Raw genomic sequence first — 144,179 nt, forward strand, 5'->3', positions numbered from 1 at the left:
AGCTTTTGAATTGACTCTTTTGGGAGAATAAAATGAAATGCTACTTCCGTAAAAAAGGATCTATTCTTTTTAAAAAATATTTTTTAGATGTTGATGGACTTTTATTTTATTCATTTATTTATATGCAATCCCAAGCCCCAGCATCTAGTCTTTTAAATATTACAAAGGAATTAACATTCTGATTATTGAAGCATCACTTTCTACTGGCTTTAAAAAAATAAGCCTGTAGCCAATACTACACACATACTATCTCAATGTCCAAAAATGATAATTGAATTAAGAAGGTTTTGGGGCTGGGATTGTAGCTCAGTGGTAGAGTGCTTGCCTAGCATGTGTGAGGCACTGGGTTTGACCTTAGCACCACATAAAACAAATAAATACATAAATAAAATAAAGGTATTGAGTCCATCTACAACTAAAAAAATATTTTAAAAAAGAGAGGGGCTGGGGTTGTGGCTCAGCAACAGAGTGCTTGTCTAGCATGTGCAAGGCCTTGGGTTCGATCCTCAGCACCGAATAAAAATAAATAAATAAAGATATTGTGTCCAACTAAAAAATAAATATAAAATAAAGGTATTGTGTCAACCACAGCTAAAAAATAAATATTAAAAAAAAATAGATCATGGGGCTGGGGTTGTGGCTCAGTGGTAGACCTATCGTCTAGCATGTGTGAGGCCCTGGGATAGATCCTCAGTACCGAATAAAGATAAATAAATAAATAAAGATATTGTATCCAACCATAATAATAAAAAAAAAAAAAGTACGGCTGGGTTTGTGACTCAGTGGTAGAGCACCTGCCCTGTGTGAGGCACTGGGTTCAATCCTTAGCACCATATAAAAATAAATAAGTAGAGATATTGTATCCATCTATAACTAAAAAAGCAGAGCACACTTGGAGCAAAGAGATCAAAGCTTATGTACTTTACTTAGGGTAGAAACAAAACACACACACATATACAAATGTATATATTTATTTTATTTATTTATTTTTAGGGTAGTTAAAAAGAACTGGCCTAAGATGGACATACTAACAATATGAAATCTAAGTTTTCAAATCTAAAGGCAAGATATTTTGAAAAAATATACTGAAATCAAAATGAAGTCAAGCAAAGCATTTGAATTTATTATCTTTCTTTAAGGAAAACCAAAGAAATCTTCAAGTACCTTATCCAAATGAAACAGAGGCTGGAAGCATTTTGAATTCTTGAATTTCACCAGGAATCTTATGCTAATTTTTTTAGCACATGATAACAACCACATTTTATGACAATTTTTATTCGTAAAATAACCATCCCAGACTATCAGATTATATTAAATCCATAAATAGATTTTTGTGGAAATAATAATCCTTTAGTATTAGAATGTGAGTACCTAATTAAAAAGAATAAATTTTGACACAAGACAACTATACAGTTTTAAAATAAATAACCATGATATATGCACCAAGTTTTATTTGCTTTCAAATTACATGAATAGAACAAATACGTTAGTCAAAATATTAAATTTTCTTGCATTTTACAGAAGAAAAAGAAAGTGAAGTGAAACTGTAGGAATTGCTGAACTTCAGATAAATGTTTCTTCAAAACAAGAGATATTAGTTCCTAAAAGATTCCTCTAAAGTTAAAAAAAGATTAAGAAAAACATTAAGCCATTGGGGTTATTACGGTTTTAAAAAACTACATGTTTCTTAATGGATATATGTTTACATTTACAGATAGTTAACTTAGTCTCCTGTCTCATAAAACTCAGAAGACACCATTGACGTCTAAACTAAGCAAAACTATAAGTCTTTTTTTATATTAAAAAAACTTTGAAACCTAAATATACCCTAATTTTATTTCCCAAGAAAACTTAATAATGAATGGCTAATCAGAAAGCAAAATGTTGTACAAATCACTTTCAAGAAAAGAAATACATTATGAGATTATACTTATTTCTGGTAACTTCAACTAAAAACCCAAAAGATGACATACATATTTAGAGGATCAGTCGATCCTCTCCTCCCTCCTGAATTACCTGACCAATGGAGGTTTGGCTTTGTTGTTTCAGAAAGCACTGTTTTTTACATTCCATCAATTGTTCAAAATCACGCCACATTTTTGCTTGCTTCATGTTTGGACCATGACTTTCTCGTACAGCTTTTTGTTTTTCCCGGAGTTTCTATCATTTAAAAAAAATAAAATATAATTAAATCTCAGTTATAGGAATTTATTTCTAATGTTGTAGGTCAGAGGAATATGGAATGCTTTGTACATTTGATGAGTAATAGTTAAAGAACAAGGTTCTCCTACAACATGTCAAAACTGAGATTATTAAAGCTAATTAAGTTTAAGGTAGATGTAGAATAACCTTAAATTAAACAGAACAATATAAAAAAAAGAGAGGGGAAAATAAAGGGAATTAGGAAAATAGAATAGTGTCATGGTATAGAATACAGATTTTGGAAGTCAAAAGATGAGTCTTTAGCTTTGTCACTAGAGGAAGCAAGTTCTTTGAACCTGTTTTCTCAGTTGTCAATTATGGCTAATATTAGTGGACAATAAAATTATCTGGCCCTTATAATATTTTTCACATGTCAATATATATGAAAATACTTGCTAAGCTATCATGTATTATGTATGTTGCTGTTATTACTAGATGTTATATTCTATCCTGAAACAGTATATGCTCTCTGTATGTTCAAATTAATCAATTATATACATATTCCTAAGGGGAAGACATAAGGATTATTTAAAAAAAAAACAAAACACAAAAAACATAGCATTTAGTAGGCCAGAATCCTTCTCAGAATTTATTTTGTTATTAACAGACTAGAAAATTCCAGTTGCCAAAACTGTTTTACTTGTTGATTCTAAAACTATAAACATAAGTAAAAAAATTTTTTCAATTAATTACAAAATAATTTAGATTCTATATTATGGGAGATTGAGGAAGGCCGACTGAAAGGAAGGTCAACACAAACTCAAAAGACAATGAAAGATGTGGTAGAGAGGAGGTGAGGGGAGAGGGAGGAAGGAGAGGAGGGATGGGGGAAGGAAGAAGGAGGCGAACAGAGAGAAGACAACAACAGTGTACATATAAGGAAACAGTGTGACAGAAATATCTACACTGACATGGAGTACGAGGAAAATCACCAAGAGGGAGAGAAAAACACGCAAAGACATGGAAGCAGGTTACACAGGAACATCTTCATCTTTTCCTCTTTTAGCACAGGGTAGATCTACTAGCTAATCTAAGGACAAATGAGAATGGTGGTAGGTACTCGCCCAAATAAGAGGAAAAACTAAGCTGAAGATTCAAGTCACTTATTAAATACTACCCACCCCAGCTATGGATAATGAAAGCAAAGTTAACAGTAAATAGCAAGAGAAAACAAAGTAGAATTTAAAATGTGTAAATTTAAAATTAACCAGCATAATTTTTATGCCATACCTAGCATATGAATACATCTATTTAAGTTTATATGTTATACATAATGTACCTTACAACAAACATTTTTATCCTCTTAAAAGTATTTGGAAAGGACATTAAAGCAAACCAAGAATTTTAGGAGTTCTGAGCATGATTTTAAATTAAGATACAACTTAAACTGTAACTTTTTTGTATTATTGGAATAATTCCCTTGTCAAAAATCCTAATAACCTGTAAAAGTTATTTAAAGAACCAAAGACAGAATGTGGATACTATTTTGTGTAAGAAATATTAAATTTAACTTGCTATACAACTATATGTATGTTTGAAACCTGTAACTTTCCTGAGTACAACTGACTTTAGTATGTAATATATTTGAAAGCTTATTGTCATTTAATACAGATTTATTTTGTTTTTAATTATGAAGTACAAGAAATTGTTTTGTTTTGTACCAGGGATTGACCTAAGGGGGCTCAAACACTGAGCCACATCCCTAGCCCTTTTTGAATTTTTATTTGGAGACAGGGTCTCACTGAGTTGCTTAGGGCCTTGCTAAATTGGGTTTCATTGTTCTTTAAAGGAAAAGGGGAGACTCAATTAGCCTGAGGATGTCTATGAATGTCCTGTCTACTAGTTAATCTGTGTTTGCCTTGAAAACTTAGATCTATTCTAGTACCTTTGTTTAAGATTAAGGAGCTTTGTTTTTTAAATGCCACTGTATGGAAATTGTGGAAAACCTAGTCATTGGCTTATTTTGCTTAAATGACAAATTGTTACTACCACTTTTTATTTGGAGACAGGGTCTCACTATCCTCCAAGATTTGCAGCAGAACACTACATTGGAAGGGTAAAATAATTTTTTTTATTTCTTGGTGCTGGGGATTAAACTCAGGACCTTGCACATGCTAAGCACGTGCTCTACCACTGAGGCACACCTCTCCAATCGAAGAATAATCTTTAATTAGATTTGTTAATTTAGTTTGGGTCTTTAATAGGATTCAAGGCTTGACAAACATTTCTGTGCACATCGGCATCCATTCAGATATTTTTCAAAATAAGAGAATTAAAAGAATATTTTCATATTATTTAAAATGAACTCTTTGGATGGAAGTCAATTATTCACAATCATACTGAATCCCCAAAACAAATTATTGTTTATAACTTTATTCAAAAACATGCCTTTAAACATGAACATTATTCCTTTTTTTCCTTAAGGAATTCTATAAAGGAATTGCACACATAGAATTCATAAGTTGTCTTGTAAATGAGGAATCAGCTTTAGAAAGTTTCCTTTAATTTCTTTACTCTCATTAATGTAATAATTAATAATGGCTATTAGCAACTTATTTACAAATCACAAACCAGAACAAATAAGTGCTTCTTAGAGAAATGGCTGAGTCTAGGTTTGGAACAGGATATGTATAAGAAGAACTCTAGGGTCACCTTTGTCACACCAGAAAATAAAGAAGCCATCAAAGTCTACTGTTATTTCAAAAGGATTCAGAAACTGAATTCTAGGAACTCCCACTGCCCAAATAGGTGATAATTTGAGCACTTATAATAATAATAATTACAACAGAAATATACCAAAGATAGTCAATGTGGAAGTCATAGATACTTTTGAAGGATGATAAACCAAATCAACTCATCATTTTGAAAACCAGAAAAATGACAGCTAGTCAGTATAAATGCATTAAGACTGAAACAAAGCTTTTCTCATTTGTACTTTAAGAATGGACAAGCTTCAAGAAAAAAAGTGAGTCAAGTGGTTATTCTGCCTTTCTTATATGATCTGTACCTCAAATTAACTTAATGGTTGATAAAGATTATTTGCACTTTATATAATTAAATGGAGAGGGAACAACTTAATTAGAATGCCACCATTTTGCCCATCATGAATTATGTATCTAGGAATTGATTATGAATGTCTGCCTATATCACAAGAAGAAAGCCTTCTGATAGAAGAACCACAACCTATGAAGTATTCTTGTCAAATATCAAAAAACATTTAAAAATTCACAGGATATACTGGGGACAGAAAAACATTCTGATTGATATCACAGCAAAATTCAAAGTGTTGGAAACTCATCAGGACCAATGACTAGACGTTTTTTTTCTTCCAACAAACTCCAAGGAAAAAAGATGGATGAATAAATTGGTGAAGAAGAGATTACATAGCAATGCAAGGAGTTTTATTAGATCTTTATTCAAACAAATAAGCCACTAAAAAAACAAAGAAACAGGGGCTGAGGTTGCAGCTCAGTGGTAGTATGCTTGCCTGGCATGTGTGAGGCACAGGGTTCAAACCTCAGCACCACATACAAAAATAAATAAATAAATAAATAAATTAAAGATATTAAAAAAAACTGGTGAAGTCTGAAATCGATTACTGGATATTATGAAATTATTGTTAAATTATTTTTGGTATGAGAATGTTTTATAGTTATCTTCAAAAGGAGTCTTTATGACACATACTAAAATATGATCAGATAAAAAAAATTGGGGGCAATGGGTAAGACTATATATAAAGCAAGACTGGCCAGAAGTTTAATTATTGAAGATAAGTAATGGGTATACATGGATATTTTCTCCACTTTTTATATAGTTTTGAAATTTTCCATAATAAGACTTTTTTAAACAATGAAGACAACATCTACCTATTTAGCAACTACTCTACTGTTTTCTATAACATTTGTTTTTCTGAAGATCACCTTTAGAATATTACTTATCAGTTTCTAGGAGCTAATTTAGCTTTTATGTAAAATCATAGACACATGTATGTTTTATAATAATTCAGACCAGAAAATGAAAATAAGGACAAATAATTTTTCCATGAGCAATTTACTGAGTCAGATCAACAGCTAGTCAGTATAAATGCATTAAGACTGAAACAAAGCCATACTTTTCTCATTTGTACTTTAAGAATGGACAAGCTTCAATTTTATATATGTATATAGTGTATAAATGAAATTATTTCCATGTTGTACACTCAAGAATTTTTATAGCGAGATTAGATACCCATACATGGTCAGCATTGTAAAAGAAAAATTGCAGCTGAACAATGATGATGCTACAAACTTGATAATTAGAAAATCTAAGAAAACTTGGTTTTCAATAGTGAAACTAAAATAACCCTAGAGAAGAAGAAACTCAAGAAATTAATCAACTAATAAAAATATATGAACTCTTATTAGGATGCTGACTCATATAAGAGACAAGCGGTGAAATTTGAACATTGATTGGATATTTAAAGAAAGAGAAGATATGGGGATTATGAAACATGGTTAGCCTTCATCGTACAACAGGCTTAAAATCATTGATGATGACCTCAGAACACATCTTGGTCATTTAATTTTTAAGTTTCTCATCTACCTATTTCAGTTTAAACATGAAGAAATAAAGTTGTTAGGGGGCTTATCCAGGACCCCAGTCAATAATCAGTCATCTTTCTTCTGACAGAGGACTTTTTTTCCTCCAAGAATGACATGGCTAGTGTTGTTAAAGCATGTTGCTTTATGAAGTTAATTCCAATAATTATTGGTTAGTTATTTAATCCTGATGGTCAAGGCCTTTAGTACCTACCACCTCTTTTAGTAGGAATGGCTCAGAGAACTGAGAAAACAAGACTCAGTCATAAACTCCTATTTTAGTAGTCCTCAGATAATTTTGGGAGCTGAATATTTTAAGTAAGGTGCTGTAGTTTAGATCTTGAATATTCCCCCAACGGTCCATGTGTTAAAGCCTTGGTTCCCTAGGGCAGTGTTATTGGGAGGTGGTAAAACCTTTAGGAAGTAAGACACCAGAGGCATGCTCTTAAAGGAGACTGTGGGACCTAGTTCTAGTTTTTCTCTATTGCTTCCTCATGAGGTTAGCAGTTTGCTCTGCTATAGACTCCCTGCCATTGTCATGTAGTACACTCTTCACAGGCCTGAAACCAATAGGTTTTTTTCAGGTATTTTGTTTTGTCAATAGCTAATCCATAAGGTTTTTCAGTTGTCCATGTTAAATGAATCAATGTTTGTAAAGGGCTTAAACCAGTACATAGAAGGCTTTGTCTTTATTAAATAAAATAAATGAACAACTATATGTATATTTCATAAACAGAAAAATGTGAGAATAATCTGAAAACTATAATAAGAACCTTATTATGAACTGTTATTTTAAAGCTAGGTGATTTTTTTTTCCCCAAAATTCTGCTGTAGAGTTAGGACTGTAGCTCAGTGGTAGAGTGCTTGACTAGCGTGCACAAGGCCCTGAATTTGATTCCCAGCACCAAAAAATAAATAAATAAACAAACAAATAAATAAACAAATAAAAAATAAAAGAAGGCACAATGGATTTTCTTTCTTTCTTTCTTTCTTTTTTTTTTTTGGTGTTTTTTTTTTTTTTTGTGCTGGGAATTGAACTCAGGGCCTCATGCATGCTAGGCAAGTGCTCTAGCACTGAACTACACCTCCAGCCCCTGACTTCCTAAGGAATGGTCTTCATCTATAAAAAAATTAACAATTTCCCTTCAAAAAAATTAAACTATAACCTTTTAAAAAGAACAACATCATAACCATGAACTAAAAAGCCTGAATTAGTTAGATATATTAAAAAGAAAAGAATAATTCTCACCTTTCCAAGGTTTTCTTGTTCAGCAATATTTTTGGTATACTGTTCCCTAGGGAGTCGACATAATGATTTAGTTTCAATTTACTTCAATTGATTTAATCATACAACTAAATTATAAATCAACAGACCTATCTAAATATATTAGTCAAAATAGTTTAAAATGGGTACTAGAGTCACAATAAAATCCATTTTCAAACACTTTTTGTTTCCCTGTCTTCAGTCAGTTCTAGCAAACAGTAATTTAAGGAAAAAAAATAAAAAAGAAGACGACAAAACATTGCTTAGGTAATTAAGAGAATTAAGATGTTAAGTGCTTTTCTGGTTATTATACCCTTAAAACAATGGCAAACTATTTTAAATTATACTTTAACAAGGCTTGCAGGAAGGAGAAAGAATACCCATTTTAAACATTAAATAGTATATAATTCTGCAATTCTATTTCTAGGAAATCACATTACAAAAAAACTCCCTCCAGTGCTTAGAATAGAAATAAATCAGCAAACAAACAAACTAAATGCCTATAGAGGGGAAAATGTTTATACGGATGTATTAGTAAATGTCTGTGAAAAAAATATGGCATAACATACACCAAAAAGGCTCGGCCATGTGGACAGCATAAATTTCTGTGCACATTGCTTCATAATGATTACTTTTTGTTTTTATAAGTTTTTCTTTTGTAAGCTAAATAAAAATAAGTTTTTAAAACCTATTTACAAAAAGTTTTATTCTGTTACTTTTAAATATATCAAATACTTCTAAATATTTTATATATATATATATATATATATATATATATATATATATATACACACACACACACACACACACACACACACACACATACATAAGAACCCTAAACATTGATTCATTTAACATAGACACTATTATTCACAGCACTGGTAAATAAAATTGCACAGCTAGCAATGGTTATAATCTGATGTATCTTCTAATAATGACCATTTTGTCCTTGAAGCTTTTCCTTCTCACTTCCTTCCTCTCTACTTTCAGTTCAGTGGACAAGTACAAGCATATGTCATGCTTAGAGATGGTTGAACAAAATCATATCCAGAAGTCATTTACAAAGGACAAGGTTTCCTATAAATTCAACACAAATGTATAAAATGTGCTAATTTTACTAACTACTTGGTCATACACTGGCAACCTCTTTAACATCTACAGACTAGGTGTTGCAATATTTGGACTCATTTATTCATTATATGCACTGTTTACCCAGCAAAACAAAATGCAAAAAACATACAGGAAAATGATGCCTTAAAATGCCTAAGTATGAATACACTAACACATTTCCTTTTTTTTCCCCCTGGGGAGGGGGTAGTAGGGATTGAACTTAGGGGCACTCAACCACTGAACCACACCCCCATATCTTTTTTGTATTTTATTTAGAGCCAGGGTCTCACTGAATTGCTTAGGGCCTCACTAAGTTGCTGAAGCTAGCTTTGAACTTGCAATCCGCCTGTCTTAGCCTCCTGAGCCACTGGAATTACAGGTGTGTGCCATTGTACCCCACACACATTACCTTTTGTAATTGCTTCCCTCCCACCTCTTCCACATCACTGAAAAAGTATAGATAGTACTATACTGCTCACAGAGGTGGTTTAACAGTTCCATTTCCAAAAGACAGCATTTCATATGAATTTTAGCAAAAAGAAATTCACAAATTCACATATTTTACTATCTATATTTAACATGCATGGGCATTTTAATCATCTAGACAGATTGGATGTTTCAAGTAAGTTCTCATAGAAAAATAAGTTTTAATGTAAACATTTTTTAAAATGTCAAAAATTTTTTAAAAATTGTCTTGACCATACAAGACAGAAATAAGATATAAAGTTGGTGACATGTCAAGGACAAAAATTGAAGAATAGAGGACAAAGAAACAAATGACAAAGAGTTTAAGAGAGACTGTAGACCTTATATTTGAATGTAAATAGATTGTATTTAATAAAAGTAAACAATACAAAATTAAGACTCTAAGAAATAATAAACCAGAAGAGAAAATATAGCAGCCTAAATGAAGAGAAAGATTATTATGCATTTGTGCAAAAAAGGGATACAAAAGTGAGTAGAATAGAGAGAATGGCAATCAAAAGTACCCAAGATCCTTACAGAGCTTAAGTCAAGGTAGAATTTATGCACAGGAATGAGGGTGGAAGAGAATAAATATATTCCTGATGAACTTAATTTTACTCTTAAAATTTATGAGACACTAAGTCAAACTGTTTGGTTTTCCAGTTTGCCAAAGAAAAAAAGCTAGAAGGATATAAATGACCTATTACTCAACAAGAATGTATAGCTCAGATTACTTTAGATAATTCATTTATTCTTCTAGGCCTCAGAATTGTTCAAATTATTCCTGCATTTCCAATTATGTAAAAAATTTTCAATATATTAACAGGCTTATTAATATGATATACATACTAAAATCTAAATTAATCCAATAGTTGCTTAAGAAATAATTATGGGGGTCTGGGGTTGTGGCTCAGTGGTAGAGCGCTTGCCTAGCTTGTGTGAGGCACTGGGTTTGATCCTCAGCACCACATAAAAATAAAATAAAGGTACTGTGTCCATCTACAACTTAAAAAAAAAAAAAGGACCTGGATTAAATAAAAAAGAGGGAGGGAGGGAGGGAGAGAGAGAGAGAGAGAGAATATTATAGAATATTAGGTGTTAGGTGTGCTCTGGGTTTCAAGTACAAAACAGGACAGACAGGGCCTTTGCTCTCTAGGTATCATGCTATACAGTTGCCAAAGCACTGCTGTGTATACTCTATTACTTGATTCTATAAATGATGCTCTCATTTTACAGACAATAGAGTGATCTGTCCAAGGTCACACAACTAGAAAGTGAAAAACCAGATTAGAAGAAAGTTTTATGATTCCTTCTCCAGTATCCTGAGCTAAGATATGTTGCCTTCTTAAGTAGCATTAAGAGCAAACAATTTTTCAAAGCCAAGCTAATTTCTTATACTTTGGGGCTCACCGAAAGAACTGTAAAATTTGAAAATGGAATAACAATGTGGCTTAGTGGTAGATCGTTTGCCTAGCATGTGTGAGGCACTGGGTTCAATTCTCAGCACCACAAATAAATAAATAAAATAACAGTCCATTGACAACTAAAAAATATTTTTAAAAAATGCTGTGTCCATGCTGATATTTTAGGTACGTATTAATAGGGTTAGAATATCATAATATTCTGGGCTGGGGATGTGGCTCAAGCGGTAGTGCGCTCGCTTGGCATGCATGCGGCCCAGGTTCGATCCTCAGCACCACATACAAACAAAGATGTTGTGTTCGTCGAAAACTAAAAAATAAATATTAAAAAATTAAAATCTCTCTCTTTCTCTCTCTCTCTTTAAAAAAAAAGAGAATATCATAATATTCTTATGTATTGCTATAATCATGGCACAATATTTTTCCACACCAAAAGTAGGGAACACTGAAGGTTTATAATGATTTTTTTTAATGATGAAAAAGAACATCTTGCTAGAAAAATGATTAGAAAATCAATAGTTGAGAGTGGGATGGGGGTATAGCTCAGTTGGTAGAGTGCCTGCCTTGCATGTACAAGGCCCTGGGTTCAATCCCCAGCACAACCAAAAAATAAAAATAAAAATAAAAATCGATAGTTCAGGAGCAATTATTTCTTTCTTTACTATTTATATTGATAATTCTGAAAGAAATGGAACTTAATTTCTGTAACCTTTTTATTTTTTAAGAACTATTCTCATATCTTAGCATTGACCATATAGATTCATAAAGCAAAATTTGCATTTAGCAAAAGAATCTGAATGAGGACATTTTTAGTTTAATGTGTGAGAGTATATATTAGAAAAAAACATTGCTCTGTTTATAGGACATTTTCAGTCTGGCTTGCATTCCAGTGTACTATATACATATAAACATTCAGCCTCTGCAAAGACACTATTTCTTAGATATCTTTTTGTAATATTAATGTTTATGGCACTCAAAAAAAATTTTTTTTAAATCTTATTATTTTTTTTGGTGGGTTTTTTTTTTCTTTTTTCTTTTTTGGAACTGGGGGTCGAACCCAGTGCTTTGCAAATGCAAGGCAACACTTTGCCACTGAGCTACATCCCAACCCCCATCAAAATCTTATATAATCTCAAATAAATGTGAATCCTAAACATCAAGATCTTATTGGATTGTGAGAGCAAAACATTTGAATTGTGATGAGGGGCAAATAAAGCTTATGTTGTTCAATTACTGAATTTTATTATAGCTGGCAATTCAACTATAAATGAATTTTTTAAAGATATGATTTGATTAATAAAGTATGCCACAAGCTAGGATTACAAAAAGAATCACCATATAAGGACTAAGTAGTATTTATACACTCTTCTCACTTTAAATGCTGGCACACTGCAATCACATCGTTTCTAGCTAAAATGCAGTCATCACACTGCACAATTAACAGGCAGATGATAAGAGTCCCAGCCACGTGGGGCTTTAAAAAGAAACAAATGTTAATGCTTATAAAAAAGCAACTATAGGATTGGGATGTAGCTCAGTGGCAGAGAGCTTGCTCATTGTACGTGAGGCCCTGGGTTCCATCACCAGCACCAACACACACACACACACACACACACACACACACACACACACAAAAGCAACTATAAAATTATATATATTTGGGGCTGGGCTATAGCTCAGCAGTAGAGTGCCTGCCTCACATGTGTGAGGCACTGGATTTGATCTTCAGCACCATATAAAAATACATAAAGCTATTGTGTCCATCTTCAACTAAAAAAAATATTTTAAAAAATATACGTATTTCTGGAATGAGGAGTTTTGCTTAATGGTTATAAAAGTTTGTGTTTGCAATGAGGAATCAGTTTTGAAAACATATAGTAGTGATGGTTGCACAGCATTTTCAATATAATAAGTGCTAATGGGATTGTATGCTTACAAAATGGTTAAAATAGTAAATTTTATTATACATATTTTACCATATTAAAAAAAGCAAACAAGCAAGAAATAAAATACAAGTATTTCTATTTAGTAGCAGGGCTGGAATATCCAGAAGATGTTTAATAAAATTTAGTCCTAAACAATAACTTACCATCTGCTTATTTAAATATTCTAAATATGTATAATTCTATTTTATTTATTAAACTTCTAAAGTAAGAAATTAAAAACTCAATATAAAAAAATATCACTTGCCTAAATGCCTTCCTTTTTTCTTGTTGATCAGAAGAGACATATGCCTTCATCTCATCAGTAGCACGACGAAGCTGAACTTCTAGGTTCTAAATAGAAAGACAAGTTTCAGGGAAATCTTTGATTAAAAAAAAAAAAAAAAACTCAGAAAAAGTTTCTGATCCAACTTTCTTTGTCTTACCTTAATCATACAATTTGTATAATGGTATTTACTCTCTTCTTGAAGACATTCTTCACGGAGTCCTCTAACTTCCTACAATTAGTTTAAATCGGCAACATTATTGAAAGAATAAGACAGATGAAAAAAGGATAACTTTAAATGTACAATAAAAGAAACACCAGAGAGCCATTTCTTCTTCTGCAATTATAAATCTTTTTTACTGACAGAATAGGTTTTTATTTTTATTTTTTTTAGAGATGATGCATATTACTCCAAAACTTGAGGATTCAGTTGTTGATTTATTAAGTTTTACTGTGTCCAGCACTGTCCTCAGTGCTGGGGACACAGCAGGGAATAAGCCAGACAGGTCCTTGCTTTTATTTAAGTAAAGGAGATAGGCTGATATAAACAACAACAACAACAAAAAAAAAAAACATGAAGTGAAAGTGATTGTAGAAGGGAATTAGTGCTACAAAGAAAACTCAACAGTAGAATGTGATATGGAGACAGGGTGGGCCAGGTTGGGAAGAAGTATAGGGTGCTAAGAGATATTTAAGAGGAAGTGATTTGTAGGCTAAAACCTGCTTGATGAAAGAAGAGAGTAAAACAAAGAGTGAGGGCAGAGTGCCCCAGGCAGAGGGAAGAGCACATGCAAAAGCCAGGAGGTGAAAATTAGCTGGACCTGTTTGGAGTTCAGGAAGAAAGCCCTTGTGGGTAGAGCTCCATGGATGAGAATCACAGCACATGGATATGAAGTTAATGAGGCAGGTGGGGCCTTGTATACCGGTTTGGAAGTCAGCTCTTATTTTATTTTTTTTTGGTACCAAGGACACTCAACCACTGTGCCACATCATCAGCCCTTTTTTAATTTGAAAATTTTTTTTAGAGACAGGGTCTCACTAAGTTGCTTAGGCCCTCATTAAAACTAGCAAAGGCTAGTTTTGAACTTGCAATCCTTCTGCCTCAGCTTCCTGAGCCTGTAATTACAATGCGTGTGCCACTGCACCCAGCTGGAAGTCAGATTTTAAGTGCTACGGGAAGCCAATGTGGGATGGTTTAAATTTTAGACAGGTTTCTTTGACTACTCTATGGAGAATGAAACTTAGGAAAACAAGAGTGGAAGCAGGAGGGCAGGCAGAAGATTACTGTGGGAAACTTTGCAAGTGACAGTAGACTCTGGACTTTGGCAGTAGTGGTATAGATGAAAAAATTCAGTGTGTACATATAAAGTTTAAAGAAACACTTCTATAGGAAAGGCAGCAGAATACAACAGACACTAGTATGGCAATATATAAATCAATGGAAGTGTAACTGATGTGATTCTGCAATCTGTATACAGGGTAAAAATGGGAGTTCATAACCCACTTGAATCAAAGTGTGAAATATGATATATCAAGAACTATGTAATGTTTTGAACAACCAACAATTTAAAAAAAAAATAAATAAATAATAAGATTCTCTCTCTCTTTCTCTTTAAAAAAAAAACTGTACTTTGTTTAAAAAAATAATAAAATCAATAAAAAATTTAAAAAAATAAAAAATAATAAAAAAAAAGAAACACTTCTGAAGCTTGAAAGACAGGTCAGAAGATGATGATAAAGATTTGAGAATCTTCTGACACTGATATAATGAAAATGTGCATACATAGCAGTTTTTGCTAAATTGTTATAATAAAAATTCTCTTCTTACCTGTTCTAATTTGGACCGATTGCTTTCCAGGCCTGCTGCACAGCTATCATACTGGGATTTCTTTTCATCACACTCCTGGGTTAGTTCCTAATATGAAAAGGGCAAATGACTGAGTAAGTGAAAAACAAAGGCCTAAAATGTGGCTCTGAAACAATGCGTGCCCTTGTCAGTCTTGTAACTTAATTCTAAGCTTCTTGGCATACTTAAGAGTTATTTATACAACAATCAGACATTTGAGAATTATGACAGATGGAAATGCTGATAAGAATAATAGCTACCATGTAGTGAGTTGTGTGCCAGGCTCTTTATTAGGAGCTTGGGATACAAACAGTGAACAAAATAGCCCCAAATTCTTCCCCTCAAGTAACATTCAAACAAGTACACAGGCTGCTGGGTGCTCTGATGGGCAAATGCAAGGTGCATAGGAGCACAGAGGACTCTCACACACCCCAGCCCAGGCTTAGGGATCAGTGAATGTGACAACTTCCTGGAGAAACTGAGCATAAGAATTAGTAAGATTAGTCAGGGGAAAGGTGAACAAGGGGAAGAGGATATTTTTTAAAAAGGAACACTATGTATGAAGGATTGGAAGAAAGAACAAGAACAATTAAGGAACTTACAAACTGTTTATTAGGCTGGATTAGGTCTGGGAAGTAGTGAGAAGGGAGGATGAAGGCTTAGATAAGGGCCTGATCAGAAGAATTTTCTAGGGTGTTTGAACTGGACCCTTAACAATAAGTGAATCTCATAAAAGTTCCTTGAAGGGCTATTACTATCCCACACAATGCTTGGAGAACATTGGAGGGGGGGCATATACCTTGCCAAAGATATACTGCTGGAAAGGGGTGGTGTCAGAATTTGAGTTCAGGCCATTTTCAGTAGTTTCAATGTTTATTCTAATGTAATATTTTGAAGGAGATTATCTGAAAATCTGCTGCAAAACCTAGAAATGATTAAAGTATTGAAAAAATACTTGATTAGGTACATATTCTTTTAAATACAGAGCTGAACTGAATTCTTTTTTTTTTTTTTTTAAAGAGAGAGTGAGAGAGGGAGGGAGGGAGGGAGAGAGAGAGAGAGAGAGAGAGAGAGAGAGAGAGAGAGAAGTTTTTAATATTTATTTTTTAGTTATTGGCGGACACAACATCTTTGTTTGTATGTGGTGCTGAGGATCGAACCCAGGCCGCATGCATGCCAGGCGAGCACGCTACCACTTGAGCCACATCCCCAACCCCTGAACTGAATTCTTAAGGAAGTAAGAGGAATCACCAGGGTCGTAAACAACAAATGACACAGTGGCTACTCTTGGTGAAAGGGTGGAAGGCAGTCAATCCTGGTAATAGAGTGATTTTTGATGTCCAGTCAGGGCAGAAGAATACCTTGGGCCTATGCAGGAAGTTAGAACTGAGGGTCCTATAATAAATCCAAAATGCCTTCAACTTAGGACCCTGTAAGTAAAGGGTTAATACCAGTCCCTGAGAATGACTCTGGTTTCACATAATACAGTTTCCTTGGAAATGGAAGACTTACCATAGATTAGTAATGTTGTGTGTGCTGCCTTTGTTGTCCATACAACAAAGAATTGTATCTGACTTGGGGTGACTAGTATAAAAGATAGCGTGGGAAAAGGGGCTGTGGCTTTCATTTATCAAAGTGACCTACAGCTATAGCTATGACTCTCAAGGGTAACAGTCATATACACCCTAAGTGGGAGAAGGGGCAGCAGATATTCTTTACTTAGGTAGCTGCTGGGCCTCTTGAAGAGATGAAGATGCTATAGTTAATGAAAGCCTTTTTGGTTGGTCAGTCTTATAGTCAAGTTGGTCATTATGCAACTCTAGTGCTGCAGAGACAGCAGACAAGGAAAGGAGGCCTGAAATCAGGTAGGCCTGAGGTTAGTATTTACCCCACCGCATGGTCTAGGAACTCCCAAGATAAGCTCAAAATTAGCGCCAAGCTTGTGTTATTTCTAAAAACCTTGGCAGAATAACTGCAAATCCATTCTGGAGGGACACATATTCCACCTTAGCTGCCAAGATTCAAGAGACAAAATCATGTTAATGGCAGGCTGACAGTCTCAAAGCAGAAAACATGTAAGCAAACAATTAATACATTAAGGAGTAAGAATCAGAAGATATAAATTACAGCAGGATCACACCTCAGGAACTTTGGATCCTAGAAATAAGCTCATTAAATAAATATGCTTAAAATTTAAAAAACAAATAGAAAGGATTAGAAAAATCACACTGAAAAAAATCAAAATAAAAAACATAGTCACAGAAATTAAAGTGGATAGAATAGACACCAGTGACAATAAAAATATTGAATTAGAAAAGAGAACTGAAGAAATTACTCAATATTCAACATAAACAAAAAGATGAAAATCATGAAACTGAGGTTAAGCAATAAGGAACAGAATAGACATGTATAGCACATGTCTAAATGGAAAACAGACTAGAAAAAAAATGGAGGAGAGAATATTTGAATGTATTATATACAATTTTAACAGAAATAAAGACACAAAATAAATTCTAGATATACACTTAGATTATGGTAGCAAAACTAGACACCACTGAAGAAAAAGATAAAGACATTAAAACCAATTATATGAGCAAAATGGCCCAAAAAGAAAAGATAAACTGATAGCAGACCCTTCAATGCATTAAGAGAAAGCAGTGAAAAGATATTTTTTTCTGACCAAGCCATTATTCACACAAACATCCTCCAAAAAGGTTACATTATTTGTTGTAGTGATTCTTTACTGAGAGAACTACTAAGGAATACAAAACAAGGAAAGCTGAAATTCAGGAAGAAGGAAACAGGATCCAGAAGGAAGGAGTAGAATATAAGCAGCAATGGTGAGAACTGCTAACTATCTAGATAAATCTAAACAGGAAATGATTGTATAAAATAGCAATTATAATAACAATGACAAGTACTTTTAGAGATAGAAATAAGAAGGAAATAAAATGCCAGAGACTAACAACATCCATTCAAGATAGGAGAGGGTGTTAAGTTACTCTGCTGTCCTATATTGCTAGGAGATGCTGACTAACTCTTGACTTTGTTAGATCTGGACTAGATGTTAAAAACTTAAGAGTAAATCATCAGAATCAAAGTAGAAGAAAAAAAAAGATGTAAAAGGGAAACAAAATAGGATTGGTACAATGGGGGATTGAAAAAAAGAAATTAAGCTGAAACAGTAAATAGAATGAACAGAATTTTTAAGAATCCAAATGTATCAATAACCAGTAAGTGCAAATGGGACTAAGTTGCCTACCATGCATAGGGCACTGGGTTCGATTCCTAGCACCACATAAACAAACAAACAAATAAATAAATAAAGGTATAAAAAATTTAGCTATATGCTATTTATGAGGCACATATAGGACAAAACTAAGGACACATAAAACTCAAAGGGAACATATAAAAAGATGTACTAAATAATGCTAATGATAAGAAAGTTGGCATACCTGCTTTAATAGTAGGCAAAATAAGCCTCTGAGGCAAAAAGCATTACCCAAGAGCCAAGAGGGTTAACAAATACAAATAAAATATATAATTTACAGGAAACTTTTTTTAAAAAATAAGGTGTTTTTTCTTTTAGGTATAGTAAAATACACATAAGATTTACCATCTTCACTATGTTTAAGTACAGAGTTCAGTGGCATTAAGTTCATTTACAATGTTGGGCAACCATCACCACCATCAATCTCTAGAACCCTTTTCAACTGAAAAACTTTCACTGAGACTTTTTGTCCATTAAACAACAACTCGGGGCTGGGGATGTGGCTCAAGTGGTAGCGCGCTCGCCTGGCATGCGTGCGGCCGGGGTTCGATCCTCAGCACCACATATAAACAAAAAAAGATGTTGTATCCGCCGATAACTAAAAAAAAATAAAATAAAATATTAAAAGTTCTCTCTCTCTCTCTCTCCCTCCCTCCCTCTCTCTCCCTCTCTCTAAAAACAAAACAAAACAAAAACAAAAACAAAAAACAACAACAACAACAACAACTCTTCATTCACCAGGAAGTTTTGAATAACATAGTTAAAAAGCCTGATCCGTTGAACACATGGAATACAAATGGAAAATAGATACTCTTGATAAGATCAAGTCACAAAAAAAATTTAGGCTGGCCTCAGACCTCTTGATAGCCACTTTTAACTCTAGAAGACTATATAGCTATGCTTTAAAACTCTTCAAGGAAAGAAAGCATGATCTAGTAAGCTGCCGTTGAAATATGTAAGTTGCACCTAGGTGTCCATCAAGGGATAAATAGATAAAGACAATGTAGTGTATATATACAATGGAGTTTAATTCAGCCATAAAGAAAAATAAAATTTTGTCATTTGCAGGAAAATGAATGGAACCAGAGACCATCATGTTAAGTGAAATAAGTCAAACTCAAAAGGTTAAGGGTTGTATGTTTTCTTTCCATATGCAGAAGCTAGAGAAGAAAGAAGAAAACAAAGGTGGGGATGGATCTCCAAAAAATCAAAGGGAGATCAGTAGAGAAAAGGAGTAAAGGGTGGGTAGGGAAGGGGGAAGTGCTGGAGAATGATATTGGCCAAATTATAATGTTATATTATATACATGTATGAATATGCAACAATAAATCCCATCACTAAATACAACTATAATGCCCCAATGAAAATGTGGAGGGTGGGGAAGAAATATGTAGACTGCAAACTCATGCAAAAACTAATCAGGGAGCATTTTCTTCTGAGGCTTTTTTGAGGACCTCTGGAAGACAAGTCCAGACAATCAAAGAGAAGTGGGATAAAGAATAATGTAAGGACTGGTAAGAACTACTGGATCTAATAATTAAGGCTTAAAGCCAAAAACAGAGGGGAAACTGGGGTAACAAAACAGAAAGTAACTGTTATTTCCCTGACAAGATAGAAATGATCGAACAAAAACTGCAGGGAGGAAAAAGGGAAAAGAAGGTGGAAGACATAATTAAGTAAGCTGGTTTTCTAATTTTTTTTTTTATACTTATTTATTTTTTTAGTTGTAGTTGGACACAGCACCTTTATTTCACTTGTTTACTTTTGTATGTGGTGCTGAGGATGGAACCCAGGGTATCGCATGTGCGAGGCGAGTACTCTACCGCTGAGCCACAACCCCAGCTCTCTCATTTTTTTAATTGCTGGAAGTAGGTGAGGGACTGTCAAATGACATCATTTACAGCTAACAAATCAAGTAATAGTATAAGTATATCCAAGGCACAAAAGCAAATACTAAGAAAGGTAATATAATCAACTAAAATTAGGTACTAGAGGAGCATGGGGAGGGAAAAGTAAGAAAAAAAATATTAACTTTATCATTTTACAATAAAGATTAATAGATACCATTATCGATTAATGATAGTGTTGGAAATGTAATTGTTAGAATAAAACCACAAATCAGAAAACACACACAGAGGAAGTGGGAGGATTTTTTAAGGCTTTAAAATCAAAAGCCAAACATAAAATGACAACATTAAGATCAAATATATCCACATTATCAATAAATATAAATGGGCTAAATTTATTTTAAAAATCTTTCAGATTATACCATGGAGCAAAACCTTGACTAGAAACATACCTAAAACAAAGTCATTTCTAAAAAATGTTAACTAAAAGCTTCCTATCATGGTGCATATCTGTAATTCCAGCTACTTGGAAGGCTGAAGTGGAAGAATCACAAGTTAGAGGCCAGCCAGGGCAATTTAGCAAGACTCCATCTCAAAAAAAAAAAAAAAAAAAAGTAGAAACTATAAATGGACAAAAATGTATAATAGGTAAATGCAAACAAAATAATATTAGTCAGGGTTGACTTCAGTTCCCTTTCCAAAAAAAAAATCATTATTGGTATACTGTTAGTACAAAGAACTTGCCTGAGCAATCTGCCAGCTATGTGACCTAGGGCACATCCCTAATCTGTCTGTGCCTTCATTTGTTCATCTGCATAAAGGGGAGTCCCTACTTTATTGGACTGTTAAATGAGTAATGTCACAGTGTATGGCACATAGCTTGTACTTAATAATTATGATTATTATCGAATTCATCGTTATCCCCAAGTTACCACTGCTGAGTGAGGTTGCTGAAACTTTCCTGAACCGAAATGTTCTCTGATTGTAGTGCCTCTCTACTTGTTTCAGATATACTATGGTTCTGATTCTTGGATTTCCCTGAAAGTCCACTTCCTTCATTGTCCTAAGTAACCTTTCAATAAACTCTTTATTTAAAATGTAAATGGATTTAATAAAAAACTATTTACAAATAGATTTATTGGCTTACTAGCAGGAAGACATCTTATCATAACTGGAAATACATATAACCAGTCCTTTTGTCTTTAAGTTGCTTACTTAGGGAAACCATTAAGAAAATGAATGAATTGGAATGCATCCATGAAAACAACTACTGATGTTCTCAATATGAAAAGATTGTTCAAAATTTTCTTTCTGGCCAGGCATGGTGGCACATGCTTGTAATCCCAGGAGCTCAGAAGACTGAGGCAGAAAGATTACAAGCCATAATCAGCCTCAGCAACTCAGCAAGGCCCTAAGCAACTTAGCAAGACCCTGTCTCTAGATAAAAAATATAAAATGGGCCAGGGACGTGGCTCAGTGATTAAGTGTACCTGGGTTCAATCCCCTGTACAAAAAAATTTTTAAAAAATCATCTCTCTGAAACTTCTTCCTGACATCACTTCATCTCTGCTTCTTTTCTCACCAGTTAGGTATATAATTCTGATTATATATTTTTCTTAAGATGGATTGTCTGTTATTTTCCTTGAATTTCTTTATATCTCATCCATTAGTGCATGAACTCCAGGGAGCAGGAGCTTGTTGTCTCTTCCATTGTGATAGCAATGGTATGTAATGGTATAAGCAGATTTGAAATAAAATTATACACATGCTAGAATCAAGCCCCAAGTCTCTAACTTACTACTAATCTACTTGGATAAGCTACTAAACCTATCTCAGACTCTGGCATTTTCTATTAAAAGGAAATTATGTCTAAGTGATTTCAAGTTGATATGATTTTTCATTTTGCTTCTCCAACTCTGATGGAGAGTTTTTTAGTTCCACATCAGGCATCTGCAGCACAGCTCACCTTCAAACTTAACAATACTACAGGAAGAGTGATGAAATAATTGCAACTGTAAAATGGTGGAGGCCACCTGACCTAGATTTGTGGAAGGTATTAACTTCTTTTCTTTTTATGGTTCTGGGGAATGGGCCCAGAGCCCTCTATCACTGAGCTATTATGGCCAGCCCTTTGTATTTTGAGACAGGGTCTTGCTAAACTGTCAGGCTGGCCAGGCTGAACTTGTGATCTTCTTGATTCAGCCTCCTAAGTAGCTGGGATTATAGGTATGCTCCACTGCACCTGGCTAAGACTAACCCTCCTGTTTATCTTTAAAGCAGTGGTTAGAATTCGCTTGCAAGTAATGGTGTTTCGTCACTTTTCATGCCTCCCAGAAAAGTGAGTTCCAAAGTTAATTTGTCACTACTTGTTGGCAGACTCTTGAGTTTTACTTGGCTATAGAAGGATGTGGCTTAATATTTACAGATATGACATGCATATGATTTAAAGGAAAAAGTCTCATCTGGTTGCATCTGTGGATTTCAGTTTAAATTCCTGCTTCTCTTCCTTTCCTAGCTTTATGACAAACTTAGTACCATAAATTAATCCAAAAACTTCAAAGATAACATTATTATTATTATTATTATTATTTATTTTCTATAATTACACAAATAAAATATTCAGTAGTCTACCTAGTACATCTGAACAAGACAGAACATTAAAAATGTCACAAAATCATATTCCCTTACTTGACATTTTTGACGCAATTGTCGAAGTTCTTTTATGACTGGGGCTAAAGCTGACTTCTTTTCAGATACCAGGGAATTCAATTTTTTTACCTGTCATTTAAACAAAAAACACAACATTTTAAAAAATTTCAAAAGAAAATATTGCTTGCATAAAAATATGTTGCAGTGTTAAAGAGTATAAAAACTATAAATTACTTCAGGGCCAAACAATGGGAAAGGGACTTAGTAAATTTTGATTCCTCAACAAGATGGAATACTATTTAATCATTCAAAGTGTAAATTATCAAGACTGTAAATCATTATGGGAAAATATTAAATGAATAAAATACATTCCAAAGTTGCCTATACAAACTATAATCGTGTTGTACTATTTAAATATATGGTTATGTAAGTTATATAAGATATACATAAATATGAACAGCATGATATTAAAAATACTTAATAAATGAATGGCACAACTAATGACCAATCAGAATAGACACCAGTCATAGGGACAGAGCCCTGGAGGCTGCCTCTGTACTAAATGCTAGTTTTTTAACAAGTTAGATTTTGGTAAAATTCAGAAGATTCTAGGGGAATATCCAATGTAGACAAGGGTACTCGAAGAGTTTGGCGCACAGCAGCTATTTATCAACAAGGAAAAATTTCAATATTATAATGCCTGATGAAAATATGCCAGTTCATTTTGGCTGAACAAGAGCCCTGAATAAGAAAAGACACTAAGGACATACATTAAAAGGAAATAATTTTATTAGGCAGGGTAGTATAATTTGGGAAAACTTATTTTTTTAAAAAAATTTATTCTTTTGCTATATATATGTATCTAAAAATCATACATAAACTATTACAAGATGAACATCCTTATTAAAATGGAAAAATTCAAAAGAGATTGACAAAAATAGAGCTAGGCACAGTGGCATATCCCTGTGATCCCAGAGGCAGGAGGCCAGCAAGTTCAAGGCCAGTCTCAGAACTTAGTGAGACCTGAAAATTTAAATAAATAAATAAATAAATAAATAAATAAATAAAGGTCTGGGTATGTGACTCAGTAGTAAAACACCCTGGGTTCAACCCCCAGTACCACCCACCCTCAACAAAAAAAGAGAGAGAGACTGATAAGAACAGACCAAAGAATTATAAAACACACTGTACAGAAAAGAAAATCTGAATGTTTCACTGAAAATAAAACAAACACAAAAACATCTGTTTTCTAGTAATAGAAGAAAATAAAAGAACTAAAAAGAAAGTGTAATCACCATTTCGGACATGTCATCTAAGGTTCGTCCTTTCATTTCATCAACTTCACTCTTCAGTGCTGATACCCTTTCTAGCTCTTCTTGGGTATAACTATATCCAGATATACCTTTTTTCTCCTCAATAGTTTGCTGTAAGAAAGACATAAAAAGGTCACAAAATGGGTATCAAAATTTTGTTGGTTTCCATATGAAGTAAAGCAGACTTCATACTTTACAAAAAAGTTATAAATACTAAATTTGTTTAGAATTCTAAAGGACAATCTCAAATGACTTTGAATATTACTTCATCCAATTACATGCCTTTCCATGTTACCAACCTATACTAGACTTCACTATGGTATCCTCAGGTGCATAGGAATAATGCTATGCATTTAGTACAGAACCTGAAACACAGGTTATACTCAATAAATATTTAATAAATGAATGAATTCTCAGGTGGTAAATGGTTCTTGCATTTGGTCACTTATCCAATATTTATTATATGTCCAGGCACCAGAATACAGCAGTGCACAAAAAGGGGGGATTCCTTCCCTCACAGAGCCTACTTGTGGAAAAAATAAGCAGTGTAAATAAATAAAATACATATGGTGTGAGATAAGAATGGGGTTGGAATCTTAAATCATAAAGCGATTAGAGAAGTTTTCCCAAAGTGACATCTGAGCAATGTCCTGAAGGAAACAAGGAAGTGAGACTCCGGCAAAGGAATAGAAACAGGAGTGTTAACTTTAGGAGAAAACTTGGAGAATGTAGCACCCTAGAGACAAGAGAAGAAAAATTTTATAGGAAGAAGTAGCGATTGACTGTGTCAAATATTGCTAAAAGGTCAAGTAAGAAAAAGACTAAGAATTGATCATTGGAATTAGCAATGAAAAAGTACTGGTGATCTCACAAGAAAAATTGCAATGGAATGACTGCTTTGGAAACCTTTCTGGCAAGGGTTCCAAGAAAATGGAAGAACCAGAATAGAAAGACAAGGAGAAAGATAAAGAAGAAAGACAAAGATAAAGAAGATAAATGCAGGACAGAACCCTTGTCCAGTTGGAATTTTAGGCTGCCAACAGAACTGGGATTTAGAGGAATAAAAGGAATTACAAAGAATTAGACCAAAATTCTGGTACAATTTAGGCATTGCCAAAATCCTAAGCTGTGCACAGCAGAGTAAGACCCTCAGCAGATGATTGCTGAAGATCTGAGTAAGGATTTCAACAATTTTACATTGTTAGGGAAATGGAGGTAGGAATTCAAGACTTGTCAAGGTAAAGTCTCAGAAGGGCTACTTCCTTAGAAGTATGGGTATAACCTAGGAGTAAGAGCTAAGCTCTGCAAGTAAAAACCACTTTCTTGGAGTAAAACTTCTGCTATAGGTTTGGGGACTCTATCTTGGGAGTAAGCAAAAACCAGAAAAATGTCAGCTCTAGTAAAACCACCCCTAAAGGGATAAAGATGATCTACCAGGAAAAAAAATGAATTCTCTTCAAAGAAGACAAAAGGCTGGGATGTAGCTCAAGTGGTAGAGCACTTGCTTAGCATTTGCAAGGCCCTTCACTCAGTCACCAGCAGAAAAAGAAAAAAAAAAAAAAAAAGACAAATACAGTCAGGGCCCTGAAATTTTAATCACATTTAATGCTTGGAATTCAATAAAAATTAGTAGGTAAGCAAAGTAACAGGGTCAAATGAAAATCAAGAGAAAAGTATAAACAATAGAAATAGATGCTCAAGTAAATTAATTAGGTACTTTAAAATAGCTGTGATTAATATATTCAAGAAAATAAAAGCTGGAGATTACAAACAACTGAAATCTATAAAATAGAACCAAATGGAAATTCTAGAACTGAGAAACATAACTGATGTTAAGAATTCAACAAATGGACCAAATAACAGACTAGGCTCTTCCTACCCAATTCTCTTTCCTCCCCACTCTCCCTGCACAGATACTGTACCTGTATCACAATCTGAAGGCTCTCCTGCTCTCTTTCTGTTCCTTTCTCTTTATCCTTCACAAGTGTTTCCTTCCATAAACATCTAATCCTATTTTGGTGTCTGCTTCTTAGAGGACTTGAACTGACATGAAGATGCGTGAACTGGCCTTTGAGGGGAAAGAGTAACACTAAGGACAATAGAATTTGTTGCTAAGGTCCACTGACAGTGAAGAAATAAGATGACAGGCTCAGATCCACTAATCAGTAATTTAAAGCAAAGTAATAAAGTCAGATAGCTTCCTTAGAAGGTTTAAATAAGCCCTCATTTCCCACTGTTGAAGGGCAAAGAGAACTGAAAACCAGGCACAGAACTTATAAGATAGGTAAAATTTCAAAGAAGGTCAAATTATGTAAGTCTAAGAAAACATTCCATGCCCAAATCAGAGCCTTGATGGAGAAGACGACAGGTTCTGAGTCTGGAAGGAGGATATCTGGATAGATACTTGAAATGCTTCAACTCCCAATGTAACCTGTATCCTCTGGGCCATGATAGATTGTTGGTTTAGAAGAAGCAAGACAGCAATGTTGAAAGTCTGAGGACAAGAAGATCTAGGGAATGGGCATGTGAATGGACTTATGGGAGCAGAGACTAAGTGTGATCACCTTTTCATCACATGTCCATCAGAGAATGTTTTCAGTGTCAGAAAAGACACTGAACAACAAAAAGGAAAGGATGATTTGGCCAGTGATAGCAACCAATTTCTGTCTTTGACCACTCAAAGCTTAAAAAATGGGCTCATGAACAGAATAGCTATGTTGGGCTCTCTTTTCTCACCAATGCTCATCTAGCTACTGTTCGAGCAGTAGAAAATGGATTAAGGCACTTGTTCTAGACTTCCCTCACCTTCAGCTAGAACTTCATCTGATCTAGATGACTTACTGGTAGGATGACCCACAGTTCCTAGAGAACTGTGCCTTTATCAGGCTATGGCTGGTATATGTGCCCACTGACAGCTATCACTATGTATGGCAGTAACAAGATGGGTCTTAATAAATTACATAAGTGCCAAATGATTTATTTCTGTCCCCATTATTTAGCAGTGTCTGTATCACCTTATAATGTCCGGCCAATATAACTCTTTCCTTTGCTGGCTGGTTTGCTGGTATGAAGAGCCCAAGTAATCAGATGGTAGTCAGAGCATTAAGTTTTGAAAGCCTTCTAATGGAAGCATACCTACCCTGGGAACAAGAACATCTATACCCACAGAGCTTCAAGTTGTCTGGAAGGGAAGCATAATTCCCTAAGTAAACCAGTAATAATAACATTAATCCAGTCATGAAAGCAAAGTCCTCATAAACGACCTAATCACCTTGCAAAGGTATGTTTCTCAACACTGTTACAACAATGAAAGTTTCAATCTGTCCACTAATCTTCCTACTAGAAATTTTCACCAATAAGAATCTGGTAGAAGGTATACTTGTGTGGAATGAATTTAAAGTGAGAAATAAGCAGATTGCAAAAGTGGAAGGGGTGGACTATAGTGGATATTGTTTTCCACTCATATCTCATCTGCAAATTGTTGTGTTGGCTGCTAATGGTTCACAGCTGCTCCTTCTCCAGAGTATACACTCAGTCAACTGGGAATCTCCTCACTTAAGAGTGCCCTACCAAAACCAACGACTGACTGACATGGGGCTATGAAAGGCCAGCCTCCTTGCCTCAAGGTATAATCAACTCCATGGTGCAATTTGCTTGATTTCCTCTTGGGATCAGAATGAATCTGACGCCAACTGAGACTGGTCCTTGCTTGGCATTTGTGTGTGTGTGTGTGTGTGTGTGTGTGTGTGTGTGTGGTGTGTGGGTGTAGATAAACAGCATGCCTTTATTTTATTTATTTATTTTTATGTGGTGCTGAAAACTGAACCCAGTGCCTCATGCATGCTAGGCCAGCGCTCTTCCTCTGAGCTACAGCCCCATCCCTGTTAGCCGTTTTGTGCTGATCCATTCCCTTACTTCAGGAGGCACTCCCTGAAGAATCACTTGAGAAATTCCCTTCTCAGGCTCTACTTCAAGGAAACCCAATGTAAGAAAAAAATATAAAACAAAGACTGATAGAACTTAAAGTAGAAATAGATAAGCAATAATTATAGCTAAAGATCTTAACAAATTTCTCTCAATACTGATGGAAGAAGCTGACAAAAATATTAAAAGGAGTACAGAAGATTTGAATATCATGGTTAACACACTTGTTGGAATTTACATATACAGAATATGATTCCCAACAACTGTAAAACATACATTCTTTTCAACTGCACATAAAAGTAGTTACCAGTGCAGACCATATGCTGGGCTATAATGCAAGACTAAACAAATTTCCAAGGACTGAAATCATAAAGTCTGTCCTCTGGTTACAGTAGAAATGAGCTAGACATCCATAACAGAAAGGTAACTTGAAAATCTCCAAATGTTTGCCTTTAAAAAATAATTACTAGGTAAAACAACAAAGCAAACAAGCAAAGCATAATGGAAATAAGAAAATAATTTGAAGTGATAACAATGCAGTTGCTACTACCAATTTTAGTGCTGTTAGAATCCATGTTTGATTAACAGTAATTTTCACTTTTTAAGTTTTCTAGAAGGAAACAGTTATTAAACAGCATGAAACAGAAAAGTTCAGATTGTCAGCTAACTTTCAACTGGTTGAAAGTTCATTTATCTCTACCAGCTATTGTTAGTTGGTAAGTAGAATCCTGATGAAACTAATTTCCTGTGGTGGGAAAAAAAAAAAAAAAAAAGTCAAACCAAGAAAACTTAGAGGCACTCGCATCCACAATGACAAAAGCTTTGCCGATTACTACTCCAGGTTCAATTTTTTTTTCTGATAACTACATCACAAACACATAAGGAATAAGCCTGCAGGCAAAATTCCGTAGAGCACCCTTTCTGAATATTTCTTTCCAAAGCTCCTTGGAAGCGCATACTTAGAAATTTCTACCTAAGAAGCCATGATAAATAAATATCTTACAGCCATTCTCTTGGTATGATAATTTTACTCATATTAACTAGCTAACCAAAAGAAAAACCTATTTGGACTTCAACTCCTATTAATAACTCTAAGGTGAGTACACATATTTTAATGTAGCAGTGTTGTGCTTACTGCTACATTAAATGAATCAGCTTATATGACACCTCTGTAGTTAATCAGAGAAATCTAATAATTTTATGTTTTCTTCCCAGTAAAAACAATGACCTTAATACAAAGCTGTAAACCATAAACCAGATGACATTTTTATTTACAGCAGCCCAAGATAATACCATATTACCAGTTGATGTTGAATATTTTCATGACGTTGCTTAAGAAGTTCTTCTGTCCTCTGCAAGAGGCCAAATTCAGCTTTAAATTCGGCAATTATTTGATGTTTCTTTTTGAAAACTGTACTCTTGCTTCGAAGTTTACTGACATATCGTTTGAACTATAAAAAAACATAATATGTAATTCAATGAGTAGACCAGTAGCTAAGTATTATACATAATCTTTTTTTTTTAATTACATTTATAATTTTTTTTTTTTGAGAGAGAGAGAGAGAGAGAGAGAGAGAGAATTTTTTTTATTATTTATTTCTTAGTTCTCAGCGGACACAACATCTTTGTTTATATGTGGTGCTGAGGATCGAACCCAGGCCGCACGCATGCCAGGCAAGTGCGCTACTGCTTGAGCCACATCCCCAGCCCCTATACATAATCTTAATGTATTATAAATCTGTTGTTCTTTATTCACCAATACATGGGTCACAAACATATAATAATAACTTAGTTTTATTAGGAAACTTGGAATGATTAACTGCTCAATTAAAACACTATAGGGGGTTGGGGTTGTGGCTCAGTGGTAGAGTGCTTGCCTCTCACGTTTGAGGTGCTGGGTTCAATTCTCAGCACCACATATAAATAATTTTTTTTAAAAAAAGGTCCATAGACAACTAAAAAATATGTATATATGTTAAAAAAAAACACTATAGGAAGAACCTGGCCTACCATATTTAAATCACTTCAAAACCAAAGCAATCGACTATAATACTGTAAATGAGATAATTCTTTGGGAATTTTCTTATTCTTTCTTTTTTTGAAAGACAGCACTTTTCCTCTTTTATTTATTTGGTTGTTTTGTAGTGCTGGGGATTAAACCCAGGGCCTTATGTGTGCAAGGCAAGCACTCTACCAACTGAGCTATATCCCCCCTCTTCTTATCCTTTTTAATGCCCAATGCTTTTTAAAGCTACTTGGTTGGGGGGGGGTTAATAAATAATATTATAAATAATAAAGTGATGAACATATTATTGAAATTTTGGGGAAAAAAGGAAAAAAACATCACTCAAAGTTGAATACAAGCTCTGTTACCATGTTGACATTTTTCCTTTTAAGGAAAATTATTAGATGAGTAATTTTTTTTTTTAAAATAAACTCAATGAGTTTTTCCCTTCTTTTTTTTTTTTTTAAGAGAGAGAGAATTTTTTTTTTTTTGAAAGGGTCTTTTTTTTTATTTTAATATTTATTTTTTAGTTTTTCGGCGGACACAACATCTTTGTTTGTATGTGGTGCTGAGGATCGAAACCTATATATATATATATATATATTTTTTTTTTTTTTTTTTTTTTAAGTTTTCGGCGAACACAACATCTTTGTATGTGGTGCGAGGATCAAACCTGAGCCGCACACGTGCCAGGCGAGTGCACTACCGCTTGAGCCACATCCCCAGCCCCTAGATGAGTAATTCTAAGTTACAAGGTAGTAAAATAGATTAGAGCATTTCTAAAATTTTTTTTAACATTTTCTTTTCTTTTCTTCTTCTTATTATATTTTTGTAGTTGTAGATGAACAGTATGTCTTTATTTTATGTGGTGCTAAGGATGGAACCCAGTGCCTCACATGTGCCAGGAAAGCACTCTGCCACTCAGCTACAGCCCCAGCCCTAAAATTTATTTTTCTTAAAAGACTAGAATGTTTCCTGAGTATTCAAAGAAATGCCTTAAAAATAGTAAGATTATGGATGGGGTTGTAGTTCAGTGGTAGAGCACTTGCCTCACACATGTGAGGCCTTGGGTTTAATCCTTAGCACCACATAAAAATAAATAAATAAAAAAATAAATAAAGATATTGTGTCCATAAAAAAATGTTAAGATTAAAAATTCTTCACATAAAAATAATCCCCCAGTATCTAGTTCAGATAATTTTTTTTTTATACTTGACTTTAACTTTGAAAGAATTGTGTTTTAGAGGAAGTTAAAACACTGAGTAAGTCAGTTTTAATACTAAGGAAACCAGCCCACACACAGTAAATCTTCAATGGCTGAATTACAGAAACTGCTCTAAAATTTTAAGTATACCCGTGTACTAAGAGTCTAATAACTTGCAAATTTTCCTTTTAAAGAATGTGTAATCCCAATATAACCACAGCCTCAGAATCCCTAGAGTAACTATATGTTCTATTAAAAGTGTTCTGGGCAAAGTGCCCAAAATGAAATCAACCCTGTGCATCTGCTAGTCTCTGGAACATCTAGGCCAATCTCCCCTTCTCTGTCTTGCTGTGGTCCAAAACTATTTTTAAAAGCTAAAAGCTAGAAATGTTTTTGGTGAAAGAACAAACCCACAAATTACTCAATGTGTTGTATCTGACTGGTTATTATTTGACATTCATTATATATACTCTCTAAGGAAAGGGTAGTCAGGTTCAGATTAATCATAGTTCCACACAATTAAGCAATAGGTGGCCATCAAAACAGCTAAGGGCTCTACTGTCCCAGAACTAATTAGAAGAAAGGAAACACATTGGCAGTGCTTTTCTTTCACAGGAAGTTTCTCCTAAATATCATTTGAATTTTAGGATACTTCTTAATTTTTAATAGTATTCAAAAGAAACAAACCATGATAAGTACATTCACTCTTCAGACATATTCAATAATTTCTATAGAACATATTTCCAAAAATGGTCAAAAGAAACATAAGCTTCTGATATATTCTGCCAAAATGCCCTTCAACCAGCTATTTATAATACTTTTATAATCAATCAAGCAAAATAGTATCTTGCTTTTTATTTGCATTTTTCTTTTTAGGAAACTTCACTTTTTAGTTATGTTTATGTGTATCTGTGGGAATTTTGAAAAAATGATTTGCTTGTCTTTGGCCCACATTTTTATTGGGGTTTTTGTCTTTTTCTTACCCATCTGAAAGAGTGATTCTCAAACTTTCTAATCTCATGAACCTTTTATATATTCTTAAAATTATTTAGGATCTCAAAGAAATTTTGTTTACGTAAATTTTTATCACTATCACATTAACAATGAAAATTGAGAAAAATTTAAAATATAAGAAAACACAGGTACACATTCCATTGGCTGCCAGAGTGATAGCATAATCACACTTGAGCCTCTGGTAATGTCTACTATACACTACTGCACACTCATACAAGAATAGAATAAAAACTGCCTCTCCTTCCCCTACTGGTTCACAGGAGTAACAGTAGTGGGTTGGAAAGGTGGCAATGAGGAGGACCAGGAGCTATACACAGGCATGGGCCAGCAGGCCCAGAGATCAAGAATGTATGGACATGAGAGGCTTTGGGAATTATGGAGGGAATGGACCACTGAGTGGTAACCAAGGGTACAGTAGAGCAAGGGGTGGGTTATGGAAGTACAAATCAGTATGCTGAACAGATAACAATGTGGAATGATGGGGCTGGGGGCCGAGAAACATGGAGACACAGGCTAGCAGACACGATAGCTGAGGACAGAGGGTAGTGGGGAGCCACAGGAAACATTGGTACTGAGGAAGATGAGGGTTAGTGGGATGGGGATAGAAACATGGTGTGAGGCCAGAATAATTGGTAGGTTGGCTAAACTGAGCAAAAAAGTTAACCAACGGTGCAAATAAGTAAATACAGTGGGGACAAAGGAAGCCACATTTATCAATGATAGAAATGATATTTTAAAACTAGCAAAGGGAGAAGCTAGAAAGAATGCTGAGGTATAGGGTTACTGGTTAGAATCCACAGTTGTTTGTATATATATATATATATATATATATATATATATACACACACACACACACACAGAGTTATAGAAATATCCATATGTGAATATAAATATATATAATATATACATATATCCATTTGTCTTTGTACTGAAAGAACTAGCCAAAGTAGCGAGAGAAGAAAAATAAATAAAAAGCATAAGGTGTGGACAGAAATAAATAAATTCTCATTAACACATATGCTATTGTTCTCTTAGGGGAGAAATTTAAAATGATTTAAATGACTATAGTTAATAAGACAATTTAGTAAGTTTGCTGGATATGAAGTCAATGGCAAAAGTTCACTTCATTTCTATATGTAAACCAATAGTTTGTGATTGCTGAAAATAATTCTAGTTTACTTCAAAATCAAAGTTGCTAGGCAAGGTAGCCAAACCTGTAACCCCAGCAATTGGAAAGGCTGAGCAGGAAGACTGCAAGTTTGAGACCAGCCTCAGTAATTTAGCAAGACCCCATCTCAAAAGGGCTGAGGACATAGCTCAGTGGGAGAGCATCCCTGGGTTCAATCTCTATTACCAAGAGATTGTTGGTAAAAATAAAACAAAACAGGTTAAGTGCCTGGTCAGCTATCATAAATTACGTATTCCTTTATGTCTCTTTGATTTGTTTTTCAAAAGTTGAACATTTGAGAGTGTGAAAATAAGATGTTCTGCCTACACATTTCTATGCCTAATCTGTAGGTTGGTTGGTTGCTTGCTTTTTTGAGTACCAGAGCTTGAAACCAGGGGTGCTTTACCACTGAACTATATTCCTAGTCCCAGCCCACCACCCACACCCCCACTCATCTTTTTTGGAGTCCTACTAACGTGCCAAGGCTGGCCTCAAACTTGTGATCCTTCTGTGACAGCCTCTCAAGTCGCTGGGATTATAGGCATGTACCACTGCATCCAGTCCAAACCTGAAAATTAATTTATCAAATGTTGTATTTGTCCCAGCAGCTTACTATAGAATGTTATTTGGTAATTCGGTATCATACTTATTACAATTTTTACTTTAGGAGTATAATAGGTAAAATTCATCTAAATTTTATTTGAGTAGGCCCCATGTTTAATCTTCACCATTTTTTAAACTGCTGTGAATATTTTGTCATGATTTGAAAGCAGTAAGACAAAACCTTTAAAGAGCATAGGATTTTGCTTTATTTTTATAATCATGAACTCTTAAGCTGTCAGCTACAACCAAGAACCAATGAATTGTGCATTCTACTTCTTCTAATTTATCTCTTCTCATAAATTACGAGAAGAAAAAATAATTAATTAGGGAAAATATTGTATTTGGATGATTTCTATAAACAAATGATTATAATTCTTATACATTATTTTTTACCTTTTCTGTTTCTTTAAGCAGTCTAATATGCCACAAAATCATTGTATAGTATTTGTTCTTTAGAAGAAATATTTTAAAAGTGTTATTATTAGCTGGACATGGTGCACACACTAGCAATTCCAGTAAGTGGGGAGGCTGAGGCTGGAGGATCGTGAGTTCAAAACAAGCCTCAGCAACTTAGCAAGGCCCTAAGCAACTTAGTGAGACCCTGTCTCTAAATTTAAAACAACGTAGGGGGGAGCTGGGGATGTGGCTCAGTGGTCAATTCCCTGGGTTCATTCCCCCTACTAAAAAAAAAAAAAAAGTGTTCTCTTCAGAGTGGTTGTAAATGTATTTCAAAATATAATTGATTTTTAAAATCCAGAATACTGACCTAAGAAGTAAGTCTATGAACTCGACTATCAAGGGAAAGGGAGATATTAGTGGAAGCTATTTGACTTTTATATTTTTGTGCTGTCAAATATAAGTAAAAACATCAATTATGTAATTCTGCTGTTTAAACAGAAACAAATATATTTATCTCCATGGCCCTAAATGAAAAGTCTGAATTTTTTTTTCTTTTTTGTGTTTTGATGCTGGGGATGAAACCCAGGGCTTGTGCATGCAAGGCAAGTACTCTACCACCTGAGCTATATCCCCAGCTGAAAAGTCTGAAATTTTAAGGTGATTATTTTATTGCAAATTAATCCATCTTAATTTTTAAAAAGTTGGTTGACTATTCTTGTTGTTAAATAATGTCTGAAAAATAAATACTAAGGGACTGGGGACATAGTTCAGTGATAAAGAACTTGCCCAGCATCCATGAAATCCTGGATCAATTCCCAGTACTAAATAAATAAAAATTTAAAACATTTGGAAAAGAAAAATAAAAACTAGGGCTGGGAATGTAGCTCAGTGGTAGAACACTTGTCTAGTACATCTCTGGGTTGGATTCCTTGGTTGGATCCCTAGCACCAGGTGGGTAGTGGGGAAACAAATAGAAGTTCTTTACTTAGTCGTAAAAAAAATTTAAAATATTTTAAAAAAACATTTAAAAATAATTTAAAAGAAATATTTAAAAATAATTTTTAAGGGAATTTAAAAATAATTTTTAAAAGAATTTAAAAATTTTTAAAGAACTTTTAAAAGAAAAGAATTTTTAAATAAATATTTACAGGAATACTTTTTAAATAACTTAAAAGGAATTATTTAAAAGAAAATATTTTTTTTTCAGAATAAAAACACCATCTTCATTTATTCACCAAATATTCAAAATTAAATATAGTTAGCTGATTTCAACAATTTGCAATAATAATCATAATAGTGACAATAATAGCTAATATATTTGAGCATTGACTCTGTCATACACTGTATTAATTCAGTAACTGCATAAAAACATTACCACAGAAAGCAACTTATAAGAGCAAACTAAAAGAAAATAATTTTTAAAGGCACAGGAAATAAGCAATGAATCCTTGGAGGGGCTGAGGTTGTAGCTCAGTGGTACACTTATCTAGCATGTGTGAGGCACTGGGTTTGATCCTCAGTACCACATAAAAATAAATAAAATAAAGGTATAAAAAATAAATCCTTGGAACACTAAGATAAAAGCTTCCTATTGTTAATCAAACAAATTTGTCATTAAAATGAACTACAAAGTTTGCCACTAGGCAGAAAAGCCTATTACAATGGCTATTACTAATTATTTGTACCAATATAAATATATAATCTAAATTTGTCATTTATGAAAGAACAGCCATCCTTCTAGATGCTTAGATCAATAAGATTAGTGTTTTCTGGTTTATGCCAGTAGGTGCTGAGAGAGTACTCAACTGTGAAGCTCTTTTATCTCTCTCTGCGTTTGGTTTTGGAAATGAATTAATTAATGTGTTACAGCATTAGTTTCTGGTTTCAGGACCAATTTCACAGAATCAGCTCCTTTGTGATCAAAATGGAATATGACAGATGTTCTTTCTCCTTTTATCCACTTAAATGTGTTTCAGAACTTTCAATGGTAATGATTAAAATCTGGGTTATCTTTTTAAATAGATGGGGCAGCTTACTTCCCTAATGCTTTTCAAGCTTATTGAGAACTCAAAGAAATTACTGACTTCATTACGGATATTTATGTGAAAACCAAGAATCTCTGTTCTTGCTGCAAAATTTCCACTTTAATATCTCCCTAAAGATTATATTCAAAGTAATTAGCTGGGAAGATTTTACAAGACAACCACATAGGCAATTCATATTGTTCAAGAACAAGTAAATACATATAAAATAGATATATGCATATAAATATATGTATGTATATTTATGTATGTAAATGTAAATAAATGTATATATGTATACATATATTTGGTTCTGGGGATTGAACCCCAGGAAATATCACTGAGGTAGATCCTCAAACCTTTTTTAAATTTTATTTATTTTTTAAAATACTTTTTTAGTTGTTGATGGACCTTTTTTTTTTTAAGATTTATTTCATGCAATGCTGAGAATCGAACCCAGTGCCTTGTACATGCTACGCAAGCGCTCTACCACTAGGCCACAATCCCAGCCCCCACCAAAGCTTTTTTTAAAAATTTAGTTCTAATCAGTTATACATGACAATAGAAAGCTATTCGATTCATTATACACAAATTGAGCAGAAGTTTTCACTTCTCTCGTTGTATATGAAGTAGAGTCACACCATTCGTGCAATCATAAATGTACCTAGGGTAATGATGTCCATCTTATTCCCCACCAAAGTTTTTTTGAGACAGGTTCTCATTAAATTGCTTAGGGCCTTGCTAAATTGCTGAGACTGGCCTTGAACTTGTGATCCTTCTGCCTCAGACTCCAAAGCTGCTGAGATCACAGACATGTACCACTACACCTGGCACTCTCTTTCTCTCTATATATATATTTTTAATATTTTTTTAAGGCTATGTGAAACTAGAGAGAAATCATTAATTTTATCAATGTTTCTGACTTTCTAGTTAGAACACCTGGACTAGAATGAGTACTTTTGACCTCAACTCCTATTAGTCTAACATCCATGCTATTTTCTTTCTTTAATTAAGTCACATCTCTTTCAGTTATTTTATCAAATTATTATAAGTATAGAAAACTACGGAATAGGCTTGAGGGAAATAAGAGAGTTACAGATATCACCAACTATCTAGGAGTAGCATGAATATGCCCAAAGGCCATACTTTTTATCCATCTGTCATGTTTCTCTTATATTCCGAATTAGTACTTTGCAGAAACTGAAAAGGCTAACTTTTCATGTCATGCTCAAAAAAAAAAAAAAAAATCATTTGGATAAGGCAAGAGAAAAATGTTTCAAAGCAACTCTGCTTTTTGTTAAAATGAATCTTTTCAAACACCCATCATAACTAATGCTATATAAACACATACAAATACTATTCTACCCTTTCCCAACCTGTTAGTATTATGTTTTTAACTTTAAAATTAGAAAATCTCAGCAAGCCAAGCATGAACAATGCAATTACATACATATGGAAGCAGCTAGTTAATTGCTCCTTCTTTTGAGAGACTCTATAATAAGCAATATGATATATGCTGGTAGAAATCTGTCTTAGATGAAACTGGTAGCCCAGGAATATCCATCTGTGAAACACAATCACACATTCAAGATTTCTATACTTCTATTATAAATCAAATCACCACCACACAGCTGTTACTATCTCTAATGGGTATCTCAACTACTGCTCCAAACAGTTAACACTCCAGAAGACCAAACAAACAAACAAAAAAAACTATGAAGAGTTTTAAAATATTGGGTTTAAATCATGGCATTACTTAAACTGCACGCATAGTATACTTCTCTTATTATAGCAAATTGAGTCAAATTTATTTGATTCTGTTTTGTTCCACCTCTTGGGAAATGTTAGGGGCTTCAGGTCCTGCTATGAACTCTAAAAGAGTACAATGTGATTTGAAAGGTTCTAAAAATATCACAGGTTTTCCTGGGCTCACTTCGAAGGGTGGATGATTCAATTACAAGTGTCAAAATTTGATTCCTTATTTTTTGAGACCTGACAGCTGCAGCAAATCTTGCCAGGATTCCCTTATCTTCATTGTGTTTCTCTTTGAAGTATTTAAAGAAGATTTCATAATCTTTCCAATTTAGCTCTAGGATTTCTGTTGGTATCTATAGAATGAATTGGTTGGTCCTTTCTGAAACTGCTTATAAATATTATTTGACCAAGCACATTTTTCAAGTAGCTATAACTGCACAACAGCTGAGCTTCTTGTAAAGGTTAGGGGAAAAAATACAAGGAGTCTATTAGACCCATATACCATAAACCAGGAGTGACCTCTCAATGTATGAAGTGCCAATGGAACCTTAACAGGAGGTTCATTTGTTGCTTTAAAAAAGTGTACCCAAAAGGCTTACATTCATTTGAATGAAAGCTCTGGGAAGGGTATTAATATTGCATCATTGGGGCTGATTTTATATTTTCAAATTATTAAATCAGAGAGACAGAGATATCTCAGGCTAGGACATTATCCGTTGCCATATGGCACTGACAAACAGGCACAGATTGTCTTTCACAAGAAAGTCTTTAAGCTTTGATTGTTGCCTATGAAATGGCAAAAATTATAGCAAAAAAAAAAAAAAAAAAAAAAAAACAACTGGCTGAAGCTAGGCATGGTAGTACATGCCTGTAATCCCCGCTGCTCGGGAGGCTGAGGCAGGAGGATCTCAAGTTCAAAGCCAGCCTAGCAAAGGCAAGGCACTAAGCAACTCTGTGAGACCCTGTCTCTAAATAAAATACAAATTAGGGTAGGGATGTGACTCAGTGGTTGAGTGTCCCTGAGTTTAATCCCCAGTACAATCAATCAATCAATAAATTAATTAATTAAAATCCTGGCTGAAGGGTACCAGATTAAATGGCAAATTTAAATTTGTGGTCAAGAGTTTAAAAATAACTATCTATACAATGAAATAAACATTATGGGTAGAAATAAACATTGTGAGTAGAATGAAGAGTTACCTTAAATTAATTTTTCTTATCAACTGAAGCCTATAGGAACAGCCAAGAGATTAGTAATATTATCACTTTTCTAAAGAAAAACTATACCTCTAGGTTAGTTTACACAAGTGCCCAGTTTCTAAGTAAACACCAGTAAACAAAATATATGCCTGTCATCGTGGAAATGAACTAGTTTCTTAGGGGCAGCTGAAACTGAACAAGCAATCTTTAGAGTGCTATGCATTATTGGCATGCAAGAGAACATGCTATAAGAACACATTCGAGGAGGAGGATCAGGGTGGCAGGGTGTGGGATGGGAAAACTTTCAGGATGTGCTTCCTGGAAGAGATGTTACTTAAGGTACAATCTTTCTGCTATCTTTTTGTTTTTAAATATATTTATTTTATTTATTTATTTTTATGTGGTGCTGAGGATCAAACCCAGGGCCTCACACATGCTTTGGCGAGCACTCTACTGCTGAGCCACAACCCCAGCCCCTCTTTTGCTATCATTAAAAAGCACACTGATGGGGCTGGGGTTGTGGCTCAGTGGTAGAGCACTGACCTAGCACATGCAAGGCCCTGGTTCGATCCTCAGCACCACATAAATAAAGGTATTGTGTCCAACAACAATTAAAAAATAATTATTAAAAAAAAGCATACTGATGGCAGTAAATCTTTTACTTATGACCCAAGCCATAATCATGACTATTAACTATATAGTATTCTAAAACACTGTTTCTCTATCTCCTCTCACACTGAAGATATTCCTATGTAAAATATTTTCAAAACACTTCAACTATGGAAAACTAAGATTATTTAATATTAAAACCCTGTTCTAATAACTTGAAATTATTTTAAGTGGATTAATAATAATTTGCATTTATAAACTCCTAAGAGACAATCACATGTCTAAAATAACTACACATGAGTAGACTAGATTTTAATTAGAATCTAATATCAAATTCACTTACAAACTTAAGTTTGGTGTCTCTTACAAGTGATTAAAAAAACACACATAGAGATTGATATTCATCCTCATCATTATACAAAATTACATATAAGAGGAAGTGAGGGGAAAGGGGAAAAAAAAAACAAGGGAGAGAAATGAATTACAGTAGATGGGTAGAGAGAGAAGATGGGAGGGGAGAGGAGGGGAGAGGGGATAGTAGAGGATAGGAAAGGCAGAAGAATACAACAGACACTAGTATGGCAGTATGTAAAAATGTGGATGTGTAACCGATGTGATTCTGCAACCTGTATATGGGGAAAAAAATGGGAGTTCATAACCCACTTGAATCAAATGTATGAAATATGATATGTCAAGAGCTATGTAATGTTTTGAACAACTAATAATAATAATAAAAAAAGAGATTCACACATTCTTCGGCCATGATTCACAATAAATATCCAGAAATGATGGCTTCTTAGTACTAGAAGGGACTCTAGATTGATCATTTAGATCAAATTTTTTTTAACAGTGGAATTTTGTTTTCAAGCAAATTCTTACCTGAAACTCTAATATATTATTCAGATAAAAGCAGAACTGATATGGGTGAAGTCAGAAAAGGGGTATAGAACACTTCCCAATTGCCATTGAGGCACTTCTTCAGATCCCAGGTACCTCTCTGTCCAATGTAAAAACCTCTAGTAAAAATTTTGAGCTATGGGACTGGGGTTGTGGCTCAGCGGTAGAGCACTCGCCTGGCATGCACGAGGCCCTGGGTTCGATCCTCAACACCACATAAAAATAAATAAACAAAATAAAGGTATTATGTACAACTAAAAAATAAATATTAAAAAAAAAAGAATTTTGAGCCAGATGGAAGACTGTTCAAGAAACACCCAAGAAATCTCTGGCCACTCAAAATTAAAATAATAGGAAAGGGCTGGGGTTGTGGCTCAGAAGTAGAGTACCTGCCTATCATGTATGAAGCACTGGATTTGATTCTCAGCATCACATATAAATAAATAAATAAATATAGATCCACAACAACTAAAAAATGTTTTGTTTTTTTTTTTTAAAAGTAATAAGGGGCTGGGGCTCTAGCTCAGCAGCAGAGTGTTTGCCTAACATGCGTGAGGCCCTGGGTTCAATCCTCAGCATACATAAAAATAAAAAATAAAAAAAAAACAAATATGGCATTCTGTCCATCTACAACTACAAAATTTAAAAAAAAAAATTTAAAAGTAATAGAAAAAAATGCACACACTCCCAAATTACCAAATATTTGTAGAAAACAAAACACCCAACACCATGAAGGAATTTTAAATTCTAAGAGAAGTTATAACTATTTATGTTATTAGAACAAAGATAATTACTTTAGAATACATCAGAATACATTTTATTGTTATTTTAGAAAGAAGTAGTAGTGGGCTGGGGATGGTAGAGCACTTGACTTGCATGCTCAAAGCCCTTGGTTTAATATCTCCAGCACTTAAAGAAGGAATGAAGGGGAGGAAAGGGGAGGGGCAGGGATCTTTACATAGGTGTTCTGGGCCCAGAGCTGATACTACATCGACAGAACAGCTTCTTCATGTACTACTGACACAGAAGTCTCTTAAGACATGTTATTAAAAGCAAGTTGTATAATACACACAGAATAGTGCTATTTGTATTTTTAAAATCTACAAAACACTACTATCTACATATCTGTATCTATCTCCAGAGAAAAGAGGGAAAGGATATACAGAACTGGTGTATATCAGTGGTTTCTGTCCAGAAAGAATATTAAAGGACTGGTGTTGTTTGTTTTTCATATCATGATAATCTATTTAGGTACTGCTTGTGTAATCAGATTTTTTTTTTTAAGATTAAAAAGGCCAAAACATTGACCCACTGTTCTTCTTCTCAATGCACACATTACTTCTAATGTATCCCTTGCTGAGCTTGTTAGAACATTTTAAACAGTGGAACGATCTGTTTCCCCAAAGCAGCCCGATCCATTACTGAAGAAAGCTTAAGTGGCAGAAAATTATCCTTACAGTCAATCAACTATTTCTTCTAATACCTATCTACTAATCCTAATTCTGCCTTCTCACAAACAAGAATATCCACTAATCTGTCTGTATTGGGGGTCCCAAGACCACTCCCGGGTTCAATGATTTGCTAGGAAAATTCACAGGACTCAAAATATAGTCACCCTCTTTGCTATAATTTATTACACTGAAAGGTACAATGCAAAATCAGCAAAGGAAAAAGGCCTAGGGGGTGAAGCTCAGAGGATACCAGCTACAAGCTTCCAGAGTCCTCTCCCAGCAAAATTTCATTGGAATGCTTAATTCCTCCAGCAATGAGTTATAGTAGCATGTGTGAGATGATGCCAACCAGAGAAGATCATTAGAGACTTAGGGTCCAGGATTTTTACCTTCAGGGCTGATCCTGCAGGTTACCCTCTGCCTAGCCTGTACCAAAATTCCAGACTCCTCAAAGAAAAACAGGTATTCAACATAAACCACATTCTTCATTCACATTAGGCACAGAGAGCCATTCTTATCAGGGAAAGGTGGGAATTATTCCAAAGTCCAAGTTTCCAGATATCTGCCAAGGGTCCACCTTGCAAGCAGGATTTTCTAGGGATAGCATCCCAGGCCTGCTATATTAACTCTTTTCTGCCCACCATCTTTTCCTTCTTTCCATGAAAGTTTTCAGACTTTTATCCATTTTAGTCACCCTCATCTGGTACTCTGGCATGACTATGTATCTCTTAAGACATGAAGCCAAAGATGTAAAATATTATTCCAGGCATAATTTGACCACAAATAGGATTCAACATTTTCTAAATGTAGTGTATATATATATATATATATATATATATATATATATATATCGTTATTGCTTTTGGTACTGAGGATTAAACCCAGAGGGACTTTACCACTTAGCCACATCCCTAGCCCTCCTCCCACTTTTATTTTGATACAGGATCCCACTAAGTTTCTGGGGCTGGCCTTGAACTTGTGATTCCCCCTGCCTCAATCTCCCAAGTCCCTGGGATTATAGGCATGCACCGCTGCACCTGGCTATTTTATTTATTTTTATAAAGCTGCATTCCTAATGGGTTTTGTGTTGACCCAAGAAGACAAACTTTCAATTCTATCACATTATATTTATAATCCCATTAATGGTCTTTTGTTTGCTTAAGTATAACGGCATTCCTACCTACCAAGATGATTTTAAATTGTAATTTCATCTGGCTCAGGTTGACTATTCTTTCCAGATTTCTATCATGTGAAAATTAGTAAAGGCTCCAGAGCCAGATTGCCTCAATTCAAATTCTGGTACTATGTAATAGCAATAACATCTTGATCAAATTAGCTTAAACTCTGTGTGCCTCAATTCCCTTATTTGTAAAAAATTGGAATAATAATTGTAACTTTCAGCATTATACAATGAAACAAATGAGACAGTACATGCCAGAACTCTTCTTTGGTGTCTAGCACATTGTAATTATATAATAAACTTTATTATTATTAATTATATAAACTATTGACAGTGGGCTGGCGTTGTGGCTCAGCAGTAGAGTGCTCGCCTAGTACATGCGAGGCTCTGGGTTTGAAAGTCCATTATAAAAACTTTCAAGAAGCTGGGCGTGATGGCACATGTCTGTAAACCCAGGGGCTTAAGAGACTAAGACAGGAGGATCAGGAGTTCAAAGTCAGCCTTAGCAGAAAGCGAGGCACTAAGCAACTCAGTGAGACCCTCTCGCTAAATAAAACACAAAATAGGGCTGGGGATGTGGCTCGGTGGTCAAATACCTCAAATTCAAACCCAGGTACAAAAAAAAAAAACACAAAAAACTTCAAGATAATAAAAGTTAAATATTCATAATTATCAATTTTTAGTTATGTTAAGAAAGCATAATCTCTAAACTTTTTATCATTTCTCAAACACTAGTGTGAAGAAAAATCAAGATAGACTAGACTGGTTAAAAAAAAAGTATCTCTACCACTAAGAATTTAATTTCAACTGTTCAAGAAATTCCTTTATCAGAATATTAGCAGAATAGGAGAAAAATACATTTCTGGGCATATTCTTGAGTACTGCCTCAAGCATATCAATACAATGAAAATAAAATGTTCGAATGATCACCAAAGTACAATGAGAAAAAACAAGCATTTTTAGACACTTCTTTTATCAATAAGGAAAATCAAAGAGCTACTAATTCAAAAGTTTAGTGAAGAACAAATATGTATAGCACTTGTCACCTGCAATCAGAACTAAAATTTGGAGGTAAAATGTCACATCAAGAATATTAGCTTTAGGGCTGGGGATGTGGCTCAAGCGGTAATACACTTGCCTGGCATGCGCAGGGCACTGGGTTCGATCCTCAGCACCACATAAAAATAAAATAAAGATGTTGTGTCCACTGAAAAAATAAATATTAAAAAATTCTCTCTCTCTCTCTCTTTTTTAAAAAAAATAATATTAGCTTTAGTGACAGTAGGAAGTATCAAAATGTATATACTGGGGCTGGGGTTGTGGCTCAGTGATAGAGCATTTGCCTAGCATGTGTGAGGCACTTGGTTCGATTCTCAGCACCACATAAAATAAATAAAGGTCCATTGACAACTAAAAATATTTTTTAAAAATGTATAAACTTCATTACCAAACTTCAAAAACTCCTCACTGACCTCTGGAAAAAAAATGACAAAGGAATATAAATCACTGTAATATGTCTAGGGCTTGTGAAATTTATACTTATTAACAAGTCATATTCCTAATGGCTATTACACAGTTTCTAACAAGCCAACATTTTCAATTGATTGCAACTACAACATAGTTTTGTGAACCTTACACACCTTATCCATTCTAACTGTGCCTTAGAGGAGTCAGGGTACCACAGTGTACAGTAGCACAGCTGCAAAAGCGTTCAGGTCTACTTCAGATCTCTACAGCATACTAACTTTGGGACTTTGCACAAGTTATTAAATTCCTCTGTTTCTTCACTTAGAAAATAGAAATAATACTTTCACAGGCATTCTGGGAGGATGAATTAGAACAGATTGTATAATATATAAAATAAATTTACTGCTTAAATCATTTTAGAATTACAGTTCTGTAGCATTAGGTACAGTCATATTATTGTGCATCCATTAACGAGGATGTTTTGGACATACTCGAGACTGAGTGCATAGGAACTGCTCAGTGAATGGCTGCTAAAATAATGCGAATTAGTGCTATCATATTCCATCTTGGATCTGTGTAAATTATTTAGTCCTAAACAGAAACCACATCATAGTTATTTCTGCTGAACTGCTCCTAGTTATAGCTTAAAAACTGAAACTCTGGTTTCAATTGTTTAGCCATAAACTATATTTCTAACTTTCAAATTCTTCATTCAAGTGAGTAACATAAACATAAAAACATTAGAAGTCAACACATTGAGGGCTGGGGCTGTGGCTCAGTGGTAGAGTGCTCGCCTAGCACATGTGAGATGCTGGGTTTGATCCTCAGCACCATATAAAAATAAATAAATAAAATAAAGGTATTTTGTCCAACTACAACTTAAAAAAAAAAAAAAAAGAAGTCAACACATTGAGCTTACAAATGCCTATCACTGTTCTAAGAGTGTTACAGGTGTAGTCCTTCTAGGAGGTGTATATACAGCAACATTCACATTTTACAGCTGAGTACAAAGAGATTAAGAAATTTAAAACAGTTACCCAGTTGATAAATGACAAAGCCAGGAACTGCATTCAAACAATTGAGTTCTAGAACCTGTGCTCTTAAACCATTCTGCCACACTGCCTCTAGGCATATAATACCACCCACAGGAGTGATTTTGAAAGGATGTCAGATGTTCGGGTTGATGGAACCTTTGAGTTTTTCAGAAGCTTTAATATCCATTATTTCATTGTCCTAGAGACAATGAAGAGCAATTTTTCCTACTTTACATATGAAAAACAAAAAAATTAAATAATTTGTTCAAGGTCAACAGAAAGATGGAAGAGATCTGGATCTTAGCTTGGCCACTTACTAGCTATGTAATTTTCTAATTTCCTTCACTCAACTGTGAAACAGAAATACTAAAAACACCTCTTACAAGAAGCAAAGAAGTATATGTAAAGCACCTAGTATAGAGTTTTATGTAAAAAGTCAAAATAAATATTAATCCTCCTTTTTCTTATTCTGCATGTGATTCCTGGCAGAGTATTCTTTCCAAACATCATTGATGATTTCTGGTGATTGCCATGTAATATCAAATCAGAAACCTCAGTAAAGTCCAGCTATCTTATATAGTTTTAGTATAATAAACTTCCTCCCTTTTTTCCATATGGCCTACCATTCTATCAAAGTTGAAAATAAAACTGGCCTACCAAGATTTGTTCTTTATAAAATTATGCATAATGTTCCCCAATACCTTCTGTTCTTCTAGGTAACTGCCAAATAATTTACTTTTCTAGTTTTCCATCAGACATTACTCAAAACATTAAGTTGACCTTACCATTTCCAAAGTTGTAATTTTTCCCCTTAAAAAAAGTAGTCTTTTATCTCTCATCAAATACTTCTATTCAGATGATTTCTCAAAAGTAAAGGTTAACAACTGGACACTGGTTTCTTTTCCTTCATATTTACACGCAAGAACATCTAAGACTGTACTAGATGTCAAATGTGAAACGTGGCCACAATTAGTATTTCTTGTCAACTGGGCAGGATTTTCTTAAGATAAAACTGCTAGGAAGCAGCATGGTCTCTTGTAAAGCAAAACTGCGGTTAATTAATTTTTCTCTCCCCACAGAAAGCAAAGATACCATGAAGCACATGCTGCTATCCTCCAAGTATCATTTGAAACACTCTCATGTCGTAAAGCAATCTGGAAGTGGATGTTAAAACCCAAAGGAATTTTTCAATCGAGTGTTGCTTTCCTAGATCTAGGACTTCCCCTACAAGCCAAAAGGCATTTTAGGAGGTTACAATCAGAAACACCACAGAGAAAAATGGTACCATGGAAACAATTCATTTATGTTTGGCACAGTGAAGGTTCACTGCCAATTTTTAACAGTATGAATTCATTAACTTTCCAAAGCTAAAAATGAGCTTTGGACATGAGCAGCTTTTCAAAGTAGCTTTTGCTGAGGGTTAGTAGTTAATATAAAATTTAAAAAACCTTTAAGAGTTGGTTGAGTACAGGTAATGTTTAGGAATTCAAATGTGACCCATCATATGATTTTCTAAAAAAGCACCAAGCTAAGACAAGCTATTTGGCTTTATTCACTCAGTTTTTCTTGAGCTAATTTTATGAAAAGAGGATGAGGAATTATATTTTTGTTGCTTGAGTTTAGCTAACAATAAACAATATTATTTTTCCTTCTAATCTTATGAGTCTGACAGTGGATAAATGCTACAGCAGCTATTAAAGCACTGTTTAAAATTTAAAGTACACAGCAATGTAAGATATAACTGCATTGTTTTTTAACTTGTAAGCATCTGTTATGAGGTAATTTTATTGTGCCAGCCTCACTGGCCAAATACACATATTATTTTATTTGGTACTAGGGATTGAGCCCAAATCAATATCAAATACCAATCACTGAGACACATCCCCAGCCATTTTTTACATTTTATTTAAAAAATAAATAGATCTCACTGACTTGATTAGTGCCTTGCTTTTTGCTGAGGCTGGCTTTGAACCTGCGATTCTCCTACCTCACCCTCCAGAGCTGCTAGGATTACAGGTGTGTGCCACAGCAATCAACTCCAAATATACATTATTGACCATATTAACTCAGTGATATTTTCTTAACTCTTTATGGAAATACATTTATAAGCAAAAATGAACTTTTATATTGCCTGCTAGTTTCTAGTACTCTTGTTTGTCTTTTATAATTTAATGCTTATAATAAATAATTCCAATATAAAAAAGTGAAAACTTGGAATATTTTCTCATAAAATCACTAAGATTTCTCCTATTTTATATAAAGAAATCTCTTAATATTACTGCAAATTATTTTTTCAGTTTTAAATAAGTTTTATAAAATAAGATTAACTACTATCAACATTTGAACTAAGAAAGTCAAAGACATTAATGGTTTAAAGAAAATCCAATATTCATACCCTTGTTCCATGAGAACCTCAACTTACCTCATCTCCTTTCAAAACTTCGGTGCCATCAAATTCTCGGGTCTGATTTGTCTTTAATGATACTTCTCTTTCTAGGTTGGCTAACTTCTCCTTGGCTTCCTGCAGTTCCTCAGCTTTGGCTTCTTTTTTACGAGAAATGATGGATGCCTAATTGGGCATTTAATATGAACAAAAGACATATAATAAATTTTCCATTATCTTGTGAAATTACCTATCTTTTACATCTTATCAAGCTAAATTTTTAGTTTGGCTTCTCCAGACTAGTACACTTTTCCTACTCCCCATCATCATAAAATATGTATTTAGCATGAGCATATAATATATATCAAATACCAACCAAAAAACATTTCAGAAGACAAAAGGCCTGACAGACGTCATCAACAAAGAAACAAAAATGTACTAATAAAAACATTAAAGTCTTCTCAAGTGCAAATGAAAATATATTCTAGGTAAGTAAACAGAACCTAACACTGTCAATTGTTTTTCCTTTCACTGGAAGAAAACAAGAATGCTTTATTTTCAGAATTATTACACAGGTCATCTTACCAAATTCAATATCCACACCTTCTTTTTAAAATGAGTTGTACTCCACGTATGTATACCCGAGGATCGAACCCAGTGCCTCACATGTGCTAGGCAAGCGCTCTACCACTGAGCCACAACCTCAGCCCCTCAATATCCAGACTTTTTAAAAGAAAGGTTAAAGCCATTCATTATATTTGGAGTATTCTAATAAATAAAATGCAGATTCAAAATCAAACATCTGACTCTTCAGAATTATGTTTTATTAACCTAATCCAAATGGCTGCTCTTAGCCATGAATGCAGCATTTTATATTAGCTAGCAACTCCTGGGGGATTTTCCTTAATGAATCATGACCATACTAGTTTAAGAAAAACATCAGTCTCCCCCCTCTAAAAAAAAAGAAAGAAAAAAAGAAATATTCTTTTATCACCTGATGTCATTTTTCAAACAGGAAATACAGCAGAATTTTTTTAAAGGATTTGCACTAGAGATTCTCCCTCTCCTGTCATATAGTTATATATATAAAAATAAATAAATAAAATAAAGGTATTGTGTCCATCTACAACTAAAAATATATGTAAAAAAATCAAAGGGAAAACTATAGTGAACAAGCAGTAACTTTTATAGAAAAACAAAATTAGTCAGAAGACAATAAAAGGAGAGTCCTTGCAAACTAACTTTAAATCTGAAAAGTATATTGTTTTTGACTCATTAAAGATTATAAATATTTCATTTAAACCACCTAATATAAGCTTTAATTTAAAAATGGAATTCCACATTTACAGATTAAACAAAAAAGACAAAAAGTGCTCTATCAGGGTTACAGTTGTAGCTCAGTGATACAGTGATTGCCTCGCATGTATGAGGCACTAGGTTCAATTCTCAGCACCCCATATTAATTAATTAATTAATTAATTAAAGGTCCATCAACAACTAAAAATATATACATATTTATATATCAAATGTGGTGACAGAGCTTTTTCATTTTTAAAAGGCACTAAGGAAACAGCTTCATCAGGTATACTGCATTTCAAACTTGAACTGGTATCATTGTGGCTTCCCCACTAATTCTTACTTATAATCTGGAGATCAACAATGACCAAAGAACATTTATTCTTCTTTCTGACTTTAAGACTATAGATAACACATCCAGGGGATTTGATGAAGATGTTCACCAATAAGATTACAGATTTCAGTGAGTGGGTCCAAGTGTGGTCTTACCTGTTGCCTATATAGTGAGAGTTTGCCTTCAATTGGCTCATTTCTCATCATCTTCTTTTCAATCAGCTGATTAATTTGTGTGTTTATTTCATTTATCTAAAACAGTATGAAAGTGAAAAATGTTAAAACTCTCCCTACAAAGAAAAAAACTCTCCCTGTTACTACACAAAGTGAAATCTGGCCAAAAGCTTTGAATTTTTAGCTCTTACCATCAGTGATTTGATGGGAGAAACAGTTTCATTAATGTTATGAGTGGATTTTTAGGATTACTTTTAGAAACATTTATATTTCATGATATATATTTGTACAATTTGATTACTTTTCATATCTAAACTATCATGAAGTATTTTACATGAAATATTTATTCATTATTATTAAAAAGATGCTTTCTAAAAATCTGAAGTTATCCCCTCACCTGGGTCATGACTTTCAAGTCGTTATTAAATGATAAAGCTAATAGGAATTCATGAACTCAGCTGAGAGCTGACATGTATGACATTTAAAACCCTTTATGCACTTAGATCTGTCATTCTTTGATAGCTATCTTCTATCCTAGCCATTAAATCTTTTCAAAATGTAATAAAACTGAATAAATCCCATAGAAGCATATAATTCTTCACAAATAAAATCAAGACATGGAGCTGGGGTTGTGGCTCAGTGGTAGAGCACTTGCTTAGCATGCATGAGGCACTGGGTTTGATCCCCAAAACCACATTAAAAAACAAAAACAAAAACATGGCTTTCAGTATATCTATCCTTTGAAGGGTTGGAATTCTGTTAATTGTATGACTTTAAATTTGATCCAAATCTTACCTGGACATCTAATTTCTCTAAGTGAATTAAAAGAGTAAAATGATCAGAATCACATATTTAATTGTAGTGGTTATTAAGCACATTCAAAGATTAGCAAGTCAAAACCTTTTCATGTTAATTAATTTTTAAAAATATACATTTGATTAATGTTTTATTTCTAGGAAATAAAAATATAAAATGATAACAGTTTTCAAGAAAGTTTGGTAATTTCAAGACTGGCAAAAAAGGCTAATAAAAAATATCAGCTTTAGAGAGCTGAGACTGCAGCTCTGTGATAGAGCATTTGCCTGATATGTACTAGACCTTGAGTTCAATTCTCAGCACTGAAAAGTAAAAGAAAGAAAGAAAGAAAGAAATCAGCCAGGAAGTGCACACCTGTAATCCCAGGGGCTCGGGAGGCTGAGGCAGGAGGATTGCAAGTTCAAAGCCAGCCTAGCAAAAGCAAGGCACTAAGCAACTCAGTGAGACCCTATCGCTAAATAAAATACAAAATTAGGGCATGTCTAGGGAATGTGGCTCAGTGGTTGAGTGCCCCTGAGTTCAATCCCCAGAACCAAAAAAAAAAAAAAAAAAAGAAAGAAAATCAGCTTTAAGTATAGAATTACCATAATATTAAGCTTAGAAATAAAAATTAATGATATTCGGGCTGGGGGATGTGGCTCAAGCGGTAGCGCACTCGCCTGGCAAAGATGTTGTGTCCGCCAAAAACTAAAAAATAAATATTAAAGAAAAAAAAATTAATGATATTCAAAGTACTCTAAAATTTGTCATGTAAATGATATATTATGAAGACATAAGCCCATAAGTCAATTCATATGTATTAATTTACATATTGAAGTTATTTAGCTTCCTTATCAGTTGACTGGGTTTTTATAACATCATGGAGATTAAGGAACATAACATTCTATAATTCCTCATAAAGGACAACTTCTCAAAAGAGCTGTCAACTCTTAGCATGGTTGACTTTAGTCCTAACTGCGACACTAAAGAAAGCAGTTCATTTAATTTTCACAGACCTGGGGATGAGATAAAATTGGAGCTATAAAAAGATGATTGTCACTTACTTTAGATTCAAGTTCAAGAAGATCAGAATGGTCCATAGCTGGCTCTGAAACCACTTTTTGTAAAAAATGCAATTCCTTTTTCTTGCTCTCTATTTCTTTAGGAAATTTTTCAGTTACCATATATGAGTTAAATTTTATCTCCTCCTCTAGTCTCTTCATTAAACCTTTCAAAAACAAAATAAGTGAATAATCAGCCTGAAAGAGTAGTATAGTGATAGTCTGTACACTTTTAAATGTAAGACCTGGACAGTATGGCATATCTATTGAAAGCATTCTGTATATCTAGTATGGTGCATTAAAAGATTGGTCACCGGGCTGCAATTGGAGCTCAGGGGTAGAGCACTTGCCTGGCACATGTGAGGCACTGGGTCTGATCTTCAGTACCACATAAAAACAAATAAATAAAAAATAAAGTGGGACTGGGTTTGTGGCTAAGTGGTAGAGCACTTGCCTGGGTTCGACTCTCAGCACCACATATAAATAAATGAATAAAATAAAGGTCCATCAACACCTAAAAAATACATGTTTAAAAAAATAAAGGTATAAAAAATTATTTTAAAAAAAGATGGGTCACTGAAATATTTTGATGCTAATTAAAATGATTATGAAAGCAACAATCTGAATGGAAGAACAAATAATTATAATTATAAAAGTGTGATATTAGGATCTTTCAAACTTTATAAACTAATTTTTTAATATCCCTCAATATGCAAAAATGACATTTGCAGAACTAGACATATTGTTGGATCACATTTTGCCTTCTAAGTTTTTAAGAAATCCATGAACCAGGGCTGGAAATGTAGCTCAGTGGTAAAGGACTTGCATACCATATAGGAAGCCCAGGGTTCAATTCCCAACACTACAAAACAGAAAAAGAAATCCACGAATTAACATGTAAATGAAATCTAACCGGCTGCTCTTTTATACAAGCAGTTATAAATGCTTTTTTTTCTTTTGTAATACTTCTGACGCAGTTTATATTTCTATTCTAATTCATCACAAGCAGTAATTAATATATTATAATTTATCAGTTTCAAACCAATGAAGACATTGCTATAGGTATAAAATCTAGAAAAGAAAAATAAATTATTTACATTCATTAATATTTTAGGGTTTGGTAGCTTTTATATTTTAATGTATTAGTTTACAGTTAAGTGTTAAATTGTATTTTTAAGAGTTAATACTTTTCTTACTTTGGTCAGATGTATGACTATATTTATTTTCAGTGAATAATGAATTTGTTATATAAATTCCCAGCCTAGAAAGCTTTATAAAGTTTATTTCATATCTTTATTATACATTTACAAAATCTGGCTTTACTTTTTTTTTTAATATTTTGCTTTTTAGTTGTAGTTGGACAAATATCTTTATTTTATTTATTTATTTATTTTTTATATGATGCTGAGAATCAAACCCAGGGCCTTGCACATGCTAGGCAAGAATCACTCTACCACTGAGTCACAACCCCAACCCCCGGCTTGACTTTTTAAAATGCTGGGTTTCCTGTTTAAGTAATCTATGTATGTAAATTGCATAATAAATATGGCCCAAAACCTTCAAATATTTTAAGTTCTGTTGTACCAATAAAACATATAAAAATGCACTAATGGCATATTTACAAGTTTTCTATTCATGCCTTCAACCTTCCCCCTTTTTCAAGATTGAAGAAAGGGAGAGAAAGAAAAGTATTTAATGAATCACACTATAATAAAAATCAGGTAATCATTCCTAGGTGGTTTCCAATTAAATCTACATTCCAGTTCCTCTGGCTGCCTGGGTGTTAGATGACTAGCTCCTCCATCTTCAGGATCTTAAATATACCTCATGTAACTAGAGATGCATAAATCAAAGCCTAAAATGTTTTTTTTAATATTTATTTTTTAGTTATAGGTGGACACAATATCTTTATTTTATTTTTATGTGGTGCTGAGGATAGAATCCAGTGCCTCATGCATGGTAGGCAAGCGCTCTACCTCTGAGCCACAACCCCAGCCTGCTAAAATATTTTTAAAACATAAAATTCTTCAATTATATTTTTTTCTAAAAATGGTTGCCTGGTGATGGAGAGGACAGAAGACATTACAAAGAGGCAAAAGGGGGTAATAGATAATTATTTTCATTAAGAGTTGATATCTTCATCAATGTATACCTATATCAAAAATTACCAAGTATACACTGTATGTGCAGTTTGTTATATTAATTTTACCTCAATAAAGCTGTTAAAATACTAACGCAGAGTTGACATCAAACTTTAAGTTTTTGAGCTGAGGCTGTAGCTCAGTGGCAGAGTGCTTGCCTAGCATGTGTGAGACACTGGGTTTGATCCTCAGCAAAACACAAAAATAAATAAATAAAATAAAGGTAAAAAAACAATAAACAATTTTTAAAAATTTAAATTCTTTTATAGAGCTGAAACTAGTCAAATGCTTCTATGCAAAATTTTTAAATCATTATCTTTAAATATCCTGGAGAAAAGAAATATAAAGTCACCAAGATCACAGCAAACTTTTAGATTAAAAACGCTCTGAAAGCTTCTCACTGATCCTGTGTAATTTACTGAATGGTTTCTCTTATGTAATAAATCTCACGAGTGTATAGTATGTACAGTTATATTAACTTCAGTGAATGCTTTATAATATGGCTTTTATACTACAAAATCACAAATTACATTGTCATACTAAAACTATTTTTTATGTTAATTAAGTAAATAGAAATAAACTCTGCAAACCATTTTTTTGTTGTTGTTATTACAAAAATTAGATACTAAATACCAAAATTAGACAAACATCTGGTTAATTTATTCTTTCCCTAGGCTACTGAACAAAACTCTTACCCATTTTCCAGAAAGATGTAAACAAAGCAGGAACTCCTTAACCTCCTATCCCCATTCCCTATCCACCCACAAAATACATATATCACATACATAATGCATTTCTATCTATATTTTCAGCCATTTTTTTCTCACTTGGCCTCCTAACAATGGGAAAGATGATTTTTCTTTGTATCCACAGATTTAATAAATATTCTATTAAGTATTAGGGAGTTGAGAGTCGAGACTTAATTTTGAATGGAAAGAAAAATTATCAATAGGTATTATCAATAATAGGTACTAGGGCTGGGGATGTGGCTCAAGCAGTAGCGCGCTCGCCTGGCATGTGTGCGGCCTGGGTTCGATTCTCAGCACCACATACAAATAGAGATATGTCCGCCGAAAACTGAAAAATAAATATTGAAATTCTCTCTCTTTCTCTCTCTTTTAAAAAAATATTAAAAAAAAACAGGTACTATTTGTAAAATTTATTGGTATTAATTTTAAAACAGCTGTACTTTAATGGATTTCTTTTGAAGATTCATCTTAATTTTTTACAATAAAGATGTAAAGTAACCTTACATCAAAATCAAAGAACATATACTAAACAGATGTAAGTTGTCCTATAGAAAAAAATTTTACTTTTGTTTTGAAAATTAACGTTCTCCTAAAAGCAGAAGAAACTTAGGGGCTGGGGTTATAGCTCAGTGGTAACCAAAAGGCTTGCCTTGCATGTGTGAAGCAATGGGTTCGAGAACCACATAAAAGAATAAATAAATAAAATAAAGTTATAAAAAAAATAGAAACTTAGTAAATAAAAAAATCAAGTGATACCAACAATTAACTGCATGCTTACTTTCAGTTATTGCTTGAATTAGAATTTATGACTGCACTTAGTGAGATTATGTGGAAAGTCAAAAGTTGATATATATCAACTATTCATCATATAAGAAATATTGTCCTACTTTCTTAAATATCAATTACGCATGTCTTTTTTCCTTGATTTTTAGGTGTCTCAACTGTAAGATACCATGAAGTAGATTACAAATACCATGTTAAAAGTAAGATATACGGGCTGGGGATACAGTTCAGTTGATAGAGTGCTTGCCTCACATGCATTAGGCCTTGGGTTCAATCCCAACACCATAAAAAAAAAAAGAAAAAGTTAAAATATACACCAACCACAAAAACAACTAAAATAAGAAAAAACTGGTGTCTAGAATTAGGGAAACACCATATTATTGAAATATAATTTACATGCCATAAAATTCACCCATTTAGTGTATGATTTAATGGCTTTCAGTATAGCACAATCGTGCAACTATAAGCACCATCAATTTTAGAACATTATTATCAATTCCAGGAGAAGTCTCCAAATGCTACAGCAGTTATTTCCTCTCTCTCCAGTTCCCCCCAATCACGCAGTTGTGCTCCAAGCTCTAGACAGCCACTAATTTGATTTCTGTCTTTATGAATTTGTTTATTTTGGACACTTCATATAAATGGGTTCACCCAATATGTATGTGACTGATATCTTTTACTTAGCCATGTTTTTGAGGTTCATACATGCCATAAGCTTCATGGATATATCAACGTTTCATTCTTTTTTTGTGGAAGAATAATACTCCATTGTGTAGATATGCCACATTTTGTTAATTCATTCATTATCTTAGGGACATAAGGGTTGTTTCTTTCTCTCTTTTTTTTTTTTTTGGCTATTATGAATAATGTTGCTATGAACATTTGTGTTGAAGTTTTTGTGTGGACATGTGTTTTCAATTCTCTTGGGTATATACCTAAGAATGGAAATGCTGGTTCATATGGTAACTTTATGTTTAACATTTTGAGGAACTGCTAAGCTGTTTCCCAAAGCAGCTGCCTCATTTTGCACTCCCACAAAGCAATACATAAGGGTCCCAATTTTTCCACATTCTTGTCAACACTTGTAATTGTATATGCCTTTTTATTACAGACACTTTACGTATTGCATCTGTAATATTTTATAGATTACTATAGAAAGATGAATTAACCCTCTATCAGCTAGATATTTATGTTGTAATATTGCTCAAATACAAGTGATAGCTTTGTACTGCTCTTCCAATGTGTGCGGCCTCCCTCCTAATGAGCTAAAAACTTTCACTATAACTAGGATGGGTTTGGTGGTATGATCTGGGGTATCAGAACAATGTATTATTTGTGTAGACCTATGTAACAGAGCCAGGAATGCCCACATCATTAGTACTGTTATTCTACAAACCAAAACATGAAAAACACTCAGTTTTAAGGGCCTAGTATCTTTTTTTTCTTTATAGCCCTGGTTCTAAAGCAACCATTCCCATTTTTCCATTCATCTTTTTCATAACATCCATTCCAAGTACTTATATAAGTGCACACTGGAGGGCTTTCCTTGCCAGTCATTATCATTTTCTTTGCCCTAACTGAAAAACTGATCAATTTTTATTTATTTATTTTTTTTGAGGGGTGGGTATGAATTTTTTTTTTTTTACAAAGATGAAACCTTATAGCTGGAAAATGATGCTCCAAAATACTGAGCTATCACTTGATAATAATTAATTCCCATTAATCTACTACTTTCAGAAATATTTTTAAAATATTTTATAATGACAGATATTATATAATATTCCACTTACTTTCAGGCTTTGCATCTGCTGCAGCATGGCGCATACTTTTCAGCTGGTTTTGTACTCTTTGCAATCTCTGCACCGCATGAAATAGCTTTAAAATACAATTAGATTTATGACTTGCTTAATGTATTAAAAACTTATCACTCACATAGGCAAACAATAGGAAATACACATAATTCTTTCTTTTTTAAATGGATTTTAGTTGTAGATGGACACAACATCTTTATTTTATTTATTTATTCATTCTTATGTGGTAATGAGGATTGAACTCAGTGCCTCGTGCATGCTAATCGAGTACTCCACCACTGAGCCCCAGCCTCAGCCTCTACATATACTTCTTATAATATAAAAGGAACAAATATTAAGAGATAAGAAAATTACTGTTAAATAAAAAATGTAATTGGTTCTCTCAATCCCTTTTCATGTAATTTTTTTTTTTTTTTTTTTTTTTTAATCTTTCAGGGTTGGGGTTGTGGCTCAGTGGTAGAGCACACACCTTGCACATGTGAGGCACTGGGTTAGATCCTCAGCACACATAAAAATAAATAAAGGTATTATGTCCATCTACAACCAAAATATATGTAAAAAAAAAATCTTTCAGAAAAATTTTCTGTAGGGCTGGAATTGTGGCTCAGAGGTAGAGCACTTGCTTAGCATGAGGCACTGGGTTCAATCCTCAGCACCACATAAAATAAAAAATAAAGATATTGTACCCACCTGTAACTAAAAAATAAATATTAAAATTTTTTTCTTTAGTTATTTGTTGAATTTGGGGATTAAGGAAAAATATTTGTTAAGAAATAAATGCATCAGGCTTTTCTCATTATAGCAGGTTTTCTTAATCCTAAGAAATGCTAACAATTGCTATCTCAGAATCAAAAACGAATGCTAAATAACCATTCAAGGCTTAGAAAATGCAGATTACTGATGCAGAGAAAGTACTATGCTGCCAAATCAAGCTCCAATACAGCTAAATATCTAAACTTCCAATGTAGTCAAAAATAAAATTGATTTGAATATATATTTTTTAAATGTATATTTATTTTAGATTTAAATGTACCTTTATTTTATTTATTTATATGTGGTGCTGAGACTCGAACCCAAGCAAGCACTCTACCACTGAGCCACAACCCTAGCTCCTGTAATATATATATATTATTTTTTTTTTAATCTTTGTTCTATTTATTTATTTTTATGTGGTGCTGAGGATTGAACCCAGTGTCTCATACTTGCTAGGCAAGTGCTGTACCACTATAATATATTTTTATATTAGCCCCTATAATATATTTTTAATGTATAAGTCTACTCAGATTTCAAGATAGATTTTTAATAAATAAAAGTAATACTTTCTGGCCAGATTATTTTTTTCTTGTGATTTTGAGCCTGTTCATGATTCACTTATTTGCCACTAGAGTAAAATGTAGATCAGTGGAACAAAAAGGATGTTCCTATAGTCCCAGAATCTAAAGACATCCTTTAGAAATTCTATAAATTTCATGAGCAGTTAATCTTACTGCTTAACATTATAATATATCTTCTGTAATACTGGAACATGAGCTAAGCATCAACCAAAAAAATATAGATACAAAGTATAGCACCCAAAAGGAGGTATTGTTGTTTCTGTTGGTGCCACAAAATACAATTCTAAAATTCTTTGCTCTTTACATTTGAATTACCAGAAGGAGCAATTTCTTTCATCCTGAGAATACAAACTTTTTGTGGATACCTGATTCTTTTGTTCCTGTTTCTGTTGTGCAAGAAATTCTTCTCTCTCTTTTTCAACTCGAAGTTGCCTTGCTATTTTAAGCATCCGTTGATGATTCTGAACTGTCTCCACCTACAGTAAGGGAATAAGTAGTACATGTTACTGTCAGGTTTGAGAAATAAATTAGCATGTCACGTGACACAGACATCCACTTATCATTTCCTTTTGGTAAACAGTACTCCCTAGAGATGACAGCAAAGCTCTAGACTCCAGGTCCTTAAAAGTTTTGGGCTACTGCCTACGGAGATTCCCTTTCCCTCAATGTCATTTGAGTTCATCCTCAGATGTACAACCATGCCTGGCTTAATCTTTATTTGCATTCCTAAATCTTTGCCAGTCCTTGGGACTTCGGGCCAAATTCTACAGTGCTAATTCTTTCCTTACCCTTTTCTTCAAACGTTCAACTCTCTTAATGAGCTGATCCTTTTCTTCTTCCATTGCACTAATATCCTAAAAAGTAGTAAAGAGGACGTTAAAAACTTAGAAATGAGATAAGATTTTTATATGATTATGCATCTACCATTTTCATCATTTAGAACCAGAGCAGTAAGGAACAAAAATTCTCTTTTGGACAAAGGGCATTTCTATTTTTCCCTCGGGTTCTTTATGAAGGGTAATTTTTTTGGCAACTTGGTTTTTATCTAGAAAAGCAACTAAAGCAGGTTAAAACGAAACAAGGTGAAGCTGCCAACTGACACATCTGTGTTCTGATTCCAAATATGGGCACATGATTTTTTAAAGATCCTCTATAATGGAAAGTGTGCAGGTCTAAATACATGAACAACAGCTGCTGACATCCCATCTGCTCTGTTAAATGCCAAACCATGTATTCTGCCAATTTTCCATCAAAATTATTTTTAAGGCTATGGTGATTTTAAGACATAAATTATATCTGTTTTTGCCAACTAACCAATTCTCTCCCTAAAAATAAATCACCTCTCTCTGATTATTAAACTTTTTAAAATATTACATTAAAAATCCAAAATTAAAGAGAAAGAAATGTGGGAATGGACAATACATTCCAAGTAAGAATAAAATCAAGATAATTAAAAACAAGTAAGTAATAAACAAATTACCTTCCTTTTAACCAGTTCCATAATATTTTGCAGTGAAAACAAAAATCCTTCCTAAACCTGGAAAAACTAATACAATAATACCAAAGGTAAAATATACATATTAGTCAGTACTGGCAAAATTTGAGAAAATGGGCACTCTCACTCACTTCTGGTGGCAGTGTACTAAAAAATAATATAAGATAAAATAAATGTGCATCCCTTCTAGCTCAATAATGCTACATTTGGGGAATCTATCCTAATAAAATATTCATGAGGGGCTGGGGATGTGGCTCAAGCGGTGGCGCGCCCGCCTGGCATCCTCAGCACCACATACAAACAAAGATGTTGTGTCCGCCAAAAACTAAAAAAAATAAATATAAAAAAAAAATTCTCGATCTGGAATAATCTACGTGCTGGAGAGAAGACGGGTCGCCACCATTTTCTCCAGCTAGAAGTGTCCACTCGCCTTCCACCAGCATGGCAGCATCCTCCCAGTACCGCCAGCTGCTGAGTGACTATGGGCCACCATCGCTGGGCTACACCCAGGGAACTGGGAATAGCCAGGTGCCCCAGAGCAAGTATGCGGAACTGCTGGCCATCATCGAAGAGCTGGGGAAGGAGATAAGACCCACCTATGCAGGGAGCAAGAGCGCCATGGAGAGACTAAAACGAGGCATCATTCACGCACGAGGACTGGTTCGGGAGTGCTTGGCTGAAACCGAACGGAATGCCAGGTCCTAGCCTCCCCGCTAGCTTGGGGGTTCCTGGCTCTCTACAGCTCATCTCCCCTGTTCAGATGAAATACTCATTTTCAAAATGGTAACAGTTTAGTTTTTTCTCCCAAGGTTCACAGTCTCAAAATATTGGGAAAAGATTTCGAAGTTAATTAGGATTTACATTTTAAGTAGTTAGGAATGACCCAGGTTTTTTTGTTTTTGTTTTTTTAAGATGCATGTGAAGTTATTTTACAGCAAACTGTTGTTTGGCTCCAAGATACCAGTGTCTCCCTTTAATCTTTTGAATATTTTATGTCACCCAAATTGTTATTTGTACCTTTTCATAAGCTCATTTGATCCCAAGGACTTTGTTTTAATGCATCCTGACCACCTGCTTCACTTAGCTGGTCCCATGTGCCATACAGTGTAGATTCTGCTTACTGGCACTTCTTTTTTGCTTAAGCATTTGCATGACTCTTAGTGCTTTGAAGTCAATTTTAAGAGTGCACAAGTTATAAATACAGAAGAAAGAGCAACCTACCAAATCTAATAAGGACCCCGAAAATTTTCATACTAAGACTGTATGTAGATTTTAGTTTGTGTTTACCGTAAGTTGATCAAAACATCTGGAAGAAAATGACTAAAACTGTTTGCATCTTTGTATGTATTTATTACTTGATGTAATAAAGCTTATTTTCATTAAAAAAAAAATTCTCTCTGTCTCTCTCTCTCTCTCTAAAAAAAAAAAAATTAAAAATAAATAAATAAATAAAAAATAAAATATTCATGAAAAGCCACAGAGTTTTTTTTCACAGACTTTTTAAAAAGGATTCTTACTAACTATATTTAAAATTTGAAAAAAATCTAAATGTCTGAGAATTATTAAATAAACTACATTATATAATGAAAATTATTAAATATTATGTAGAAGAATGTATAATGGCATGAGAAAAAGTCATGATATGACATTACTTGAAAGAAGTAAATTATAAATTGCATGTATGTACAGTATAATATCAAGGAAAAGATTTAAATATATTTATCAAAATGTCAACAGTGGTTATCTCTAGAACATGGGATTATGAGTGAATTTTTTTCTATTTCTATTTCTTATTTAATCACATTTTCTAAACTTACTACAAAGAATATATTCAAGAATACTTTGGTAATAATGAGTGAAATTAAAATATAAACTCCAGGTTCTTTTAACATTTTGATTTATTCATAGGACATAATGAAGAACAGGAGAGGAATATCAATCACTCTTCCATGCTATTTTAAGTATGTACTTATTGGTCTTTTCTCCCTTACTACATCTGAGTTCATCTTCATTCCTAATATTCAATAAACTCCTATTGAGAACCTACCCTGTGCCAAGCACTGTGATAGAGACTAGGAATATAGGGGCAAATAAGATATACAGTACTTACTGTCATAGCCCTTAAAGGTAATTGGAAGACAGACATTAAAGTAATTAATAAGTGTAATAAGTGCTATAAAAAAATAATAGAGGTAACTAATCTATTTAATGAATTAGAGAAGGCTTCCCTGAGGAAGCAACTTCTAATGTGTCTGAATGAGAATATAAAAATGGCATTGATAACTCAGGAATTCTAAAAGCACAAAATCCATACAAGTCAGTATGGGAAAGAACTTAAAATGCTTGGTGAAAATATAAAAATATTTTCTAGGGAACATTAATAACATGCATCAAAAGTTGTCAAATTTTTCATGTGATTTAATAAACAATTCCATTTCTAGAATTTATTCTAAGGAAATAATCATAGACATGCCAAAAACATTATGTGGAAGATAATCATAGCATTATCTATAAGAGCAAAAATTGAAAACAAAAAACTAAAAATAGTTAAGTTACCCACATTTGGGAATATAGGTTGATCATGAAAAATCATGTTTTTTTGAAAAACAACAAAGGGACTATATCCACAATGAATAATTAAAAGGCAAGATATAAATAAGTATGTATCCTGTGATCCCCAATACATACAAGATGATTTTTTTTCCTTTTTTTGTTTCTCTGTATATTTTCTACCACATAAAGACGCAACAATCTTTTAAAACCCCTTCTAGTGATTTACCCAGTACATAGAACTTGCTGTAAATTTACCCTGGCCATTTGCTGTCATTAGTCTCCATAAAATCTTAAAACTCATACTAAATTAACCACAAATGAAAATGCAAAATCCAATATTATCCAAATCCAAAAAATTATGTTTTTTTCCTTTACCTTTCTGATTTCTGCTGTAGAAAATCCAGATGTTTTCAGCTGCTCACATTCTTTATGCAAAGTTTTAAAGGCTTCCATCAACTCTTCATACTAAAAGAAGAATGTCATTAAATCATAAATTCTATAATAGGATTACTTTTTTACTTTTTTTTTTATGGCGCCAGAGACTGAACTTAGGGGCACTCAGCCACTGAGCAACATCCCTTTTCTTTCTTTCTTTTTAAATTTAGAAACGGTATATAAGTTGCTTATGGCCTCATTTAGTTGCTGAGGCTGGCTTTGAACTCAAACCTCCTGCCTCAGCCTTCCAAACTACTGGGATTATAGGAATTACACCAAGCCAGTGGGGATTTCTATATTTTTTTTTTTTTATTATTGGTTGTTCAAAACATTACAGAGCTCTTGACATATCATATTTCATACATTAGATTCAAGTGGGTTATGAACTCCCATTTTTACCCCAAATACAGATTGCAGAATCACATCGGTTACACATCCACATTTTTACATTATGCCATATTAGTGACTGTTGTATTCTGCTACCTTTCCTGTCCTCAACTATCCCCCCTCCCCTCCCCTCCCATCTTCTCTCTCTACCCCATCTACTGTAATTCATTTCTCTCCTTGTTTATTTTCCAATTCCCCTCACAACCTCTTATATGTAATTTTGTATAACAATGAGGGTCTCCTTCCATTTCCATGCAATTTCCCTTTTCTCTCTCTTTCCCTCCCACCTCATGTCTCTGTTTAATGTTAATCTTATCCTCCTGCTCTTCCTCCCTGCTCTGTTCTTAGTTGCTCTCATTATATCAAAGAAGACATTTGGCATTTGTTTTTTAGGGATTGGCTAGCTTCACTTAGCATAATCTGCTCTAGTACCATACATTTCCCTGCAAATTCCATGATTTTGCCATTTTTTAGTGCTGCTCCATGGTGTATAAATGCCACATTTTTTTTATCCTTTCATCTATTGAAGGGCATCTGGGTTGGTTCCACAGTCTAGCAATCGTGAATTGTGCTGCTATGAACACGGATGTGGCAGTATCTCTGTAGTATACTCTTTTAAGGTCAGTGGGGATTTCTTAATCAAGCATTTAAACTTGTAGTGATTATTAAACCATTGTAACAACAACATTAAAAACACATTCTCAAACATTTATATAGGACACAGAAAAGTACATCTGTACAATGTGGCCAATAAATACTTCTCTAGCTTCATCTCTGGTTACTTTCCCACCTCACACTTTATACTCTATCTACGATAATCTTTTTTCAGCCCCTGGAACATTACATGATCTTATCTCCAGCTTACACACCCTCTCGCTCTGAGAAACTCTATGTCCTCATCCCTACGTTGAATAACTCTGATTCATCCTGCAGGTCTCAGCATAAATATCGTAATTCTCAGAACAGCCTTCTTTAGCCCTGTACCTATCCTATCAGAGTAGATAGCATATAAAGTTATGACAGACAAGTTACTTGTTTGTCTTCTTCCATTAGACAGTGAGAATCAGGAAGACAAGAATCCATTGTGTACACCTTTGTACTCCTGGGACTTACCACAGGGCATAATTCATACAGGTGTTTAATAAAATAGTCAAATGAAAAAAATCACAACTTTATCCAATTTTTTTGAACAATAATAATTTGGGGTCAGGTGTGGTAGCACATGCCTATAATTCCAGCTATTCAAGAGGCTGAGGTAGGAGGACGGCAAGTTCAAGCCAGGATTGGCAACTTAGCAAGACAGTCTCAAAAATAAAAAGGGTTGGGAATATAGCTCAGTGATAGACCACCTGTGGGGTCAATCCCCAGTAGCACAAAGAAAGAAAGAAAGAAAAAAAAAGAATAGGACTTTGGAGGGTCCAGGTGTACAATCAGTGATAGAGCACTTTGCCTAGAATGTACAAGACCCTGGGTTGAAGTCCCCAAAACCAAAATAAATAAATAATAGCGAATAGTAGTTTTTAAATGATAATTTCCTGGACAATGTCAGAAAATTAATAATATTTTTCTTGACTGTTCATATCCTATATATCTACAAATTATTTGTTCTAAAACTCTTCATTCAGAAAGAAAATATGCATTTTTTAGTCTTTGCTAGATGACCAGTTAAATGTATAAGTTATTTTATATATAAACAAACATGTCCTCATTGCCATTCTTTCATTAATTAGCTGAGCAAATTTAGTAAAAACTATGAATAAAATTCCTCTAAGGAAATTGGTTCTTATCAAATTTATTAATGGGGGAATGGAAGGGAGAAGAAAATATTTCATATTTATACTTCTCTTTTTCCTCTATATTACATGGAATCTTCAAAAAGTAGAGGAAGGGATGGTGTCTCATCCTGCTGAGCATCTACTATGACATCTAACATTATCTGCATAACTATTGTCTTAAGAGATCAATACTGACTCGATTTTGAGTGACTACCATGTCTATCCAAAAAAATGAAACATGGATGAAAAAGAAAAACACTAAGTTGATTGTTTTGATTAAATCCAAATGTTGAGCAACATATACAAGCCACTACACAGAATCCTGGGGGAAAACAAAGATGGATAATCCTGGGGGAAAACAAAGATGGATAATACATGATAATACGGACCTCACAATCTACTGGGACAGACAGGCTGCCGAACTACTCATAACAAACTGGCACAAGTCAGTCTAAATGAGTGCTTTGCTATAAAAGTTCAAAATACTAAATGGAGATCTTTTTTTTTTTTTTTTTTAATCAAACTCCTTTTGATTAAAAGACTGGTGTTTTTCTGCAGTCTTTGACCAGCAATGTGCTCTGGGTTCTCAGGACCAGGAACCAGACAGCCAGAATCCTCAGTAATCAAGAGCTTTAAGAGCATAGGCCAGAACCCAGTGTTACTACAAAACTCTGTGAGAAAAATGCACTGAAACTTCAAACTCCCAGCCTATCTTTACACCTTTTGAGGCTGCAGTGTGGCTTCTTTACCTACTTCCTTGCAGGGGCTCAGCAGTTCCAAATAGCCTAGGATAAGGTCGATTTATACCATTTATCCTGATGCAATTATTATGATAGCCTGTTTCTATCAAATTTGGATGACAAAATGTATAGTTACCTTACTGATGAACAAAGCTCTCTGCAATTTCAAGCCCAGGATCCTGTCTACTTACAACTACTAAGTAATATTGTGTAGACATGGCAGATTCTGAAATCTTAATTTCAGGGTTTTTACTTCCTATCCATATACTCCTTTTATTACTAAAAAGGTATTTGTGTACAAAAGTCATTATTTTAAGATGTGACTGCAGCTGACTTCAGCTGATATTGTTCTACCTTTGTGCCACCTGGAAATACAGAGACAACAATTAAAGAGAAATTAACATGTATTTGAATATGCACATCTTGAAATCCATTACAGATAGTTTCAAAATACCATTCATGTAATACATACCTGTTTATTGGTGTCAGCCACAGTTTCATCCTGAAGAAACTCATTTGGTACCTCCAGTTTTATTAAAAAACGAGCTAAATATGCTCTTTTCTTCAGTTCACTAGTTCTCTGGAGAAGCCAGTGGAGCACTGGGTAAATTACAGGTTTACTTCCAATCACTAAACCCTGACGGAAGGTACTCCTAAGAAAGATGCACACACAAATGCTTTTCGGTGAAACTGGAAGAGTCAGTTTTTGCTCAAAATCTGATTTACAACATCCTAGTTGTTTCCTACAACTACTTTAAAAAGATAAACCCAAGGCTATTCTAAAGTTAATCTTATATTCAGAAATTTGAGCCCCCAATATATCACCAAAGTATCCAAGGAAGTTGTGTTGATTCATAGGCATAGTCAGACTTCATTGACCGGGCAGTGTTTGTTTTTTATCTAGGATGACAGATAATGATAAAATGGTATAATGGATTTACCTGACTTTTTTTTTTTTTTTTAGAATCTTTTTTTTTTTGGTAGATGGACACAACACAATGCCTTTATCTTTATGTGGTGCTGAGAATCGAACGGGTCTGCCCGTGCTAGGGGAGTGCTCTACTGCTGAGCCACAATCCCAGCCTCTACCTGACTTTTTTTGGTTAGAGCAAAGAACTGACCCACTTAAGACTTTTGCATGACAAAGTGGTATTAGAAGGTTTAAGACTATTTTAAAATTCAGTGATATCCTCAGGCCATTGAATCAGGGAGATCAAGTATTAGTCTAAAATGACTGATTGTGACACCTGAAAGTCAGATGTTAAAGCATGATTTTAAGAAAGCAATATATAATTGGGTGCAGTGGTGCCCACCTATAATCCCAATGACTCTGAAAGCTGAAGCAGGAGAATCACAAGTTCAAGACCAGTCCTGGCAACTTAGTGATAGCCTGTCTCAAAATTTAAAAAGTAAATGAATAAAAAGGGCTGGGAGCAATGAAAGAAGTAATATGTGAGGCTGGACACAGTGGCACATGCCAGTAATCCCAGCTGTAAGTTCAGGGTCAGCCTGGTCAATGGAGCAAGACCCTGTCTCAAGATAAAATAAAAAGGGATGAGGGTCTGGGGTTGTTGTAGCTCAGTGGTAGAACACTTGCCTAGCAAATGTGAAGCACTAGGTTCAATTTTCAGTACCACATAAAAATAAATAATAAAGGTATTGTGTCCATCTACAACTAAAAATATTAAAAAAAAAAAAAGGATAGGATGTAGCTCAGTGGCAGAGAGTTTGCCTGGCATGTGTGAGGCCCTTGATTCAACACCTAGCACCACTAAAAAAGAAAAGAAAAGCAATACTTGAGCAGATTCTTACATGTCTGTGGCATTTCCCGGAGGTTTGTATTTAAGGATACCAAGAAGGCTCAACATCCGTTTGGCTGTCTGCTCTGGCATCTCCTCTCTGATATCAACAACTTGCTAACAAATAAAGAAATTAAAAAATATATCATTGTTACACATTTAACAAAGAACAATATTTAAACTTGCTGACAAAATTGTTTTGCTAGAGTATAACAGGCACACTGGTCTCTTCACAAAACAGTATGGGAGCCCCAAGATTCAAATGAAAGCACACACAGTCAGATCAGGATCCATATTAGGAACATTAAGCTTAAAAAAAAAAAAGTCTCCAGTGGAAAAGACCAGTGTATGAGAGACATGAGCTAACTTGCAATACAATAAAACCTTTTGTAAAAGTGTTTTCATTCCAGGGCCAAATCTATTTATATCTAGAACAGAGAAACAATTTCTAAATAAGGTACAAGTAAATCATTTAAAATTTGAGTTGGTAGAGAAACCTTAAAGATCATTTATTATTACTTTATAGGCATGGAAAATAAGACCCAGAGAGGTTAAGTAATTTGTCCAACACTCACAGCTATTTAGTGGCAGAAATTGACTGTCTTGCCAACCTTTCCATTATAGAGAAAGAGAAAACTCTTACCTTTGGGTCAATCTCAGCCAGAACATCATTGAGAACTTGTAAAAGTTGCATAGGTTCCAGGGAATCAAATGTGATTAAATTATAGTTCTTCTTAAAAGGCTCCTTATTGAGATTGTCCACAATGAATTTGATTTGATCACTCATAATTGAGTCTTATAACATTAAACTAAAGAGTAAAAAATAGAGGAAACAATGTCTCAATATTGTTAGCAAAAGTTCTGGGGGAAAATCAGAATTAAGTTCATACAAAGTAGGCATAAAAGGTATAATTCTGCAGGGCATGTAAAACACTAAATTCAGGGCTATTTTGTTGAAAGAAATTGGAGTATGAAGGCTTTATTAAAAAAGCTGCAGTATATACTATTTTTAACATCAAATGTTTTGGCATATGCCTCAGATATGATAATAATCACCAGAATTAACATGGACAAATGACTAATAAATCCTACCTACATTCATCTCCTACACAGCTGTACAACTTCCACTGAGGGGTTAGCATTTGGTTACAGACATTCTTCTAATTATTATTCTTTTTATTATTAGCAGTTCACATTTTTAAAATAGGGAGATTTTTACACTGAAGTCTAGATGTCCAATTTCTCTTGAAAATCAGATCTGACTTGCTTAGCTCTGACCAACTGAAGCTGAGTGAGGGCTACATGCTGTAGCCTCAGCATGCACTCTTTAGTGTCAGTATCCACCAAGCACTCTTCACCAGTTTCTGTTATCAGTTTAGCCTGGTAAAGTAATTCAAGCCTTCATTTTCTTTTGCTTTCAATAAGGAAAGTCACTAGTCTCCCCTTCTTTCCATTACAAATCATTTGTAGGCTTCTCACATACAAAATAAAAGTCCAACTTCTTGGTCTTCAAGACTTGTAAAACCAAGCTCTACTTAACTTTTCCAACTTCATTTCCAAATTGATAACTTTCACCCTTTCAAACTTCAGCCCCTTGAAATAGTCATTGCTCCTTATATAGTTTTTCTACTTCTCTATCTTCAGTTAATGTATTCTTTATCTAGAATGCTCCCCCCTTTTCCCCACATCCTGGGGTGCAAATCTCAACCATCCTTCAAGCACTGCCCATGAAATTCAAGTTCAACTTTCTCAAGTTATCTTAGATTCTGCAGCAGAACAAACAGTGCCTCTTGCCAAGCAGACCACACTTCCCTGGCACTTCACTCTCTGGGTAACCTTTTATCTTGTACTAGTTTCTATGTATACATTTTTCCTTTCTGCAAAACTGTAAATTCCATGAGGGTGGTGTTTCTGTTCAATTCCTCTTGTGAACACTCCCTGTATCTAAAACTGACTTCCTTCCACTAGACTGAATGAACTTGTTCACAGGCCTAAGGTCAGGAAAAAAATGGAAGACTAAGTCTAAAATAAATCAGGCTAGTGGTAAAAATGATCACAACTTTGCAAAAAACTGTATTTGATTTCTTAATTGCTGAAACAACTTTACCAAGGTAAGTTGTTTTAACTTAGCAATTACAAAATGAACTGCTAAAAAGAACAAGTTACTTCAGTGCTCCTTATTTGTAAAAACCATGAAATGGAAAGATGCCATTTTACTCAAGACATAAGCACGTTGTTCTGAAATGGATTTAATTGGGGGTGTGGAGCTGGATATTCAAAATACATCAAAAGGTAAAGATATTACCAACTATAGTTAAAACTAAAAATTAGAGTAATAACAATAAGCCAAAAGAGGACAGATAGGACCTACGTGTGGCTTATAAATTTGAGATTTCCTTTAAGCTATAAAAGGGAAAAAAAGGGTATATATATATATATATATATATATATATATATATATATATACACACACACACACACACTCCCTTTTATATATATTATATACTCCAAATAATATATATATATATATATATATATATATATATATATATATATATATATATATATATTAATATCTACATTGGAGGCTCACTTTTTCCACGGTTCAAAGTACATTAAGTAAAATTCCACGTCGAAATCTTCACGCGGGCATAATTTTTAATGACTTGAAAATTATCGACATGGCTAGTCTTTGTTTCCTCTTTCAACAACCAAATAAATACTCTGGGTAAACGAGCCAGACGTTCCCGGGTTTCCCCCACCCTCGTCGCCCACCCGCTCGCTCGCTGGGGGCAAAGGCGCAGCAACCAGGCAGGCAGCCTGCGCCGGCGGGCTCTGCGCTCCAAAATGAGCAAACTCAATTACTGCGGCTCCTCCAAGCCTAGTGGCCGCGCGGTTCACGAGCGTCACCCACGCGGGCACCGAGGGCTCTGCGGAGAATGAAAACCAGGGCGTGCGTCTCATCGGGCGCAGCGCCCGCCCGGACCGACCCGGCTGACCCGCCGCCTGGTGGAGCCCCAGAAACAGCATCCCCGGCGCCGCGGGCAGCGGAGAGGGGACCGAGAACCCGCGCCCGGCCAGGCCCTGCGCGGGGCTGCCGAGGGCGCCCCTGAGATCCGCCTGCGGGGCAGCGGCCTGCATCCCCGCGAGGCCCAGCAGGGCCCGACCCGCGACGGCGGCCTGAACCGCTGCGACCCCGGCGGGCGAGGGGCGGCGCCGGGCCCGGAAGGGAGCGGGAGTTCTCTCCTGTTTCAGGGTTCGGGGGAGCTTCAGACCGCGAGTTGGCGAGTTTACCTCAAATTCTCCTCACGAAACCACTTCCCCACCCCCCTAAGAGGCACCCGGGCTCCAGCGAGTTCCTAGAGACAAGCTCCTTGGCAACGGTTGCTAGGCCGTGATGGACGTCACTTCCGGCGGCTGGGGCGGGGGAGGCGCGCGCTGGGGGCGGGGTTCGGGCGGGAAAGGATGTACAAGTGTCCGGCCCACGTGCAAAGTGGGTTCGCCGCATTTGAGCTTCTGCAGGGAAGAGAGGGCGTTTGGGGCGCTTAGCCCAGTTAGAAATCCTGCAGTAACCTTCCCGAACGTCCTGCAGTGCGCAGTTTATAAAGTACTCTGAAAAGATTAACTCAAGCTGAATGCCTGTGTTATTTCATTCATTCATTCATTCATTCATTCATTCATCAAACCTGGGTGATGCCTTCTTTGAAGCAGGGCTGGTGGGGTGACGATTTGGATTTGAAGCATTTGGTCCCAGCTTCAAATTTAGGTTTTTGACATAAGCGTTTCCAAAGTAGGTTATACATAGGAACAACCATAGAGAGTCTGACAGGATTAAAACAAAACACATTCATCATGGAGATTTCAGCCTGTGTCACATTATTGGGCCACATTGCCTATACTGGGAATTTGATTTTTTTTTTTTTTAATCCAGTAACTTCTTTAATGAGAGCCTGAAAAGAAAAGGCAAGAATAAATGGCTTACAGTTTCCTTTGACCTCTGAGAGGCTTCCTTTGGGCACATGCAGAAACAGAGTAGTTCTTGCAGTCTTGTTTGTTCACATCCTGTGCCATGTACAGGTAGATCTTTATACTAAGATCATTGATGAGGTTTGTAAGTCTAATGAAAGTCTTCTATAGGGTCTACAAGATATACTAAAATAACCCCAAAACTACATTGGCTGTTTCAGGGGAGATTTAGTTAGTGAATCGTATTTTGAACTTGTCCCTGTTTGACTGGAGACCTCTGTGCTTTGTGATGCCCATTGGCAATTAAAGAGAAGGGGAAAAAATGAAATTCCTCCTACCCTGAAAACTGTATTTCCTGCTCAAATATCTTAAGAGAAACCAATTGTAGATTTAGCATCAGACTTACAATAACCAAAACTAAAAAAATATATATGCATTGGGCATCTTCTTAACATGTCCTGCTCTGTGCTGGTTGCTGGGATTGCAAGGGAGTTTAGGATTCCCTGGCTCCTGCCTTCATGAAGTCGACGGGCTGGTGCAGGAAAAGAAATGATTAGATGGGCTACAACTTAGAAAATGCTGTAACAAAAGGAGCCAGTGATGACAAAGCCCCCACTGAAGGACCCCATATTTATTTGGGGAGGTAAGTTCAAAGGGACAGTACCATTGGGAAAGCTTCCGTCAGACACAGCTGTTTAAGTTCATTAAAAAATGTCCAGACAGAATAAGGGAGAGTTTTTCAGGTAGAGGGAACAGAACATTCCAGGACTCGTCCCATTGCTGGCTGCTTTCTGAGTATTGAGGATTTATCAAAGGAAGATATCCGGCAGGGTGCTTAGAGAAAAACTGAAACTGTTCCCAGCTCACAGATGCTCATGACCAATTAGGGGAGGCAGCAATGAAATCCTTGAAAATTGAATCGAAATAATCCTGGGGGAAAGAATACCAAATTTGTACAAGGGATTACTAATTAACTGATGATGTTGAGTATGTTAGGAGACACTCCTGGCTTCCTGGGTCTGCCATTGTGTTGGCCTTGGGAAATTTCCTAACCACTCTTGAGTTTTCCCATCTGTAAAATGTGACTAAAATAATGCTTTCCTCAATAGGGGCGATGTCAAGACTGAGTTGATACAGATAAACACTGAAGCCATTTTTGAATTTTTTGCTTTTCTTTTTTAAAAAATGAGATGGTTAGATTCGCTCCTTCTATAAGGTCTACAAGATATAGGCTATAGAAAAAATGGCTTATCCAGCAGTTTTTAGTCATCCTCCACTTGTCTACAATCCTATGTAAATTTTTAGTAAGCAATGGAATCCACTCTTTGCACTCAAACTTGAATGGATTATATGCTCAATACGGTTTCTCTGGGACACAGGGAAGAATGTGAGGGTGTTCAGCATGCTTCCTGGGATCCTATGTTGAAAATTTTTTATTCCAATTTGAAGCAAAAAAGAGAAAGAGACCTGCACACACTGGGGTCCCTGCCTATCTATAGGGACCAGATATAAGTCAAAGAAAGATTTACTACCACCTGTGATTCATTTAAGATGAAACCTCGAGTGAATTCAGTGGATAGGGGGAGTCTACTCAGCTACAATTCCATGAAAAGGGGACATTGCTGACTGCATCTCAAGTTCAGCCACCCAAGTGAAGATTCTTCCTTTAAGTGCTACATTGTCATCTGTGTAAGCCCCCAGTGATGCCTTTTGGCTGAACTGTATCTGACATTTTTAAATAGATGCAGGGAAATTCTAGACAAGTGACAGCTGTTCTGAAAGCTTTCCTTTCCACTCCACTCGCTCTCTTCTTTTAACCAGTTTTATTGAGATACACAATTTGCCCAGAATATAAATTAAGTGGTTTCTTGAAGCGTGTGCACAAAGGTGTGCAAATGTTGCCCCTGTCCAATCCCAGAAGATGTTTATTACTCTAGACAGAAACTCTGTACCCTCCCACAATCACCCTGCAGTGTGCAATGGAAAAACTCCCCCTCTCCACCCACCAGCAACTACTAATTTATTTTCTGCCTCTACAGATTTGCCTCTTCTGGACATTTCATATAAATGCAATCATAAAACATGTGGCCTTTTGTGTCTGGCTTCTTTCACTAAGTATAATGTTTTTAAGGCCCCTCCATAGTGTAGGATGCATAGCACTTCATTACTTTTTATGACAAAATAATGTTCCACTGTATGGATAAACTACATTTGTTTATCCACATATCTGTTGATGAATACCCGTATATACCTTCACCTTCTTATGGATAAGGATTCTATTGGCTAAGTCAGACGGACTTCCTTTTTCAACCTCCTTAACTATGTAAATACTGAAAGAACTAGAAATAGGAAACGTTGTGAGAAACGCCCAAGACATGGATTTTTTTCCTTTTTTTGGTGGTGGTGCTGGGGATTGAACACCCTTGTGCATGCAAGGTTAGCACTCTATCAACTGAACTATAGCCCCAGACCAAGCAGTTTTTGGTTGTAATAACAGACCTGCTTGAAACCTGCTCATCCCTTGCTATTGAAACACTATAATTCTAATTCCATTTATCAACAGAAGCTCTCGGATAAGACGATGCTGCTTGTGCGGAATGGACTTAAAACATTGACCATCTTTTTAGTAGCAGAAAGGGTGAAGAGAATGTGGAAAAGTTTGGAGAGGCTAGAAGCTACCTCTCTAACCTCCTTATTTAACTGTAGTTACTGCAAGGATTATCCAAAATTGTGAACCTCTGCTCTGGTTATTTAGAGGGTGCAAAATCACTCCTGGTCACAGTGCTTTTCAAGACTTGGTCTGATATAAGAAAAAATCAGATAAGGGGTAGAATTTTTCTGTAACTATGAAATCTGGTGTCATTACTTCCTTCAGGTTTGGCTTGATCTAGAAGTTCAGTGATATCATCTTTATATTTTTTCTCCCTCTCTCTGCCTCTCATCTCTACTTTCTTCTGAATAGGTTGCTAGGAGCAACAGTTCTACTTTCTGTCAGCCTAGCAATCACTGTAAAAGTAAAATCTTTTTTCCTGTAATTCCAGCAAATTCCCAGGGCCAGTGAGAGTTGTGTCAGACCACTTTTGAATCAATTGCTATAATTCTGATGGCCATGACTCCTCCAAAGGAAGACCCAGATTTGTTATCAGAGGTAGGGATGCTGTTCAAACAAAAACATTAGGTGTCCCATCCAGGTGGCCAGGGTAGGCTGTTGCATCTTAAAAGCTGAATAAGAAAATTCAGAAGAAGAAGAAATGTATCATTTAAAGTTAAATGATACAAATGTGCTCTGATTGTGGGCATATCTGTTTTAATGAGAACCTCCTTCCTTTTTGATTTCCTTCCAGTGAATTCTCTGTCTTTGATCAAACCACCATTGTGGGCCAGATGAGGTCTTGGTGCAACCGTAGATCCATCCCACCCCCTACTTCCCATGGTAATCTGAGGATGCCATGAACTTCATGTGTCCAGCCCCTTCTCCTTTCAGAACTTCCAAACAAGAACTTTCCTGTGCAGAGTACAGGGAAGCCAAGCCAATTTTCTGTTTTTGGTATTAAATTTAGACCTTTCATCTTGACCATGAGATATTTCTGGATCCTGCACGAGCATTCAGCGAATGCCAGTGTTCAAGATGCTGTCCCATCTGGGTGGCTCTGCACACTACCCACGATATCTCATCTCTGATATCTCATTCTTTCAAGACTTGGGAAAAATGACCCAAACGCAGAAGCAAATTCATAAGTGGGTTATTCCAGTATCCTTTAATTGTTATTTAATGCCTTTGCCATCCAGGGTACCTGGAGATGAAAGAAATTAAATATAAACGGAAATCCGAATTGAGGTTTACAGATATCCTAAATCATCTCTGCCCTGGCAATTTAATCCTGTGGATATGTTTGGTAGCAGAATGTGCTTTCTTAAAAGGTAAAAAGATAAACAATATGTGAAACATTCAAATAAATGGATGCAATTCCAGAGGCCTTTTCAAGGGTGTTCCTGGTATTACATCTTTGTCAAATAGTTTTGTTTTTTTTAATGGCTTTTGTGTTGGCAAATAGACTTTGGTTTGCAAAGACTGGAAATCACTGATGAGATTAATGGGCACTATAGAGTAGTCAAGACAACCTGCAGTTCATATTGATTCCTTGGTTATCAATCTGGAGGTATGCAGGGTACCCCTCACATTGCCACTGGGATCAAGCCAGAATCATGTCATCACTTGCTGAGTGTTTACCATATATCAGGAACTTTGCTAAATGCTTCACATGTGTCAGAATTTATCCACATACTAATGTCTGTGTGTACTCCTGTTACTCTATCTTTTGAAACAATTTTCATTGCCTTGCCTTTTGCAGGTGGAAAATCACATGAAGCTGTATTTCGGGTAGTAATTCCATACTTCTACAGAAGCTGCAGGCATGTGAAAGCCTGTCTTTTGGAAATAATGTACTGGTTGTCCTCAAGGCAGGGAAGAGAGAGGGGAGGACCTTCAGGTAAAGAGAGAAGAGAGATGCTAAGAAGCTTCCCAGGAAAGGGATGCAACTTGATAAATGCAGAGGGGCCCCTAAGAAGGCAGAAATACTCCAAGCAGGCCACACCATGGGTTCAGGGGCTTCCAGTCAGGTAGAAGCTTTTGTTGTCCCAGGTCTGACATGGAGGCCTCAATGATATTCAACCTAAAAGGGCCTGCAGCCTGGGATGATGGGTGACCAAACAGCCACAAGGTTGGGCCACCAAGTAATGCCCCAAAGCTTTGCCACTGCAAAAGAGCCCGGGGACTTGGCATCTCCCAAGGTGTGTCCAAGGTGTGTATGTGTGTGTCGGGGGCGGGGGGAGGGGTGCTAATAAATGGGATTACATTCCTCTCCACCCTAGCAGGATGGAGGCTCAGAAATGGATTTCAGTACATTATAAAATAATGTCATTCTTCTTGAAAATTTGAGTCATTGATTAAAATTGATTACCTCCGTAGGCATCCATCCAGGGACATGACACTCTCCAGGAAACCGAGGAGAACTTAATAAAGAACTATTTACACGGTGTGGGCAGGGCATAGGGCAACCAACAAGGGACCAGCAACAAAGGCAGTCATCACTGCCCCTGAGCCTGAAGCAAGAAGAGAAGGGACAGGCACAAGAGGGTCAAAAGAGCCCCTGAAAGGAGGGAGCAGCCCTAGGAGCCTCTGCAGGCAGCCAGTCCTACCCTGCACCCTCTCTGATCTCTTGCCTGGTCTTAGTGAAACCCACAGCGAGCCAAAGGGGAAAGGAGCTCCTCTGAGGCCACCCATGCAGATGCCTCCTGGGACAAAGAGGAGGGAAGAAGAACTCAGAGCAGGGATCTGGAGGGCGAGCTGATCCTCTAAAGACTGAGTTCTGTGGTCAGAACAATGGGCCATGAGGCCTTGCAAGGTCAGTCCATCCACCCCACATCTTCCCCTTTCTCTCTGGTAGCTGAAGTTCCAGGCATCGCAGTGGGTGGGCCTAAGTCCATCAGACCACCTATGGCTGTGCAGCATCTCAGTAAATCTTCACAACAAACCTGCCTGGACCCTGGGTTTCCCCTCCATTTTATGATTAAGGAAAATGAGGCCTGGGAAGTTAGTAAAGCCACAGAGCTAGTAGCTGGCTGAGCTGAGGTTCGGACAGGAGTCCACCGAACTTCAAGGCCATTTTCACCAACCCATTAAACTGGCTCTAAACCAGTTCCACAGTCTGGAAGAAGGACTACATGAGACCCCTGAGCAGGCAGGGGAGGGGATCTCGCTCAGGAGGGCTATGGTCAACAGCTGGCTGGCTTGCTCTTTGCTTAGGTGCCTCCTCTCTACCCAGGTCGGGCTAATGGTTTGAAATCCAAGCACATACCCAAAGTCAAAGCAGGAGAAGATAGAGAGAAAACACTTAGCCCAGGATGGGGAAAAAAAAAAAAAAAAGTGTATTTTCATTTCAGATGCCTTTCAAGGGCTTTTTCCCAGCTGAATGTCTGGTGTATTTATAGAATTCAGGGGGAGTACTTAAGGGTAACCAGCAGTGGAGCTGCATTTTGGGCCATCAGGAAACTCAGGATCATGCAGGAAAAGGTTGATGGGAGGGGACAAGAAAAGGCCAAGAACAGCAGGACACAAACGGCTTTGTCCTTCATGCTGCCAAGACCTTCTCATCCTCCTGGGCTGGTGACGTCAAATCAAGGTCTGTGACAGGGCCATAGATGGAATTATAGAATCAAAAGGATGGGCAAGTGGATGGGTGGATAAACAAGTCATGGCCGGTGCACCAAGTAGAAGGTGACTGAGGCATTGATACCGGGCCACGCCACATGCAATCCTTGAAGACACTCGGCTGAGGGAAAGAAGAGGCGCAATGGGGCACGTGTTGTGTGACTCCATGGCAAATTCATAGAGTAGAAAACAGATTGGTGGTTTCTGGGGAACAGGTGGCGGGGTAATGCAGAACAAGTGCTTAAGGGGAACCGAATTTCCTCTTGAGGTGACAAAAACATTACTTTCTTTGTTTTTTTTCACCTCTGGAAGTAGAGGTGATGGTTACATAATATCATGAATGTATTTGATGACACTGAATTGTTCCCTTTAAAATGGTTGATTTTATGTCACAGGAATCTTGCCTCAATTAAAAAAAAATAAAAGGTAGACAGGGTCCCAGGAGGTCAAGCAGGGTACCTCACGCCGTCCACACTCTCTTTACTCCCTACAGCTGAAGTCCCAGGCACTGCATGACATTCACCTAATTTCATTACTTTCTTTGTTTTCTTTCACCTCCCCAAACAATGGCGTCCTTTATGTTGCAGGAACACCTCGAACCTGTCCCAGCCTCAGGACCTTTGCAATGCTGTTTTTTCATCTTTCACCAGGTCTCTATTAGCCTGGCTCCTTCTGCTCATTCAGATCTCAGCTCAAAGTTTTCTTTTCCAGTGAGGACTTTCCTGACCTCTTACTGAAAGTACCCACCCCATCAGTCATTCTCCATCTCTGTATTGGTCACCTTGCTGGCCTCTTAGAAGATATGGAAATCAATTTGGTGGGTATTGATTAACATTTTTAAAAATCAAACAATCCCAGCTACTAAAGAGGCTGAGGCAGAGGATTACAAGTATGACAAGTTCGAAATCAACCTGCGCAACTTAGTGAGACCCTGTCTCAAAATATATATGTGTGTATATATATATATGTGTGTGTGTGTGTGTGTATGTGTGTGTGTATGTGTGTGTGTATATATATATATATATGTGATCCTCCTACCTCAGCCTCCTAAGTCACTGGGAATATAGGTATGTACCACTGAACCTGGCTCAAAATATAAAATTTTATAAAGGTCTGGAGACATAGCTCAATGGTAGAGCACCTCTGGGTTCAATTCCTAGTAAAAAAAAAAAAAAAAAAAAAAGAGGGAAAGGAGAAGACATTTTTTGCTTCCTAGTAAATTGCTCCAAATGTTTTGACTTAATCACCAATTCCCTGCGCCCCAGCCCCAAGTCTGTGGGTGAGCCAGGCTCAGCTGGGCTGCTCTTCTGCTCCTTACGGATCTTCTGGGGTCACTCACAGGCATCCACTGTGAACTCTGCTGGGGTCAGGCTTCCCTCCTGTCCCAGCTTAGTGCTGGCTGCTATTTTGGTTTCAGGGAACATTCTCATCCCCCATCATTCCATGGTCTGAGCCGAGCTCTGTACTTGTACCATGAGCATGAAAGTGGAAGCCGCCAGGCCTCCTCAAGCCAAGGCCCAGACCAGGCACAGAGTGGCTTCTGCTGCATTGTAGTGGCCAAGGCAAGTTCATAAGAGCTGACCAGATTTCAGGGAAGGAGAGCCAGCCCCCACCTCTTGATGACAGAGCAGCCTGACTGTAGCTATCTTTGCAAATGATCTATGGCGATTGTTTTGTGAAAGTTTTATTTCAGTCTAATGGACATGCATGTGTGTGCGCTGTGACATATGATAAATATTTCTTTAAACTATTTTTTTCATAGCACTGAGCGTTCTCTGAACTTTGTTTACTTTATTATATGACTCGCCCATTGGAATAGAAACTTCCTGAAGGCAGGATCCTGTCTTGTTCATTGCCGTATTTCCAACACCTAACAAGGATTAGCACTTAATAGGTGCTTGATAAACCTCTGTTGTTCTTGAGTAGGTTGTTGTTGGATCAGTTATCATTTCTTGGGTGCTAAGCACTGAAAAGTATTATCTCATGTAACTTGTTCTGTACATATTTGAGTGCCTACTGTATGCCAGGCATTATTTGAGCTACTGTTACAACAGGGAATAAAATAGACACTTAATATAGATTCACTGTAACACCAGGGGAGTATCGAACAGACAAGGAAACTGTCAGAGTGGTCAGGCACCTTGTTCAAGGTCCCACAGGTAATACCTTTACCCTGATACCTGTATCCCCTTCACTCTGCTGTAGTTGTTGTATTTTACCCAGAAATGGTCCTACATTGTTACGGGTCTCAACTCCTGCTCTTGCTTCTCGGAAGGATCAAACTCGTACTTCTGGGAATCAGACCCAGGGCAGTGGGAACGAGAAAGTCCCATGACCTCAGAGTCTGTGCTCCCCCCAGTGCCCCCCTCCATCCATGACGATGGCTCACACCTGGGGTGTTGCAGATTTGAGCCACAGATCTCAGTCACCCCCACTGTCTTATCGACATGTGACATCCCCAAGTGGCTGGGGCCTGCAGGCCCGGTAAAGAATGCAGCCTGGGTAAAAATAAACCTGCCACATTCTTTGGCAGCCCCCTGCCCCTTCCCTCTCTGCAGCCATCCATCCGGGCAGCAGAGTCTGCCAGGGAAGGCAGAGAGGGAGAAACGGGTGGAGGAAGCAAGTGGTGTTGATGTCCAGCCCTGAGAAAGAGAGGGAGAGGGGGAGGGAGAGGGAGGAGAGGGAGGAGAGGGAGAGAGATCACCTTATATGGGAACATGCGCAGACAATATGTGGCAAGGGCTGAGAGGGCAGCACAGGTCAGATACCAGACAGATGGAAGAAATTAAACATGGACAGAGCGTGTTCCCCGGCCCTGAAAACAGCTCTTGTTTCACAGCATGGCCCCACAAAGCCTGGCCCGGTTTCCTTTTTTTGCCTAAGCCAGCAAGATGTGTGTCCTAAACTCCACAGGACTTTGATTCAGACCCCGGCTCCGTGGCCTGTCTGGCAGAGGTCTCAGGCCATTTCTTTGACAAACCAAATTCCTCATTGCAAAGCAAAAGGAAAAGACCTATTTCTCAAGAGTTTTCAATTTCTCTCCAAAGCACACAAGTGAGTGGTTCTTGATTAGATGACTTTTCATTTCTCATTCATTCATTCAAATAATACAGAGGACTGATCCTCATGTTTGGAGCCAGGAGTTGGAAACGTGGTGTTAATGATGGTAATGATACTTAGGGCTCCTTGATTGCTCTTATTTGATCAATATTTCAACAATTCGTAATGATTTCCTTAGTACCTTCCATGATCTAGTCATTGATGATACCAGACGCAGGTCCACCCCCATGGGGTTTAGAAGGAGAGTGAGGGAAGCCGGCAACGTCAGATGTTGAGCAAACGGCCCTACTGGGATCTCACAGTGGCTCTGTGCTGGTCCCATCATGGTCTCCATTGAACCCAGGGGTTTTCGGCCTCACCCTACAGACAGCCAGGGCTGGCTGGGTCCTGGCCATGCACGTGCTGCTCTGTAAGTCACAGGGTATTTGGCAGGATCTCCGGCCTCCACCCACCAGTAGCAGCCACCTCTTTTTCTCCCAGTTGCGACAAACAAAAAAATGCCTCCATATATTGCCAAGTGTCTCCTGGGGGCAAAGTGGCTTCCAGTTGAGAATCACTGACTCCGCTGATGAGGAAGCAGAGATTCAGTGTGGGTGAAGAAACCTCTTACAGGCCATTCCACTGGTGGGTAGGATCCACACCCCCATTATCTGATTTCAGAACCTATGATCCTGGCCATGACAGTGTGAAACCCCATTCCCTTCAAGACAGATGGCTGTGAGCTTGGGTGGCTGTCAACTTCATTATCTCATTCCACAAAACACACATTCTGTATTCATCCGGATCCTCTGAAAAGCAGATGTCAAGATGGGCTTCCACTTGCAGGAACCCATTGAGGGAATGCCTGTGAGCGCTGGGTGGAAGTGGGAGTGGGCGGGAGAGCCCGAGACTGCCATGCGGGCTGCACCTGGGGAGCGGGTGGGAAGGAAGCAGTGGGTGGGCGGAGCCTCTGACGGCAGCGCTGTGCAGAGAAGGTTTTGGCCAGGCCCTGGGGGGCAGGCACCCCTAAGAGGAATCCAACATCGGGCAGCAAAGGGGCTGCACAAGGACTTGCCCTGTGCTCGGTCCTTGGCTGGGAGCAGCCTGGAAAGCGTGGCCTTGGCATGAAGTTGGCAGATCCAGAGGGACAGGAGGAAGGACGGTGGCCACCAGGCCACATCACCAAAGCATTGTCCATTAGCTGCATTCATCTTTAGGCAAGGAGACTAAAAAGGCACCCACGGTGTGGTGGGTGACAGGGACAGTGGGCACCTTGAAGCACTGTCTTGAGGGTTTTTTGTTGTTGTTTGGTTTTTTTTGTTTTGTTTTTTCAGTACTTTCCGACTGAGGAACATCCGTAGTGCCCATCCCTAGTGCCCTCTCCTAGCCTCCACCATACCTGGGTTGTCCCGAGCCTCTGCGTGACCTTCAGAGCCAGCTCCATCTCGATGGCCACTAGTGAGCAGTGAAGAATATAGTCTCCAGGGACGACTTACCAGTAGCCTGGACAGAAGGGCACTTGGTGAGCCTTCGTTTCCATCTGCATGTTGGGGCTAACCCACCCGATGGCAGGAGGACTGAATGACTGCATGTGAAAGTGTGTGGAATGACTGCACATCTCTTTCCAGATGAGGGTAGATGAACTGTGTCCATTCCTCAGTATTTTTTTTTTTAAGGGAGGGAGGGAGATGAACCTCTACCTTTATTTATTTATTTATTTTTGAGAGAGAGAGAATTTCAATATTTATTTTTCAGTTCTTGGCGGACACAACATCTTTGTTTGTATGTGGTGCTGAGGATTGAACCCGGGCTGCACGCATGCCAGGTGAGTGCGCTACCGCTTGAGCCACATCCCCAGCCCCATTCCTCAGTATTATAAGAATGTTTCCCAGCCGGCCACTCACCCTTCCAACTAGGAGTCATCTCTGCATCTACACAAGGAAGCACTAATGAGCAATTCCATGCCCTAAATTTGACAGATAGCTAAATAGTATTGAATCAGATTTTTTTTAAAAAGGATCCAGCATTAAAATTTAAGATATTTCATGTAAGAATCTAGGTGGCCAAAAGCAGGATTAAAGACTAGGCATCTCTGCTTCCATTTTGCACCTGTGTCCTTTGCACCTTGGATTCTGGGATAAAGGCCTGATGGATGAGCATCCTGTGGGGAGTGGAAGCTACCCGGAAGGCAACAGCCACGTTCTTATCATGGAAGGGCCCTGCCAGGCCAATCACCCAGTCACAATGAACCAGACCACACCTGATGGAGATCACCTGTTTGGCAGCTACGAAAAGTCTCCACCCGTGCAAACCTCCAACCCTTGCCCTCCTTTCCTCCCTATAAATCTTCAAAGTCATCATCAGCTCCTTGAGGATGGGCTGAGCACAACATAAGGATGTGGGTTCCCTTTTCTTTCTGTTGTAGCCACATTGATTAAAGTTCTCTTCATATTTTCACCGTTACCTTTTCTGCTTGATTTTTAGGGTGAGTGGCCAGGCACAATTTGTTGGAAGCCTAGAGCCTGCCCTAGGACTCTGGTAGCAAAAAGGCTTCCAGCAAGCCGGGCTGGTGGCTCACACCTATAATCCCAGTGGCTTGGGAGGCTGAGGCAGGAGGATCGTGAGTTCAAAGCCAGCCTCAGCAATAGTGAGGAGCTAAGCAACTCAGTGAGACCCTGTCTCTTATAAAATACAAAATAGGGCTGGGCATGTGGTTCAGTGATCAAGTGCCCCTGAGTTCAATCCCTGGTACCGCCCCCCTCAAAAAAAAAAAAAAAAAAAGGCATACAGCAAGCCAGCAGCAATGCAGCTGAATTATGAGCAAGATGAGGGCCTGCTGACTACCTTCCCCAAAGCCAGTCTCCCTTTCCTCTCTTTCATATTCTCTGAGTCCCACTATTGACGCATCTTTCCTCCTCCTGTGGCCATGTGCTTCTTAGAAGCAGCTGTGAGGCCCAAACCTGTGCTAGAGGTGCACCCAGTCAGGTCTCCTGTGCAGTGGAGGGTGTCTAGCAGTGTCCCTGGCCTCTATCCAGTAGATGCCTGTAGCATTGCCTCTGCCCCCCACCAACTTGTGATGACCAAAGATGTGTCCAGACATTATTAAGGATCACCCTGGGGTCAAGTCTAAGAGAACAAGAAGTCCGAAGTCTGCATGCCGATCTCAATGCCTTGGTGAGCGGTTGCTTAGGCAGGGCTACACGATCCACTTCTGGCCAGTGAGACCCGAGAACAAATGGGCTGGGGATTGTCAATGCTTTGGTAAAGCAATGCAGGAAGACGGTGTCTGGTGGTCCTCAGGGTTTAGCTTCCTTGGGTGTGATGGCTGGAAATGCAGTTACCGTTTTGCAGCCAGGGGAGAGTTCACTCAAGGACAAAGGCTTCAGGATGAAGATGAGACACAGAGAGAATCTGCTGATGTTGTTGAGTGGCTGTGGGGAGCATCTTGCTGTTTTCTGGATGTTCCTTAAGTTCAAGTGCTTTAACTCACTTGAGTCCTGGTTTTCTGTTATAGTCTCTTACCGGATGCAGGAATCTGTTGGAGACACTGTGCACACAAGCAGATCAAACAACCACCAAAAATAGTGACTGGGCTGATTGTGGGTGTGGGAATCTGGAGTTGGGGAAAGGGTATCCCCTGATATCCTCTTTTTCTTGCGAACCACTGCTAATCTAAGGCTATTCTAGCACCATAAAGAATTGCTAATAACTGGGGCAGGTTCTGAAACGGTGAAAGGGGCTCCATTCCTTTTGTAAAGCAAAGAACAGTAACGTGGACCAGAACCTTCTAACACTTCATCACACTAAAACTGCTGCAAAGCACCAAGTTCTGTTGTCATTAAGCAAATATTTCTCAGAGTCCACTAAACAGCCTCTAAGATGGAGTCGATTAAGAAAGTGCGAAGCCAAGTATCACAACTTCTAGAAGCCTGTTCCCCACACCCTGAAAACAGGGAAGAATGAGATGAGAATTTCCTGATATTGAGGAGCAGACGTGCTTCATGAACCATAAAGGAGGTATGGGATTATCGAAGCTATGTAACCCAGACCCACAGGGTTGTGTTCTTACGATTCAAATGGTCTACATTTAGGACGAGGTGTGACCAGCATACCACTCAATGGTTTATATGAAACATTTTTAAGCTTATGCCTCTAGGGCTGCTTTCTCAGCTGTACATCATGGCAAGAACTTGTTCTGATTATGCTCTGAGGATAAAACCAAGACTCTTTGAATATTATTTCACCACAATTTTCTTGCCCAGGGTCAGGCAACAGCAGCGCAGACGCCATAGTCAACGTTGGTGCGTTGCTGCCCTCTGCTGGTCAGTACTGGTGCCACAGAGGGTTACGGAGAGGACAGGCTCCTTGGACAGGGAAACCCACACACAGCAAAGCAAGGGATTAGCTCCAGGGCACAGGGCTGGTCAGGGACAGATTGGAGTTTTGAAAATGGCGCTCTCCACTCTGCTTTTTCTGGAGACTCTCCATTATGGTGTCATTTTGATTACGCTCTTGTGGGTTTTCTAAATACTGATGGCGATTTTTGTCTCCTTTGCAACGCAAACTGATTTGGCTTATTCTCTTTTTCTTCATGCCATGGTAGCCACCCGGGGCCCTGAGGTCCAAAGTCCTGTCCAATGCTGAGTGCTTTACAAAATATGGGGGTGGAGGGGGGTTGCTCCAGAAGAATAGAGTTACTTGAGATTAGGAAGAGTGGAGTGAGGGGAGGGGAGGGGAATGGGATAGGAAGGAGAGCAGAATAAATCAGACATTATTACCCTTTGTACATACATAACTATACGACTGGGATTCTACATCATGTTTAACCAGAAGAATGAGAAAATATACTCCATTATATATGATGTATCAAAGTACATTCTACTGTCATGTATAACTAAAACAAATTGAAAAAATTTAATTAAAAAAACTTAAAAAATTATCATGGATTCTTACTCTGTAAGGGAGGCCAGGAAACTAAAGCTCAGAGAGGTTAAGACACTTGCCTGAGGTCTAACAGCTAGTAAGTACTTAAGCTGGGATCTGAACTCTTGCTTGAGACCTCAGGGTCCGCATTGTACCACCAAAAACCAAAACAAAGCAAAACATCATGGCAACTTGTATTGAAGATGTGATTTAGAAGAATCTGTGGTTTTTGAGTGTCCCAACTGGTATTTGCTGGGCAGACACATGATGAAAAGATAGTAGAAGGAAGACTTTTTTGAGCACCTATTATGTGCTGATGATATTCATGTATATTCTCTTTATAATTCTCCTACAAGCTCAAATGTGATCTTGAAACCTGTCCCTAGTACAGAGGCACAGATGAGAAAACTGAGTTTAAATAGGTTAAGAAGGCTGAGGATATAGCTCAGTAGCAGAGTGATTGCTTAGTATGAATGAGGCCCTGGGTTTAATCCCCAACCCTGCAAAATAATAAAAAGGTTAAGAAATTTGCCCAAAGTAACTCAGTGAAATAAGCTGGGATTTAGACTCTAATTCCTCTGCTTAGTGTCAGTATCTGAAAATATTATGCTCTTAAAAACATAAGTAAGGAAGCCAGACACAGTGGCACACGCCTGTAATCCCAGAGGCTTTGGAGTCTGAGACAGGATCACAAGTTCGAGCTCAGCCTCAGCAACTTAGCAAGGCCTTAAGAAACTTAAAGAGACCCTGTCTCAAAATAAAAATGGCTGGGTATGTGGCTCAGTGGTAAAGTACCCCTGGGTTCAATTCCTGGTACCAAAAAATGAACAAACAAAAAAGCAACAACATAATTAGGGGAAAGTATATGGTAGCCTGGTCAGGCTGGAGCACAGGTTTCAGGTATGGCTTGATCAGGATGTTCAAATGATGTCATCAGGAACTCTTTCTTTAAAAAAAAAAGTTTCAAATGGACACAATATCTTTATTTTATTTATTTATTTTTATGTCATGCTGAGGATTGAACCCATTGCCTCACACGTGCTAGGCAAGCGCTCTACCACTGAGCTACAACCCTAGCCCCAACTCTTCCTGTTTCCTTGGTATTGGTGGCAGGAGTTCTTGGTCATCCTCACTGTGTGGATCCCTGCTTTCAGCAGAGAACATGGTCAACACAATAAGAACTGCATTTCCAGAGCTGAGGTTGTGGCTCAGTGGTAGAGTGCTTGCCTAGCACGTGTGACGCACTGGGTTCGATTCTCAGCATCATATACAAATAAATAAAATAAAGGTCCATCAAAAACTAAAAAATATTAAAAAAAAAAAAAAAAAAAAAAAAAGAACTGCATTTCCCACCTTTGCATTGCAGGTAGGTAGACCTGTGTGACTAGTTCTGACCAATGAGCTGCAAGTGGCAGTGACAGGTCATGGCCTTGAAATAGGGAACATGCCCTTTCCTTCCCCTTTTCTCCTTCCAGTCTTCTGTTTGAATCTGGTCCTGGTGGGGAGCCATTTTGGACTATGCATCTGAGAGCATCACCCTAGAGATGCCAGAGCTGGGTCCTTGGATGCATTCATTGCCTACAGCTGCCATATCACCCCTGGACCATCTTTATCGAGACTCTACCCGAGAAAGAAAGCCACCTCTACCTTACTTAGGCCACGGTTACATGTGATCTGTACTGCATGTGGTTGAGCTTACAGCCTAGCTAATGGAGTGCCTGTGTCCAAACACTCCCACTGTCCTTAGGGAAGAGAAAGGAAAGACATAAAGATGCCACCCCTTGATAAAATCTGGTTATGAGGCTGCACTACCTCATTTCATCATTGAGACACGCCGTAAGGTCGGCATTACTGTCCCCTTTTACAGATGAGGAAAGTGAGATTGAGGGAAGTTAAATAACTTTCTCTGTCACACAAAAGTGGCTGGGTTGAGATGTGAGCTCAGAACCACTTATTCAAATTAGCTCCAGCAAACAATGTTCATAATAAGGACACAGCACTCATGGAATCTTCCAGAAAGACTGTAGCACTGGGTAGAGCAAGAATCAGAGCAGTTCCAGGGATGACAACAATCAGTTAGAGGACCTTCATTCTTGTGCTCCTCTTTTATGTGATCCCTTTGCAGTCTTGTCTCTTTTTTTTTTTTTTTTAAGCAATTTCTTTTAATATTTATTTATTTATTTTTAGTTTTTGGCGGACACAACATCTTTGTTTGTATGTGGTGCTGAGGATCGAACCCGGGCCGGACGCATGCCAGGCAAGCGCCCTATGGCTTGAGCCACATCCCCAGCCCCAGTCTTGTCTCTTAATCTGCATTCTCCATAGTGAAGTCCCAACTGGCCACCAGTGGCTAACAGTCTGGCTCTGTGGGTGGTTGTCTACTCTGGTCCAATGAACCAGGACTAAGGATGTGGACGGAGATTGTTTCAGACTGAGCTGGAAGGGGAATTTGGGCATGGCAGGAAAGTCTACTCCTCTTTGCTATAATTCAATATTGGAAAGTCAGGTTGTTGAACCTGGGCGTGTCCTTGTCTTCTGAGATCCTCTGTCCAGTCATCATTATCATCAGATCTTTATTTGTTAACAACTGCAGTTCACCGAACACTATTGGGGAGCAGGCATGGGACTTCGAATTGATCATCTCATATTTCCCTTAATGAAAACTGGTAGCCAGGGACCTTTCTTCATTGAGATTTCAGAGGTGCACTTTGGGTAAAGCAGTACCTAGGATCACTGGGCTTGCTCTCAGTCAGAGAAACTGAGCCCCAGGTGGAGCTGAGGATGGAGGTGAGGGACCCACAGGCAGATGCTAAGTGGGAGATGATTCCAGGCACAAGGGAAATGGGGTTGCCTAGGGAAAAAGCCAGAGAGAGAGGAAAGCACTGAGGGGAACTTGATCTGACTGTAGAAGAGACCATGAGAAAATGGAGTATTGCAAAGAGCAGGGGACCGTGCAGAGATGGAGGCCTGGGCTCTCGGGCCACCCTCCCCTCCCAGCCTTTGGCCAGAGCCCAGGTCCTTGCTGTACCCCTTCCTGGGGCCTCCAGGGATCCCAAACTTGGCTTCCTCTGGCTCTTTGGCTCTGGTCTCTCTTCCTGTTTGCTGAACCTGCTTTATCCCAGGGTACCGTCTCTGTGCCCGGCCTTGGTGACATCACCCAGATCCTGCCTCTTCCACTGGCTTCTGCATCTGGCCTAGAGCCCTTGAGCTGGACTGAGGTATTCTGATGAATGTCACGTCACTGATTTAACAAAACAGTCCCCAGCACGTCAGCATCATTGATGGGAAGGTGCTGTACATTTGGGGGTGTCACAGAGTGAGGCTGGGCTTTATGAGGTTTGATTGTAAGGCACAGATGCTCCAGAACCATCACACAACGAGGGCCTGTTGGGGCACTTTCTAGGAGCACCTCTCCAGGGAGCCTTGGACTGGCGGCCTTCCCGCCCCAGCTCAGCCCCAGCTCCCTTCCCGCTCCTTTCCCTCTCTTGGTTTCATGCCCTCAATTCCCATCTCTTTAGCGTGACTTTCTTCTGCTTTCCCCTCTGTGTTCCATAGCAGAATGTCCTGCTGGGATTTGATGGCTTTCATCTCTGCTCTAATTAATAATAATAAGGTGTCTCATTATTTAGGGAAGACATGTCCTCTCCCCAGGGCAAGGTGTTCAGCTTTGGGGTTAAAAAAGGAGATGCTGTGAGGAGCACATGGACACTGTGGTGGATTAAATAAAAAAAGAAAAACGACACTTGTTTCCTCAAAAACTTGAAATATTGAATCATCATATGATCTAGCAGTTCCACTGGTGACTATAGGTCCCCCAAATATTTGAAAGCAGGGACGTGAACAGAAATTTGTACACCTAACAGTCACAATAAGCAGAAACAAAATGTCCGTGGACAGATGAACGGATAAACGTAACGTGGAATATCTACACGGTGGCATGTTATTATTCCACATTTAAAAGAAGTTGAATTCTAACACATATGCTACTACCTAGATGAGCCTGGAAGATGTATGCCAAGTGAAGCACCCACCCAGACACAAAAGCACAAATGTTGCACAATTCCAATTATGTGAGGCTCCTAGAATAGTCAAATTCATAGAGGCGGAAGGTGAAGTTGTGGGTGCCAGGATGGTATGGGGCAGAGGAACAGAGAGTATTAAGTTGCAGTTTGGGGTAATAAAAAAAGATCTGGAGCCAGGTGCAGTGGCGCACGCCTGTAATCCCAGCTCCTCCTTGGAAGGATGAGGCAGGAGGATCACAAGTTCAAAGCCAGCCTAAGTAATAGTGAGGAGCTAAGCAACTCACTGAGACCCTGCCTCTAAAATAAATAAATAAATAACAAAATAGGGCTGGGGATGTGGCTCAGTGGTTGAGTGCCCTGAGTTCAATCCCTGGTACCGCCCCCCAAAAAATCTGGAGATGCATGGTGCTATGGTTTGGATGTGTCTCCCAGGCTCATGGTGGGAGACACATCCACCCTAATCCCCAAATTCATATGGTATTTGGAGACTGTTAGGGTTAGCGGATGGGGACTCTGTGATCTCATCAGTGGCTTTATAAGAAGAGGAGGAGTGATCCAAGCTAGCACACTCACTCTGTCTTGTCATGTGATGCCCTTTGCTATGTTATGAAGCATGGGAAGATCCACAGGATCCAGCCAGATGCCAGCGCCATGTTCTTGAACTTCCCGGCCTCCAGGACTGTGAGCTAAATGAACTTGTATTTTTTTTTTTTTTGTGGTTTTATTCTTTATAAATTACCTAGTCCCAGGTATTTTGTTATCACAACAGAAAATGGACAATGACAGACAGTGGTGATGGTTGCACAACAGTGGGAATGTGCTTAGCATTACTGAAATGTATAATAAATTATAACAGTAAAGATTACATTATGTGTATTGACCACAATTTTAAAAAAGCTTTTGGTTTCCAGAAAGTTGGAGGTAGCCAACCCATCTGCCATTTGAGTGACAGACTCTCTGTTAGTTGGACTGCAGGAGAAGCTGGCAGAACTCTCAGGGGGGAGAAAGGAAAGGGATCTAGGCTTTGGGTCCACACAAAAGCAGATGCCTGAACCACACTCCAGTATGGGCATGTTCCAGGGCCCATCTATCACCAGGAGCTGCCAGGGCAAGTGTACCAAGGGAAGGATGACAGGGGGTGACCTGCCAGGTGCTGGACTAAAGGTCCACCCCAGAACCCAGGAAAACTGCCTCTCAGAAGTGGGGTTCTTGCCTATCTCTGCACGGATGCTGTTCGTCCATCCACCTGGACGAATCTCAAAATGCATTGTTTAAAAAATAAGTCAAGTCAAAATGGCTTAATGTGAAAATAGAAGTCCCGAGGTAGGGTAGCATCAGAGTCAGTTAACTTCATCCAAGTTCTTTTCAGAGTATGGGCCATCTGGGAACTGGGGATCATTCTGCTCTGCTATCCAGAGCATGCAGCATTAGAAAGACTGTCCCCTCTCTGGACTCCTTCTTAGGAGTGACCTCTTCCTTTGGAAGTCCCCTAACAAACTCGTCTTGTCAATGTTCCACAACTAAACACTTCAGGTGAACTGGGCTGGCACGAAATAATCACACAGAGACAGAGAAATTCCTTTTTCTTTGGGTCCTGTGACGGCTTCTCTGACCTTGGGGATCCATGGAAAGAGAGGGAGGAGCACATGCTGAACCCTTTTATGGGGAGAAGCCATTCAAATGAGGCAAGGGGTGGGATTACAAAGGTACAGGGGAGTGCAGCTCCACCCCTCTGGGTGCCGCCTATTCTAGGGCCGCGCCTTGTTATCGGAGCCAGGGAAGAGTCATGGCACTACCCGCCAGCTACAGTGTTGGTTCAGATCTCTGTGGTGCATCAGCTCCTGACTTAAGGTGCCTGCATTTGGAGTGGGATCCTCTCAAGCTTCAGTGGCCACACCAGCCTTCATACACATTGCCTACCATTGCCCGCAGGAGAATGAGGTTAACACGACACTCCTAACCCGGAATGGTCATGTTTCCCAAGGTTGAAACCTGAATGATATTGGGGATTCTGTTATCAAAGAAAAAGAGAAGGGGTCTCAGATGGGCCACAAGGAGCATCTGCTACTGATGAGCTTCAGCGATTCATGGACACTTGGGAAGGGCTCTTTTGTATTTGCTGTGGGTTAGGAGTATGAGCTCGTCACTCTAAGTCAGAGACAGCTTGTCTATCCAGCTGGTGAGATGAAGAAAGAGACGGGAGTGGCCTCTGCACATGGAGTTCTCTCTAGCTCCTGTTCTTTTAAGACCTGGATCCTCCCTGACAGCCCCCCACTTAGAGGATGCTATCCCTCTCCCGCTCCCATGGTGTCTTCTCTGCTCCCCAAGTGTACCTGCAGAGCCATGGTCCTCTATCTTGAGTAAACTCTGAGGCTTATGGCTCCTGGCTGCACCACCTTCTATACCTTCTCTTTGATGATGTCCACTTTCACCAATCAACCAACCATCAACCCTTTCGCTCAGATGGCCCATCCTCTGGCTCATCCTTCCTCCCACCTCATCGATGACATTGGTGACTATGAAGCTGACCCAAGACCCAGCCAACCTCCTGGTCCTACTCTTGTCCTTCCTCATTCCAATGACCTTTGTCTCCACTTAACTACCACCTCTCTTGATCAGAGCCTGGCCCCAGTTTCTCTTGGGACTAACCTTCTCTAAATTCTTCTGTTTGCCTGACCACAGGCTTGGATCCTCTGTTCTCTCCATTATTATAGCCTCATTCTTTGAGCTCCAGAGGCCCCTGGCCCTTCTCCTTCTCCCTCTCAGTACTCTGCTCCTTCTACTTCCTTCCCTGTACAAGATAGATTCCATGCTCCTTACTTTGGCCATTTTCCTGCCAGTCCCTAGATGATGGACATTGTGAGTGACTCTTCAACAGCCCAGTCCAAGCTGGTCGGGGTCATTTCCTGGCTCTTGCCAGGAGAGGAAGAGGGTGCGACTGGCTTTAGCACTAGAGGGTAGGGTGATGGGAGAGAGAAGGATTCTGAAAGATCTCCCAGGGTAGAGACAGAATAATAGATGATTGTTCTTTTTGAGGATGAATTCAACAGTAAGGGGGTGACAGGGTAGAGGGACAGAAAGTCCTGGGTCATTGATCATGTGGTCAAGCCACTAAAGCAATCCCCCTGAAATTAGTTTAACTAATTTCTCCCAGGATATCCTATTCCATATGGTAATACCTTATTTCACATTTTACTTGTGTCAAGCAGTTGGCTCCTTCAGACAAAAACACACAAAATAACATCGTTTTCAATTTGCACCAAAAATCCAATGGTGGATCAATATAAGTTTCCTTTTATTCTGTTTTCCTACCTTTCCTTCATAGACAGATGAAGAAAACCACAGGCCCTTCATCCCCTAGAAATGTCAGGTGCCTCTCTGACCTCCACCATTGGCAGGAAAGCCTCAGTTCCCCCGTCCATCCCCAGACTTGGTGTTTAGGGTTGCAGAACGCCTCAGTTATCGTGTGACACAGCTGTCTTGACTAGGAGATAGATTTGCTTAAGTTCCCAAGGCTAGCACGTGGATCTGGCTCACATGGCGAGGAGTGCAGGAGAGATCTTGGGGTTAGGATAAATTCAGCATTCACAGGAAGGAGAGAGCAATTATACCCAGAATAATCTGCATGAGCCAAGTCGTTCCCTATGCCTGGGTGGAGTTAGGGGACAAAGAGGATGCTCTACCCTGTGTTGTGGGGATGGCAAGACTCAGAGAAGGTGATTCTGGGGGAAGGGAGGCAGAGAAATACAGCCAGCCTTCTGCTCCTGTGTCTTGGCCCTGGCTACTTGTGGGTTGTTACTTGGTTTACACTATTCCAGGAACAAATGTAAATAACCAGAAGAAACTCAGATGACACCAGAGATCACAAATCCTAAACCAGCTGAATCACTTGACAAGTCCTGGAGGATGACTGGGTGCAGAGGTGGGCAGTGGATGGTGTGGGTAGGCCCAGGCCCCTGTCATCATCTCATCCCAGAGACTGTTGTAACAAATGCCAGGTCTCCAAGTCTCAATGCTGCCTGGAGTTCCTGCTTTTCCTCCTGGCTCTCTGCTCTTGCTCACCATAGCAACTCCTTTGAATTCTCCTCCTGCTGGGTGCCTCCCCCTTGGCTCTTGTCAGGCAACCCTCCTCCTCACTCACTCAGGAAACAGACCTTTCTCACTGGGCTGCAACTGGACTGCCTTTCCCTCCCTCCCTCAGACACAGCATGACTCTGTCCAATAGAACTTTCTGCAGTGGTAGCTGTGTTCTGTCCCATCACTATCTGAAAGGTAGCCACTGGCCAGGTGTGGGCATTGAAACAGCTGGTATAACAGGAGGACTGGATTTTTTCACTTCATCTCATTTTAACTAATTTAAATATGAACAGCCATGTGTGGGAGAGGTCACTTACAGACAGCACCTGTATGGTGCAGCTGGAAGAGTACCAGAGTGCCCTTTTTTCTGCTAACCCTTGACATCACTAAGCAGGAGACTCCTGACCAATCTATCATACAAATTCTGAATTAGAGCATGAGAAGAAGGGAGAGAGAGTTGGAAAGGCACAAATATAGTGGGGAAAATATTGCTTTGACTTTTTTTAGTCATTGCAATTCTTGAGAGAGAAGCCACGGTGCACCATGGCTGGCAGGTGGTGCACCCCAGGGACAGTAAGACTCATGCCATTGCTGCAAAGCTGGCTGGTACTGACACAGACATGGAGTCTGAACAGGAGGAAGGACCAAACACCAACCAGGTAGAGGAGGGTGCGGTGTCCCCACTGGAGAATTATTTTAAAGGTTATCTTAGCATTTCCTACCTTAGTACAGAATGTGTGTGACTTGCAAGTCCCATTTTGTGTAGTGATTCAGCTCACTTCTGGTGGTTCCATGACATTCCCAATACTGACATAGCTTTTTAAATCTGACAAGTTCAAGTACCACATCCCCCTCCCCCATACAGTTAACCAATGGCTACGAGATGCCATTTTGGAGTAATTTGTTTCTCTGCTGATTTTAAGTGTTTTTATGGTACACCACGCTCCCACCTATTATGGGGTCAGTCTGTCGCCTGCTACTAGTGCTGCTTTATCTACACAGCTTGGGCCAGGCTCATATGTCCTCTTGTGGCCCCTGGCCATGCTCTTCCTGTGGGCTTTGGCGCATATTGCCTCCTGTTCTTCCTCCCCTCCCAGGGATCTCTGCTTAGTCTGGGCACTGGTGTCCTTCTTCAGCCCCCTCTAGGTCACAGTACCCTTGACCTGGACAGACCCATGGTTCCCTCTGCTCATTCCTCAGTGCAGCCAGAGGGGATTCTGCAAGGGTGCAAATGAGATCCTGCCATGCCCCTCTTTATGCACCTGGTATACCCACTGAATGCTCTTAGGATAAATTCCACATTCCTGACACACATAAGCCTGAATGGGAGTGACCTTCCTCCCCAGCATACATCGCCAAGGATCTGGGTGCAAGTAGTTTATTTGGGGGTGCCACCAGGAAGGGAGTGGGGAATTGGGCCAGGGAGGAGAAGGTGGCCAATGCATGAAGCAGAAAGTGTAGGTGTGACTGAGGGCATCTGGGTTCAGTCCCACTGGGGACCTCTGGGAGAAGCCCTGGAACTGGGGCATTTAACCAGCAGTGCCCCTGCCTTGGGACCTCTGTTCTCTGAAGGCCAGCTTTCCCTCCCTTCTGGCCCTCCTCCTGCCTCTCCTTATGAGGGCTGCCCAGATGTCAAGTCCATTCTGTGCCCTACCCATAGCCATATCCAACTGGACCACAGATCAATAGCTAAACCAATCAGATCCACTTCCCCTGGATTCTGTGGACATCTCACTCTGAAGGCTTTTTGCTCTCAGAGAAGCAGTGGGTGTCCAGAGAGACAGAAGAGGGACCACACAGCTACACACAGGACAAAAAGCAAGCCCAGTGTAGGGCAGTTTAGTTTCTGCTTCTAGTAACTAGTTTTCTTGTGGTTGGGCCACATTTCCTGCACTTGAGTTCTTTCCCCACCCTTTTCTTTCTTTATTACTTTTTGTTTTGCATGTGTGGTGCTGAGGATTAAACCCAGGGCCTTGTGCATGTGAGGCAAGCACTCTACCAACTGAGCTATATCCCTAGCCCAAAGTCATCACTGTTTTAAGCCAGGAGATTCTGAAGGTGCTTTGTTATTGCTGCATGATCTGCTCTGTCTTGACTGATACGAACACAAAAAAATGCTCAGAAAGAATGGCTGGAACTGCTGATTATGGAGAGAAGAGAGCTCTAGAAAGATAAGACGGAATCATGGAAGTTAAAGTTAGAAACCAGGAGAACAAGGGACCGGGGGAGTCATAGAAATCAAACAGAGAAATTGCTCCAAGAAGTATAGAAGGTTGGTGGTGCTGAATGTGCCCAGGGGTCAAGTAAAACAAGGAATAAAATATATCCACGAAATCTGGCGACCAAGAGGTTGTTGGCATCCTTCCTGAAAACAGCATCGTGCAGTGGTGGTGATGGTGAAATGGGACAGAGGGCTGAAGCAGGAAGGGACAACGGGGAAGATTCAGCGGCAGCGGGAGATGGCAGGAGCAAAGCCCTACAGAAGTGCTCTGCCTGCTCTGAACACTTCCTGTTCGTTGAATCATAAGAGGTGTGGCCATCTGTGTCTGGATCCTTTTGCTTAGCATGATGTTCTCAAGCTCTCCTGTGTTGTAGAATGTGTCAGTGCTTCTTTCCTTTTTACGGCTAAATCACATTTCTTTGAATATGTTGATTGGATGAAACTTTTGATGATCCATTCATCCATGGACGGACATTGGACTTGTCTGCCTGGGCAGAGCTGTATGCCTGAGTTTCTGGTGTTCTTGGGAATGCATGAATGAATGAGTGAACAGAGCAGTCCAAGGTCACAGAGTTGTTAGGACACAAAGGCAAGACTGGGGGCCAGGCAGCTAGCCCTCTGGAACCTGCATTCTAACCATCAGGCTTTACTGCCCAGTGCAAGTCCTGTTCATCTCCTTTTTTTAGAGATACAGGTTGCTGTGTCACTCAGAGTACTGGCAGGAAAGTTGTCACATACTCAGGTGGCATAACGGATGAGGGACCTTTTACAAAGGTGTGGGCAGAGTTAAGAAAAAGCATTGAGGGACAATGGGGCTGGGGCTAGCAGCACCCCGGTAAGGAGGGAGTGGTGGCACCAATATGCAACTGAGCAGGGAGGGGCCAGGAGACTCACGTCCAGCCTCTATTCTCCAGCCTCCTGACCTAGAAGTTAGGGAGGCCCTGATGCAGCTTATCTGGGTGAGAAAGAACAAATTAGCTCAGACTGGAAAACTAAAAATCTCCCTGGCCATTTACTAGCCTGGAATAACAGGAAAATGGATAAAGTCAGCCACAAAGATAACAGGGAACAATATGTCTCTGCATCTATGAAGTGATAATATTCCCATCCCATCTTTGACAAACTGCTGCTTTCTTCCTCCCTGAGAAACACGCCCCTCTGAAATCACACACAGTCAGAAATTGGCTATTTGCAGCGATATGACTTAGAATGAAATCTTTCACTCTTGCCCTGAGGATCTAAGTCACTCTGACCCAGAGAAGTGCCTCTGTGTGTACCTCAGATCTTCAGACAAAGGGTTTCTGGATATAAGGCTCGTCATTGATCTTGGCTTTATTGCTTCTAAGGAAACAGGGCCCTGAGTCCCCTTTGCAATCTATATTTGAAGTTGTCTGCTTTCCTCTGAGCCTATTGAAACATGACTTCATCTCAACTCCACCTTCCTTGGAATCCTACAGTAGCCTCATCTCCTCCCTTGTTTGGTGATGTCCTGGGTTCCCATGGTGGGGCATCTCCCTCACAGGAAGGTCAAGAAACACAGTGGACTGCCACTTAGTTCCTGGTGATCTGTGGCTGCTTGGGCTGTCATGGGTTCACCCCCGCCCCCAGGGCACAAAGGAGGATGGAGAGTAAATCTAGAGGATCAATTGGGAGAGATTCAGCATAGAAATAAAGTACCCCACCATCCAGAGTATTATCAAGGACAGGGGAAGGAAAAGGGGACACTTTCATTCAAGAAGTGCTCCTATACATCTGGGGTTGAATAAAGAGCTGTAGAAAGGAATCAATCTGTGAGTGGGGTTTGAGGCAATGGAAAGATCTAGGCTCTTTCCAGAGGCACAATGGAAGTATTGGGTCTCATGACATTTGAAGGGCTGCTCCTTTCTCCCAAATGAAATGAGTTCAAAAAAGCGAAAGGAAAGAGGGGAAAGGGAGAATTCTAAAAATGCCACACTCTGAACATCATCTTTGTGCAGGCATCTGGGGGAGGCCAGCTGGGGCAGGGTCCTCTGCCAGTCGGGCCTGTAGGACTTGGTTCTTCTTGTTTATCCCAGTCACATCTGGGGCAGTTGCCAGGGCCCGCCCCCACTCTGCCGTCATTGGAGGAGCTCAAAGTTAAAGGATCCCACTAAGAATCAGTACGTTTCATTTTGCGGTTCCTGGGGGGAAGTGGGCAGTCGCCCTGGCCTTGAGCAGGGAGCAAGCCTATCACCATGCCGGCCTGCTGCAGCTGGAGTGAGGTTTTCCAGTATGAGACAAACAAAGTCACCCGGATCCAGAGCGTGAATTATGGCACTATTAAGTGGATCTTGCATGTGATCATCTTTTCCTACGTGTGGTGAGTGGCACGGGGGTGAGCAAATCTCTGCAGCGGGGAAACCCCAAGGGTCCGGTTCAGGTGCACATCCTGAGTCCACGTGCCTTTCAAGGCTGAGGACCTCCCAGCAAGCCTGGAGGAAGCTGCGCAGGCTGCAGCCGGAGGAAGCCACCGAGGGAGGCGAGTGTGACTCGATTCAGCTCCAGCCCAAGCCTGCCAGGTGGCGCAGGGCTGGGCATGCCTGGGGAAGGTGGGAACACAGGGCGACACCCTGGATTTCCAGGGAGGAGGCAGGGATTTCAGGTACACCTGGTGATACTGTTGACGTCTGGATCACCATGCTGAGGGGAAGGAATAGGACCAGGCTTGTAAATGTCTCTGTGGGCTCCCTTTGTTTGTGTTTTGTTTTTTATTCATGTGTGGGTGTGGTGCTGGGGATCAACCCCCGGGTGTTGTGTCTAGAAGCTGCTCTACCACTGAGCCACAACCCCTGCCCCTGCTTTTATTATTTTAAAAACAGTTCATTGAGATTCATACCCTGTACAACTTGCTCATTTAAAATGTATAACTCGGTAGTTTTTAGTGTGTTCACAGAGTTGTGCGATTATCACCATAATCAATTTAATACATTTTCCTCTCCCAAAAAGAATCCTACACCCCTCAGCCATCGTATCCAGCCTGCCTCCCATACCCCCTCAGCTCCAGGCACCCACTAATCCACTTTCTGTCTCTGTGGATTTACCCTTTCTAGATATTTCATATAGATGGAATCATGCAGTGTACGGTCCTTTGTGACCCACCTTTTTTCTTTACCATGTTTTCAAATGTTCATCCATGTTGTAGCATGTATCAGTACTTCATGCTCTTTAGGGCTGAATAACAGTCCATTGCATGAATAGGTCACGTTTATTTATCCATTCATCAGTCGATGGACATTAAGGTTGTTTCTCTTTTGGGCCGTCACGAATAATGCGACCATGAACATTTGTGTCTGAGGTATGGCAGTGTGTTCTCATTTCTCTTGGATATGCACCTAGGAGTGGGACTGCTGGATCATATGCTAATGACATTTCACCCTCAGAGAAACAGATGGTCCGTTTCCCACAGCTGCTACATGTCTTCACATTTCTACCAGCAGAATGTGAGGATTCCAATCTCTCCACACCCTCACCTCACCTTTTTATTATAGCCAACCTAGTGGGCATGGGGTGGCGTCTCTTTGGGTTTGACTTCCATTTCCCTTAAGGCAAATGCCTTATTCTCTCTGGTGGTGGTGTGGTGGTGCTGCTGCTGCTGATAATGATAAATTGTATCCGCACAGGGAAACATTGTAGTGTACTAAGAGAACATCTATTTTATAATCACTTAACCTCTCTGAGCCTGATTCTGCATCTGTTCAAATCATTGTTGTGTCAAACAGGGAATATAGCTGGGTGTGGTGGTGCATATTTGTAATCAGAGACTTGGGAGGCTGAGGCAGGAGGATCACAAGTTCAAGGCCAGCCTCAGCAACTTAGCCAGACCCTATCTCAAAAGAAAAAAATAAGAAGTGCTTGAGATGTAGCTCAATTGTATAAGAGCCCTGGGTTCAACTCCCCAGTACTGAAAAGAGGGAGATAGCACCAAAATCCCTTATGAGCACCATTAACCGGTAGTTATTTTTAAACATTACATTTGTGAATGTAATTGGACATCCTGTCCTCTGAGTCTCAAAGTAACCACATCCAGGCTTGGATTTGAGATCTCAGGATGTAGATACACAATTTTTCTCCTATCTTTGGGCCTTGGTTCCCTCATCAATAAAATAGGGATCATTGTTGGGATCATTAAACGGGCTAATAAAGAGAGATGTATGGCACATAACAAGCCCCTGTCGGAGTGTTAGTCCTTATTAAAACACCATTGTTAGGATTATCATTATTTATTTCACACATTTACTATTTAACAAATATATATATATATATATATATATATATATATATATATATATATAAAAAAGCTAGAGGTCTGGGGTTGTGGTTCAGTGGTAGAGCACTCACCTAGCACGTGCGAGGTGCTGGGTTTGATATTGAGAACCACAAAAAAAGGAATGAATAAAACACTAAACAACTAAAAAAAAAAAAAGCTATAAAAAGGATAATTCTAGGGCCTGGGATTGTGGCTCAGCGGTAGAGCACTCACCTCAGCACCACATTAAAAAAGGCATTGTGTTGTGTCCATCTATACCTGGGGAATAAATGTTAAAAAAAAAAAAGATAACTCTACACAAAGTGCTTTTTTCCCCACTTTTAAAAAATCTGGTCCAATTAATTATACATGACAGTAGCATGCACTTTGACACATCATACATAAATGGAGTATAACTTCTCATTCTTCTGGTTGTACATGCTGTAGAATCACACTGGTCATGTAGTCATGTAAGCACATAGAGTAATAATGTCTGATTCATTCTAATATTCTTCCTAACCTCATACCCCTTTCCCTCCCTTCGCTCCTCTCTGTCAAATCCAAAGTAATTCTGTTCTTCCCTAGCCACGCCCCCCTATTGTGAATTAGCATCTGCATATCAGAGAAAACATTCAGCCTTTGGTTTGGGGGGATTGGCTTATTTCACTTAACATGATATTCTCCAGCTGTATCCATTTACTGGCCAGTGCCATAATTTCATTCTTCTTTGAGGCCGAGTAATATTCCATTGTGTATATATACCACATTTTTTTAATCTATTCATCTGTTGAAGGGCACCTAGGTTGGTTCCATAGTAGAGCTATTGTGAGTTGAGCTATAAATATGGATGTGGCTGTGTCCCTGTAGTATGCTGATTTTAAGTCTTTTGGGTATAAACCGAGGAGTGGGATAGCTGGGTCAAATGGTGGTTCCGTTCCAAGTTTTCTGAGGAATCTCCATACTGCTTTTCATAATGGTTGCACCAATTTGCAGTTCCACCAGCAATGTATGAATGTGCCTTTTCCTGCACATCCTCGCCAATATTTATTGTTGCTTGTATTCTTGTTAACTGCCACTCTGATTGGAGTGAGATGAAATCTTAGAGTAGTTTTGATTTGCATTTGCATTTCTCTAATTGCTAAAGGTGTTGAACATTTTTTCATATATTTGTTGATTGATTGTATTTCTTCTTCTGTCAAGTGTCTGTTCAATTCCTTAGCCCATTTATTGATTGGGCTATTTTTTTTTTTTCTGTTAAGCTTTTTGAGTTCCTTATATATCCTAGAGATTAGTGCTCTATCTGAGATGCGTGTGGTAAAGATTTTCTCCCATTCTGTAGGCTCTCTCTTCATGTTACTGTTTCCTTTGTTAAGAAGATTTTTAGTTTGAATCCATCCCATTTATTGATTCTTGATTTTATTTCTTGCACTTTAGGAGTCTTGTTAAGGAAGTCAGATCCTAGGCAGACGTGGTAAAGATTTAGGCTTACATTTTCCTCTATTGAGCGCTAGGTCTCTATTCTTGTGCCTAAGTCTTTGATCCACTTTGAGTTGAGTTTCATGCAGGGTGAGAGATAGGGCTTTAATTTCATTCACAAAATGCTTTTTTTTTACTGTTTTATTTAAATATATAAATTCAAAGAAAAAATATTGCTAATTTGCTTTCTTCCTCTTTGTTAATGGAGTAACTATTAACGTTTCACCAAATGGGGTCTCATAGCTCACAGCTTGGGAATGCTGCCTTAAGTCACAGGCAACCAGGACACAGCCAGCTGTGATGCAGTAGACCACAGGACTGGGAGAGGTAGTTTGCACCAGGTAGGACAGACCTGGATCACAAGCGGAAGTCCAGACAAGCCAAGCTTGCTTAGGACATAGCAGTCAGTGGGGGGCTCTTGGGCTGAAAGGGCAAAGAGCCAGGCTAAGGAAGTAAAGTGAAGCCTCAGTTCTGAGCATGGTGAACAAGGCAGGGGCTGGCTACAGGAGAGTAAGGCAAGAGCCTGATCAGCTTCTTGGTCTCTCCCAACCAAGTCTATATCTGGAGTTGAAGGCAAGGAGGCATCGACGAGAGGCTTCAGGCAGCTCCAGCTTGCTGGGCTGTAGGATCGTGGGGACAGGATGCTGACCAGGACTGTCAGTCAGGGTTTGGGGTAGTAAGTGACAAAAACCTAACTCAAGTTAATCACAAAGCCACCGTGTGGGCTCTATTGGATCATGAAACTGGGCAATTAAAGAGATGGGGCTGTCCTCAGACAGGAATGAACATGAGTTTAAACTAGGTCACTGGGGTGGGGCTCTCTCCCCAAATCTGTTTGGCTCTACAGATGCTCCTTGGCTTATGACAGAATTATGTCCTGAGAGATCCACTGAAAATTAAAAATATACTAAGTCCAAAATGCATTCGATACATCTATCCCATTGAACATCACAGCTCAGCAAAGCAGCACACCGTACAGCGCAGTTGTGATCGTGATTGCTGGCTGTCTGGGAGCTGAGGCTCACAGCAGCAAGAGAGAGTGCTGGGGGCCAGAGCTGTGGCTCAGTGGTAGAGTGCTTGCCTAGCATGTGTGAAACACTGAGTTCAATCCCCAGCTTCACATAAAAATAAACAAATAAAAGTATTAAGGTATTGTGTCCATCTACAACTAAAAAAAAAAAAAAAGCTCAGGAAAAAATTATCAAAATTAGAAATACAGTTTCTACTGAATGCCTATTCATACAATTTGTAAAGTCAAAAATCATAAGTCCAATCACTGCTTGTTTGGGAACGGTCTGTATGTGGTTTCCTTCTTGATCAGGCTGAATAGCAAGATGACATATCCTCACACCCTCTCCAGCAGCTTCAGGAGAACAAATCAATCTCTCCTGACAACTCTGGTAAGAAGGTCCCAAGGAAGACTCTGATTGGTCAGATCTGAGTTAGGGGTCCCCTCCCTAAACCAATCACTGTAGCTAAAGGGATGGTGTCTTCTGAATTGTCAGCCTTGGGTCATGTGCTGGCTCCTGTGCCAGGAATTAGGGAGAAGAGGACAGAGTGAGCCTCCCCTGAACCACTCCCAGTGGATTTGCCTTAGGAAAGAATTCTGTTACCAAAAGAAATGGGAGGAGGCAATGGAGAGGGTACACACAAAAAGACAAATATATCTTTCAAGGTCATTTTAAAAGCCAGAAATTTCAGGGACCTCTGAAGACTACTCTGTAGTCTTGGTTTGTCTCAGCCTTGCAGCTGGGCTGTGGAGACTCTGCCTCAGATCATTGCTGAGGCTGGGCCCTTCATATTCTTACCTCAGCCCCTCTCAGTCTCCCTAGGAGCCCTGCTCCCTACTGGCCCATGGGGTCTGCTGACTCATCCTGGTACTTGACCTCTATTTGGTTTGCTAGTGACCACCAAGTTATCATCCAAGCTCCCTAAGAGAGGCTGGGCCTCCTCCAGCTGAGTAGAAGTGAGGCCACCACAGAGGTGGTAGAGGCATCAGAAGCCAGGGAGGAGCAAATCCAACACAGCCCAGCCCCGGGGGCCCCTGGGAACAGAACTATGAGGAGATTCACCACATGCTCAACCCACCCTTGGTTCTGGGTGATGCGATTGAGTTTGGGGAGCCATGGGGTCAAACAAGACCCACTTCAGGAGGAGACCCCTGTAGGAGGAAAAGACTCCCACCATGTGACACAGACAACCAAGAGAATAGTCGTTGAAAGGTCTGGAAGCAAAATAGGAGCAGCAGGAAGGAGGGAATGCTCCAGAACCTGGTGAGAGAGGAGGGAGGAGCAGGGGCCAGGGCACGGAAAGGGTGGGAATCTGACTCGCAGTGCCAAGAGAAGCCTCCGAAGAGTCCGACACGGGAGTGGAACCGTCTCACTTGTGTGTCTTAAGGCCACTGAGCTGAGTTGGATTGTGTTGGGACAAGAATGAGATGTAGGGACCAGCAAGAGGCTGCTGAGGTCAGCCAGATGAGAGAAAATGGCGATGGGTGGAATGGGATGTTAGAGTTGGGCAGACGTGGGCCAAGGCGGGATGTGCTCTGGAGACAGGACTGGTGGATTTGCTGGGGGTGAAGGAAGACTTAGGATTCTGGTGGATGATGATGACGATGCCCTCTCCCCCATGTGCAGGACCCAGGAGAGGCGTTGCAGCATTGCCAGGGATATCAAGCCAGAAATGCCCCAACTCCTACCATCGAGCTGCATCCTTTTAATAATGTTGAACATCAAAACATGGAAAAAAAACCTGAAAATAATATCAAAACAACGCCACAAAAATGCATTGTGCTTTTTTTTTTTCCCTTCAGTATTGGGGATTGAACTAAGGGTTGCTGTACCCTGACCTTCATCCCCAGGGCTTTTAATTTTTTGCTTTGAGATAGGGTCTCACTAAGTTGCTGAGGCTGGCCTTAAACCTGGATTCTCCTGCCTCAGTGTTCTGAGTAGCTGGGATTACAGGCACGCACCCCTGTGCCTGGCAAGTGAGGGCTTTTCAAGTGAATGACTTTTAGGAAAAGCTGCCTGGGGGACTTTTCCTATTTTGCTATTCGGTGGCAGAGGCTTCTGGGTGGACAGGTTTCTGGGGATGGCAGCAACCCTGCCTCCCACCTGGGGCTGGACCCTTTCAGCCTTCCTGGGCCGTTAGCACAGCCTGAGAAGAGGATTATGAACCACATGGATGTCACCTGGCCAGAGAATATAGTGCCTGAAAGGGGAGTCAAAGGGGTGCTGGAGGAGGGCCAGAGTGTAGACAGCCTTGAGCTCCACCCTGGTATCGGGAGAGCATGGAGAGACATCTCCCTGCACCTCCACATCTCTCTATGAAAATGTTCAAACACAAAAACATTAAGGGTTTTATACCTATTGTTTCATATTAGAGAAATTCTGTGTCATATGTAATAATACCTGCTGAGCACTGTGAGTGCTTAGCATGTGCCAGGTTCTGTTTTTAACATGAGATGTGGGTTAGCCTATTTGACCCTTGCAGATAATCCTATAAGACTGGTTCTTGAAGTGAGCAATCATGACTTGAACACCAGAACTATGTTCAGAGGAATCCCACCTTCCGAGCTCTGTCTCTAATAGAGGTTGCAACTGAATTTCCCAGCCTCCTTTGCAGCTAGGATGTAGCATGAGACCCAAGCTTTTCTAGTTTACATACCATGCAGCACTTTGGTATGCAGGGAACAACATGGGATGGTGGGTATGAGCAGAATTCAAATTTAGGAACATAAGGAGGGAATGCTTTGACCTGGGAGTTCCCCTTCCCTGCACCCCAGGCTTTAGAAGGTCCTGCTCTGTTCCTTTACCAACAGTGAGCTTCCCTGTGGATTACGGGGCATGTGAAGCTGTATTAATTTCTATGTTACTGAACAATAGAATATAAAGCAGCCCCACAGGTGGAAATCAAGATTCAGGGCCCTGAGTTCTTGCCTGGAGATGGAGGAAAAAGCCACATCAGAGCTCCTTGGCTGCTGGCAGAATTCAGTTCAACGAGGCTGTAGGACTGAGAGCCCTGTTTTCTTGCTGGCTGTCAGATCCTGAATCCATCTTTGTTCCTCACCATGTAGCCCTCCCAGTCCTCAAACCTTGACAGTGGGAAGAATCGTTCTTGTGCTTCACGTGCTTTCCTGGAACCAGGTGAAGAAAACTCTGCTTTTAAAGGACTCATGTGATTGTGTTGGGCCCAGAAAGATGATCCTCCTGTTCCAAGATCAACTGTACCATGTAACATAACCTAGTTGGGGAGGAGAATATCCATCATAGCCCAAGGTTCTGGGGGTCATGCAGGGTATACACACAAGATGCCGGACATCCTGGGGCCATTGTAGAATTCTGCCATCACAGGGGCAGAATGTGCCCACCCACCCCACTATAGTCCTGGTAACCAAGACACCAGAATTTTCTTTTTAAGTGGCCCTGAGCCTCTTTCCAGATTTGGCCTCCTGAAAGCACACCACAGTGCCCATGAGCCTTGTAGGCCCAGGGGTAGCCAGTGGGCAATTCTTATAGGTGGAAGGCATGGAGGGAGTGTGGGCGTGTGGTCTGAGTCATACACACAGTGTGCAGCAGGAGCCAGAAGAGAGATGAGAAGGTGTGGGCTGTGGACCAGGAGCCTCTTTAACCAGCACTTTCATGTTCTAGCACAGAATTCTAAGGAGCCTAAGAACTCTAAATTTGAATCTGACCTTCCATGTTGTAAGGAAGGTATATTTGTCAGCATACATGAGCAAACTCATTTTATTTTAAAGTTTGTTATGGCTTTCAAATGTTTAAACATGATTCCAAGGTGCCTCTGGAGCCTGTACATGCATTTGGACCTCTGCTTGTTCTCTTGCCCAGGTATAAGTTTCTTAAGGTTGCTGTACTATAACAAGTAAGCACCAACTTGGTTTCTTAAAACAACAGAAATGTATTCTTCCATAGTTCAGGAAGCCAATATTACTGGGCTGAAATCAAAATGTCAGCAGGGCCATAATACCTCTACAGGTTCTTAGGGAAAATCTGTTCCTGGCCTCTTTAAGCTTCTGCTGGCTGCAGGTGTCCCTTGGCTTGTGGCCACATCATTCTAGTCCTCAAGACCAGTGTCTTCCATTCTCTCTCTGCTCTATCTTCCACAGGACCTACTGTGTGCATCAAATCTCTCTGTGTGTCCCTTTCATGAGGACACATGTGATGGCATTTAGGGTTCACCTAGCTAATCCAGGATAAGCTCAAGCCTTAATCATATTTACAAAGACTCTTTTCCCTAATAAGATTCCAGGGGTTAGGACTTGATATCTTTGTGGCCATTATATGCAGTATACTATAGGAGGTGACCTTGATGGCATCCTCATGCAAGGAGTGGCAGTGGCTGCGATCTGGCACCCATTCCCAAACACTATTGGCATGAGCTGCTCCCTGTTTGTGAGTTCCCACATAAGGGTGGAGCTGTGGCTGCCAGAAATCTTTTTCTAGAACAGTGCCTGCTCCCTGGGTATTGTTCCAGGCTGTGTAGTGTCTGCGCAGAACTGATTCAGCCCTCAGAGATTATATGAACTGCCTAACATCCTTTAAATTGTTTTGTCCTTATTTTTTCACAACTTTATTGAGGTATAATTTACATATTATGAGATCACTCAAAATTTTAAGTATGCACTTTAGTGACTTTATGTAACTTTATCAGGTTGTATGACCATGGCCACAGTTCAGTTTCAACACATTTTGTCACCCCATGAGGACCCCACATGCCCATTGCCAGACACTCCCTGCTCCTGCCCCCAGGGGTTGCCCATCCCAAGGCAATCGCTGATTTATTCTCTGCCTCTGTGGATTTGCCTTTTTTAGATCGTTTTCTTCCTAAACTCAGCAAAATGGATCCAATTATTTAGAACTAGAAACCCTGCCAATAGAATTACCTTTATTATTTTAGAAGAAGGAACAGTGACTCTGATGGTTTAGATACCTTGCCTAAGGTCACCTGGCTAATCAGAGGTAGAGCCGGGACTGGATCTGAGCACCTCACCCAGTTCCCTGCTCTCACTAGAGCAAGACTATAGGGAGGGACACCGTGTAGGGGACTCCTGGGTCACCCAGGTGGGAGTGGGTGGGGGCCTGGGCTGAAGAGGTGACAATGGTAGAGGAGAAAGGTAGCTGGAGTAGAGAACTTTTAGGAAGATTAGAACAGTACTTGTAATTGAGTGGATGAGGGGGAAGAGGGACATGAGGGTCCAGCAGTGTGCCATGTTCCTGCTTGGTGGTGGAATAATTTCCCAGGATAGGAAATGCAGGGGAAGAAGCCAGTTTGGGGTAGAAGATGAGCTCAGAAACCAAAGGCACCCAGTCCAAGGTGCCTCTGGGACCTGTACAGACTTATTTTGATGGTATTGGACACGTGAGTCCAGAGCTGTAGATACAGGTCTCTCTATGGCCAGCATGCAGATGGTAAGTAGAACCCCAAGAGGAAGCTGCAGTTGGCCAGCAAGAGAAACAAGGAGCCCTAGAACAGACCTCGAGCAGCACTAACCTTCAGGGGTAGGGAGCACAGAAGTACCCAGAGGATTTTGAGAATGGAAACCACAGAGATCAAAGAAGTCAAGGGACTGTGGATTCTTGGAAGTTAAGGGAAGAAGAGGGAAGTGGTACCTGGTCACTGGTGTCCACTGCCACTTAGAGTTGTGCAACCATCTCAGGAAGATCAGGCCCATGGTGTGTCTGCTGGATTTAGTGGAAATCGCTTGGCAAGGGAGGCCCTAGAGAAGCGGTGGAGGTGGGAGCCAGACTAAAGTGGGTGGAGGAGTGAATGGAAACGCGGAAAAGGATGTGGTGACTCACTCTTTCAAAAGACTCGGCTACAGGGGAGCAGAGAGACATGGAGCAGTGTATAAGAGTGCGGGACTGAGCGAGGGTTTATTTTTAAGATGAGATGTGGTATTTAAATGCAGATGGTGAAGAGACAGGAGAGGAGGGGAGTCGATGGGAACAAGTGGAAATCATCCTCATTATCATCGTTATGTTTATTGTCACCAACGAGCAATCACAGGAACACTTGCTCTGTTCTGAGGCTGCTCTGATTGATAGACCTTTTTTACTTGGAGCCTAGTCCTTTCAGCTCTAAGTCTGACCCCTCTGGTCCCAGCCCTGTCCTGTGTTCCTTCTGCATTCCACATGGCTCTATGCTGCTTGCAACTCTCCTCTCCACCACACTAATTTCCCTGAGCCCTCGGGCCAGCACCTCCCCACTATCCAGACCCTTGACTGTTCTGGGGAGACTCAGAAAATACACTAAGTCTGAATTTGAAACAAATCAAAGAATTTTATTTTACCTCTATTTCCCTGGCGAGGGACACTTCTGCCATGCCCAAACGACCTTCTGATAGAAGCGCACCAGGCTGTCTGTGGTTCCAATATTTAAGGAAGAATAGCACATCCTATGAATCTGCAAATTGCAAGCAAGCAGGGTTCAAGGGCTGAAAAAAAAACAGTGAGCAGAGCAGAGTCAGACGACCGCATCCTGGGTTCAAGCCCAGTTGTGGTTGTACATCCTGGGTTCAAGTGTATTTACAGACGTATGAAGCACAGAAAACCAGTTTTTTAAATAATTCTTAAAAACAGCTTATATAACAGTTTCACACGGGAACCATAAAGATGGAGTCATTGGTTATACTTACTATTTTATTAGTCTCTATATTTTTAATCTATAATCTATAATTTATCAATTGTATTGATTAATTCAGACCATAACATTGACCCTCTCGGCCAAGCCCACGTGGCCACCACCGAGTTTGTGAAGACCCTCCTAAAAGGTGGTGTGCTGGGGCTAGGGCTCAGTGGTAGAGTGCTCGCCTAGCCCGTGCAAGGCCCTGGGTTCAATCCTCAGCACCACATAAAAATAAATTTTAAAAAAAGGTATTGTGTCCAATTACAAATAAAAAATAAATATTAAAAAAAAAAAAAGGCGATGTGCTCACTCTTGCTTTGCTGGTGGAAGCATGAAGTGGTTCTCTGTGGTCTGACAAGGGAGCGGAGATGTAAATGTGTACGGCCTTTGGCTAGATGTTCCTCCTCAGGAGCTAGCGCCCTGGGTGGAAGAAGATGGAGAAGATGCTTGTGTGAATGTTCCTGGTGACACAGGTGGAGGGCAGACAGTGAGCGCAGTGGTCAGGCCCTGGGCTGGGTGTGAGTTAAACAGATGTGAAAGCAATTCATGCTCAGGGCTCTCCTTTCACTTTGGAGCTACCTTTGCTCAGGAAGCCCAGGCGCTGTCAGCTAGAGACAGACTTTGCTGAGAGGCACTTCTTCCCGGCCCAGCTCTGAGAACTGTCTCGTCATGCTGTCTGGGGGCCAGCTCTGCGGGTATAAGTCCGTGAGAGTCCTTCATATTCACAGCATGTGGGTTGGGACCCTGAAGAACACCTTCCTGGTGGGCACCTGCATCTACATCTGGTGAGTCAGGCTGTGAGCCAGCCAAGGGCCACACAGCCCACCTCCCTTCACCTCCCCATGCCTGTCACTGAGTGTCCCCCTCTTCAGCAGGAATGGCCTATGGGAGCCCCTGGGATGGCCCTGGCTCTTCTCATGTCAGCTTTCTTCCTCGGCCAGATTCTCCCCAGCTCTCCTCTCCCCACCTCCATCTTACCCATCCTTCCAGGCCCAGTTAAATCCCCTGTCCCTCATGCCCTCTTTGTTCCAGGGACCAAAGGCTTTGCCTGCTGCAGAGAACAAGGAACCACAGCTTCTTAGAGCTGAAAGGACATGGGGATTAGTGAGCCCAGAGTTATCCCCTCACTCAGGGATCAAACCCAAGGCCCAGAGAGATGACATGGCTTATCTGAGTAACCAAGCAAGGGCAAGAGAATACAGCAGGGGCGGTCATGAACATATTCCTTCCAAAGGGCAGAATATTGTAAACTCTCTTTCGTTCCCTCTTTTTTCTTTGATAAAGCTCTGGCACATTTTAATTCCTAAAATTTATACATTCCTCATGATACAAAGACAGGTTTCTGATTATGAGACAGTTGGGTTCTATTAAAGCTGATCTAGAACAAGTTGCACATTCTGGAATGAACACAGAGAGAGATCAGAATTGAGCTCCCCCAATGGTGGGTCAAACTGACCCAGTATTGTTCTGGGACAATATTGCGGTGTCCAACTCAAAACACATCATTACATTATCATGTATGTGTTTTGGGGCTGGGGGAGATGTGTTACTGAACAAGTGTTATCTGTGTCACGTGTGCTGATTTGTCCCAAGTCTGGATCTCTAGGCCCAACATATTTTTCCCCAATATCTTCCTTCCTTTCTTTTTCTTTCATTCTTCTCATTATTAAGTTTTAGTGGTACTAAGGATTGAACCCAGGGCTTTGATCATGTCAGGCAGGCACTCTCCCATTGAGCTATATCCCCAGCCCTTGACAATTTTTCTCTCTAAATGAATGTCATAGAAATTCTGGCATGTGTTGTGAATAATGTAGCTCCCATGTGCCACCATGTGATCTAAGAAATAAAACATTACCGACCCAGTTGTGTGCCCTGAAAACCCATCCATCATCCCATTCTTTCCTCTCTCATAAAATCATGTTGAATGTGCTGTTTGCATTCCCTTGTTTGTTTTGATAGTTCTACAGACATATGTCAATGTCTATAAAAATATATAGCTTTTAGCTCTTCTTTATTGAGGTAAAATTCATATACCTCAATTCATATAACATATGAATTTTAAACATATGACTTGTTAAAGTGAACAAGTCCATGGCATTTAGTATATTCACCATGCTTACAACAACATCCTCTATCTAATACCCAAATACACTCATTGCCTTAAAAGGAAATATCATATTTATTAAGTGTTACACTTCATTTCTCCCTCCCCTCTCCTCTGGCAAGCACCAGTCTACTCTATCTCTGTGGATTTACCTTTTCTGAATGTTTCACTTATAAACGGAATCATAGGAGATGACCTTTGTGCCTGGCTTCTTTCACTTAGGAGACAATGTTCTTGAGCTTTATCGACACTTTAGCATGTATCAGTACTACGTTCTTTTTTATGGCTGCAGAGTATTCTATTGTATCTGTAGACCGTATTTTGTCTATCCATTCATCATTTGGGTTATTTCTACCTTGTGGCTATTGTGAATAGCACTGCTATGGACATTCCTGTTTGAGTATTTGTGAGTACACAGCATTGCTTTGGATTTCTTCAGGCTTTTGACCATACTGTAGCTTGCTGTGTTTACTTGACATTATTGTGTTACTTCCATTATTGTGTTGACCAGGCAACTCTGGGCAGCTCACTCTTCACTGCTGCAGAGCCTCCCATTGTGAATCCAACTATTTATTAATCCACTCAATGTTTGAGAACATTCAACTATTTCCAGTTTTCTTCTCACAACGCTGCATGAACATTCTCGTACGTAGCTCCGTGGACCCACGTGTGACAGCTACTCAGGGGCAGATACCTAAGATGCCGTAGCTGGGTCCTAGAAAATGCCTTTTTCCAAATGTACTTGCTTTTGCCAAGCATGGGCTGTCTTTTCAGAAGTCTCCTGGCAGGTCTGGCCCCTGGCTGTGCGTTACAGTCTCCTGAGGAACATTTAAGAGAGACACAAGTGTCTAACTAACTGCCCAGATTGTCTAAATCAGCCTCCAGGGACAGGGCTGGGGAGCCGCGATTCTGAAAGCTCCTGGGTGACTTCACTGCTCAGCCAGGTTGAGAACAGCTGGGAGCGTGTCGTGGTCCACTGTGCTTTGGCTTCCCAAGGTCAGCTCAAAGAGGGCGACCCCGGACTTAGACTTATGGCCTGAGAATTGCACTCAGGGGCTGGGCAGAGAGGAGGGACAAAATAAATAGATGCTGAACGTGTAAACAAAGCATTTAAAATAAGCTCTTAATTATTCAGGGCAACAAGAGACATGGAAAACAAAAAAATGGGGATAGAATCTACCTTTTTCTTGGCAACACTGGGGATCAAACCCAGGACTTAGGCATGCTGGACAAGGGTTCCACCACTGAAGGACATCCTCAGCCCTTTTTAAAAAAATTATTATTTTGAGACAGGGTCTCGATAAGTTGCCCAGGCTGACCTTAAACTAGCAATCCTCCTGCTTCAGCCTAGAGTTACAGGTTATAGGTCTGTGCCACGGCACCAGACAGAACCTATGATTTTTAATTATTAATTCCACTTTTTCCCTTCAACCCCCCACCCCCATCCTCGAAGTAGGATGGTTGGCTCTGGACAAAATGTAGACTAATGGTGGACCTCAGTTCTGCCATGAGCTGTGTAACTCTGGGCAAGTTCCTTCACCTCTCTGAGCCAATTTACTCATCTACAAAAGAATGGTGATTGCAGTCACTATCTCGTATTGCTGTGAGAATCGAAACAGTTGATGCATTTAGAGAACTTGGCATATCTAAGTGCTTGGTAAAGAGGATCTGCTATTATCAGCATTATTGATAAAGCAGGTGGGTTCCTGAAAGCAGGTCAGGCTGCTGACCTGCCAGACACAGTCTTAGATAGGAAGGTGCTGACGTGTTACTGAGCCCAGGACAAAGGTGGTAAAGCAACCTGGAGCTGCATGTTATTACATGAGAAGTTGTCCTACTAATGCAGGTCTATCCTAGGTAACAGTGAAGAAGGGGTGGGGGCCACTGTTTTCTGCAGCAAGGGCCCACCATGCAGCACATACACCAGGGGGTTTGCACACGTTATCTCATTTGAGCCTCACAGTGATCCCAGGAGATAGGTTTAACTATTGTTCCCATTTTGCAGAGAGGGAAAGTGAGTCACCAAGAAGCAGGGCTAGCATTCGAAAGGATGTGGCCTTCAGGGCCTGCATCCCAAATCATGGCCTCAGACCCTCCCTGGAGAAAGCCACTGATACCTTTCTGTGTCTGCCACTTAGTTTCGCTTTGGTGAGTGACAAGCTGTACCAGCGGAAAGAGCCTGTCATCAGTTCTGTGCACACCAAGGTGAAAGGGATAGCAGAGGTGACGGCAGAAGTCGTGGAGAACGGGGTGAAGCGCTCGGTGCAGAGCGTCTTCGACACTGCGGATTACACCTTCCCTTTGCAGGTGAGCATCTGCATCCCTGGAAACCATCACCAGGGCCTCGCGCCCTTCCCCTGGGACCTACAGCCCCACTCCAGAAAAATGAACATTGGCCCTGTTTTAAAAGCTCTATGAAAATCCCTACTGAGAAAACCTAAAAAATTGAAAAACTGGGTCAGATCCAGCAGCTCAAAGAAGATAGTTCTTTGCTCTATCAAGTCCTATAGGGTTTCTCAAAATAGCAGCGTGTCCTGGCGCATTTCAAACACGGTCTGATTCCCTCTCGCTCGGTGTATACTGACATCTGCACAGCTCTTCAGAACCCGGGCCACCAGGCAACAAGGTCTGCCTGCATTCTCCAGGGCAAAAAAAATTGCCGCCTGGAGAGTGCCAGCCTTTCTGCATTGTCTCTGTGGCCTTTTGTCACCAAAAGACCTCCAGGAGGCCATTTTTGGAACATTCATACCCTTTAGACACCAAAGAAGGATGTAGGTGAGAAAGAAGAGCAGGCATGGGTCACAGGGCACAGGTACAGGAGCGTCTTGGCCGCCGGGCAGGGAGACTGAAAGCAGAGTTTCCAAAAAGGAGAAATTACAGAGGGGTGTGGGGATGCCCAGGGACAGATGGGGGACAGGAGGAACAAAAGGGCATGTTTGCAGCTGCGGGAGCTGTCAAGGCCAAGCCACTATCTACTTGTTTCTTAACAGTGGGTCGTTAAAATCCAGCCATCGGCCAGCTGGCAGGATGCCCTGTTGCCCTTTCATTAAAGTCTTGGAGAACTGAACAGCCTGCCCAGCTGTGCCCCCACCCCGCCCCCGCCTCCCCAGGTCTCCGGAGTCTCGGTTTAATGGGATTTTATGGTGGCAAGTAAATGAAGGGCCGCTTTTGAGGCTGGATTAGAAATGACTGCTCAATCTGTTTGAATGTTCCCTTGCTCCCCCTCGGCCCAGCAGGACGGCTCCTCCAGCTTTGCTATCAAGCCCCCGGCATAGTCCGTGTGCCCACGGACCCTGGTTTCTAGAAGCTTAGAGGGGTGCAGCGGGAGCTCAGCAGCAGGCGGGGTCATTGTGATCGAGCTGTTCTGTTCCCTTCTCTCCTCCTTCTGCTCTGCAGGGGAACTCCTTCTTTGTGATGACGAACTTTCTTAAGACAGAAGGCCAAGAGCAGCGGCTGTGCCCTGAGGTAAGGAGGGGACCTGTGGGGGTGGGTGATAAGAGTTCCTGGAGGAGACTGGGAGGGGAGACAAAGGGCGATGAGCCAGGATGTATTCAGCCCACCGATGTCTACTGAGCACCTGCCTCTGTGAGGTGGGGTGGTGAGGTAGGGCGGTAGGTTGGAAAAGCACCGTAGGTCTCTCCCCCAGCTGCCAGATCTTTGCCCCTTGCCTCCAGCTGCAGTGGCCAGGAGACCTGCTCTTTCCCTTGGTAGCTTCCTGGGCATCTCAGCAACGTGATTCTCGGCAATTTGCAAATCTGATTTCATGTCACTGGAGCCCACAGCTTCTCCTGCCAGGGTCCACCATGAACTGTCTGCAGGGCGGGTCTCAGGGAACAGTGCCAAGCAGCTCGAGATGGCCCATTTCCCCCTCTTCTTAAGAGTTTCGGTTTCTGTATCAGGCCTCCCCACCCCCACCACCCCACACAATCTTCCCACCCCTCTGCGCTCTTGACCTTCCCCTACCTCCCTCTGGAAAATGTCCTCTCTCCAACTTCATAGTCAGAGTCCGCTCTGTCCAACGGGATGAAAGGCTAGCTCTCTTAAGTTTGTCTGTACCCATGAATCACCACTAGGCCTTACTTGTTCCTCCCCTCTCTGGGGACACACCTGTGCCTTATACCAGGGACCATTCCCAACACTGAGGGAAGCAGCCATGGTGGCCATATCTCCACAGGCCCTCTGCCCACGGGCAGAAGAACCAGCCTGGCCATGCGGGTCCTGACCCATCCCTCTGGTCACAAGGCCTAGTTTTCTGAGTGTCCGGAAGTTCCAGTGAACATGCTCACTCCTTGTATAGTCTTTGTCACCGTGGTACCCAGACTTGGGACCAAACTGATGTACCCTTGGTGTCAATGTCAGTGATTAGCCCCCTGCAGAGACCTCTGGACATTCATTCCCCCGTCTCCCTGCGAGCGCCCCGCTCTGAGGAATCAGCCAAATTTGATCCAAAGCCCGGATCAACTCACCTTCCTCCGCCCTTCCCAGTAGCACCCAGTCTCCAGGCCAGTTGAGAGCCCTGGTTCTCCTTTGCCCTGCAGTCTGGTCACCTCTATGTCACACTCTAACCCCATGTTTTCAAAGACACTTTTCATGTCACTGAGACTTGCAAGAAGTTAAGGACAGCTCAGGGGGAACAGCCTGGGCTTGATGCAGACTGTGAACAGTTCACAGCTTGACTTATTGGCCTGGTGACTGCATGGGCAACTTCACTTCTCTGTGCCTTGGTGTGTTCAGAACCTTGCTATCAAGGTTGCTGAAACAAGTGAGCAGACGCCTGTGACATGACGGTGCATTGTGGCATTCTAAATGGAGCTGTTAGGGTTTAGGGGTTCCTCTGCTGCAGATGGGAGGTCACTCTGAGCAGCTCCAGGGAGGCACTGCTGGCCCAGAGAGCCCCAGAAAGCTCTCTGGGATTTTAACCAGCTGGTTCGGGTCAGTGTAATGGGACAGTCGCCTCCTCTCTTTGCATGTTGACACCTACTCTATCTCTGGTCATCCCAGGGATCGTGGCCAAGCCCTGGGTGCACGGAGTCCTATATGAGTGAATGTTCCAGTTATCTCTTCAAACCACTCTGAACTTGGTGGGCTTCTCAAAGCCCTGTGTGACTCTCACAGTTCCACGGTGGCCTGGGCTCAGCCAGCGGTTCCTCTGTTGGTCTCACTTGGGGTCTGTCCAAGGGCTACACTCAGCAGCAGCTGGTGCTGGCCTTCTTTGGAGGCTTTCCTGGCACCAGGGGATGGCTGGGCACCTCTTCTTCTCTGGAGGGTCTGTCCACATGCTCTCTCCAGCAGCGTAGTGACTTAACAGCAGCACTGGGTTCCCAAAGCCCAAAAGCAGAAGGTTCCAGACCCTCAGAAGGCTGAGGCTGGAGCTGGCACTGTGTTACTTGTGCTGCTTCTGCTGGTTCTGCAGTCAGGTCACCCAGCTTCGGAGGGGGCAGGGGAATACTCCACCTCTCAACCTAGACGGTGACCGAGAATTTGTGGCCGTCTTTAATCCACATAATACTCACAAAATAAAACTAATTTTTTTCTTAATTTTACAGTTTATTCTGGAAAATAAAAGTGAATCAATTTATCTTCTTTCCTGAGAATTCCTTGCAGTTCATAATGGAAATGTAACTATCCGTGAGCCACAGAGGTTGATCATTCTTTCATTTATTTCATGTTCATCAGACCTACTACGTGTCAGGCAAAGATATGACCAGGCTTTGTGGTCCAAGGGCTCTTCTATGAAGGGGTTCATAGCCTCATGGTGGTGGGGGGTCAAAAGGAGGAGAAGCTGGGGGCCTGGAGGGTGACAGAAGGCAGCCTGGGAAGAAGAGAGAACGTGGCAGAGTTTGAAAAGCAAAGTGAAGCTAGCCAATCCCTAAAAAACAAATGCCAAATGTCTTCTTTGATATAATGAGAGCAACTAAGAACAGAGCAGGGAGGAAGAGCAGGAGGATAAGATTAACATTAAACAGAGACATGAGGTGGGAGGGAAAGGGAGAGAAAAGGGAAATTGCATGGAAATGGAAGGAGACCCTCATTGTTATACAAAACTACATATAAGAGGTTGTAAGGGGAATAGGAAAATAAACAAGAAGAGAAATGAATTTACAGTAGATGGGGTAGAGAGAGAAGATGGGAGGGGAGGGGAGGGGGGATAGTTGAGGATAGGAAAGGTAGCAGAATATAACAGTCACTAATATGGCATTATGTAAAAATGTGGATGTGTAACTGATGTGATTCTGCAATCTGTATTTGGGGTAAAAATGGGAGTTCATAACCCACTTGAATCTAATGTATGAAATATGATATGTCAAGAGCTCTGTAATGTTTTGAACAACCAATAATAAAAAAAAAATTCTAGCCTCAAAAAAAAAAAAAAAGAAAAGAAAACAAAAAAAAAAGAAAAGCACAAGCAAAGCTCACTGAGCTGCACTTTGTGCTGAGGCCTTTCTTTACCTAACTCAATAGTCTTCATGGTGACTATGTAGACAAATCTGTCTCCCCTTACAGATGAGGTAACTGAGGTTTAGGGAGCAAGAAAGGGAGCAGCTGTCACTGAAGCCAGATGCACCTGGGTCTTTGCCTTCAATTTCTGAAGAAGCCACAAACTGCCCAGAGGTCCTTGAGCAGAGGCTGTTCCACATTTGTGTCACATTCTGGCCACTCTCAGATTGGCTGGCGCATCTGTTCCCCAGAGAGTAGAGTCAGATATGCCCAGACCAAGCCATCTTGCTTCTCTTCCTGATTGTGTCCTTCAGCCCTGAGACACAACTGACCTCATTTTCTGTGGCCAGGAGATAGTGCTGGCTAATGACCCCTGTTTCCACATCACCTGCTGCATCTTGGCACCTGTCTGTGTTGCTCAATTCTGAGCCACAGGGCCACCTGGGCCAGGCCACCTGCCCTCCACCTGCAGGGCCACTGCTGAAGGTGGCCCCCTGGCTGCTCTGACATCTGCTATTTACATTCTTATTTGTTTTTATTTTTTGTTGAATCATAATTCACGTACCATAAAGCCCACCACTTTAAAGGAAACAACTCAGTGATTTTTATTCTCTTTGCAACACTGTACAACCATCATCACGGATTCCAGAACACTCCATCACCTCAGAGAAAAATCTCATCCTCATTTGCAGCCAGTCTCCACTCCTTCCCCCAGAACCCAGCAGCCACCAAGCTGCTTCCTGTCCCTATGGATGTGCCTATTCCGACATTTCCTGTACACGGAATTGTATAGTTTGTGACATTTGTGTCTGGCTTCTTCCAATCAGCATCATTTTCAAGGTTTATGCATGACATAGCGTGGGTTGGTGTTTCACTCCTTACGGCTGAGTGACAGTCCACGCAGGAATGTACCACATGTCATTTGTCCACTCACCTCTGATGGTCACTTGGCCTGTTCACGCTCTCTGGCCTTTGTGGGCAGTGCTGCCATGAGCACTGTGTGTGGGTTTCTGTGTGGCCAGACACGGACTTCTCCATATCTCAATGACACAGCGCCCCTTCCTTCTCCCTGCAGAATCCCACTCGCAGGACACTCTGTTCCTCTGACCGGGGTTGTACAAAGGGCTGGATGGACCCACAAAGCAAAGGTACCTTCTGGGTTTTCTCCTGGAGTCCAGGGTGGGAGGGGATCTGGCATCTTGGTGACATTCACAGTGCTCCATCAGGTCCTCAGCCTCTGGCTTTACAGCCTTCTGCCACCACCGCGAAGCCACAGGTGGACCTGTGTCTGTCCTAGGCCTTGGCCTTCTTCAAGGCTGACCAGCTACAGCCTGGGGACTGGGCTCAGTTTCCCAGACAGAGAAGCTCCTCCGAGCCTGGCCTGTCCGGGAGGTGATTGGTGAAAAATCACCTGGCCCATCACATTGTCTAAGTATTCTGAACTTTCTCCCTGAATTTCCCCAAGGTGGAGCTTAAACTCCCAAGGAACTTGGGGGAAAACCCATACTTGCCTGAAGAATCTCATGCTTTAACTTAAAAAGGTATTAGACAATGCAACAACAACAACAACAAAAATACCGTAAAAAATAATTTAAAAAGAAAACTGTCAGTGGTAATAATGCACACCCTCCCCAGAGGCATGTGCAAGTGGCTTCTGTTCCATAGTGCACCGTATCTGAGTTGGTATCTGGCCACTTGCCCTGGCTTGCCGCTCACTGGATCCTCCCTCTCCTCCCCATGCTCGGGAAGGTGCACCATGTTCATTCCATGGCTCTGAACATTCCTTGGCAGGCCGTGTGCCCCGTGGGTGGACTCAGATGCCCACCTGGGGAGCCAAGTGCTAGTCCACTGTGCCTGGCGAGAGGAGATGCTGCTCAGCTCCCCTCTCAGGGAACTTTCATCGTAAAGAAGCCGAAAGGGCCAACGGAACCCAGATCTTGCTGAGCTGATTCCAGAACACTCCACCCCAGGAAGAAATCTCATCCCCATTTGTGGCTACTCTCCACTTCTTCCCCTTAGTGCCTGGCAGCCACCAAGCTGCTTCCTGTCCCTATGGATGTGCCTGGTCCCTTCTAAAGGGCTTACTGTTCAGTGTCATGCTCATCTGCTTTGCCTTGGGGTGAGGATGGGTCCACAGGAACAGAGGCTGCTGCTTGGGTGGTGTCCATGACGCCTGCCCTGGAGAATGTCCTCCATTCACATCGGAGACTCTTCACCTCTCGACTCCACAGGGATCCAGACTGGCAGGTGTATAGTGTACAAAGGGAACCAGAAGACCTGTGAAGTCGCTGCCTGGTGTCCCACTGAGGCGGTGGAGGAGAAGCCCCCCCGGTGAGTTGAATGGGCGGGGAGCAGCGAGATGGCCCTCAGAAGTGGCCAGGTGACACATTGCCAGGGTGCTTGGGCTTTTCTTCCCCAGAGCAGCCCCTCAAAGCCTGGGGCCTTTCTGTCTCAGGGTCTCGAGGCCAGGTGCACTCTAGGAACAAACCACTGTCCCTGGGAAGTTGGCGCTGTTGTTGACATGGAGAATAGTTCTGTACCTGCTGGTGCATTACCACCAACCAGAGCACCCTTCTGGGCCACCTCCAGACCCCTCCTCTAGTGCCACGGCAGGGTTTGTTGTGATACACCAGTGTTCATATTGAGTGAATAAGTGTAGGAAATGGAATGGGAGGAGGGAGAGAAAGAGAAGGGAGGGGAGGCAAGGAATCTTCTCAAATTAAACACTCACCTGACATACAGATTTGGTGGTTCCCTGTATTGATATTTCTCTTTAACACACAGGTCGGGATATTAAATCTTAGAAACCACAAGGGCTGATGCATTTCAGCAGAGAATAGTTAGAAAGACCTGGATTCAAATCTTGCTTCTAGTAGCTGTGTGATCTTGGGCAAGTGGCTTAACTTTCCTGAGTGGCAATCTCCTCATCTGTGAAATGAGAATAATAACTGCCCCTACCTCATGAGGTGTTTGTAAGGATTAAATGAAACAATACTTGTGCATTGTGAAGTGAGCCCCATGCCTGGCTTCCACATGCTCGCACGCACACATATGATCTACCCCGGAGGTGTGCTAGTTTCAGACCAGCACAGTCCAGTAGAACTTCTGCAATGATGGGAAGGCAGTAGCCATGCTGCCCGATGTGGTAGCCACCACTTGAAGTGTGGCTATGGTGGGTAAGCAACTGGATTTTAATTAAATTTAAATTTAAATAGCACACATGCCTAGCAGCTACCCAGACCAAAGTGGCTCTGGGCCACTCTCCCAGCATGTGTGGGGCAAGGGAAAAACTGCCTAAGGGATGTGTAGAAGGCTCAGGCCAAGGTCCCCAGTGCCGAGGCAGGGCCGCCCTGTCTGGCCCACAGTTGTTAAACCGGGTTCATTTCTAGGTCAGGGAAGTTTCTTGGTCATAGAAGAAACTGCCCAGCTGTGGGTGGGACATCTTCCCACACCCAAGTGACTCTTAGACAAGGGGCCCCTTGCTTAGCGCTGGCTTTCAGTTCTGACTCTGCCACCAACTCATTCATCAGCTAAATACCGCATGCGTCTCCAGCTGCCTGGCCCTAGGCTGATCTGACTGCTCTCCAGTTTCCGGTGTGCTACATGAATTAGCCAAGATGGCTCATCTTGCCATTCACCATTACCATGTAGTAGGCACTAGATATTTCACATGTGATGATGACTGCTAAGTTTTATGTGAAACACAAGAAGTTCAGGTATGGAGCAGGTCCCAGGGCTCTTTCAGTCTAATAGAAGAGATAAGACACATGCACAGAGATCTGTAATTCAAGATAGAATGTTGTACGTGAAAGCAATGAAAAACTTTGATCCTTAAAGTTTTGGATCCTGTAGTCCTCTGATTGTCAAGAGTGCTGCTCAGGAAGTGTGAGGTTTAGAATGTTCTACAGGTAAGAGTCTAGCACACAGCAGGCATTTGTTGTAAATAAGATTTCTTTCTTTTTTTGGTTTTGTTTTGTGGTACTGGGAATTGAACCCAGGGGTGCTCTGCCACTGAACTATGCCCCTAGTCCCATTTTAAATTTTGAGACAGGGACTCACTAAGTTGCTGAGGCTAGTCTCAAACTTGCAATCTTCCTGCCTCAGCCTCCCAAATTGCTGGGATTCCAGTTGTGCACCACCATGCCTGAGAATTTTTTATTTCAATGTAGATGACAGAAATCCAAATTAACTGACTTCAGAAAGAAAACAAAAAGGGTGTTACTTTTTGGCTTTTTTAAAAAATATATTTTTTATTTGTAGTTGACACAATACCTCTATTTTATTTATTTATTTTTATGTGATGCTGAGGATAGAACCCAGCACCTTGCACTGCTAGGGGAGCGCTCTACCACTGTGCCCCAACCCCAGCCCCTGGATTGTGTTTTTGATTCCAGTAAACCAAAAACATCCAGAGGTCCTGGCTTCAGGCAAAGCTTGGTCCAGACTTCAAATGATGTCAATGAGATTCTCTTTCCTGCTTCCTTCCTCTCCCACCCCTCTCTTAGTTATTCTTTCTTTAATTCTGGCTTTCCTTGCATTGTGGTCCAGGGAATTCCAAGTTGACACTATCCTTATTACTAACAGTCCAGCAAAAAAAGAGTTTCTCTTTTCCAGTTGTTCCCAGAAATGGTTCTCGTTGGCTTAAATCATGTGACCATCTCTGAACCAACCCAATGGCCAAGGGGAACGGACCACACTGTTTAGCCAGCCCTGGATCACATGCCCATGCAGAAGCGTAGGAATAGACAGGAAGTAATCATCCCCACAGACCCTTCTGGATGGCAGCGGAGAGCTGGCTTCTCCAAAGAGAGAAAACTGAGCTTGTATCATTCAAAAGGAGTAGATGCTGGACAGGCAAAAAGATGGGGTTTGCACACAGAGCTCCCACACACACAACCAACACTGGGTCCTGGGGTAAATGGCAGGCCATTCTTGGTGCCCTGCCTTTGCCCCTTCCTGTGCTACTCAGACACGGCTGGCAGCAGGGTGCCAGCTGAGCCTTTCTATTCACAGCCAGTGTTCTCCATCTTTCATAAACTATCAAGTGCAAAAGGGCAGAAACGTTGACAGTTGCTCATTATTGTATCCCACTGCCCAGTTCCAAGCCCAATGCCACAAGTGTTTGCTGAATGGAGGGATGGAAGGATGGTGGGTGGCTTCATGTCATCTGGAATTTGGTCTCCTCTAACTCACAGAATTGTACACTACTCAGCCTCTAAGAAATGACTAATGCAGTCAGCTGTCTGTCTGTGTGGCCCTGGTCTAAAGGCTGAGGATGCCTGGATTAGAAAACTGTTGTGCCAGCCCTGAAGGAACTCTAGGCCTACTGGGAGAGCCACAGATAGGGGTGTGCTGGAGCTGGCTGGTAGGTTCACAGCCAATTATGCTCAGCCCATCCCAAATTCAAGTTTGTGATATCCCTTTGGTAGTTGGAAACCAGCAATGGTAGGAGTATTTATAGCATGATAATCAGAAAACACATATCAGCCTTTTTTTTTTTCTCCTTAGAGTGATGGATGTTAAACATTTACCAAAACACCACTGCACGTAACTAAATATACTATTATATCAGAGTGACAGAAGGGACACAGTAAATGCCATGGGGTCTCAAGAAGGAAGAAATTCTTGGAGAAACTGAAAGCCTTTATAGAGAATTTTGGAAGGTTTTGTCTATTAGATTGCTGCATCCATTTTTCTTATCTCATCCCCAAGGCTAAAGCAGAAAACCAGAAGTCCCTGGTCTCACTGACTCACTGGCTCCCCCTGTCTTTGTGGTCACTGATCCTTATTTCTCTCTCCCAGGCCTGCACTTCTGAGCAGTGCTGAAAACTTCACTGTGCTCATCAAGAACAATATTGACTTCCCTGGCCACAACTATACCACGTAAGTGCCCAGAATGTCTGGGTATAGCAGTTACCTACCTACAGCTGTGTAAAAAAGAAACATTCTAGGGCTGGAGTTGTACCTCAGTGGTGGAGTGCTTGCCTAGCATGTGTGAAGCACTGGGTTCGATCCTCAGCACCACCTAAAAATAAATAAAATAAAGGTATTGTGTCCATCTACAACTAAAAATATTTTTTTTAAAAAAGAAACCTTCTAAAATGACAAACACTTATTGTCTCTCATTCTGTGGATCAGGAATCTGAAAATGTATTTGCTGGGTGGATCTGGTTCAGGTCCTGATCTCCTTGGTTAAATTCAGTCTGTCACAAGCCTGCAGTCATCTCTAGGCTCCACTAGGGCTGAAGATTCCCTTCTAGGCTCACTGATGTGGTTATTGACAGCAGGCCTCTGTTCCTTACCAACAGGATCTGACCCTAGGATCACATGTGTTTCCTTAGGACATGGTGGCTAGCTTCCCCAGAGCAAGCAATTCAGGAGAGTAGTGGCCAGGCATGGTGGTGCACACCTGTAATCCTAGCAGCTCTGGAGGCTGAGTCAGGAGAATCTCAAGTTCAAAGTCAGCCTCAGCCATGGCAAAGCACTAAGTGAGACCCTGTCTCTAAATAAAATCAAATAGGGCTGGGATGTGGCTCGGTGGTCAAGTGCCCCTGAGTTCAATCCCTGGTACCAAAAAAAAAAGAAAGAAAGAAAGAGAGAGTGAATAAGTGAAAAAGCAAGTAACTAAGATGGAAGCCACAGTCTTCGGAAGTGGCTTCTGCCATATGCTATTGGTCAGAAAGCCCAAACTTGATACAGTGTGTGGGGCCACTTCACAGGGTTCCCAGGAGCAGGGGTCATGAAGCCCTCCGTGGAGCCTGGCAGCTACACTGGCTCATTCCAATGAGATGGATCGGTTTCCTAGAAATGTCTGTTTGCTTTCAATTTTGCACAGGAGAAACATCTTGCCAGGGTTGAACATCAGTTGTACCTTTCACAAGACTCAAAATCCACAATGTCCCATTTTCCGGCTAGGAGACATCTTCCAGGAAACAGGAGATAATTTTTCGGAGGTGGCGATCCAGGTGGGTGGACTTGTCTTTGTTCAGTGGAGATGGGTGTCAGAGGATGAAAGATGTCAAGAGATGGGCCTGGGGTTGTGGCTCAGTGCCGTCTGCTCACCTTGTGCGGACTGGGTTTGATCCTCAGCACCACATAGAGAATACATGGATAAAATGGAATTATTGTGTCCATCTACAACTTAAACAAAATGTTAACGGGAAAAAAAAAAAGATATCAAGAGTTCAGACCCCTGGGCCTAAAAAATATGGCTCAGTTTATTGTGTATTTGCCAAGGGCTGCATCTACATCACTTCAGTCATCTAACACTCAACGCTGGGAGGGAGCTGCTTGGTGTTAGCTTCCTGTAGCTGCTGTAACAAATTACCACAAACTGGATGGCTTAAAACAACACACACTTTCTTCTCTTTCTGGAGGTCTGAAGTCCAAAATTATTTTTGCTGATATAAAGTGGAGGTGTCTGCTGGGCCATGCTCCCCCTGGAGGCTCTGGGGAGAAGCACGTCCTCGCCTTTCCCTCTTCTAGGGCTTCCTGCTTTCTTGGTTCTCACTCCCTCCCCCCATCTTCAGATTCAGCAGTGAGGCATCTTGCTTCAGAGGTCATGCTGGCTCCTTATTCCCTCTCCTTTCACAAAACACTAATCTTCATGAGAGGGAGCATGTATAAGATGAGGCGTTTATGGCACCCCCAGGGGTCCAGGATCATCTCTCCAGCTCAAGACCTTAATTTGCTCACACTGCCAGAAGCTTCCTCTAGGGATCATGGAGAGAGAATGCAGAAGAGATATTTGGTAGAGTGCCCTGAATTCCAGTTTGACAAGTTCGTTTTGCTTTGTTTGGTGGGGGAGGTTTACTGGGGATTTAACCCAGGGCACTTTACCATGGAGCTACATCCCCTTTTTAATTTTTTTTTTAAATTGTAAGACAGTGTCTTGCTAAGTTTCTGAGGGTCTCACCAAATTGCTGAGGCTGGCCTCAAACATATAATTTTCCTATCTCAGGCTCCCAAGTGGCTGGGATTACAGGCTTGTACCACTGTTCCCAGATTCAACTTTATTTTTAATAGGGGGTGGGGGTCATTAAAGGTGTTTGAGTGCAGGAAAGGTTTGTTTAAAGTTGTATTTTAGGACTAAGTCTAAGGGTGGCATGTCCTGGATAGGAGGAAGAACAGGGAGACGCCTTTGGGACTGCCCCAGTAATCTAGCTCACCTTCATGGCTCGGAAACCTTTAATCTGCATTTTCCCTTTAAAGAAAAAACCTTTCCTGCAGCGCTGATCCCTGAGCAGGGAGATGTCTGGTGATTGCATAACCTACCTCCAGCCAACTTAGAGACTGCCTCTTGTTGACTTCCCCAGGGAGGGATCATGGGCATTGAGATCTACTGGGACTGCAACCTGGACAGCTGGTCCCATCGCTGCCGGCCCAAATACAGTTTCCGTCGCCTTGATGACAAGACCACCAATGAGTCCCTGTACCCTGGCTACAACTTCAGGTAACAGGGCTTCAGGTCAGACTCTCAGCAGCTGGCCCCAGGGACCTTCCGGGTGGGGCCAAGATGCATCCCAGCAGTCAGTCCAGTAGAGCTGGGTGTGAAGTACACTCTTTGTAAATCAAACGCAAAGTTGGGAAACAGAGAAAGGGTGAATTTTCCTTGGTCTGTACCAATTCTTCCATGAGGCTCATAAGAGATCATAGCACACATATACTTTGGTATTCTGTGAGATTTTGTTATTCTTATAATTATTTTTACACCCAAGACACTTCAGATTCCTTGTGGCCATTACACTGATGATCACAACATTCCTTGTGGGGTGTACTGACAACATTTCTGCAGCTTAGGAAGGGTTTTGTACAAACCAGGCACTCACCAGCACCTCCCCACCCCTCCCCCGCCGGGGGAAGCCAGGAAAGGTTAAATGATCTGCCCAGGGCCCTCAACTAAGAACCATACATCTAGGCCAGGTCACCTTATCTCCAAACTATCGCTCCTTCCCTCTCATCTCCTGACTTCCTCACCCATTCCTCCATCACTGAACATTTGGCTATTTTTATTCTTTTTATTTTAAATAACTTTACGTGGACAACTTTGCACAAAAATCTTTATTTGAATTCCAGATTATCTCTTTAGGTAAATTTCTAGAAGCAGAATACTTGGATCAAAGCTTATGAACATTTTTATCATATACTTTTAGATTTTTGAAAATTTCTATGGCTGTATTTTTAGTTCTAGGATTTTTATTTTATTTTTTTCAAAGTCACCTGCTTCAGTGAGTTCCATTCCTAACTGTGGATTACTCTTTTTGCACATTTTGTTGTGTAATTCCTCTCGCATGGGCCTATCCTCTGAAGGAACTTGGGTGGATTTCTCCCTGTGGATTGTGGGATCTTCGCTGGGGGCTTGTCTTCAGCAGGGATGGCCTCAGGACATTCCTCTGGAGCCATCACTGTCATTTTGTAGTTGTTGCTGTTGGGACTACATGGCAAATATCAACTGTGAGCCAGTTTTTAATTTAATACTGGGCTTGAGATCTTTTCCCTCTACTAAAAGATCAGATTCCTGCTCCCTTACTGTGAGAGCCTTAGCAGCTCCAGTGCCCTTCCCTCTAACTGTGTTCAAATCTAGCTCCTGGGAGTTGGATCAGGTTCAGCTGCTCCTAAGGGTCACATGACTTCAATCCCTACTCACTACCATGTTGAGCAACTGAAAAAGTGTCCTTTTTTGTTTTAAGCACCATAATGATTGGTATTTTAATTTCTCCTGTGCTGCAGATTGAACCCAGGTCCTTGTATGTGCTAGACAAGTTTTCTACCATTGAGCTGCACCCCAGATATTTTATCTTGCACTTTCTTGTGTATGGGGACAGTGGTGAGGCTTCTTGTACAGCTGGCTCCTTGGTGTACAATGGGGTTGTGTCCTGATAAACCCATTGTAAGTTGAAAATATCATAGATTGAAAATGCATTGAATATGTACTTAACCAACCAAGTAGCCTAGCTTAGAAACTCAGTACACAGTAGACTATAGGTTGTTCCCCCTCATGACAGTGATGTGGACTCAATGCCATGGCCCAGCACTGAGAGAGTATCTCACTGGCCCGGAACAAGATCCAAATCCAAAATCCAGTGTGGTTTCTACAGAACACATATGGTTTTCACCCCATCATAAAGTCAAAAATTCATAAGTGTAACCATTGTAAGCTCAGGCCTCCATCTTGATTGGAAGTCCCTTTTGCATGGTGATGGAGGCTGAATCCAGGGCCTCATCCAGGCTAGGTGGGAACACTTTGAAGCCTTGATGTCATGGACCACATCTAATCCTCATGTGTGGTGTTTTGAAGTTTCTTTATAGGGCATGGTGTGTGCCTCTGGCTTCTGGACTTCAACCCTATGAACTCACCCATAGTCTGGTTCCTTTGCACTCCCATGCCCTCCTGCCACCATTGTGTGACTTGTGCCTGTTTGGATCCTCTGCACAGCTCCTGATGCCCCTGCTCCTGACTCTTGCCTGGTAGTGAGCCAGTGCCATCCTAACTTAGTTTCTGCTGCAGTCTGGCTGGGCACAATTCAGGAGCCACTTGTCAAAAGAAACTAACTTTATTTTTAGAACCATGCAAGATAAACAAAACAGCTCCTCAGGAAAAACCCCTCAGAGCCCAACTGCCACCATCGGCTTCCCACAAGCCACACACCCCAACCCAGCCTCTTCCTCCCACAATCCTCCTGCTCTTGAGGCCGATTGGCTGGGTCGCATGGGCGGAGCCAAAAAAGTCCCCCAATGAGCAGCTCCGTGGTCTGAAAGGGCGGGGAAACAGCCCAATGAGCATCACCGCAGAGGAGCCAATCAGCTAGATGTTGCTGGGGCCGCTGTGAGCCAATCATCAGCTGGCAGTCTGAAAGTTTGCTGGGGCCCCTTCAGCTCCTCAGCTGGCAGTCTGAAAGTTTGCTGGGGCCCCTTCGGCTGTGGCTCTCAACAAGTTTCCATCTTACCTCCTGTCTGGATCATCTTTTCAGCCTGGTCCCTACAACTCTGTTAGTAACTTGGCCCTAACATGGTCTCCATGACCTATCACTGCCTGTGAGGTGAGACCCTGTTTCAAGAAAAAAAAAAAAAAAAGGAACAAACTACTGGTACATGCTGCAATATGAATGAATCAGTCCCATCGACATTGTGTGAAAGAAATTAGACTAAATAAGCACATACTTTGTGTCATTTAGATGAAGTTGAAGAAAAGGTAAACTCCATCAATGACAATAGAAGATAGAATAGCAGTTGCTGTGCTGGGGGGCTGCAAGCTGTAGGACTTGGCTTGAAAGGAACATAAGAGAGTTTTATGGAACAAGGGAATGTTCTGGGATAATGGAATTTTGATAGGGATATAGATTATAGAGGACATTTGTTTGTCAAGATTTTTTTTTTTTTTTTTTTTTTTTTGGCAGTACTGGGATTGAACTCATTTGTCAAAACTCATTAAATAGAACCCTTAGGGCTTATGCATTTTCCTGTATGTAAATTAGGTCTCGATAGTACAGGTGGACAAATCCAACTAGACCATTTCTGATGATAAATGCCATCAAGAAAATCAAGCAGGACAGTGTGATGGGGCACAGTGACCAGGGAAGACCCCTCCAAGCAGGGTGGGTAGGACACTATGGCATCTTTCCCTTTCTTGAGGACTGTGCTTTCCTAATTACAAAGACAAACTGTACAGATGAGGACTCAGGTTCTGGGAAGCAACTTGGAAAACATGTTAACATTCAAGAATCAGCTCTCAAAAAGTGTGGCTCAGGTTCAGCATCCCATGGAACTCAGAAATACACGTTCTTAGGCCCACCCTAATCTATAGAAACAGTCTAGGGGTGGTGCCCAGTGACCTGCATCTTCATGTCTCCATAGGAATCTGCTGCTCATTTGAGTTTGAGAACCATTGGTCTAGACCCTGGGTCCTCAAAGTGTGGTCCTGGAACCAGTGTCATGGGCCTCAGTTGGGAGCTTGTTGTACTGAAGATCATTACAGGGACCCCCCTCACCCAACTCAATGAGTGAAAATTTGCACTTGAAAAAGATCCTTAGGAAATTCGTGTGCATATTAAGCTTTGAGAACTGCTAATATAATCTGGCATCCCAAATGTACTTTCTTCTTAGATGCTTCACCTGATGACATTCTGGCTCTGGCTCTGTAGCTAGGGTGCAAACTTCTTGAGAAAATGAATAAGATGCCTAGTTTACCTGTACCTGCATATGCAAGTGTGTGTGCACACATGTCCCCTCGCTGCCTCTGAACCCCCCTCCTGGCATATTCACTGACTTTGGAGGGGTCAAGTAATGAGATCTCTTCATATTTTATTCAAAGCAGCATCATGAACCAGCAGGCAGCCCTTGACGGTGTTTTCACTGTACACCTTTGGTGTACTTGTTTTAGCCTGGCAGTATCTTTTGCTAAAAAAAAATGTTTATTTTTTTATTTTTTAAATTTTTTTTTAGGTGGACACAATATCTCTATTTTATTTTTATGTGGTGCTGAGGATCGAACCCAATGCCTCACGCATGGCAGGCAAGTACACTAACACTTGAGCCACATCCCGAGCCCCCTGGCAATATCTTAAAGCTTGAGAATACATAAACTTTAAAATTTGTTGAATATAGAAAAATCAGGACTTCCTGCCTTTCCTAAAAAATTAAACTATTTGAGAAAACAAAATGTGAACCCTGAGTCCATATTCACCTGACAGCCATGGCTGGAGCTGAGTGTCGGTCCCTCTAGGAAGTGCATGTATTTTGGGGGATGTCACTGCCTCCTTGTGCTTCTGGCCTCTTATCTTCATGGCCCCTGTGGGCATTTGAGTTCAAGTTCTAAGAGGTTGACTAATGCTTTCTGCCTCCTCTGGGTCAATGGAGTTTCAGCCATGGCCCTGAAAACAGCTCCTAGTTTAGGTAATTTTTGGATCATCCCCTGCTGCTCTGCTAAATGGGCTTATTGCAATTAGCAAGAAGAGAGGACAGGATCAGCGGTCCCCTGGCTGCCCTTCCAGGCTGTATTCTTCACAGTCAGCAGAAGCACGCAAAGCCACGTACCAACCAGACGTCAGCAAATGTCCTCCGAGTCTCTGAGCTAAGCCTAAGAACATCAGCTCCTGGTGGGATGTGAGCTTTCTGAAGCCCCAAGGGGGTTATGACTTTGGTTTTCTTTTAGAACAAAGCGTTAGCACATTTGTTGCCTGGAATGAGCCCCAAAAGAAATCTTTGGCCAAAAATAAATTGTTGAGATTTGATGGGTAAAAGGAAAAGTTATTTTCAAATAGCCATACAAAAGAGAAGGAAATTACATGTTAAATGAAATTTATGAGAAAAATGTAACTTTCTAAAACAGAAAGTTAAAGAAGTCAAACAAAATGCAGAATTTTATATTCAACAAAAAAGATTCACTGTCAAATATCCATATTCAGTGAACATGTGATTTAGCTGATTTTCAAAAAGTTTAAACTAGGACAGGCCCACACTGAATGCATGACGCACTTGTCAGATCTAAAACAGTTTGTGTATGTATTAGTATTGTGTGGCTGCTATGACAAATTGCCACAAATTTGAAGGTTTACAACAATAGACATGTATTCTCTCACAGACACCAGAAGTCAGAAATCGGGTGTCAATAGGGCCATAATCCCTCTGAAAGCTCAAGGGGAGAATCTTTTTTGCCTCTTACAGCTTCTGGTGGCTCAGGCTTCCCTTACCTTGTACTGCATCACCTCAAGCTCTGCCTCCATCTCCACATGGTTTTCTCCTTTGTATCTGTATGTACTTATTTCATAAGGACTCCAAACATTGGTTTAGGGCCTACCTTAAATCCAGGATAATCTCATTTTGAGATCCTTAACTTAATTGTATCTGCAAAGACCCTATTTCCAAATAATATATATACATAGATCCTGAGGTTTAGGGACTTGAACTTTTGGTGGGGGAGGCGGTAGGCCAGTGCTGGGGGTTGAACCCAAAACCTCATACATCCCAAGCAAGTGCTTTACCACTGAGCTGCAGTTCCAGCCCTTGTTATTTTTGAGACAGGGTATCACTAAATTGCCTATCCTGGCTTTGAACTTACATTCCTCCTGCCTCAGTCTCCTGACTAGCTGGGATTACAGGCTGGCACTACTGAGCCAGTATTCACCCACCACGATGTGCACAACAGCATCCCATCCAGTCCCAGTGATGCTCACAGTGTGGAAACATCTTGCACCTTCTGAAACCACACTTTGGGGTTCAAGCCCAGGAGTTTTCCTTTTGGCCACATTCTCCCCACATGACTCTCACTCCCAGTTTTAGAACCACTGCACCAAGACACTGAAAGCAGAAATTCCAGTACCTACTGTATGATGCTAACTTCTTAGGCAAACCAGCCTACATAGGGCCCTAATGCCAGCCCTGGGGTCTGGAGTGGTGATTCAGACTTAGCTTGAGTATTAAAAAAATGAATCACACAATAGAGAAGGAAGAACTGTCTTGGAATGGCACAATTAGATGCAAGGAAACTGAAACCCCTCCAGCCAGAAACAGGCATTGAAGTAAGTGCCTGAGAATATCTAACTGGTCTCGACGTCAGATTTTGACACCTCTAAATAAAGTTTCAGGTGTTTGCACTCTATTTTGGCAGAGCATCTGTCTTCTGTTTTCTTCTCTCCCTACACCTGTAAGTAGATTGTGAATTAATAATTCAGAAAGAAAATACATAACCTTATGTAAAAATAACTAGCACAATGTGGTGAGAGGGAGGGACACACTTAAAAGTTTCCTGAGGCATTTATTTAAGTGTTCCTGAATACTTACAAAAAATAAAACCTAGTGCTTTCCCTGACTACAGCCCTAATGAGAGCTTCACATTTGGAGTGACTGTGATTTGTGCCAGGCCCTAATTTATGAAGGTGACTGAGTGATGACGTAGAAAGGTCAATGCTGCTGAGAGCAGAACTCAGTACTGCATTTCTCAAGAGGCGGAGCAGGCCATGCCACACAGGAAGTTGGGGGAGGCTTTGACCCAGAGGGGGTCAAAGGGAAGCAAGGCACAGAAATGTCGGGTGACTTCCCTGGAAAAGGTGGGCAGGGCTGGGAACAGCTGTGCTGGCCCTTCCTGGGTGACTGAGGGCATGAGAAAAACAAACACAGAATCCAAGAAAATACAGGAGGACAGAGTGCTGAAGTAAACCTGTTCTCAATCCAAGTAATGAGGGCTGGGGATGTGGCTCAAGCGGTAGCACGCTCACCTGGCATGTGTGTGGCCCGGGTTCGATCCTCAGCACCACATACAAACAAAGATGTTGTGTCTGCCGAAAACTAAAAAAAATAAATATTAAAAAAAACTCTCTCTCTTAAAAAAAAAAAAAAAAAATCCAAGTAATGAGTGTCTAAAATCCACTCCTCCTCCTCCATGTTTTCTCTAGAAGCCAAAACTATTTTTCTTTCTTAGCAATAATCACATCACTTGAAGTTATTTTTTAATTTCTCAGCTTATTGCTAATCCTAAAAATGTGTTCATTTTAATCTTAAATTAAAAGCTGATTTCCTGTCACTCTGAGGTGATGGAAGTAGAGCAGGTAACCTGGGGGTGCTCTGTAGTCTGAGTATTCAGAGAGTATAATTCTCTCTGAATTGTGCTCTTCCCTCTGCCAGCTGCATCAGACCTAGAAGGCACACAAGGAAGACTGGATTGGCTACTGGTTTGGTTTTTCTTTCCATATAATTCCAGCACTTTCAAAGAGATCTTTGTAAACATGGATTCTTTTTTCCCTGCAGATACGCCAAGTACTATAAGGAAAACAATGTTGAGAAGCGGACTTTGATAAAAGTCTTTGGGATCCGTTTTGACATCCTGGTTTTTGGCACTGTAAGTCTGTCTTTTCCAGCCCTGGGCACCTTCATCCTATGACTGTGTCCCAATTATTGCTGTTGTAGTTCCAGGGAGTGAACCTTTTGAGTCATAGCCATTAGCTAGTGCTGTGCATTTTACTAGTGGGATAAGAGAAGGGGAAGAAATGTCCTTAGGGTTCTATCCACAAATGAGCCATCTGGAGGGTACAGAATGGGACTGGGAAAAAAATTGTTAAGAGTCAACAAGAAACAAAGGTAAGGAGCTGGGGATGTGGCTCAAGCGGTAGCACACTTGCCTGGCATGTGTGCGGCCCAGGTTCGATCCTTAGCACCACATACAAATAAAGATGTTGTGTCTGCCGATAACTAAAAAATAAATTATTAAAAGTCACTCTCTCTCTCTCTCTCTCCCCTCTCTATCTTTAAAAAAAAAATTTTTAAAAAAAGAAACAAAGGTAAGAGAGAAAGGGAGAGAGAAAAAGGGAAGGAGGAGAAGAGAAGGGGAGGGAGGGATGGAGGGATGAAGGAAGGAAGGAAGGAAGGACCCCTACAAAATAGTTTATAGTAATAGAATCCAACTCAAATGGCCTTAGGGGAAACTTTGTTTTGGTTTGTTTTTATTCATATAACTGAAAGTCCAGGGGTAATTCAGGCTTCAGATATGGCTGGATCCAGGTATTCGAACAAGATCTTCAGGAATCTGTCTCCCTTTATCTCTTATTAAATCTGTTCTCCTGTCTGGGCATTGTTCTCAGGCTGGCCATCTCTACGTGGTAGTGTCAGGTAGTCCTGATGTCTTACTAGTTTAGCAACCTCAGGGAAAAAAGAACACACTTTCCCAGGAGTTTCAGGAAAGGATTCAGGCAGTAGCCATTTCCCAGGAGTTTTAGGAAAGGATTCAGGCGGTAGTATGGGCCACATACCAGTCGCTGCCCTAATCACTGTGATCAGATTCTGCCATGCTCTCAGTGGCTGGTCTTGAATGAGCCTTGACCAGCCTAGGAGCCAGAGGAGAGGGCCCATATGGAGAGAAATGGTTGTCCGACAGAAAACTGAGGTGCTGGCTCCAGAAGAAGGAGGGAGAGAGTGCTGGACACGAAGAGTCAGCAGGTCACCCCGGCACTCTGCTCCACAGCATATGGCTTATGTAACATGGGTTCTTGAACCACAAGAATAAGATAGAGCTGAGAGGATGAAAGGCTATTGAAAATAAAGACCACAAGGACACTGCCAGGAAGAGTCAGAGTTTCTGCAGACATTTCTTTCCTTCTGCTCCTGAAGTCCCCTCACACTACTTCTAGGGAAGGCTTGTCTGAAATTCTCAACTTGTATGGTCAACAACAAGCCTTCAGTGGTTGAATGTATTAGCTTAAAACATCCATGGTCCAGGCAGAGCCTGGACAGCAGAAACAGGACAAACAGGACAACAGAATCACACTCCCCGTCTGCACTCTGCTGCTTGAGCACACGGGTGCATCTAGAACCCACGACTGCAGGTGACAGAAAGAGAGCTCTGGATCTCAGCTGAGTAACATCCTCACTCTGTTTCCAGGGAGGAAAATTTGACATTATCCAGCTGGTCGTGTACGTCGGATCCACCCTCTCCTACTTTGGTTTGGTAAGAGATTCTCTTTCCCACACTTTAAGAAAATGGTTTGGCCAAAAGAAGTTTCACTACCCTGGTGCTTGTCTGGGTTCCCACCAGGCCACTGTGTTCATTGACTTTCTCATCAACACTTACTCGAGCACCTTCTGCCGTTCCCGTGTGTACCCCTGTTGCAAGTGCTGCGAACCCTGTGCCGTCAACGAGTACTACTATAGGAAGAAGTGTGAGTCCATCGTGGAGCCAAAGCCGGTGAGGCATGCCATGGTCAGGGGATGCCAAGGTCCCCAGAGGTTCTTCTAGGTGGCTAAGAATGCATAACAATTCAGCCCAAATCACAGGTTTAATCCCATGGTGGTAAGTCCCTGGACTACCCCAGTGATCATTTCTCTGATGAATCTTTGGGTCTTAGGGAAGAATAGGAACAAAAACAGAGAAGCTATGTGGTGAAGATAAATTTTTATAGTCCAGGATTTGTCAATTTTGTCATTTATTAAATTGGTACAGTCCCCACAAAATAGCATAGTGACTTTGAGAACAACGTGGCTGTGACTGGTACTTTTAAATGAGACATACGTTATAGCTGAGGACTTCTACTTCCTCCTCCCCACCCCAGAGAAGCCCTCACATGAGTGCCCAAGGTGTCCACTGCAGCACTGTTTGTGGCCACATACCAGTTGTTGCCCTAATCACTGTGATCATATTCTGCCATACTCTCAATGGCTGGTTTTGAAAGAGCCTTGACCCAGTTATTAATAATTAATAAATGATTATTAGACACAAAGAAATAGCACCCACCCAGGTGTCCACAGGGTGAACAGTGAAAGAGACTATGATAAACCCAAAGTAATGCCAGGGACATGCTTAAAAGAATGAGGTGACAGTTACAACAGTAGACACTTATATAGCACTAATAAGTGCTGGGTAAACATTAGCCCGTTCGACCTTCACAGCTACCCTATAAGGTAGGCATCACTGTTATCCCTTTGTATTTGTGAGGAAACTAAGACATAGGAAGGTTAGAGAATTTGCTCAAAGTCCTACAGCTAGTGAGTGGTGGACAGGAAATTTCAGCTTAGGCAGGCTGGCCTCAGAACGTATGCCTGAACTGAGAAGTTACAGCTACTGGCAAGAGCAGACAGGATACTTAGTTGAAAGGGGGAAAAAAGCAAATGGAAGAACAATATGTATGGTATGATATATATGTTAAAAACAGCAGATACACACATAAACTAATCCACATGTTTTCCATGTATTCCCTCATATTTATTACACGTTTATTTCATATACAAACATATAATCACATATGTGTGTGTTCATATGTATATATACAAAAAGGTACACACGAAAGTGGTCACAGTGGATGCTTCTGGAAGAGAGCCTAGGACTGGAGTATAGACGCAGGGGATTTCAGCCTCAGCTATATTATTTGATTTGGTTAATCTGGACTTTATGATGCAGGTTTGCTAAATTCAACTCCATGATTTCCCCCTAAAGAGAAATCTTGTACCTAAAAACAAAAGGAAAGAGGGTTCCTTTGTTTTTCCCCCATCCAAGAACACTGCTGTCTTTTTCCAGCAGCTAAGTACACAACTTATTGTCCATTATACATGTGTCCACGACTGAAATGCAAGTTCACTCTTGCAACCAAAAATAATTGCCATTTCATTATTTGAGATGATATGAAATTTCACAAACATATAAACAATTTAAGTTGCAGTATCAGAACTTCCTGGAGATACTGAATCTAGAGTAGCCACACCTGACAGAACACCACACAGGAATGTTACCTGGTGTTCAGGGACACTAAGCGCTGGGCAGTAGGAGGTGGATGGACTGAGTTTACATGTTAAGGTACAAGGGGTTCCAGTTCTGATTTGCTTCTAGACTCAGAACTCATTCCTTCTTGCTCAACAAGAGTTTGGGGTTAGCATGTTCAACAGTTTGTCATTTGGTAAATGGGAACAGCTGCCTTTAAATATGTTTAGATAGGCAATTCTTTTTTTTTAGATAGGCAATTCTTGATAATTCTGTACATAAATGGGTAAACTTCTTAACCTTCTTTTCCTAGACATTAAAGTATGTGTCCTTTGTGGATGAACCCCACATTCGGATGATAGACAAGCAGCTACTTGGGAAAAGTCTACAACATGTCAAGGGCCAAGAAGTCCCAGTAAGTCAAAAGATTTAGTCCTTTTTCTTTTTCTTTTTTTTTTTTTTTAAGAAAATTTACTTTTAAATATAAACACATCTAGAAATCTGTATAAATTTTAACAATTAAACCTATTCATGTAACCAGCACCAGATTAAAAAATTTAATATTCTCTAGTTAGAGGTGTAGTTGAGCTGTAGAGCTCCTAGCTAGTATGCACAAGGTTCTGGGCTCAGTCCCCAGCTGGGGAATGATATTGGCCAAATTATATTGTAATACTGTTTGCATATATGAATATGTAACAATGAATTCCACCATTATGTACCATTAAAAATATGGAAAAATAAATAAAAAATTGGTCCTTTACCCATTAAAAAAAATATATTTCTAGCAGAAGTCCCTTTTATGCCCCTACCTAATCACTACCCTCCCTTAAAAATAGTCATTATCCTGTATCCAAAAATTAGTTGCAGAATTTTATAAAAATTGAAACATAGTTAAGTACTCAGCAACTACTCTGTTCAGTGTCTGGTTCTTTTCACTCAACATTATTTTTGTGAGTTATCATGACCCCGCACAGGCCCCCCCCCCCCCCGCCGCCCCGGATCTTACTATTGTATGATTTCTATTTTTTTAACATCTTTATCTTATTTATTTATTTATTTATTTTTATGTGGTGCTGAGGATCGAACCCAGGGACTTGCACGTGCAAGGCAAGTGCTCTACCGCTGAGCCACAACCCCAGTGCTCCACCCCACCCCCCGCCGCCCCACTCCCTTCTAATTTCTGTTTAGTAAACATCCCACTTATGTATCCATTCTTCTATCAGTGGACAGTTAGGTAATTTCTAGCTGGGGTTAATGCCAATCATGCTGCCATGGTGAACATATGGCACTCTGCAGGGTGACTGCCCAAGAGTGGAAGGCTGAGTCACGAGGCAGGAGGCAGACGTATATGTTCAGCTTCCGCAGTCGCTAACAAACAGTGCTCCAAAGTGGTGGTTCACACTCTCCCCGGCAGTTCTGGTGGCTAAGCATCTCCACTAGCTTTATTCATTTCCTAGGGTCGCCATAACCAATTACCACAAACTAGGGTACTTAAAACAATAGAAATTGACTCTGCTGCAGTCAGGAAGCAAGATGTCTGAAATTAGGGTGTTGGCAGGGCCCTTCTTCCTCTGGAGGCTGACGGGTAGGATCTCTCCTTGCTCCTTGTAAACACCCAGCATCTGGTGTTTACAGCACTGGCCAGGACCCCTGGTACATACAGTACCACACAGAAATGGTGACAGCAGGAACCTTTTGTCTCATTCCCTGTCTCAGGAAGAAGGCACTTCCCATTTCACAGTCATTATAGTATTTGTGGTAAGGTTTTTAAGAATGCTCTTTCAGAGTAAGAAAATTCCCTTCTGGGCCTAGTTTGCTAAGAATTTTCGTCACAGGGCTGGGGATGTAGCAGCTCAGTGGTACAGTACTTGGAGGCCCTGGGTTCCATCCTTAGCACCACAAAAATTTTTTTGTTGTGAATGGATATTTAATTTTAGAATAATGTTTTTTTTCTGCTTCTTTTGAAATGATCCCTGAGGGTTTTTCCCCCATCTGTGATGTGGTAAATTATACTCACTGATTTTCAAATATTAAGCCAACTTTGCATTCCTGAAATAAACTCAATATGAATGTGATATACTATTCTTTGTATTGACAGTTCAGTTTGATGGCCAATTTCTTTCCATTCTTGTACTGTCCTTGTGGGGACTGAGTAGGAAGTGAACAACTAATTATTCACTGCTTTTGTGTATGTGGTAAAACACATATAACATAAAATCAAACATTTTGATCACTTCGAAGTGTATGATTCAGTCATAAGCTGCACAGTCCCAGTTTTGTGCAGTCATCGCTCCAGCTTACTGTAGAGCTTTTCATCACCCAAAAGGAAACCTCACCTCCATTGAGCAGCTACTTCCCATTCCCATTTCCCATTCCTATTTGCCTCTGGAAACTACTAACCTACTTTCTATCTCTACTGACTTGACTATTCTAGAAATTTGGAGAGAATGGAATCATACGTTCTGTGGTGCTTTACATCTGGTTTCTTTCACTTAGCACATTTTCATAGCACGTATCCTACACTTGAATGTGACAGAACACGTGTTCATCCACTCGTGGGGTGATGGATACTAGGGTTGTTTCTACCTGTCAGTTATCATGACTAGTGCTCCTGCTAACACTCATGTACAAGAACTGCTCAGTTTTAGTGTCCTTGATTCAGGCCTTCTTTGTCACAAATAACGGCATTGTAGTAGGAAGTGAGGGTCAGGACACCAAGATCTGGAAGCAACACTTTATTAGTGGCACAACAGCCCAGAGGGATAATTCCCAAGTCTGAGCCCAAGCACAGCAGGGCTTTTACTTTTATACATCAGTAAGTTTGGGGCACATCAAGGCAAGGGGGTTGGTGCAGTTCTATTCTATTGGAGGTGTATCCTACATTCCTTATATGAGTACAAGCTTGTCAACAGCCCAGGGACTCAGCCCACAAAGCTTAGGGACTTCTACTGCACCAACCCTAAAGGGGGATTGCTCTTTCCCCGCTTCTCTGTTTCCTGCTTCTGCTACTGCAGTTATCTTTTACAGGTACCTGTTAGCAACTGCAAGGTTCTATGGTTAAATGTCAGTAAGCAGAGCTGCTGTGTGTCGGTGTACAGAACCACAGCCTGTCAGCTCTAAATTTCTAAAGCCTCCATGTTGCTCTATCACTGCAATTACGGCTACTTATCTTGGAGGATAACAAACGAATATGCCAGTAGAGTATCTGGAAGCCAGGAAAGAGTGGGGATGAGCCAACAGATATTTACTGTTCACTGTGTGCTAAGCACTGTCCTAGGCATCAGGGACTTGTAAACTGACAGGATCCGGTTTTCATATGAAAGAACAGTAATTAGGTAAACATAAATTATTAAATATAATTTTATAAGTTAGTAAAATTAAAGGATCTGCAACCCCAGGCGTTGTCACTGCTGATGGGTATGGCAACTTCACTTTTCAGAGACCCCCGATGGACTTCACAGACCTGACCAAGCTGCCCCTGTCTCTGCATGACCCACCCCCCATTCCTGGACAACAAGAGGAGATGCAGCCACTTCGTGAGGAGGCGACTCCTAAATCCAGGGACAGGCCCAGCTGGTGCCAGTGCGGAAGCTGCCTCCCGTCTCAGCTCCCCGAGAGTCGCAGGTGCCTAGAGGAGCTGTGCTGCCGCAGAAAGCCGGGGGCCTGCATCACCACCTCTCAGCTGTTCGGGAAACTGGTGCTGTCCAGACACGCCCTGCAGCTCCTCCTGCTCTACCAGGAGCCCCTGCTGGCCCTGGAGGCGGAGGCCACCAATGATCGATTGCGGCACTGTGCCTATAGGTGCTACACCACCTGGCGCTTTGGCTCCCAGGATGTGGCCGACTTCGCCATCCTGCCCAGCTGCTGCCGCTGGCGGATCCGAAAAGAGTTCCCCAAGAGTGAAGGGCCTTACAGTGGCTTCAGGAGTCCTTACTGACGGCACAAGGCTGTAGCAGTCACATTAACATCACTGCTGCTAACACCTAGAGCGTCACCTGCAAAGATCTGTGGCCAAATTTTCAGCCAGAGGGAAATGTGCCTTCCTCTCCGACTGCTCTGCACTCTACCAACCAACCCACCAACCTCTGCCTGGCCCCAAAGACCAGTGATTCAGATCTAAGTCTCCATTCTGTCTCTAGGAAGTTGTGTGACACTGTAGACCTTTAACATTTGTATTTCAGTCGCCTTGTCACCCAACCTACTATCTTAGAGCTACTGTGAGAACAGACTGAAACGGTGTATGTGGACTGTTGTGAATGTGTAGAGAGCTCTGCGAACACAGAGCACCTCATCATGAGGTTGGATGGGGATAATGTCCAACTAGCAATAAACCCTTGGGGTCCTAGGTGGAGGAACCAGCCGGGATTAAAGGTGCCCACAAACTGTTTGACACTTACCCCTAGAGATCCAAGCTTTCTGTCTCCTTTCCTTGAGTCTAGGAAGCTCTGAGGGCTTTATCAAATAGTGGACGTGATGCTGTGTCAATTTCAAGATGTCAGTCTTTAAAAGAGTATGGCAGCTTCCTCTTTCTGTCCCTTGGAACTCTTGCTGAGGGGAAAGCCAGCCCCATATGGAATCTGACTGTCCTAAGAACACTCTGCTGGAAGCCCAAGCAACCGCATGGGGAGGGAAGTGTCCCCAGTTCATGCCACACAAGTCCAGTCGCCAAGCCTGGGTGAGAAGCAGCCTTCAGGTGATTCCAGGCCCTACAGACCTGTGCCTAAAACTGCATGAGACCCCCACGTGAGAAGTGCCCAGTCAACACAGAGAACCAAGCTGCTGTGTTAAGTCACTAAATTTTAGGTTGTTTGTTACACAGCCACAGATGACTGGGGACACAGCCAAAGTCCACACCTTCCCTGGTTCTGAGGTTCATAGGGAGCCCCTTGGGAGTATAGATCTCTGTTGGACAGTTCTAAGAATGCTGCAGACCAAATCAGGCAACACACCAGCCCAGCCCAGGAAGCCACCAAATCCAGCTCTGTGATACCCAACACAATGGTCCTATCACTGGAAAAAGCTGCCTTTGTGCCTTAACATCCTAGACTCTGCAATCAGTCAGAATGAGTGCAGCCAGGATACTGCTTTCAAACCAACCCACGCCCTAAACATCACCATTTCTATACATCAACCACCAAGGATATGAAGACAAATAGTCACAGGTTTGGGGCCTGTCTCAGGATTTCCTTTCCATGGTTTTGTCATGACCATTGGCTATTTATTTCTAAACAACTATTTCAAAGAACTGTTTAGAGACCACTATGAATAGCATTGAAATACTATGACTGGTGATCTGTGAGTGCTTTTATACTCCAAGACTTTACATTTTGATATTTTTTTGAAAAACCAGCAGCTTTCTACTGTATTAATGCAAAATAGCATAAATAAAAACTTTTTTTGAACCAGGGCTTTATCTGGCTTTAAACTCAGGAATCAAATTAATTGTGCCAGATTGAATTTTCCTTTTTGCTACCTTTTCAGGGATATTTTTGTAAAGTTAATTATATATAACTTCATACTTTTTTTTAATGATGGGGATTTGCACATACTAGGCAAACACTCTGTCACTGAGCTAAACCCCAGCCCAAGAACTGAAATGTTTTACTCCAAGAATTCTATGTACGAATTCTATGTAACAACTGCACATTTCCATTATGATGGCCTTTGACTCTTTCTACCTTATTTTTGGTGCCTTCTTCGCGGTGTGTTTCTATCACTTTGCTGAGGCCCCAGATGGAGCCATAATTTGGAATAGCAAATAATCACTGGATCCTTCTGTTTTCCTTCATCTTCCCCATGGATGCTCTGGGTGCAACGTGATGTGCTACTGGACTGTGAAATGTCTGAACTTCCTACAGTACCTGGGATCATATTAGTATTTTTATTTTTAGTCTACTACATACAATATTGTTGCCAAAGGCAACCGAGCGCACATTGGATTGGCATTAAGTTGCCTTAAGTGGGGGGCATTCTTCTATTATGGTACACGCACAGCCTTCACCACTTCCCACTTCATCCTGTGTCAGAGGGAGGAGGTCTGCTTTCCTGCTGTGGTCATGCTGACTTCATATAGAACTGATCATGGCTGGGCTTTACTCTCTTAAGGGACTCATTTTTAAACCCTTCCAAATTCTAGATTGGCAATGCAGATATTCTTGATTGTTTTGAAAATTCAAAAAAAATGATGGATAACTTATTTATTTAAACCTTCTCTTTGTTTTTTTTTCTTCAGAATATCCCCAAATCAGAGTTAACACATTCATTTTCACATTCACTTAATAAAATATTCATAAAAATGTCACAGATAAGATTGCTGCTCTTATGGGGATATAAAAAGATGGACATGAATAAAATGATTCAAGCAAATGCAAATTTGCAATTTGTGATGAGTTATGATGAAGAAGGCAAATGATCATTTCAGAGTCTGTAGGAGAAGACTCTAATGTATTTGGGGAGATCATAAAAATCC

The 144,179-nt window shown here is 40.2% G+C and overlaps 2 protein-coding genes, 1 long non-coding RNA gene and 1 pseudogene across 3 annotated transcripts; 3 read left to right on the plus strand and 1 right to left on the minus strand.

Annotated features, from left to right (window-relative positions):
• Positions 1 to 1,087: 1,087 nt before the first annotated feature.
• Ift81 (intraflagellar transport 81) lies at positions 1,088 to 71,523 on the minus strand. Its single transcript, XM_076866747.2, has 19 exons — positions 71,443 to 71,523; positions 68,792 to 68,957; positions 68,162 to 68,265; positions 66,822 to 67,002; positions 63,388 to 63,477; positions 59,753 to 59,818; positions 59,330 to 59,440; positions 57,610 to 57,694; positions 52,150 to 52,313; positions 50,273 to 50,368; positions 48,527 to 48,673; positions 29,399 to 29,548; positions 24,156 to 24,284; positions 22,900 to 22,989; positions 15,076 to 15,162; positions 13,408 to 13,479; positions 13,230 to 13,315; positions 8,029 to 8,074; positions 1,088 to 2,160 (listed from the first exon to the last, which is right to left on the minus strand). Exons 2-19 carry the CDS (start codon positions 68,933 to 68,935, stop codon positions 1,978 to 1,980), a joined length of 2,031 nt encoding a protein of 676 aa, XP_076722862.1. The 5' UTR covers positions 68,936 to 68,957; positions 71,443 to 71,523; the 3' UTR covers positions 1,088 to 1,977.
• Positions 60,885 to 61,734, plus strand: LOC143407482 (cyclin-dependent kinase 2-associated protein 1 pseudogene; annotated as a pseudogene).
• A 6,682-nt stretch (positions 71,524 to 78,205) lies between the features above and the next one.
• Positions 78,206 to 83,190, plus strand: LOC143407480 (uncharacterized). Its single transcript, XR_013092355.1, has 3 exons — positions 78,206 to 78,296; positions 82,699 to 82,886; positions 83,120 to 83,190. It is a non-coding gene; the product is annotated as an uncharacterized LOC143407480 (long non-coding RNA).
• A 15,630-nt stretch (positions 83,191 to 98,820) lies between these two features.
• P2rx7 (purinergic receptor P2X 7) lies at positions 98,821 to 141,726 on the plus strand. Its single transcript, XM_076866698.2, has 13 exons — positions 98,821 to 98,945; positions 114,234 to 114,402; positions 115,492 to 115,560; positions 119,609 to 119,681; positions 120,765 to 120,864; positions 124,336 to 124,416; positions 125,369 to 125,498; positions 126,849 to 126,985; positions 134,275 to 134,365; positions 135,902 to 135,967; positions 136,055 to 136,204; positions 138,024 to 138,125; positions 141,150 to 141,726. Exons 1-13 carry the CDS (start codon positions 98,821 to 98,823, stop codon positions 141,645 to 141,647), a joined length of 1,791 nt encoding a protein of 596 aa, XP_076722813.1. The 3' UTR covers positions 141,648 to 141,726.
• The last annotated feature ends 2,453 nt before the right edge of the window (positions 141,727 to 144,179 follow it).

Source organism: Callospermophilus lateralis, chromosome 1, assembly GCF_048772815.1.
Source record: "Callospermophilus lateralis isolate mCalLat2 chromosome 1, mCalLat2.hap1, whole genome shotgun sequence".
In the NCBI taxonomy this organism is placed as follows: Eukaryota; Metazoa; Chordata; class Mammalia; order Rodentia; family Sciuridae; genus Callospermophilus; species Callospermophilus lateralis.

Bases quoted from the DNA above. Each gene is read 5' to 3' on its own strand.
- P2rx7 (XM_076866698.2), top strand. From the start codon at position 98,821: ATGCCGGCCTGCTGCAGCTGGAGTGAGGTTTTCCAGTATGAGACAAAC. The intron at 119,682-120,764 runs GTACCTTCTGGG...TCGACTCCACAG, and splicing joins GATGGACCCACAAAGCAAAG to GGATCCAGACTGGCAGGTGT. The intron at 134,366-135,901 runs GTAAGTCTGTCT...CTCTGTTTCCAG, and splicing joins ACATCCTGGTTTTTGGCACT to GGAGGAAAATTTGACATTAT.
- Ift81 (XM_076866747.2), bottom strand. From the start codon at position 68,935: ATGAGTGATCAAATCAAATTCATTGTGGACAATCTCAATAAGGAGCCT. The intron at 50,369-52,149 runs GTAAGTGACAAT...ATACTGTTTTAG, and splicing joins TTCTTGAACTTGAATCTAAA to ATAAATGAAATAAACACACA. The intron at 15,163-22,899 runs GTAAGGGAATAT...TTTTCATATTAG, and splicing joins AATTGCGTCAAAAATGTCAA to GAACTAACCCAGGAGTGTGA.